This window comes from Centrocercus urophasianus, unplaced genomic scaffold (assembly GCF_019232065.1).
Source record: "Centrocercus urophasianus isolate 14NV4802_14NV808 unplaced genomic scaffold, USGS_Curo_1.0 seq_13, whole genome shotgun sequence".
NCBI classification, from domain to species: Eukaryota; Metazoa; Chordata; class Aves; order Galliformes; family Phasianidae; genus Centrocercus; species Centrocercus urophasianus.
In genome coordinates, this window is record NW_024884475.1 from 13604562 (window position 1) to 13748740 (window position 144179).

Sequence of the window (144179 nt, forward strand, 5' to 3'; positions counted from 1 at the left end):
AGGTGAGAGAGAGAGTTCCCAGGACCGATTCAAACCTGGAAAGCTTGGAACGGCCAGGAAAGCACCTCCAGCACCCACTGCCAGGCAGCAAGAGAGCGCCCCCCCACCCGGAAGGGCCAGATCCTGTGACTGCTGTAATGTACAGGGATAGGAACCTGGGATTGGGGCAGTGACACTTCAGTGCCCCGTACACTACATGATGTTTTGATGTGGAATACTAAAACCCAAAATAAAAACAAAACAAAAAAACATAGAACCATGACATTGGGACACTGTACCGTCTGGAAAAATTTGTCAAACCAACTCAAAGACTTGGGTTTCGGAAGTGACAACAAACTTGGAAGGTGCTGATTTCATAGATTCGTAGAATCATCAAAGTTAGAAGAGATCACTGAGATCACCAACCACCAACCCATCTGTGGAGGAAATGCTGTCCCGGCCTGAACCAGTGAGTGAGCACCTGGTGGGAAGGCAGGGCCAACCCAGGGGAGCGCAGGTACATGCAATGCATCTGAGTGACTGGAAAGGACGGAGCCAGGATGCATCCCTTCCCAGACCTTATTTAAGGTTGGAAGTTTGCGTCAAGGGCATCCTGCTGGAAATCCTTCCCTGCCTGAATCCTTCCAAAGGTAAGCAGATTTTTTTTTTCCTTCATTTCTGCATCCTCAGCAGCTGCATTTAGGCTCATGCTCATTTGCTGCAGCTAAAAGCTTTGCGACCACCTATTATCATGATACTTTCCATCCATTTTGGTGTTACACCATCACCACCATGCCTGCTAACTGTGCCTCTCAGTGGAACATTGCCATGTTTCTTGAACAGCTCCAGGGATGGCGACTCCATCACCTCCCTGGGCAGCGTGTTCAATACCTTACCACTCTTTCTGAGAAGAATTTTCTCATAACGTGCAACCAGAACCTCCCTGTTACAACTTAAGGCCATTACTATTATCCTATTGGATCAACAAATCTGAGGGTTCACTCTGTGTGTACGGGATCATTAATCCCCATTGAGTTTATTTCCCTTTGCACAATTCTCACAACCCTCCTTTCTTGAAGATGGCTGAGCACCCACTTAGATCTTCTAATCAAATGCCCATCATTGTCAGCCATAACGCAAACACAGTTTCATGTCAGGCACCACACAACATTTCAACAGTTTTCCTCTACTGCTGCAGATGCCCATGGGCCCATGATCACATCAGACCCTTGCAGCCTCACCTGTGCCTACAAGTTTCATTCTGTATCTCTCACACTTCATCCACAGATCTCAAGGTTAAAGGCTGAGAAAACAGAAGGAAGCCTGGACAGCAAAATGCAGCTCTTAGATAGCTTGTCAGGTGAAATTATCTGCATGTTCACACCTCCACAGTGATGTACAGGTTGTGTTTGGTACTTTAGTTTTTGTCATTTACACCCCACTAAGTATTTGCTTCTGAGAACCTGCATCTGAATTGCATGATTCATCAGTCATGCTGGAAAGAAGCCATGGGAATGTATGAGTAAATGGAGTGACTGACATGTCCGAGCCTTTCTTTAAATAGGTGCTGTTAGTATTTTCTAAGCTAATCTAGTTTTAGAAAGATGATTTGAAGGAGGGTTCAAGGCTTCAGAAAGATGCACTCAGGTAGACTTGGGAGCTATCTCTTTCCTAAGACTTAAATCTGCCTGTGAAAGGCATTTGGATGCACTTCAGTCCCTTCAATGTTGTCCAGTTTTATAGAACAGGGGATAGGACAGCTACCACATGCCATTGAGTTGGATGGTGAAAGCTGACCTGACACTGAAGTATATATATTTTCTTAATTCCACTGCACTGACACCTTCTTCACTCAAAGGGGAGCTACCCCTAGGTATCTCCTGTCCCTTACGTTAGGTGAAGAGGTTTGGCTGCTAGGAGCCAAAGCTGGTGCTGATGCCACCACTGATGCCTCTCTCCTTCTGAATGAGACTTTTGTTTCTTTGGGGCTTTTGATGTACCATTCACATCTTAGCCTGTGTGCTTCCAAATTGCTGGTAAGCTTACGGTTTTAAAATCCAGATTGCGATGGCTGTATTCTTTGTGCAGAAGGCCCATGTGAAATGAAGGGTAATGGAAGAATTTTCATTATGAAATGCTTTTATGCAATCACAAGAATAATCAGGAGGGAAGCCAGTGCTCTCAGGCAGCAGGCAAGCTGAGGACAGCAAAAGCTCCCAGCAGAGCCCTACACTGCCTGCTTCGATCTGGCACAGCCTCACTGGACAAGCAGAGATAACAGTCTTTAAAAAGGTGCTTCTTTCACCTCCTTAGCAGAAATGTCATAAGTAAATGCCAGGTGGGAGTATTTAGGAGGAACATTTCCTTATCTTTTAATTAGGAATGTTATATAATAATGCTTTTTTTTTTTTTTTTTTTTTTTAATTTTCCATTTTGCAAGGTTGTAGAGTGGTAGATTTTTCCAGTCCAACCTTTATAGGCCAGTCATGTGATATTCAGTGGGAGCTATGAGAGGCATTTAAATCATCTCTTCTGAGCTCTTTTTATTCTTATTTTAGTTTCAATGGAATTGGGTCTGTTCTGTATGTCCTGATTCACTCCAGGATGCTTTTTTTTTTTGTCAGAGGAGTGGCTCTGTTTGATCAAGACGGTCCTGACCTCATTTGTGAAAGCTGAGTGTATGGGGAAGTGTCAGCCTTGCAGAGCTTCTAACCAAAAACCTTTAAAAAAGAGCAATTTACACAGGTGTTGTTCAAAGTAAGCTAGAAAGAAGGTGGCATTACGCAATGTCCTATTACTCAAACAATCTTCTGTTCATTTGATTAGAATTTTAATCAGAAAAAAAACCTCTTCTGGTGCTCCAGGCCAGGTTAGACGGGGCTCTGGGCAGCCTGATCTGATGGGTGGTAACCCGGTCCATGGCAGGGGTTGGTACTCAGTGACCTTTAATGTCCCTTCCACCATATGCAATTCTATGATTCTCCACTTTGGCTTTTGTTGATATATAAGGTGCCAAAATAGTAAGGTTGAGTAGCTCTTGGTCTTGGCTCAAGATGCGTGAGAAAATAGATGTTATTTTTATCTGTTTTTTACTATTCCCTGTGCACAGGTAAGGAAACAGGCAAAAATTGCACAATCATAACTGACAAAATATTACACAGGTAGATCACTACATCAGCAGCTCAGCCCTTTTAACAGCTGTAATTTCTTTAAAGCTATACCACGAATGGTATTAAAAAAAAAAATTAAAAATATATCTGGGGTATCCTCAATAAAGAGTCATAAAAATGTTGATTAGAATACAGCCTAGTACTATATTTAGATACATGCCTCCCTAAAGGGTGCAATCACCAAGTTAAAATGTTAACAGTGGTTTATTATGCTGCTATTTCCCTTTTACTTCCGCGCTCGCGTGCCCTGAACAGACTGAACACTCACTGGGGCTCATGGGGACAGAGGGGGGGATGTAGTGCCAGTACATAACAGCACATGGGTTCAGCGTGACACAGTGCCCACGCTGTGTGGCACTCCTCCTGCTCAGAGAAACAGAGCGAAGGTCTCCTTCCTCGTGGCCAAGGTCACCAGCACAGGCAGTATGGAGCCACGCATGTGAGAGCAGATCCTTTTCACTCAGCTTTTTCATCCAGTGTAAGCCAAAGGGCAGGGCTGAAGGCTCATAAAGCAGGGGTGGTTTAGATCAGAGCAGACCATCTGACCAAAAAAAAAATGAAGCAATTTTTCTCCATAAGCTGGCCCTGAGGGCATCACAAGGGCTACATGCCCAACACCATCCTCTGTAAATGTGCTGCGAGGCTTGGCAAGGGAAAAGCACAGCTCACAGCTGCATCTCGAAATTGCTGTGGCAAACTATTCTTCCTATCTCTCCACGAGAAATAAGAGACAAAAAACTTTGTCCTTCTTGGCTCCATTCACCTGAGTAAGTCCTGCTGAGGGCTGCACAGATCCGGTGCCGCAACACGTGCACTTCTGCTGCTTGCAATGAATCAGCTCTGAAAAACAAAAACCCTCAACTTAAGCACACAGCCCTCAGCAAAACCACCACACACACAAGTAGCATCAGCAGCTGTGAGCTCTGCCCGTTGCCTGCAGCTCCATGTGTCCCCTGCCAATGTGCAGTCCCAGCGAGCGAGTCCAACTGTCCATGTGCCCAAGCACCCTCGTGCAGCTGTGATCCAGCAAAAAGTCTGAAGGAAGATCCTCCTGGCACTGACAGATGGACCCTGCATCACCTGCAGCAATGAATGTGGCAGTCAGTTTGTAGGAGGGAGTGAGTAGTGGCACTCTTCTGAACAAGGAGCTGGGAACAGAGAGGCCAATTGCTCTGTTTCTCATGCCTGAGCATCCTGTCATAACCCGCTTTAACACAGGGAAAATAAAAAGCATGCGTAAAATCCAACAAATGATGCAGAATAAATCTCCAGAACAGTTACGCAGGGAGGAGATATTCATAGGGCCTCCTCCCCTCATGGCCAAAGAGGGGCTGCAAGAGGGTTCCTCTAAGTGCAGCACTGCAAACACAGCCTTGATCTGGATTTACATCCTTCTGCACAGCATCCATGCTTGGCCATGGTTAGAGGCAATACAGTTTGGATTTGTGGCGTACTCTGCTGTGGCAATTTGTGCTGCAGTGAATTTCGAGGAACATGGAGAATTTTGTTAATGCTGGAGCTGTGGCAGCACCCTCCGAGCTCCTTCTCCCAGCTGTTAAACAGAATGCTTTCTGCCTTGTTTCCTCGTGCTGATTTTAAATGCAGGAGAGGCACCTGATTAAATAAAGTGTCTGGTGTACAGAGATCATATTTTAACTTCAGGGTCTGTGAGAGGGAGACAAGTAGAATGAATTATTTTTTGAATCAGTGTTTGTAACAGCCCCGCAAACCCTCAGACAAATTCATAGTCAAAAGGAGAGTGTCAATGTTTTATTTAAAAGCCTCTTTAAGGAGTTTCACTGCCGTATGTTGAGAATCTAATCTTTGAAAGTGACAATGTCTGAAAGTTTGTCTTAATTCTCAAATGTGTCAATTGATATTTTCCTTCACTTGACCTATTTATCTTTAAACATTTATAATCTGTTGGGGAGACGTCCATATCTAAATGTCCAATTTGGTTTGTTTGTTTTTTAAATCTGTTGTTCCGTTGCCAAGAAATTAAACAAACAGATGCCACTCTTTTTGAGGGGCTCCATTAAATACAATGTCTTACGCACCATCTGCTGGATCTGCAGCAGCAATTAACAGATACGCTTTATTCCCCGGGCAGGGCTGACATCAATTGATGGTGCTGGGATGCTGGCAATTTCTCCTTCCTGCTCCTTATCCTCCCTCTTCCAAACCTCCAAAGTAATGCGATATTTCTGTGTAAAGGTTTGGGTATGCTGTAAATAAAATAGTTTGATAGTGAGCTCAAAATACCTGGACGAGCCACCGTGAATCATGAGTGGGAGTAATTGGTGTGTGGTGTTTGACAGACAGGAAAAAAGCTTCAAACCAACAAAAAAGTCTTGGAGATTGAGGTTTTATTGGCAAATGGCCTTCTTGGTCATGGGATCACATGGAGCTCATGGGCTCATTGAACTGAGTGGGTGCCAGCCCATTGCCCACTGCCCGGCCCAGCTGAGCAGACAGACTGTCCCAGGGAAAAGTTCACATGCTCTTATTCTCAGTGTCTGTGCCACACTAGTGTGACTTTTCCTGGTCTCTCAGGCCTGAGAGATACACTCTGCCTGTTCCCAGCCCCTGACTGGAACAAGTGGGCTCTGTGGGCTTCTCAGGGCACCAGGGGGCACTTTAATGTACTAAGAGGCAATTGCAAAAACCTCAGCATACCTGAGGCTTCAGGTTTCCTTTCAAATTGACACAGTATGTACCGTTCTGCATATACCAGACTGCCTGTTCCCATAGCTGTTAACATATCCCCGTGACCAGATGCCTTCTTGCCTCCAAAATTCACTTGCAAAGCTCTTCAGAAGAATGTAAATCATTGCTGGGGCATGGGCGTGCTGTTTTTACTGTGGGTCACAAATGCACCTGCACTATTTTCAACAAATTGTGTTGCTGCTTTAGTGGAAGGATTCCTTTGCCTCCATTTGTCAAGCCTACACTCAAGAAAAATGATTTCTTCTCTGAAGTATGTAAGAAATAGGGTGATCTTGTGGTTTGACATCCCAGATACTGGGCATGGGAATGGGATTATGGCTGAAAATTAGTCCTTACTCCCATAGTATGGTTGGCACAATGTGCCAACATTGTGGCTCTGTGGCCATGTGTTTAGTGTGGAAAAATTGTGTCTGATGGGATTTTGGTGGGATTGATGTTGTAGCCCAGCTCCAACATTTCAGCCTTCCTTATTCTGAGGCATCTTAGTGTGTATGGGGTAGGTTTACTGTGGTATTCACACACTGTGACCAGTTCAAAATAGACAGTTGGGCATTATTTTAGAAATGAAAATTTCCACCCTGACAATAAATCTGTATGGTAATTATTTTTATTGCCCTGTATGGTGGCCATCTGCAATGGCGATCTGAACTTGGAAAGAGTGTCTCATAAATCAGATGTAATCTAAAATCTTGCAATAGTTTGTAAATCTGCCCAGGAGTTAGGGATTAATTGAAGGAGACAGCTTAATACATTAACCTCTCACCTCTGTGGAACTGCGCTCAAAAGATGGCTTTGGCCAAGAAGTGAAATGGGATTGGTAATTTCACGGTCATCGCTAAGGGACATGGCTGCTCTTGTAAAGTCAGTGAAGGAGCCCATGGCCATTCACATGCAATCCTCCTGTTGTGGCACCAGGGGACAAGGAGGGGACAGAGCTGCCGGCTGTTTGAGTGGGGGCATCAGTAGGAAGACATCTTTCAGAAGGATGAGGCACAAGGGCACACAAACGTGTTGCAGTTCATAAGAGCCTGGCGACTTGCTAATCTCATCCACAGCTCCCAACCCACTTAGTGAGGGTTTGCTTTGGGGGCTCTTGGCATCCACCAAGGCACTCAGGTAGTCAAAGTGGCACCCACTGTGTGTGGCCAATGGTGGCTGGCCCTTGCCCTGTGCCAGCAAGGGGCCACAGCTTGTGGTCCTGGTCTGTCAGCAGCATCTTCACGGTGACTTAGTGCTGACTGCTAGTGGCAATGCACACTAATCTGTGTCAAGGTGGGGGACAGAGTTTGAGCAATAGCAGAGTCAGAAGCAGACACCACTCTGGGGAGCTGAGCACTCCCTGAGTACCCTGTTAAATAGTTTGCACATGGCTGGGAGTCAACTTGACAGGACCATCCCTGTCTATCAGCCTGTGAGCATGCTTGTGTGGATTTATGGTCCTCACAACCTCAAGACCACCCCTGAGAAATATCCATCCAAACAAAAATCACCCGTGACCCTTGGCTTTGACTTGGTGACCTCTCCCTTTCTCTTCCACATGCCCTGTCTGCCTGTGATTTGTCAGCTGACTAACCAGGTCGGGTGCAATCTCAGCTGTTAATGGACATTTGAAAAGAAAATGCGATTCTCTGGAACCCACAAGCACCTGCAAAAAACCTACCAGTACGTTTCTGTGTGGGTTTTTTGGAGGTCTGCTTGGAAATAATGTCATCCTGAAGAGTTTTAACCTTATAACATTATGTTCTTGCTTCGTGCAGGTTAGGGGCGAGAAGCATGCTCTGAAATACAGTGATAGAAAGCTTAATCATTTTTTTTTTTAACCTCATATCTTTTCACTTTTTCCAGTTGATTCTAAAGCTCTTGGAGCCTACTAGCAAGGATTACACGATACAAAACAAACCTTTGCCAGTAGTAGAACCAGATCAGCAGAAACAAGACAATAGTCTTTTTCATGCCACAAAAATGCAACTAAGCAGCATATAGTTTCATGTGTGCTTCCACTTTTTCCCCTCCTGATTAAACTATGAAATACTATTTACTCACAAACATTATAGTTCACTTTTTAAGGGAATTAATATGATTAAAGGCTTGTTTGGAAGTGATGATTGAAGTTCCAACTATTAAAATGCACATCGGTGTGCAGGGAAAATAAAAAGGCACGGAAATTCTTTTTAAACCCAAGCACCAGGTGCATTAATTACATTTCATTGCATGTTGGTTTATTACTGCGGTCACTTGTGCCTTATGATCTGCATTAACACCTGCGTTCTATGGATATCTTGGTATTTCACTAAACAAGATGAATATTGGCCAGATGGTGACTCCAGTAGGAAGCATTTCACATAGATTTCCCTGCTCTGCACTGTTGTCTGTAAAGGAATCCTGAATGTCACACTAAACCAAACCAAACAAAAACCGCACGACACTAAATTTGAGATTAACTGCCTTGACAGTGAATTTGCAAAGGATCAGAGGACAGTGGGATCCAGGTCCCGTAACATGGACCACGCTAGCAGTGCATGTAGTGCAACGCCATCATTTGTACAAACACTTCCCTCCATGGGGTGACCCTGCCTTGTACAGAAATACAATTCTGCAGAAAAGTGGGTCAGCCTGGCTCTCAGACACATAGCACAGATGACCTGGTGGTTTCTTATGTGTGTATTGCTTTTAACTTGCATACGTGACCTTTCTTCCACAGTACAGGTTAGTTAATGTACAACAGGCATTCAGCCCTGGAGAAATGCCACAGCAACTAGTGCCTAAACCTGACCACCCTTGGCACCTTGCCCTTTGACCAAAGCAGAGAGTGCTCCAGGTACAGAGGAGAGGTGGGAAGGGACAGACCTCACCAACCTGGGGCTGCAGCTGCCTGGCTCGTGTCTACTTGTTGACCTGCACAAGAAAATAGCAACAGGGCTCAAATTCCACATTGGCATGCTATTGCACGATTAAAAGCTTGGACAAACTTTTCAAAATATGTAATCAGTGCCTACATCAAACCCACAATGACTAGAAAACCCAGCATCACTCCAAGTGATAGGAAGCTGGAGCGCAGAAATTAATAGCAGACCAATGTCCTGCTCTTGTGGGAGTGTGGGCAAATCCTATTAAAAGTTAAGATTAACCATCAGACAGGGAACTTACCAGTGTTGAGATTAAATATAAAAGATGTATGTTCTGTGTCTTCTGTTTAGCAACCTTAAATTAGCTCGCATGGGTGGATGGTGCTGGTCGAATGGCAGCACATGTGCTGGGAATGGAAATCACAGTCAGAACAGAATCCTGTGGGATACCCCAAGCAATTTTAAAGCAGCTATCTTATTACCTAGGCAATTTTCAGGGACAAGCAGAATTCAGACTCAGCCGATGCTGCTCTCCAGTCCCACCTTGGTGAAACTACTTCATTATTATTTCAGTGGTGCCTGGAGAGCCCTGCCTGGCGCTCTGGATTCTCTGCAAAACCCCTCCTGACAGCCCACAACAAAAGGCATCTCCCACAAGGAAGGGCTTACAGTTTAATTTAAGGCAAGACACAGCAAGTGGAAGTAACAACCAGACAGATTAGCAGGGGGAGAGGGATGGAAATGGTAAAAAGCAGCCATCCCTAGTGTCTCAGTGTGTGTACACATGCATGCCACATATTGATTAATGTGTACGCAGAGGTTTCAGAAGCCCCTTAATGTGAATATCAGGCATTCAGAAAGAATTAATAAAAGAAATACAAGCATGGGTAGAGGGCTGGAGGATGCCATCCCCAAAGGGTTGCACACCAGCCCACTGGCCACATAGGGAATCAGGACGTGCTGGACCTTCCATGGAGTTTATGGGGCACAGAGGGGTGCATGGGTTTTGGCCAACTTCTAAAGGAAACAAGATGTGTTGAGCCCATCTCCCCTCTTACTGCTACAGGAATAGATATTTCAGGCACACATATCTCAGGAAGGATGCCCTAAAAGTGAAAAGCAATTTGCAGAAGTACTGATGGCAGCAGGATGCTTTGAGCAATTCTAGGTTTGTGTTTGCTCAGGGCTCAGGGATCCTCAGAGGAAGCATGGTAATGTTACTGAAGTGCAAACTGCTATGAAGGTGACTGACGTAATCAAAACCCAGCACCAGTTTAGAAGCAACATCTTAAGATGCAAAGAAATAATTTTGAGGAGGTCACTTACAGATATACATATATATAAATACATAAATATATATCTATATATAAATTCCTCCGAGTCAAAAGAATCACATGCATCACTCCCAGAGGAGGAGATTCCTCCTTGCTCCCAGCTCAAGGAGCACAACATGCAGGCATTTCTTATGCAACCTTGACCGTGTGTAATAAAAATTCACTTTGAAAGCAGAGCATCTCCGGTGGTGCCTACATGCTTTTGACTTTGCTCTTTCCTTCAAACACCACTCATGATGCTGAGCACTCATTCTCTTGGCCTATTTGTTCCTGGCAAACAAAGAGCAAATTCCCCTGGGTACAGCAATCCATTTTTAACACTCTGTAATTATTTAGAAAAATGTTTTGATAGGAGCAATGAAAAACTGGGGCATTTCAGGTGTCCCTGAGAAAGTTCTCAGAGCACTATGTGAAATGAGAACATGGAAACACTTCCTTTACGGCAGTACTGGGGAAAAAAGGGGAAAAAAAGCAAAACACAGAAAAGTAAACCTTTTCAGCTGTGGTGTTTGAATCTCTGGATATTTGCAATTCATGGAATAGCCCCATCTGCCCTGTCACCTCCTAGTGCTGAAGGCACCAAACCCCTGAGGGTCCACTGGAAAAAGGTGAAGGAAAGGGGAAATAAGGACTCTGCCCCTTGAGGGCTGCCAGCAGGCTGCACAGACAGTGACTGGGGTCTGGAAATCTATCTGTCTTTGAACAACTGTCTCCCTCTGTCCTCCCAAAATCTATGGGGCTTCATATGTTAATGTACCCTTTTGGGAAGCCCTCTGATGGAAGGCATTACTGCAGAAAATGTCAGAGTCCTTTGGTGGAGGCTTGCAGCACGATGAGTTATATGGCCCAAAGGCACGTGAGCTTCATACAGACAAGGAAATGTGTCTCCTGACATCCTCTGGCTAGCAGAGAACATCAGGAATGAAATCTAGATCCTAAATGTCAACGCCATTTTGAAACAGGGGTGCATTTCTCTTTGTAGAGGGAATGGGCAGAAAATCAGCCAGCTCGTGCCTGCACACGTAGTGCCTGCCAGCTTCCACACGAGTCACGTGCACTGCTTTTCCTTTCCCAAGTGTTTCTGTTCAGCTCCTGCAATGCTATTTTACACCAATCTGTAGTGTTTAGCCACGCATACCAAGAAAGTAAATGGTAGATGTTGGGTGAAGGAGACATTATGCAGAGGAAGGAGTTACGGGGAGGTTATAAATATGAGTGATGGAAAAGGAAAATTAAACAGAAACGAAAGCATTATAGCTCAGTTGTCCTCAAAGGACCTGTTATCTTCCAGAGAGTACATACAAGTGAAATAAAGGGGAAAAAACCATACTCAGCATACTCACTGCCATCTCCTGGTGGCCAGAGAAACAGCCCTATTCCTCCTCGCCCCGTTAGCTGCCCTTGTCCAATAGTGCTTTTAGTTTTTTTCAGAACTGTAGATTCAAATACTGCGGTTAGGAAAGGGCCCTGTTCATATTTTGGAAATGTGTCACATGCAAAAAGCAAAAGAGAATCAGGACTCCAGGATCCCTTGCTGAATCAAATTCCCCTGGAGTTCAGAAGGATCAGGGCAGATCCCAGTGCTGACCATACCATACAGGTCTCTGCCACAGCTCCTGTGATGACTGTGGTAGGAAGGATACTTTGGCCAGACTTACAAATCTGTCAGCAAGTTTTTCATCTTTTGCTGGCAGATTTTCAGCCTTTACATATATTTTGTTGTTTAGAAAATTTCTGAAATGAAATCAGGGCTGAGGAAATGTTAAAATAGATGGGCCAAGATAGATGACTTGTGTTGTTACCAGTGGATTGAGATGTCACTGTTTCCAGCAAAATACAGGTTCTGTGGCTTTATATGGATCAAAATGAATCTTTTTCCATTACATATCTTGCATAAAGACATTGTATGGATGCAGAAACTGACAAAGGCAGGAAACTAGTGCAGAGTTGCGGGGCATAAACACAGGGGAAAACCTGGGTTCCCCAGCTCCTGGGCCAGGATCTCTCCCTGCCTCTGCTCCCATTTCCCACCTCTGGAAAAGTAGCTTGAGGAGCCAAGATCAAAGCCAAGGAGGAAGGATTTGACTTTGCCCCCAAGACAGGTATTAGAGTAAAGGAAATCAATGCTTGCAAACACAATTCAGCCAAGCTGCTGCTGCTGGTACAGCTTTCAGAGCAGAAACTTTTTACCCATCCCTTCCCCATGGAGGCAGCTCTCAGGCATTTGCTGGCTCCCAAAACTCGATCACTCCATGTTTTTAGTCAAATCAACAGTGATATCTGATAGTGATAGGACAAGCGGGAATGGCTTTAAACTAAAAGAGAGGAGATTTAGGTTAGACGTTAAGATCCTTTACTCAGAGGGTGGCAAGACAGTGGAACAGTCTGCCCAGAGAAGCTGTGGGTGCCCCATCCCTGCAGGTGTTCAAGGCTGGGTTGGGTAGGCCCTGGGCAGCCTGAGCTGGTGGGCGGCAGCTCTGCCCAAGGCAGGGTGCTGGAACTGAATGGGCTTGAAGGTCCCTTCCAACCCCAACCACTCTGTGATTCTATGATTCTATGACTCCATGACTCTATGAAGTGACCTTCTGGATTGCCACCCCTCAGAGCTGGCACACTGCTGCATTGGCACGTTGCCGCAGGGCAGACCATCACACAGGAAGCCATTTTACACCTCCAGTTGTCACCTGCAACTAAAGGAGCTGGTGTTTCACACGCCTGCTGAGACATGAGGCCTCCTAACTGGTGGCATTGGAGGGGAAATACTGTAGCAGCTTTTATTTCTGGTGAAATACAGCCAGGTAACTGGGTGTGAAAGCAGAAGGGCAGACAAAAGTGGATCTGTGGTGAGGGAAAAATGTTAGAGCATTTTCTCGCTATTGCCCTTTCCCTCTCATGCTGTTCACAGTGTTTCCCTTCCATTACTTTAGCCTCTGGATAAAAATATAGAGAGCCTTCTAAAAGAGAAGATAAATCCTTTCTATAATGAATTGTAGCTCATTGATATCGCCTGGCTCCAAAAGCAAGCTGGGATCTCCAACTGAGGAAAACTTCTGCACTGAGAAAAACTAATTCCCTTTGGTCTGCTCTGGTAACTTCAGCCACATCTCCATACCCTTGGGTGACCGTGTCCTCCATAGGGAACCGCAGAATTGCAGCCTCTGCCTTTTGCTCCGTGCATCAGTTTGGGCACCAGAGCACTGCCCCAGTGAGCGAGCTCATTGGGAAGTTGTGCTAGCAGCTCTGAGTTGTTAGGTTTTAGGAAGGAGATTAAAAAAAAGAAGAGAAGCTCCCCTCCTCTGCAGTTGCACCGACGTCGCTGCCTGCAGCTTTGGAGCCAAATGATTTCACTGCAGTTCTGATCTGATCAGTGCTCTTTCCATCCCTTTTGCTTATTTTGCACAGTTGCAATTGCTTTCATAAAGATTGGGCAGAGCTGAAGATACTGCAGATCTTAAAAGAAGAAATGATGCATTGCTAATTTCTGAGCATTATAGAGAGAGGTCATATCTCACTGATTAGGTTAAACCCTGAGAGCCCCACTCATATCATACAGTTATCCTAATTAATGTAGTTACAGCACAAGTATAGATTCTACAAATATCCTAACTGTCATAGTTCATCATGCAATCCATCTTACAGTTCCTGACTTACTTGCCCTTGCAAATAAAATACTTTCTTGCCTTTTTCTTTTTTTTTAAGCTTTTCACAAATATGTCAGAAGCTCATTTCTGTTGGCTCTTCTGCATTTTGTTACTCTTTCTGTTTTACAGAAGACTCTAATACTGGTTTTATCCAGAAATATACCTCTTGCAGAATATTGAAAGATGTCTCTGGGCTAAGTTACTGATATGCCACAGCAATTAATCTATTTGAAGAAATATGAATTTGTCAGCAAAGGCTTCCTCTGTGCTGGGAGCAGGTCAGAGCCAGGAGGCACTGCACTGGGTGCTGAGGCAACATGCAGCCAGGATGAGATGCTCCAGGAGACAGTGACAGCTATGTCAGAGCCATCAGAATGGTGTTTGTTGCACACAGATATAAACTATTGCTCTCCTATTTGCTAACAGGAGCAATGTGCTCAGCTGAACAGGTCAATAGTCTTGATGTCAGTGATACCTTGTGGTTATAAGCTCTGTAGGAAAGTTTTATTAGAGCTGCCCTTCCCGTTTATGATGACTGAATTAAAAGGGACTGCTACTTTATATGGTTTGTTATGTTGTATACCATCCTCATACTCTTAAAGAGGCCCTTTCTCCTCCGTGGCCAATCTTTCATGGTTTTCAGTGGAGGTAGAAATGAGGCTATAAAACAGGGGAGAAAAAATGGCTCCTTGGTTTGTGCTTTGGGGGATGCTCAGTGACCTGGAGGAGATGGAAAGTCAGGGGAAGATGAGAGGAAAATCATGGAATCATAGGATTATAGGATCATTTAGGTTGAAAAAGACCACTAAGATCACACAGTCCCACCTATCAACCTGTCCCCACATGCCCACTAACCATGTCCCTCAGTGTTGCATCTCCACATTTATTGAACACCTCCAGGAACAGTGACTCCACCACCTCCCTGGGCAGCCTGTGCCAATGATTTATCTATCACTCTTTCTGATAGGAATTTTTTCCTAATATTCAACTGGAATCTCCGCTGGTGAAACTTAAAGCCATTACCTCTTGTACTATCAAAACTTGGGAGCATGGATGTATAGAATAGTACAGAAATCTCTCCCTGCAGCAGCCTTCTCGCAGCCTCGTTCCTGCAGCAGTGCTGACTTTCATCACTATTCACTCTCCCTTCTCTCAGACACCCTCATGTGTTCCCAGCTGCTTCTGTGTGGGGAAGGAGCAGCCTATGTCATAACTTCACCTGCTGCACAAAAACTTGACGCTGCTTTGACCCTCCTGGTGAAGAGTCAGCTGTCAGACTGGCTAATTACAAACCCAGACTGTTGCTTAACGTTTTGCAAAAGGCGCTCCTTTCCTTGCTATTCTGTGCTGTACACAGACACTTTTCACATAGTTTTTTTTTTTATCTGCAGATTACAATAACTGGTATAACTTGCAGATCAATCTGCAGGTGTTCAGGTTTTGGGCTGGAAGACTGCTGGCTCCAGCTGCGCTGCAGCTCTGTACGGTGCCTGTCAGGCCATCTCCATGGCACAGGATCTTTCCATTCCAGAGAATTTTACCCTTTCTGTTTTGCCAAGAGGCCAGCTCAAAGACAACTCAGTCACTGATCTGAACTCCTAGATGTTGCTATAACACTGCTACTGAGCAAAGGCAGGCTTTGATTTAAGCAGTGAAAACAGAGTGGGTGGAAATGTCTCAGGATTCAACAGTCTGCCTGTTTTAAAAGTCATTCTTAGTGCCCATAAATTATGTTGATATTAAAAATCAGCTTGGAGCAGCAAGAATATGTTGGGGGATATTGTCCCTCCCCACGTCCTGTTCTTCCACCTCGCACTGTGCTCACATCTTGCCGTGGGATGCAGCATTTCCAGGGTTCCGTGTGAGAATATTTTGTGCTCCCATTTGCGGCTTCTGAGACAATGTTTTTCTATGCTTCCATTCTGGGTTTGGGAAACAGAAACACAAACCACTGCAGTTCCTGTTTATACCAAATGAATTTGCTTTAACCTGATAGTTTGTTTAATTTACTGAAGCTTTAGCTGTAACACCTGCAAGGCACAACCTCATATAATTTTCCAACAAGCACGAAATAATCCAGTAGGGAAACGAGTTTCCATTTTTCTCCTTTTTTTTTTAATTTCTTTCTTTGGTGCAGCAAAGCTGCTTTTCAGTAAGGATGCCAAAAATTTCTCTGCCCCAACAATGAGTTTAGTGTGTTTGGCTTTGGGATGTGAGTATTTTCATACAGTTTATAATCTGGTGTTATTTAATAACAGTTTTACAGGGTTTTTTCCCTATGCTACTTGGAGACTGTGGACAGCTCACAAGAATTCTCTGCAAGTTTCTGTGTGCCTGCTATTTGCCACGTACATTTGTACTTGAAAATGTGAGGGCAAATTGGGCTGGTGATAGAAAGCCTATAACTCATAGCCACAAAAGCCTGAAAATGTGGGCTGATTTGAAAGTCTCAGAAGCCAGAAGGAAAATGAAGACTCTCACATTTATTGTACTTAACATTTTATCATTTAGGGTTGGGAATAGCTGGATTCATGAATTCTGAATGTTTAGAAGTGCTGTTGTTATAGCCTACATCAAATGCAAGTAGCAATAATCAGATCTGTTTTCTGGAAACTCTTAGGCGAGGAAAAAAAAATAAATTACTTTGTGTGTACAAATGAGAGCTTTTCAAATGATCAGATGAGTAAGAGAGAGAAAGAGAGGGAGAGAGAAAAGAATGACGCAAAATAAATTTCAATTGGGGCTGCAAACAGTTTGATCATATATTCCAGGCATGTACGACCAAAGCCGTTACAATAAACCCTTGATGCAAGAAATGGAACACGCAGTACAGGTCTGCACATCCAACACTAAAAATTAGACACGGTTTTTTTGACAGAGGTCTGTCTTATCACTGCATTTCAAGGCATAAACCAAAATATGTTATGCAGTAAAAACAACGTATTTAGATTTTCCAAGGCTCGGAGCTGCATTTACCCCTGCAGATGCAGTATGCCTGCATGCAAGCCAGCCAGAGAGAGCAAGCTGTTGTTGTATAAAATTGGAGCTCTCTCCTGTGCACATCACTGGTCTAGTTTCGCTTTACTTGTTTTGAAGATAAAATAGCCTGTCAGCTGCAGAAATTAAAGGTATTTGAACATTACTTTCACTGTAATTAAAAAGTCCTTCAGAGATGTCACGTAGGATGTGCCTGGGATATATCTTCTGTGCCTTCTAATTGAATGACTTTTATGTGTGTTATAATTAATCTATCACTTTTTTAAGCTAAATGTTAAAATAGCTGTATTCTAATACACTCTACATTTTTTCACCACTGTCACAAATAAAGCATACACAGTGATTCCACATCTGTTGTATACTCTACCTCCTGTTTTGGCATGAATATCCCAAATTCAGTGTGAAAACTATCATCCCCATTGCTTTCTCTGTTGTACCCTTCAGAACTTGTGAATCTCGTAACAGTTTATCTGAATCTTGCTTATGCTTTGATTTTCTTTTCTTTACTGTGACATGGCAGTGGGGCTTTCACAAGCCCTCCTTTCCAGCCAAACACCTCAATAATTTGAGTCTCAGTGATATATCATCCTTTTTAAACGAGCTGTTGTGCTGGAGATCATGTTGCCCACATCTCCAGGTCATCCTAGAGATCTCTCAGCAATACAGCGGGTCTCATTATGTAAGATGAACTGTAGTTATGCTGCATTCCCAGATTTGGACTAGACGGAGGCCAAGTTGTGTGCCCAGCCCTCCTACCTTTCCAACATCCTGGGGATATCTTTAAGTTATACTGGATAGGAGGTTGGGGTAGGTCTTGTAGATGGTAGGTCACAGCATCAACCATTCCACAGCAGAACTGCACCAAAGTGTCCTGGGGGAATGAGTTGGGAACAGCTGGACCGTGCCACTGAAATTTCTTGCCTCTGATGCTCTTTCACAAAATGAAGATAAAAGAGATGTTGTGGGGAAAAATTAAGTGCTGTGCTGGGTTTTTCAGCACCTCAGCCATTTTTTCCCATTCTGCATGGGGCTTTAGTGTAGTTGAGTCTCTCTTTTGTATTTGCAGTTTGTCCTCTTTCTCCATACACTGACCTCAGCTTCCCTAATTCACCTCATTTACAGTGAAAAAGGAAAGAAGGAAAGTGCTACTTGCAACATTTTGAAGCTCAAAAGTTGCTTTTCATTTATTGCAAATGGGCAGTAAGCAGGTACCCATACAGCTTCTTCCATCTTATTTCGTTCATCCCAAAAAGCAGATAACATTGTTTTCCTGCATGTGAAGGTCAAATTGTTGTGTTTTTTTAAAATGATTAACTATAATAGCAACCTGACGTTCCACTTTCACAAATAAGTTTATTATTGAAGTTTCTGTATCGTATTACTGATTTAAATTTTTGTAAGAAGAAACCGCAACAGAGCACTGTGAGCTTGATATTACAGAAGTAAAATGAGCATTTGATCCTACTCAGGAGACTTCCAGGTGCTGGCAGGGACCTTGAACAGCTACTGAATTCACATAACTGCATATCCAGAAATAAAGAGAGAGTTCTGCAATACACTAAGACCATTCTTAGAGTCAAATGACAAGCCAAATTACATCTAAGCCTTCACCGGCAAGATAGAGATGTGCCATTTTGCTGCTGCTGAAAATACCAGGGGAGATTAAAATCTCAGATCTCCAAATGACAAATTGGAGATGTTAACAAAATTAGAGAAGAATGTACTTCTTTGAGCACCAAGGCTTTGAAGCAGACTGATGACCTGCTTTCTTCCTTTCCTGTTTTAGAAGACCGTGCTGTATAAAGTTACCCTGATCCAAACTACAAACCTAACTAACCATACAGTTTATCCCTGTTATTTGAAGATCATGCTGTTGGCATATTCATCTCCATAATCAGGAATGAATTCCCCAGGCTGGTTTACAACCTTAAGGAATATGTACGGATGTATTTTCTGCTTTCTCTCCACAGGAGAGGATGCAGCATGGGGATTCAGATCTGTTTCACATGCACATTAAATCCCCTTTAAGGTCTCTCTTTCCTTTCCTCTGCAGCTTTGCCATGTTTCCCTCTCCAGCCAGCAGATGCCTCTTGATCCTTGCAGGCATTTGTAAGCTCCTCAGGTCTTCCTCTCTGCACATCTCCCGCAGGCCGCATATCTTCCATCTACTCAGACCAGCATGCTTCCTTCAGTTCTTTTGCTTGAAGACTCCTACCAGAAAAGCACCATGATGTGCTTTTCTCACTCTGATCCAAGGCATTCCCTCATTCAGCCTGAAAGCTGAGAAGCTGTCTCCAGGAACATCAGTCTTAGAAATACTAGGCTGGCTTTATAGAATCATAGAATCATAGAATCACCAAGGTTGGAAAAGACCTAAAAGATCACCCAGTCCAACCGTTCACCTATTCCCAATAGCTCCCACTAAACCATGTCCCTCAACATAACATCCAGTCTTTCCCTGAACACCCCCAGGGTCAGTGACTCCACCACCTCCCTGGGCAGTCCATTCCAGTGCCTGACCACCCTTTCTGAAAAGTAATACTTCCTAACGTCCAGCCTGAATCTCCCCTGCCGTAGCTTGAAACCATTCCCTCTGCTCCTATCACTAATGACACGAGAGAAGAGGCCGACCCCCAGCTCACTACAACCTCCCTTCAGGAAGTTAGAGAGAGCAATGAGGTCTCCCCTGAGCCTCCTCTTCTCCAGGCTGAACATTCCCAGCTCCTTCAGCCTCTCCTCATATGGCCTGTGTTCCAGACCCCTCACCAGCTTTGTTGCCCTCCTTTGAACACGTTCCAGGGCCTCAATGCCTTTCTTGCAGTGAGGGGCCCGAAACTGGACACAGTACTCGAGGTGCGGCCTCACCAGTGCTGAGTACAGGCTTTGTCCAGATCTCCTTTCTGGGCCAGCACAAAGCATGGCTCAGATCTGAGCTTTGCTTCTCTGCTTCTTTTTTTCTTAGGTCTGAACCATCATTGAAAAGAAAATATTATTTTTTTTTTATTTCTGAACTTTAATGAGAGAGGTAAACAGGTTGGGAACAACTCAGTTAAAGGGTTCCAACTGGAAGCCCAGAAATACATCTTTATTGACAGAGCAGAACCCCAAAAACAGAGGACAATGTTGGCGTACCAAGACAGCTTGGCTGCTGTCTCATTGCTGGAATAGAGAAACCTGTATCAGCTGTTTCTTTGGGTTTACTACTTAACACAGTTAGCTGCTAGGCTTCCTGTGCTGTAAAGTCTCCTCTGGCTCAGGCAGCCTGGTCTAGTGGTTGGTGACTCTGCCCACATTAGGGGGGTTGAAACTAGATTATCATTGAAGTCCTTCTCAACCCAGGCCATTCTGTGATTCAAAATGACACGTTTAAGGCAGGAGCAATGCTGTGGGCAGAGGTGTTGAAGGCAACACTAGCCTCACATATCATTTATTTCATATGAAATTTTACTAATCTTTATTTTGTCTAGAAAAAAGATGCCTAGCTTTTTCCATGGTGCAGTGAAGTCGTAGTTTTGGTCCTCTCCAGTGTACAGAAGTTATGCCACTAGAATGTAATTCTCTGCTTGTTGTAAGGCAGATCAGCCCCATCCATCTTCATCAATGTATTGGAGCAACCAGTTCATTATTACCTTCAGACTTCAGAAAAGTTCTTTCAGAAACTGTTTGGAATAGAAACCAACTGCTAATAACTGCTAATAAAGGCTGGATGTTGTGTTGTGTTGAGGGACATGGTTTAGTGGGAGCTACTGGGAATAGGTGAACGGTTGGACTGGATGATCTTTTAGGTCTTTTCCAACCTTGGTGATTCTATGATTCTATGATTCTAACTGCTCTCAGCTTGCACACTGGGTGAGGGAATATCCTTTAAAGATTGTATTAAAGTGTACCCAAAACCAAGGACATATCAAGAGCTGGCAGAAGGCAGGTTGGCTGCAGGAGTTTCCACCCAGAACTTATTAAGCTGTTGACACACCAGTTCAAAAGCCGTAATGATAAAGAAGGAGTTTTTAAATGTTGGTAAGAACAGAAAATACGTTTTATCATCTCCAGCCTGGGGTTCCACAAGCTGGCAGTGCAGTCGAATACAGATGTTAAGGGGAAAACTAACAGGAGGCTAAATGGCCTTGGCAGTAATAACAACGTTACAATGTGACAACTACAATGTTGGTGGTGTTCTAAAAAGTGCCAGCAGAGGGCAATACTAGGCAGAAAAAGAGCTAGCCTGGTCTGGCACGGGGTGCTTCCCGCCTCACCTCCAGGGGCACCCAGAACCCCGTCAGCCCACAGCTGAGCCCGGACGGGCAGGTCTCCGGGCTGCAGGCCTGACGGGGTAGGGGCAAGCGGATTCTTCATTCTCGTGCACACAATGCCACTTTTATGCCACAACCCGCCCCTCCCCTGACAGCTCCATGCCGTTCTCTCGGGCCCTGTCGCTGTCACACACAGCAGAGCTCAGCGCCGCACCTCCGCTCCCTGTTGGGAGCTGCAGCCGCCATGACGCCTCCCCTCGGCTCCTCCGCTCTGGGCTGCATGAACCAAGGGACTTCAGACACTGCTCGTGTGTCCTCTAGACCCTTCCCCATCTCTGTAGGTCTCCTTTGGACACTCTCTAACAGCTTTACGTCCTTATATTGCGATGCCCAAACCTGCATCCGGTGCTCAAGGTAAGGCCACGTTTGGAACATCCCAGAACTTTGAATTGCATTGAAAAGCCAGGGTCTTATTCTTGAAATATTCACTGCATCTTCCTGTTGCTGCCCAGGCATCTCTTTTACTGCCAGCCACAGCAGGAATTGTGGAAGGCCCGCATGCCTCCAGCAGGAAGGGCCCCAGGGATACCCTCGAGTTTCATATTTTCAGAGATTTAACCCACAGATGCTCTCTGAGAGATTCTTGGGAGAAGTGACTTTGAAGGCTCTTTAAAAGAGATTTGGAAAGCAGAGAGAAATACGTGCTTAAAAATAGCAAAGATACCCCATGAAAGTGGGTCAATTTTCCAGCTCTTCCATCCTCACACTAAGGACAGGCTTTTAGATGAAGAGACAGTGTCTAAAGAGCTACAATTAGAGCCATGACCATTGTCTACGTTCTGGGGCCATTTAGGAATCAATTTTGTCTCTCAAAGATGAGCTTCATATATGTGAGCCCACTCAGGTACTTCTACCCCAGTAGAGGAACCCTTAATGAGCCCTCTTATATGCTGCAAAGAGGCATAAAGAAACATTAGTGCAATTATTATTTCTTAGCAATTCCTAATGATGTAACTTCTGACGTGCAGCACGATTACTCTTGGGCTGTTTGGCTGCAGTCACTCGGGAAGCTTCAAGAAACTCTGAAAAACAGCACTACAGAAATGAGCGGTCTCTCTGGTATATGCGAGGATAAATATTCACAGAGCAATTAGTTACTGTGGAGTTGTACTGTCCAAGAAATATAAGGGGTGGAGAACAGGGAAATTCTGGAACCAGAAGAGAAGGATACTTAGAAAATTTTAAAATAGAAGCCCTATAGAAAGCAGGTCACATGGGACAGAAAGAAAAAAAAAAAAATTACACATTTTTCATCATTAAGTGAAATAACTGTAATTAAAAACAGATTCCAGAGTGCTGGTCTGTTTATTCACTGTAGATGAAGTGAATAAGCAATTGATTAGGAAACACACAATGCAAAAAAACTGGACATAAAATAATCATACATACGGCTGTATTTTTCCTTTTAAGAGTTCCACATCCACACACACATCTTCTCATCTAAGACTGTACTTTCCCATCACTGCTGCAGTCAGCTAGCTGAATACCTCAGCACTGGCCAGGATTGCAATGGAGATGGTCTTTGCAGCTTTCCAGAGTTTGTTACCACTCCAACTACTGCTTTCTGCTTTTCCAAATTCTTTGCTGTTGTTCCTGTTACGTTGTACCTTCATTTCCAAGCAGTGAAGCCTGAGCAGGACTGCTGGGAAGCCTGCATGGAAACCTGCCTCCTACCCCAGTTCCACTGTTCCTTCCACATCCCAACACAAAAGCCCAAGGGAGCCCTAGGCCTACCTGGAGACACAAAAGCCCCAGGATTGATGGAAATCCTTCTTGGGCCCCTGAAGCCTGGGGAAAGCTGTATGTTTGCTGTATTTTGCAATTTTTTGTTTGCCTGGAGTCCATTACAGCAGTTTGGTCTGCACTGTGCCTCTCTTGTCCTTATCCCTATTTGAGACCTTGGACTGAGTCCACCTGTGGACAGCAGGCATGCTCCAAGCTTTGTTATGGGAGCAGTGGACTAGGAAGGAGCAGAGTTTTCAAGCCCTTTCTCTTGTGGTGCAACGTCCTGGCCAGAGCCAGGCTGGGCAGCCTCTATCTCTCCTGCAGAAAGGGATGCTAAGACTCATGACACTGTGGAAGCAGTACTTTTCTGCTTGAGGCACTCCACTGAAAACCTGCAGTTAATATTGGAGCTTTCAGCTGTTCCTGTTCACTTGAAGGACCATAAGCTGGGGTGTCTGTGCCACTCCCGTGCCTTGCAGTAAGAGAGAAGCTCGTGCATTTGGCTGTTCCTCCAGGCATGTGTCACTTTACTTCCCTAATTTCAACTTCTGTCCTTTTTGATGCATGTATGAACAAGTGAAAGAAAGGCCTTTCTACTAATGAAAATATATGCTCCAACTTTTTAAGATAAGTTACTTGTGTTGATCAGTGCTGTTACGCTACCTCTGTAGTTTTAAGTAGTCAGGCTAATTGTGACAGCAGTGATTTGTTTGTTTTGTTTCAGATGTTTCATTTCAGAAAGTTGTCGGCTATATTTTGTTACCATTAATGTCAGGGAACTTGTACAGGTCAGGAAATGTGTATAGCCAACAGCCTACTCACTTGGAAAAGCATCCATAAAGTTTTATGAACAGAAATTTAACGGCATGGATCTTTCCAGACTTTCCAAAGAGACTGAACTGAATTGATTGTTTTTGATGGTGAGCCCTTGTAGTTAGGTATTCTGCTGCTAATGCACATCACATCCTGTTCCACTGCTGTATAACGGTGCCATCTGTAATCAATCGTGCTTTATCCACCCTTAGCTCTGGGGGGTGGTATCAATTAACAATTAAAAGAATCCTCTTTCCATTTAAAAGAAGAAATGGCACCCTCTGATAGCAGCTCAGCAGCTGGAAAGTCAGCCTATCATACAGATGGAGAAGGAACAGCAGAAATGAATATACATGCGTATATTCATATATAGCCTTTGGTTTTCTTGAGCAGTTGCCATTTTATCTTGGAGTAACCCTTGAATCATTTGCAGGAGGATGTCAGATAATGCTCTCTTCAAACCCAAGCAAGCTGTATTTGCAGTCAGGGAGAACCACAGGGTGCCTAATGTGCAAGGCTGATATTTACTGCATTACGAAAATAGCTCTAAAGACTGTCTGGCTGTCTCATTGCATGAACACAGAGCTGTACTCTGCTGCTGCCCTTTCTGCCCAAGAAACACACTGATCAAGGGCCACATGGGGCGGGTTGGAAGGGACACTTTCTGAATTGTGTAGAACAACTGCCCTTTTTCAGGGAAGAGGACATTTTCAGCTACTCTGTTCACAGAAAACACTCTCATCAGATGAAGCAAATCTGTATTTTTTGTGTTTTTGCCCTCCTGGTTATGCACTGCGTGAATTCAGAATGATTCCTATCCTTGTCTGAGGTAAACAGTCTTTTCTTACCCAATTCTCTTTGACTGTAGGGAATAATGGATAGAATATAACTGTAAGATTTGAGACCAGGTAACTGGACTATGAGCCATTCACATGCCATAATTTCTGGCAAATATTCAGCACGAATTGTCATGCACACACAGTTCAAAATTCACTTCTATGTTTGAATTTCTTTCGCAGTGATTTTTTTTACCTATCCTCAAGCTCGGTATTACTTGAAACTCTTTCACAAACAACAGTTTTGAGAGGTTTGTGATGTTTCTCTGCACTTCCTTACTCTGAAGAGCCTACTCCTCGTAAAACATGATTAGTACAGATGCAGCTCTCCACATCCAAGTGGTAATGTTCTACAAATAACATTTGCCCAGGCAAGTTTTATATGCAGGGTTAGCATATAAACCTGAGGCTGAGGAAGTTCAAGTCCAGACCTCCTGCTGTTTGGAAGGTTGGTTGGCCACCAGCCTATGTGCTCCTCTGCCAACAGGACAGCCCCTATACCTCTGTTAAAGCTTTGTCATTCTGCAGAGAAGCTGTGATTTGTTCTACATCATTTTTTCCCCTCTTCACATTCCTGGACAAAAGTGAGGATGGAATTGTCAAAAGAAATAGTTTGAATTAGACATGGCTCACCAAGGAAATTATAAAGTTTGGTCTTAGCCATGTTAAATGAGAAAAGTTGCCAATGTAGTCAGAAGTGAACTAGATTAACTAATAGAGCTTATATCACTGTGGGAAATAGAAATGTTGACTGCTTTCTACCAGAGATTTCGTAAGATTCTTTTCTTCCCAAAAAGATTTTTCAAAAACTGTAATATAGTCATAATTTGTCATCAGCCATAAAGTTCAGGCACCTTAGGCACTTTTTCAGATTCTACATAATCTTCAATGTCTAATATACTATGGGAAATACAATGAAATATACCCTGCTCCTAATTGATTCCTTTTGCATCACATTTTTCACACAGGCTTGGCTGTTGGCCTTTCTTTGCTAAGTGGGGGTTTCAACAAGTGGAGAGGATGGATGGCCAAACCAATCAGCTACAGAATATGCAAAAGGTCAAAGCACTCAGCTAGCACATTGCAGGCTGCTTCAGATAAATGAAGCATAATAAATCGAATAACTTTCTCTTTGAACAAACAAAATAAGGAAACTTGAAAGCAGTTCAAGCTGATGTTTTCTTTATGACTTGAAGTGCTACATGTATAGTCCTCTGGAGCGTGGAATAGGATAAAAGTCTTTTCCTATCCTGCCTGGTTGAAAGAGAAGATAGGAAAAATAAGTAGTTTGCATATGTGAGGTTGAACAGATTTGTGTCATATAAATTAAGACTGGTGTGTGCATGCAGTGCAAAGTTGTTGTCCTTTGTGTATGTCTGTAGCATTCTTCCTCATGGGGGTTTTGAATGAGGAGCTTGTAGAAACAACCTCACTAATGTACCCTTTCGTCCTGGGCAATAAAAAGAATAAAGCCAAAGGTTGCCGAGTTCTTCAGTACAGCTGTCTTCACTGTCTTTGCTCATGATCTCCAATACCAGTGGGCCAACATTTCTGTAGAAATGTCAAGGCCCAGGGTTTAATGTGTTGGAGGAACAGCAGTGGGGCTGGTACTTCACCCATATTTGTAGGGTACTGACAATGGTATCATGAGCGGATCATGAGAGGATGACAGTGGAGGCACCAGTGCTACATGGCCAGCAGAGCTGGCTTTCCTGCAGGTACAGACTGCTTGTTTGTATTAGAGAGAGCTGTTAATGGTGCTCAGAGGAACTGTTTTGTTTCCCAGTACTCCCAAACCACTGTGTGGCTAATTTTAAATGAATCTGTTACTTTCAGGCTTATCTTTCATTGCTTCTGGGCTTGCACTTGGCAGAAGAAAAATAAATATAAGCTATTCTTAATATACTGTCTTGAATACCAAGCATGTTTTCATTCCATCTAGCTAATATGAGTAGAAGATAAACTGGTGGCCTGTTTCCTCTTTCTCTTCCAAAATAAAGGAGAGTGATAAGCTGAGTCCTCTTGGAGAGGAAGCTAAGATGCCTCTGGAGGGTACAACTGTATATCCAGCTATGAAGCAAAGACAGTAACCTTGTTCTGAAAGGGATGTGAACTGACAGATATGGACTTTATTTCCCTTTCCACCATAGACAACTGTGCCAAGTGATACGAATGTGACATTTTCTGAGTAGCATAAATGTCTAGAGTTTGGAGTACTACTGGTCTGCAGTACAACATACTGGAATGACACAAGACAAAAAGTTTTAATAACTGAAACCAGACAGTTCTGTAGTACAAAAGTGTTATTTCTGCTGTTTGTTTAGTTCTGCATTTGGAACGATGGTCACTCTCTCTGCTCTGAGAAAACATTACTGGAGGAAAAAAAATGAGATAGATGGACAAGTTAGATAAAGCATTGCTTTTTGCTGATGTTAGTTTACACCACACTACGCATTTCAGAAGCCCTTTCCTATTTGTCAGTCTCATTGAATTCCCAGCAATGGCTTAAGTACCAGTTCCCAGCAATGGCATCAGTACATTTCTGCAGTTCTGTGCTCTGGTCCTTAAGACTCCTGATGGAGAAGTTTGCCAGTGAAGAAAAAGAGAAGGGAAAAACAGCAGGAGAAAAGCCTTCTTCATCTTGTGGAGAAGTATGTAGGTGAAGTGGGAGTCCAACTGAACTTGTAATTACTGATAAATAGTAGAGGAGATGGAGCTGCAATGCTCTACCCTAGTAAGACTCCATGCCTTACCACTGGGTTGATCTGATTCACTGGAAGGTGAGAAAAGCAATGTGCTGCACCACTTGCAACAAATAGCACTCCATTTCAGAGCAGTACCTATAGCACTGCTGTTCCAAGCTGCACCAAGCAGATAAGATTTAAATCCTGCTTGTTAGCTTTACATTGGAGACTTATGATTGAATGGAGGTGCAGAGCTGAGCTGATTTCAATTTGGTAATCTCACTGGATAAATGAGCATTAGACTGAGTTTTCTAGCAAATTTAGGCTTAGAATAAATTATACTCATTTGAAAAATCTCAAGCTCTGTTGGAGTTGCAGTTTGCATTTCATACAGATACAAAAATAGATATGTGGAGTGAATTCATTGGTATCTAGATGCTTCTCTGAAGTGTGTGGCCCTGGCAGCTCCCAGACCTGTGCTGTTCCTCATGGTCATATCCCACCCTGCAGCCATTCACTTGTTGGACTTCTCCAGGTGGAAGCACCAGCTGGGGGTTATGAAAGCAGCACCCCTTAAAAACAAAGCAAAACCTTTTGTGTGTTTTGGCATAATATTTTCTTGTAACGTTTGATTTTCATGTAGGGCACTGGACAGTGGCATATTTCTGATTACCTGAATGAAGTTCATCTTCATTCATCTCACTCCAGATAAGGAGAGAATAAGGCTTCTGGCTGTTAGCAGCTTTGTGACTTCCTAGAATGCACTGTGCTATATAAACCTTCTCCTTCTCTCAGTACCAAGACGAGTCCTGAGCAGTTACATTAGCACTGTGACAACTGAATTGGATATTATCTGGATGTAAATGCATTCATCCGTAACACAGGAAAATCCTAAATCCCAGCATCAAAGGATACTTCATTTTTTAATGCCTCCAAGTTGTATTCCTTCCCGCCAGCAAATCTACTGCCTAGAGGTTCACTGCAAGAGGAAGGTTTTGTTTGATTCCTGGCTCAGATGCATGTGTTGGAAATGTGCTTGATACTTATTAGAACCTGCTGAATCTTAAAATGCTTTGGTCAGAGAAAGAATTAAAATAAGCTAGCTGCTTTTCTCCTGAGAGGATAAAAAATGACAATTTGTCAAGGATCTGATGACTATGTTCCTTGGAGCACATTTTCTCTCATGCATTTATTACATGAATTTCTATTTTTTTTGTATTCAAGACACAGCAAACTGTTATGCAATAGATGTTTGCCTGTATGTGACCATATGAAAACTTGTATTCAAGAGCAAGACAAGAAGACAAATCCAGATAAATCCCATATAAATTCCTGCCAGTCTTCTCTAAGCCACTAATAAACATTTTTGTGTTGTTTTTTTCTATGTGACAGGGGTGATATCCACTGCTGTCCCAAGAAATGAATAGGAGTAAGATGCAGCAACTCATGTTTTCCTGGACTGGTGCAGAAAGAAGCAAGCATGGGAATGAGGGCTGTGTTCTCTGAATGATCTTTAAAAATTCAAGGTAATTACTATAAGCAAACCAATACAAGTTTAAAGCATTGCCTGCTCCTAAAAGGATATAAATAATTCCTGCTCACAAAATGAAAATTAAGACACTGAAACCATTGAGCTTCTACAATACATTAAAGCGATATGATAAGGATAGTATTAGTGTTTCACTACACTTTCATCTGCAACTAAATTCACCAGCAGATCATTAATTTGTACTCCTTTGAAAGAGAATCGGCTTTCCTGAAATCCTTACTCTCATCATTGGCAGCAATATTGTGTCTGTATTGATTGAACAGACAGGATCCTTTTTTAATTCTTAGTAAAAAATACGAAATATTTAATACATAGGTTGCTACAAAGCTAATGCCTCCTATTTATTTCCACAAAATCTACAACAGATATACAGATCACAAAGCACTATTTGATAGAGAAAATTCTCAACTGCAAAACACTCTTTTTCAACATAGTCACCACCGTTAGCTCTGATTTTTGCCTGAGATGAACAAGAGCCTGCGTGCTGCACTTGTAAAAATTTGTGCTAGTGGAGGTGGTCTGTTGCAATTGTCACTGCTGCTGAAAGGTACCACCCACTGCCTCACTGTGCTCACATCCACTGTTCAGCCTCCATAAACATTCAGTAAGCATCGATGAATGTCAAGGGGGGCAATTTTTTTCCACCTGGAGGAATTCAATGACATACCTTTGCTTCCAGGAGGAGCCATTTTGTCAGAGTGCCCCTCTGTGGCCACCTGTTGCATGGCAACAAAATGTAATGGAATATTGGTGGGAAGGTTCAACCTTTATTGCTACCACCACCATCTGCCTCTGGTGTCATAGGCCACCATAATAAAATAGGAGGCATTACTTCTGTAGCAGCCCTTGTATTTCAGTGTCATGCGAATTAAATGTTTGAATGAACAAGATAATCTATATTACTTCACAGGTTGCATTTTGAGTTTATCTGGTTCTGTCATATGAGATTGATTTCCTCTTTCAGGTGCATCAAACACTTTAAAATTTCAGTCTAATTCAGTCTAATGAGCCCATCCTAGCTTATGTTAGTTTTGCAAGAAAATATGGCTGGCAAAGCAAAAGTCACTTAATAATGACAACAGTAATCCTTATGTCGTGTTAGCATGAACAGATCTGTTGCACAGATTTCCAGAAGTGCTCAGTATTGTGGGTGGTTTTCAGGATCCTCATTTCAAGACAGTACTCAGCATAAGTGTCTGCAGAAGTTTGTTTTCGTACTAACATGGAATTTGGGTGCTCGGAGACTGAAATGTCCAAAATCATAATGTATTATAGTTTAGGCCTAGATATTGATGCCTTTTTCTTTGCTTTTATTTTACCTGTATTTTAAGATTCTGTAGAGAACTCATATTATCAAAATGGGAACTTCATTCATAAACATGCATCATGTGGGTCAGCTGTGGATAGTTGAAATAAATTCCTCACAACAAGGAGGAATTATTCACCTTCCACATGAGCTCAAACAGTTCTTCCGCTTGAATTACATTTAATGTGCTCCACTGTCTTAATGTGAGCAAAGCAGAACAGTCATCTCCAGTGTGGGGATGCCTTTGAAAGTCATGCCTCTGTTATTTAAATCTTGACGGTGTCTCAGAAGATAGAATAGCTGCCATGACTTTCTTTGAAAGTCTCTAAAATCTCAACGGACACATTTAGGACCTCAGTTCCTCTGCTGTGAGAGGAGCATCTCGTATTGCAGCAGCAGCAGAGGAAGCCCAGGAGAAAGCCCTTGGACCTGTCCCCAGAGCCTCAGAGCGAGGACTACTGCCTCAGAAAATATGGGGAGCCTCCTGTCGGATTTGGGGAACAGGCTCCTTTGGCAGCTCTGGTGCATTTGAGGCTGTGGCTTCTTCCTTCACTTTGAGGCAGATGGTGCTCCTCCCAAATCCCACGCTGCGAGGATGACATGCCAGAAAGAGTATGATTTTTTTCCTCTTCTGTGTCTTTACTGAGGAGACAACTTAGCTGATAATGCTTTCCAAAGATGATATAACGTTACCTCAGGGAGGCTATGCCCCACATCCTGCTAGGAATCTGACCCACCTCTTCAGTCCAGAGCACACGCTTGGTTGTTGCTCAGCAGTATGCATTGAGCTCCTTCCAGCAGGAGTTTTATAGCGAGCAGACAGTTGCTTTAAATTAGAAAACTTGGCAAGTGTCCGAGGAAAGGAGTGGGAACTTATTTAGCTGAGACAGGCAGTTACAAAGCTCAATACAAGAGCATCAAGCTTCAAATAAGTTTTCGTGAAGTACATTGTCTGTCACTGAGGCATTCAAATTGGCTTTAACGGATTTGGAAATACCAACAATTACCTGTTGGCTTCAATTTACAGCTCCTTCGGCACGACCCGAAAGAAGGGTGTTGCTTTTCCTGGAAAAAATAGGTGTCATCTACTCGAATGTGAAGGTAAGTTGCAACAGATTCTGTTTTCCTATTCTGACTTCCTTTCAAAGAAGAGGTTATAACTTTCAGAAAAAATGCAGGCTTTTGCTGGGATACACAATTCCATTAAAATCCATTGCAGTAGTTCTTCTGTTAAATTTCTTTATGTAACTTGTAAGAAAGAAAGACTTTGACATGTATGCATGCAACCTTCCTGTCAGAAATTACCAGACAGATTTTTTAAAAATCCAGGACACAATTTTCTGGTAAAAAAAATTCTTTATAAATGTCTACCTTTCAGAAGGCTTAGGGTGATGTAATTGTTTAAGATCTTTTGAAATATTTATTTCTATTTAGCTTTAATCTTACATTCCATCAACCCGAAATAGAGATTATAGGCTTTTTCCCTCGTGAATGGTTCCAGCATCATTCCAAGTATTCACTTGAACCTTTGTTGCTATGGTTTCATAGAAATTTGTTTTGCAAAAAAAAATCTGTAAATACCGAATAAATCATTTCGCTTCAGGGTTGTGCTTTTGCAAAGTTAATCTCACAATTTTAATTTAGTAAGCTCTCACACACAAAAAAAATATCCATTTGTTATTCTGGTGGGACATTTATTCTGTTGCAGTTTTCCTTCCCAAGGTCATTTAACTTTTTGTTTCCACTGCTACTGGCAGTATGTTTTGTGGCTATGTGCTACAGACAGTGGAGAGAGTGGGTGTTGTTAAATAAAGTGTAAGTGATTGAACACAACCGTGGTCTGAGTAGGTGAGAGTGTAAGTGGATAAGCAGTTTCTTGCTCTCTCTTCTCCCCTGGGTCTCTGGTTACCATTATTTAGATGAAGCTGAGGCAACGCTTGCTTGCATGCCAGCTGCCCAAAACATGATACTCACAATGGTGACTAGTTTTTCTAACCCACTCACTTTCAAGGAAATGATGAAGATTTTCAGGCTGCTGAGGTTTTAGGAAAATAAGGGTGTGAGCACAGCATTGCACAGTCCATAGAGCTGTGCAAGCTATGGTAATTTGCTATTACCAGCTCTTCTGGTGAATGGAGAAACAGCAACATGCTTCAGAAATCACACAAACTTAGTGCACAGTGAGTTAAAGAGAAAAACCCCCTTTTTCTGCAATCCCCTGCTCTCTGTTCTCCCTGACTTAGATAGTTTCATCTGTGCTACTGGAGTGGAGTTTCCCTTTCAGAGTAGGTAGAAATGCAGGGCTGCCCCACTGAACTCCCATGCAGTCCAGCCTGCGCTGTGTCCCCATGGACAAATGCTCCAGCTAAGGAATCTATTTAAGAGTAGAGAAACATGGAGTGGGAAGAGCAGGGGAAATGGTGTGGAAAAGCAAAATTGGATGCAGAGGAGCTGATGTGCCTGGCCCACTGGAAAAAAAGGAAATTCTGAGAGTCTATTTTCTTCTGAGAACCCCTGAGTTAAATTCTGCTCCAAGAGGGAACCCCAGCATCACCATTCTTTATGAACTGTGGAAAAACAGGACTGGAGGTACATCCAACAAAGATCAGATGGGCAAAGAATATATGGCTCAGGGCAAAGGAAGTTCATCCCCCTTCCTCCATGGCTGCCTATTCCTTATCCTGGAATTCATATTCTTCCTTAGCCTGGTATTCATATTATTTCATTTCCACTCTCATCTCCACATCTCACTGTTATGCTTATACACGGCTGCAAGGTGAGAAGGTGGACAAAAATCCACATAGGAGCAGTGTCCTGAGGGCTGGATTGAGTGTCCCGTTCAGTGTGATGGAATTGACATACCCTTAGTTCTCTCTAGTGTGTCCACTCACAGGTATGTCACATGTGCTGGAAAGCCTAACGTTCAAGGTACTTTCACCAGTGCTACAGCAACATTACACATACTGTCATTGCATATGAAATAAAATGCATGTTCCAAAAGAGACACACTGCAGATGATAAAATGCAGAAAACTTAACCTCAGATCTCACTTTCTGATTCCTGCAGGTTACTTATCACAGATACAAGAAAGGTCAAACCCCACTTTTAACTGCTGATGTGGATTTTTTTTTTAGTTGAAAGGATAACAAAGCAGTTAATGTGAATTCCTTGGCAGAAAACACTACACACTCAGCAAGCTTGTCTTTTGTGTTCAAACAGGAAAAATAAAGGCTGTATTTGAGATAATTACTGGGCCTACTTACATTTTAATGATGGGCATCAGGCTGCAACTGTCAGCAAAATGTTTTCATCTCTGCTCATAGACTCTCTAAATTAAGAGGTGCAGATCTGTAAAGTATTTTCTTTCTCTTTGGAGCTGAAGAGGAAATCCAGATTAGTCTGATTTCACAACGCTAAAGTAAATTGTTCAGGTTCTTCATATAGTAGGGTTTAATTTTTATTTTGGAAAAGCACCGTGGATCTGGTTTTGGGTGTCTAGTCCTGATACTGGATGTAAATTGGAAAGCTCATAGAATGAAGGCATTATTATGAAGGACCTGACTCAGTACTTCAGAGATGTTTTACAGTTTCACTAAATGTTGAGCGAGAAGGGATAGAATCATAAGATTAAATAGTCTGTGCAGGTCTGGCAGGTGTAGGCCTTGGGAAGGGCAGAACTGTTAAGTATAAAACCAGATCTTACTACAAATAATAATGGGATTGGATTTAAAAGGAAAGATTAGGCTGTACATAATGGGAAGATGCTTCTGGCAATGAGAGGTGTGTGGTTATAAAACAATCTGAGAGAGAGGGGAAAAGTCTCAGTGCCTGGGATGTTTCACTTTGGGCAAACCTGGAAGAAGTCTGTGGGGAGAAATCTTTCCAAGGCTGATAGATGTGAGAGTCCATATGTTGTGCTGGCTTAAATTTATTGGCTTGTGATCAGTCTATCTAGTGGATTTGTCCATCTGTACAGCATCTCTCAGCCCCAAGCATAGTGCAGCCTACAGAAGTGGAGGCCAAGTCTCCAACAAGATTTAATTGAGATACTTGGCTGTGTTTGGACACCATCAGGCCACCCATCCTACTTTCAGCTTTATAATCTCCCCTCCCCCTTTGGAAAGACCCCAAACTCAAAATCAGACACCCTGCTATAAACAGGAACATCTGGCAAGAGTCTGAGGTTAAAGCTGGGGAAGGAAGGAAACAGTTCCATAGCGAGAAGCTTTTTAGTATATATTTTAATGCACTCTGTTTTATTTCTCTGAGTTTTTTTATATTCTTTCAATAATGTGTTTTTTTTCAGCAAAAATGATAGTGGAGAGGGTAATAATAAGGAAACAGGACCTGAAACGCAGTTTAAAAAATGAGCAGTAAGAACAGGGAGTGATACTGCTATGAAAACAAAAAGGGCTCATAGGGCAGAGCTAAAGAGGTGTGTGTCGAGCCTGTTCACCCCACCTCTTTCCTGTTGTCCAGTGGGCCTCATCGCTGGCACCAGGACAACGCGGGGGACCTGATCTGGGAGCTGCTGGGTGGGACCTCCCATTTCTTTACATTCTGGGGGGAAAAAAGCAGAACTTTTTCCGTGTTGGTCCAGGAAAACTCTCCATTTTCTTGGAGGGAGAAGCTCCCTCCTGATGGAACACGTGCCTTCTGTTCTTTCTTGCTGTTAGGACTGAAGACCAAAAGTCTTTTCCCTTTTCAGCAGTCCATAAAAACTTGATGTTACGCCAGTCTTGTTAGCCCTGCACTGATGTTCCTGCACAGCTCTGGTCTGTTATGCTTTCGTGTACCCAGGGAATAATTCCACACCCTGACACATCCAGGCTGTTGATTCATGTCCTTTTTCACATGTAATTTCTTTTCACTGTCACTGAACAGTAGAAACATCTCTCTTAGGACTTAACAGAGAAACACCTAAGTCACTTTCTGCATCCATTGCTCATTCCAGACACTACATTTATGCTTTGTTACAGAGCAATTGACTCCTTTGAGACTTTCCTAGGTCCAGTTATGCGTGGAAATGCTCTGCAGGTTATCTGCCAGAGCCTGAACTTTTTTGGCTCTAAACCACAAGAACAGCCTTTGATCACAGCCCAACTTGAGAAACTCTCTCAGTTCCACACGTATTTATTTGTCTCCAATTCCTCTACCCTTTTCCTCCCATATATTACCTGTATTCTCTTTTTTGTAGTCCTGCAATTTTCCTGATGCCTCCACATACTCACCCAGGGATTTCCCCTTTACCACATTCTTGATAGAGCCTTTTGGCTCCTTGATAGAGATCCTTTTGGCATCCACTCTTTCCCGAAGCCATGGTGGTAACTAGGAAACCCTGTAACCCCTGTTCAAATAATGTGGGAAGGCAGTGTTGCTCTCAAGCTTCCAGTTGGCCGATTTCCCAATGGCTGGGAGGAAGACCGAGGCTGCTTTGGCCTCTCTGAGTTGCTATTGTTGTTATTCAGTGCAGGAGTTCCTGCTAGAAAGTGGCCAACATGTTTTGAGCACCAGCTTTGAGGTGGGGCAGCAAGAAGTTGTTCCAAAGAGAGGTAATGATTTTTGGATGGGAATTGGATGGTCTATGCTCCTGCAAAGCAATTCCCTTAAAGCTTGGAGTGCAGGTCTACTCCTAGACGAAGAAAATTTTCACTTTTATACTCAGCCATAATGGAAAAGAAAGGAAATAAATAAATAGAATACTCTATTCAACTTTATTTCAATATTACTTGAATATATATCAGAATGCTCCCTGTAGACATGCAAAGACCAAATTCCCCCGAGTGCATTGCAGCATTTAAAAGTGCATCATGGACATTCAGACAGGAAAACAGTTAAAGCACAACAAAAAGTGGTTCTAGCTGGCTGTGAAACATGACATCACACCTGCCTCTCCCCTCCTTCTACCCTTCGCCCTCTGAGAATAGGTTCTCTCAAGGGTCTCTGTTTCCCACTTGAGTGGCTGAATGATGCTTCCAATGTTGTAAAAGAGCATTGTACCAGGCAGTGAGGCTTTGGCTTCTCTAGAAGAGTATCAGCTACATTTCATCGTCTTTTAAATTTTATAGTGGGGTTACACTGCTTTATATGGGGTTTTGGAGGCTGCATTTTTTGAGAAAAAAGACCTCAAGTGGCCTTCAGTATCTCAAGGAGAATGGAGTTTCCTCTGTATTACAGAATAGAGCAGCTCCCCGCACACAGCTCAACTGTGATTTTCTAGCCTTCTTTAAGCAGAACTGTGATTGAAAATTCCTGTGCCTGGCATTTCTCAGATGGAAATGAATTTACATTCATCACAACTCAGTGATGCCTTCTAAATCTCCAGGAGGTGCCCATCTCATCATACCTGTACTGTACAGCCAACATGCAGTGACTCTGCTAGGGGTTTCTTGCACTGACACAAAGAGACTTAATGGGTTATTTGGAAACTTTGGATAAATGCACATTATCCTCAAAACTATTTGGAAAAGACAGCCAGGCAGAGAAGTAGGGCATCTTAGGAACAGGAGCTGTCTGTTGGAAACCTCCAGGCATCATAGTTTCTCCCTTTCTCCAGGCATGCTCTGTCATTGCAGTCTAGGGCTGTGGATTGAGAGTTTTGATTGTCAAAAATTGGAGCAAAAACCTGATGAGTGTGTGTAAAACATCTGGTTCTGCTGCCCTAGTAAAACTCTGCAGTGAGATCCAGGCGTCTTCAAGGGGGCCACATAAGGGGATGAAAGGGTTGGGTTCGTCATGGGTGCAGCTCCGTGGATGCCTAGGTTATATTTGGGTTGCTGCATCTGGCAGGATTTTGCCCAAGTTTTCCACTTCGGCTGATAGTGGCACACACCAAGGAGGGCTGTTCTCATACCTCCTGCATGAGGTGAAGCCTGTGCAAGTGCTTTAACATAGTGCACCTCCTGGCTATTTTCAGCCTGTCTCAGAGATCTGGAAGTTCTATCATCCCTCAGGAGATATGCCAGAGCTGTAAAACATCTTAGTCCTCTAAACTGGCACCTTTTCCCTCATTGCAGGAGATGGTGGGACAGTGCTCTCTGCATGTGATCAGTGCCATCACTGCTTATTCTTGAATGACCTCTGTGATTATTCTGGAACAAGGTCTGGATTCCTTGCAATTAAGACTAGATGATCCCATAGCAGAAACAGTTTTGCTTGCAGGGAAGAATTGCCAAGATACCCTTAAAAGGCAGGATCTGTCTAGCACACGCTGCTGGAAACCTTCACTGCTGCTACAGCCTGCCTCAGACACCAGCCAGGCACAGACCTGCAGCAGCCATGGGCCTCCTCTACCCAGAGAAAGGCCTAATGTTCCTAGCCTTCACAGCTGGACATGGGCAGGACCATGCCTGGTCTCTGAGACCCAATCCCCTCCAGCATCCCAGCAGCTAGCCCTGCAAATTTGCTGTACGTGCTTTCCTTCCTTATGTCAACGGAAGCAGATGTTTCTAATTTATTACTAAAAACAAACAATCCTAAAAATATGCAGCAGTGGGGGGAGAGTTGACAGGGGGCTTCCACTTAAAGCTCATTTATAAATTGGATAATTAATGTTAATTTGTCCATGAATGAAGTAAATGTGTGTCAGATATTGTTACCAGCGCTTCCTCCTTGTCAGTTTTGCAAACCCTTGGTACTGCTAAACGTCCAAGGTCTTTGAAACCTGAGGTAATGAAACACCTTCCTGTTCTGCTGGCCAAAAGTGCCTGGCACTGCTTCCTTTAATCACTAACTATAATATTTATCTGTTCAGACCGTAGGAACGTTATTTTTTGTATAACAGGCACTTCAGCCCTCTGTCTCGTAAGTGTCAAAATCAGACCTGAGTGCACAGCCCTTCTTGCTCCTGAAGATGTTATTTCATCCTCAGCTCTCTGAGAGCAGCAAAGCACAGTGCCCAGGGAAACCCAGAACATTACTGGTATCACCTGTAAAAAGAAGCAAGGCCAGCAGGTTGAGGAGGGGATTCTTCCCCCTCAGCTTTTCTTTCAAGAGACCTCACTGGAGTGCAGCATTCCGCTCAGGTTGGAACCAGATGATCTTTAAAGTCCCTTCCAGCCCAAAATATTCCATGATTCTCTGATACCGTAGCAGTGTTGCAGATCTCAGCTAACCTCAGAGAGCCTGAGCATTGCACTTATACTGAACCTTTCAGCCTACAAACAATGTATGTACTGTACTTATGCTGACACCTACTTCTCACCATCATTCTCTACTGCGTGAAGTTTGTTTTATTATTCATTACAAAAGGCTCTTTTCCAAGTAGCTTGGCACCCAGCCATACCATGTCTATCATGCACAGGCAGCATTGAAATAAAAGCATTTCAGTAACGTTAAAAAGACCTTAAAAAGACACAAGAGCAAGACTAGCTCAATTTTGCAGAAATGCTTTATTAGGGAGCTGCTACCAGAGTCCTCTTCACCTTGGGTGTCTGCAAAAATTGCGGCACTGAACAAAGCTCTTTTTTGTAAGAAATGGATGACCATACTTACTTACTTCTTCAGTCACAGAATCATAGAATCACAGAATGGCTTGGGTTGCAAGCAACCTTGAAACTCATCCAGTTCCAACTTGCTGACATGGGCAGGGTTGCCACCCACCAGATCAGGCTGCCCAGGGCCCCATTCAAACTGGCCTTGAACACCACCAGCGATGGAGCATCCACAGTTTCTTTGGGCAATCTGTGCCAGTGCCCAGAGTAAAGAGTTTCTTCCAAGCATCTAACCTAAATCTCCTGTCTTTTACTTTGAAAATCTTTCCCCTTATGCCGTCACTATCAGACCATGTAAAAAATCATTCTCCCCCCATGTGTAAGTTCTCTTTAAGAACTGGAAGGCTGCAATCCTTGGAGCCTTCTCTTCTCCAGAACGAACAAGTTCAGCTCCTTCAGCCTTTCTTCATAGCTGAGGTGCTCCAGCCCTCTGATCATTTTCATGGCCTTCTCTTGACCCAATCCAGTAGCTCCGTGCTTTTCCTGTGCTGGGGGCCCCAGGCCTGGATGCAGTACTCCAGCTGGGGCCTCACAAGGGCAGGATAGAGGGGGGAATCACATCCATCACCCTCGTGGCTACCCCTCTTTAGATGAAGCCAAGAATAGAGGAGGCCTTCTGGGCTGCCACCTTACAGTGGAATGGTAGTAAGGCTTGGAGTGATGCTGCAAACAACTCTTCTCAGCAATGTCCTCTGTGGTGAGCAGTGTTTCCTTGATGTTCCTAACCACTTGGTCGCTGATGAAGTAGCAGTACCTTAAAATCTCTCAGGTGGAGATAAGCCTCACAACGAAAGAATTAGACTGTTCTTGCTTCTAAGCATCTACAGTCTTCATCCATACCTCTAAAAAGCAAAGCAGTTTATTGCAGAATCCTTTCTGACCTTCGAATGGAGGATTGCACAGCTCCTGACAGGCAGATTCAGGACATTTGTGTATGATTGAGATGTGCTTCTGATGGATTTGAATGGTATGTGTTTACATTCTTAAATTATATACTCAATGAAGCATTCAAAAACAAATGTTCAGCCCCTATGAGGTCTGATAAAAGCCCTAAAGATGAGCTTTGACGTATTTATAAATAGATATATGTATATATATATGTATGCTTCTGCACATTTTTGAGCCAGAACTTCAGCTGGTATCAATTAATGATGCAGCCTTTGCAGTCCATACAGCTGTACCAATTTATGTCAGCTCAAGATCTGTCCATTCAGATTTCAGGACTGAGAAGTTGTATGGACTAAATAGGGTATACTATGGGTCTAAAAAAGAAATAACAGAATTTTTTTTTTTTTTGAACATGTAATGCAAAGCCTCAAGAGGAGTTTGCAACTCTTGAGTTCTTGACTATTAATCACTAGTTCAGATACTAGCTGAGACCACATGAATGAGTGGCATTAGCATCTCACCTTAATTGAGCTATAGCTACAGTCCTGACTTTGATGGCTCGGCAAGTCTGAGCAGGTATGTTGCACAAGTTTGAAGACAGGGGATTGATAGTATGGAGGATCCACATACAGGTTGCAAAGAACCTTAGCTGGATAGCTCCAGGAAGCTGAAAAAGTCTAGCATAGATCAGTGACCTACACTGTATTTTATTTTTGCCCAGATACAACAGTTATTGTTGCCTAGCTACGTGTAATATATTAGAGGAAACCATGCACAAATAGTCCTATTCACCAAAAGCGAGATGTGAGATTGAAGTGAGAGTGCCATGCATATAAAGCAATTATTTAAATGCTTTCATTCTAGTCTTTGTATTTCAAGACTATCTTGTCTCTCAGTTTGTTACAAGCCCTCCTTACGTATGAACAGAATTTCAAAATAGAAATTGATCCCAGATGTCTTAAGTATGTTTTTGCAGGCCTGCAATTTAAACAAGTTACAGCAGTATTCACCTTCATATAGTTTTTGATCATTATAGTATGAATTCTCACTGACAGCAGTGGAGATTGTGAGGACCTTTCCTGGTTTTCAACACCAGGTTTTACTTGTTCGGATTCCATTCCAGATTGTCAGACGTGCTGTGTGTTAAGGAAAACTACTCATCTGATGATGTGTAGTACAGCTGCGTACCACATGTACAGCAGCAGCATTAGCACTTTTTAATTTTCCCTCTTTCAGCTCCAGCCCTGGAATCCATTACATAGCTGGCATCTTACTAGTGCTGTGTTACTTTGACCCTTGCCTCAGAAAATGCTCCTTTAATAGCAGGCTGACTTACAGCCTTCCTCTAGCCTCTAAATTTAAGAGAGGAGTGTCCAGCAGGTAGAAAGCTGCTGGATGTCTTAGAGATGAATACTCAGTTTCTTTCCTTGCACAGTCTGTGATGTGTGGCAAATAAGGTCATCCTTGTTCCCTAGATCCATATTTGTAAAATAAGATACTTTTTTTTCTCTCTTTTTTTTTTTTTTTGGCTTCCATGATGGATAAGTATAATAAAATGATCAGATACTGCAGTAACCAAGAGTTTGCAATTAAGGTGTGCAAAATGCCTCTGAATAATAATAATCATTGAATCATTGATCTCAAGGGTAGTGATCATGGCCCACTTGAAACAGCCTGCCTCCATCACAGATCAACTACATCATGAACACACTAACTCATTCAGTGTAGCTTTGTGTCTTCACTAAAAATGATTCTAGAAACTGTGTAAATGCTCTTAGGTAGGAATGTACCTCCAAGGAGTCAATGCAACCCTGAATCAATGACATAGTACTTCTCCAGATGAACTGCCTACGTGTATTGAAAATTTACTGCATTGGGAAATAAGCTCTCTAGTTCATGTTTACCTGCCGTGTTATCTGACATGGCCACAGATTCGATGGTTCAGCCCTTCTAGCCCAGCTTTTACAGGCAATACTGAAAATGAGCCTAGAGGTTCCTATTGACTAGAGATGTTGTATCTCTCACTATGTAGCCAAATGTGGACTTCTTAAAAACAATTGATGTGACACTGGAAATAATCACAGAATGGTTGAAGTTGGAAGGGATCTCTGGACATAATCTGGTCCATTCCCTCCCAGCTGAAGCAGGGACATACAGTGCCAGATCCAGACGGCTTCTGACATCCCCAAGGAGGAGACTCCTCAGTGTCTCTGGGCAAGCTGTGTCAGTGCTTCATCACTAGCACAGCACAGAAGTCCACTTTTGCTTTTCAGAAGGAACCCCCTGTGTTCCAGTTTGTGCCCACTGCATCTTCTCCTGGAGCTTGGCTTCATCTTCTTTGCATCCTCCCTTCAGGTATTTCCATACATTGATGAGATGCCCACTGAGCCTCATCTTCTTCAGGTTGGACAGCCCCAGCTCTCTTGGTCTTTCTTCACAAAGCAGAGCAGTGCTCTCAGCTTGCAGGTGGCACAATCCACTCTGTCTTCTAAAGAGTGTTCAAAAAATGAATGAGAAACATAAGTCTAATTTTTATATGTCTCAACACTTATTCTAAGAAAAAAAAGAAAAAAAAAGAAGGAAAAAAAAAAGATTTTAAGCTGTCTGATGTAGCAGAGCGTGATACAGGCTTCACCTGACAAGTCTTAGACACTTCTGTATGCATTACAGCTTCTGACCAAACTTCCACTTTCATATTTCACATGGCAACTGCAACTATAGCTGTGACCCTTAGTTTGTGAACTGTTATCATAACTCCTATATAAATCCATGTCTGTGAATATATATTCAATATGCAGTAAAGTCAAGAATATTTTCAGTGGCAAAGGCCGCTGCTGTTTCCTTTTGTGAGATATGATTACAAGTGGCCACAAGTAAATCATGATGCCCTGACATTCCCATGGCTTCGATGGCTAAGTTAGGGCTGAAACAGGCTGAGGTGCAATGCCACAGCCCATACATGTGATGCTGCAAGTGCACTGCCCCTTAGCTTGACACATCCTTTGTGTAATGCCAAATCCTAGGGTCAGAAGCAGAACCATACCTGGAAACAATTATCTTACACTCAAATTAGTGTTGTATACTGAAAATATCATTATGAACACAAGATTTTGTTCTCAAAAGTTAGGTGTATGTTCTGTTTGCCTCAAAGGCATCACAAAGAACCAGGTAATAGATCGCAAGCAGGTTTTGGAGTTTAGTCTTTTGTGATTATGGTCAGCAAGCTGGATGAGATCCCAATGCAATGAATAGTCCTGTGTGCCAAGTATTGTCCCTACAGACCAGGTCACGAGACCTCTGTATCATCAAGCAAGTTAAAAGAAAAAAAATCTCAGCTATTTACTAAAAATAGAAAAGCTGACCTGTGAGAAAAGGGAGAAAATGTTTCTTTGCTGACAGGCTAGTGGGAAGGGGTCTGCAATAATCATAGAATCACAGAAACGTAGAATCATAGAATCATAGAATCACCAAGGTTGGAAAAGACCTAAAAGATCACCCAGTCCAACCGTTCACCTATTCCCAATAGCTCCCACTAAACCATGTCCCTCAACACAACATCCAGTCTTTCCCTGAACACCCCCAGGCTCAGTGACTCCACCACCTCCCTGGGCAGTCCATTCCAGTGCCTGACCACCCTTTCTGAAAAGTAATACTTCCTAATGTCCAGCCTGAATCTCCCCTGCCGTAGCATGAAGCCATTCCCTCTGGTCCTAATGATTTACAATAGCTTGTCAATCAGGGGCCTGTAGTGACATGGGTTAACACACTTGACAGTGAAATCAGTGGTCTGTGTGAGCTCCAAGCAGACACTGCATGTTCCCAGTAGCACACCATGTCCAACCTGAGATTAGCATACGTTCTCTGATAGTAATTCATATTCTGAAAGCACAAGTGGAGAGGGTGAAGGGAAAACAGTCAGAGCTGTTGAAAAGAATTCGAATGAGTTTACTGTAGACTTAGGGTTTAGGCTTTTGACAAAGAAAGTGTATATAAATGGAAACTAAACTGAAAGTGAGTGAGGTTCCCTTCGGTCAACACAGTGTATCCCTGCTACTAGTCAGCTACAGCTGGGAGAGACTATTTATTTATCAGTAAACAACTTTGAAGGTTTCCATGTTTCAGTGGCACAGTAATCCTGACAGAAAGAAAAACAAAACAAAACAATGAAGTTGAACTGAAGTCTGAGGTTCAAAAAAAAAAAAAACAACTTGAAAAAACAAATGGCAAATGTGCAGGGGATCATTCAAGTGCATTGGCACGCAGAAGGAATAACACAATGGACAAAAGATCATTTGGCTATTTTTCATTAAAGATACTTTTCTTAAGCTAGGAATCCTAATTAAAAGTTTTGAGGTTTTTTTTTTTTTTTTAAATCCTTATATTTTATGAAGCTAGAAATTTTGCATTTACCTTAAGGTTTGATTTCAGACTGTTTCCTTTTTTCACTCATTTCCAACTGAATACAAATGAGGATGGAGGTTTTATTCCTTTCTTATCTTTTTGCTATTCCTTTTATTCTGCCTAAAATACTGGGTTTTTTTCATCCTCTCCATAGAACCTCTGTTCTCATTGTCTGGGATTTGAATGACTATTTAAAAAATAATATTTTTATTCTTGCAAATATAATTTTACAATGGAGCTGGGAACTGCTTCAATGCTGAAACTTTTCATCTGCCTGTTTTAAGCTACATCATTAACATCTCATATTTGTCCAAGTATTCATTCTACAAAAAATTTGTTCCCAAAGTTAAACTTGTTACATTTTGAAGGTCAGTAATTTTAAGCAGACCAAAGGAAAGTGAGGGGGAAAAAAATGTAGTAAACAAATATTTCAAAGGGTGAAAAAAAAGTTTGAAAAAAAACTTCTTCATTTTGCTTGCCAGTAATTCAGTGCATTTATGATGTCATAAATGCTCAGTTTTATTTTGGGTTACATTTTCTGGCTGAGATACAGAGATTCTCAGAAAACTGACATTTGAAATAGAAAGTCAGCAGTAACCTCATTTGGAATGTAATGAACCTAAGTAGAGGGGACAGAACTGAAAGCTCTGCCACTCGGGAGTTGCGAAATGCAATAGAAAAGCCTGTCATCTTGGTTTTATTCTTAAAATATGTGAACAAAATAAACGCTGGAAACATGAATTGTGTTTTCATTTTGCTGTGCCTCTGTCAGACGCGTTGTTCACATGCCCTACCAATATATAACATGACATGCCACGGTGTCTGCACTCAGATCATTCACTCTTATGTTACTGCTCAAGTATGCATTCAGAAAAAAGCCAACAGATAGAGTAGATTTATTCTAGTTGTTGAGGTCAAGGGCTCCTTTTTTTTTTTTTTTTTTTTTTTTGGATTCAGCTGAGAGGGAACTCTTTCCTCAGTAACAACAGATAGACTTTTTGTTTGCAGTCCACTCTCCGTGTGCAGCACTGATAAAGAAAACTATCATGGAGTATTTTCAAAGGAAAAATCAGGACATTATCTATCAATAAGAAGTACCAGTGTAGTCTCCAGTGCCAAAGCTAGGGGACTTTCTGCAAAGCACAGTATCTGCATCACTGTGATTCAGAGACTGCGGCAGCTGGAAGTTCTTGCAAGTCATGTAAGTAAAGGGCTCTGCTTTGCTGGAGCAAACTTCATACAGTCTCTTGTCTCATAAAAACTCTTCGATAATCTAAACTTGTGATGAGTGTCCTAATGCTGGCAGTGTTGTTTTATCTTGCTGTGTTCTCCTGAATAATGCATGTGTGCAGGCACAATAAACAACTAACTTACCTTTCTAGACATGTTTTGCTCTGAGCAGTGTGAGGAGAAGATCTGTATGTGGCTCAGGCAGACTCTGCTTGTTTTTATGATCACTGGCAACCACAGTTCTCCATTTATGATCAATGTGGAGAACAGTCTGATTTCTTATAGTTCTTGACTTTGTTATTTCAAGAACAATGGGAAGCTGGCAGTGAAACACAAAGTCTGTGCAAAGGAAAACACAGAGCAGCAGGACCGTTTATAGAGCAGTCAGTGAACCCGAAACTGTTGTGCAGCCCCAGAGTTGAACTTGTCACCTCATGGGAGTTTATACCCTCTCTACAGAAGCTTAAGGGGTCACAAATTATGTGACACAATGAATATTTCAGTTGGTTTATAAAAATTTGTCTTGTTGATACTTAAATTAGTCACTTCCTATGTGGTTATTTGGGATTTGTTGTGGGAGATGGATCAACTTTCCCTGATCTTCACAACATAATTTAAGATCACAAAGTATTTCCTTGTTCTCTCCTCAGTTCATGTACACATTGCACCAGTAGCAACAGGTAATGAAATCCCAAAGTTCTCTTGTAGTTGGTGGGATTTTCCCTGTCCCAGTAGCTGCCCAACTGCGGGTAGCCTGGAAAGTTAAAGAAGGGTGGCTGTTGTGCTAGGAAAGCTTGATTAGCTCCACCTGGACAGAGTAAGAAATTTAATGGTTCCAGCTGCAGGTACTCCAGCTTCTGCTCAGAGCTTCCAGCTTCCCTCCAAACCCACATTTTTGAAAGGTGCAAACTCTTCACACACCTCCGCAGGGCAATATCAACTTTTTCCTTTGAAAAAATAGGCATATTTTTTATACCTGGATGCCAAGATAGTGAGGCAATTAATAAACCCACTGCAGTGTGGTGTGCTGTTCCTAGAGAAATAGAGATGTTATCCCCTTGGGTGAGACTGGGTCACCAACAGAGCGATTAGGCTTGGGTGGAAATCATGTTTGGAAGGTATGTTGGTAGGAGTTATTTGGAGAACAAGAGAGCAATATGACAGCCAGATGCCTCTGCTGATGGAAGAAGATGTTGCTTTTCAGGAGTGTTTGGAAAGTGACAGAAAGCTAACTGGGAGCAGAGGCAGCTCTTTTATTTTCCTTGCAACTGAACTCTTGGAGAAAATAGCAGTTTGTTATATTTTTGGAATTTATGTGTATTTGTGTGTTCCATTAGTCTCTTGGCAAATGCGTCTTTTTAGCTCTAAAGCTTTCTGAGCCTTTCATACAGTTCTCTGCTTTGAAGCAACAGATGTCTGTGATAAGCAGATGGTTATGGCTTTCAGTGTGAACATCTTTAAATACTTTGTTGTGTATATTTTATGGAGAGGAATGTACTCAGTCTTACTATGCAGAACTGGTGCATTAAATGAAGAGTATCCATGTCTGGATACTTATGTCACTTCCTAGCTTGCAAAGCAATAAACCGCATCTTTCAGGAATTTTTGCTGTGGGATACTTTCACCCTATCTTTCCCCCTGTGTTTTCAAGGGACTAGTCTGATGTCAAAGCTTTGTCAAAGCAAGCAAGCAACAAAAAGGGATGAAGGAGCTACCCAGGTCATGAATTGCATTCTCACTCTAACGCATGTTGTGAGCAGGCCGAAATCTTCCTCTTGTGAAATTTCCCCAAGGAAATAAAATAGCACTTATGAAAATAACTGAGAAGAAATTTTTGTTAAGAGATATGAAAGTTTATGTGCAGGGAATCTAAGAAAATAAGATCTTAGACCGTGAATAAATCTAGTAACGCAAATGGAAAGAATTAATCTTAAATAAGAACACAACTCTAATTTTCTTTCAAGAATAAGAAGTCAGATAAACAGATTTCATCTAAATGTTTTGCTACTGGGTATTCATTTGCAGCTCTAAAGAAATATAGTTCTTTTTTCTGTCTCCATCTGACTTTCATACTTTGAGTTTGTTTTTCAAAGAAACTTCTTCAGACAACTTTTGACATGTGAGTACACTGTTTAAACTTGAATTAGTTGATCTTAAGAACGGGTTATTGCACAGATTATCAGAGGCTTTAATCATAATGGCACAAGATATGTTATTGCATGAAGTCAGTGCTTACGCAAGGCTCCAGCCTGACCTGAAAGAAGAGAAATAACTCATTTCAACCTAGCTTAGGAGTCTTTACTTCCACCTTTGAGAAAGAACAAGGCTGTTGGAAGGTTTGTGGTGCTGGAGGGGTGTTAAAGGGTTCCACGTTGATGCTGGTATGCTGTGTCTCTCCTTTTTTGCTCTCTCTCTGGGAACCTTCTTGCTAGCTACTCCAGCATGTAGTAACACCTTGTGGCAGGTTGTCTCAGAATGCATTTTTTCTCCTTTGACATGTCAGATTGACCTTTGTTCAAAGGTACTAAGATCAGGGATGGAGGATGAGGATGCCATGTTCGTGAATAGCTGGTGGTCCAAACTATCTGCTGCCTGGATGTGAGCAGCTAACCACAGTTATAAGCAAAGAAAGCCCACGTGTGATTAATGTCATTATTGCTGACACTTGTAATCTGTTGCTCAGTAGCTATGTAGCTACTTTAATTACTGTCTTATTAGTTGTGCACTTCCTGGTGGCTGCCTCAACCAGATGCCTTCTACTAAAGGGCTGGTCATTACCAAGATGACAATGGACTAACAGAATCAATAGCTTCACCAAAAACAGCAATACCATTATTTCTACTATAAGATCTCTTCAATGTCCGGGTAAGGTTTATTAAATTTAAAAAAAAAAAAAAAAAGGAAAAGAAAGCAATGAAGGGTTCTGTTTCATAATCTTGATAGCTATTATGTAATGATAGTAGGTTTAAAAATCTACACATAAATGAGAATAAGTTGTCAAAACTTACAATTGATGTACTGTCTTTATTTTTGGCAACTCTAATATTTTTAAAATTGCAAATCATCATAGAATCATAGGATGGCCTGCAGGACTCTATCTGACAGCAGTGTAAATCAGAGATAGGTTTCTTAGGTTTCTCCTAAATAAATGATATGAAGATATTGCATTTTGATGCATTCTGTATTTTTCTCTCTCTCTCTGTGGAGCCCTACTATCCATTACTGGTCTGGTACAGCACCTCAGCACATGTATATTTCTCTGAATGCCACCTTTGAGGCTTACAGACCTGAGGACTGAGCCAAGGCTTAATGGCAGTTGAACTGAGGTCATACTTAGTCTGCGAACATGTAAAAAACTGAATGTAGTTTTCCTGAATTATGAAAATCTGTGTCCATCCATCACCTATAAATAATAGATTCTTTGTAAAGAGGAAATGGAAACAGCTTTCAATCTTTGCCATGCTCTGTGTGCCTATAGTCTTTCTGGTGGGTTAGAAACAGAAACAAAGCCTCCAAGACAGCCAGAAAGCTCCAACCTTAAATGCCGAACAAGACAACAGAAGATCAGAAGGAGCAAAGAATTGAGAACTGCGTAGTATGGAGAGCTCTGACAATCTCCACTACTGTAGTTCTGCAGGAAGCTCTTGGCTATTCAGGTACTAAAGTTTGCAGCTGGAAGAGAAGCCTGGAAGCTGCTCTAAGCAAGCTGTAGAAACAGGATTGCAAAGGGCATATGCCCTTTCTGCTCTTAGGGAAGTCAGCCTGCTGGAATAAGTGCTATCATTTCTAGCTTATCAATAGAGCTAATAGCTAACATAATCTATCTTTGAGTGATGGCCTACTTCTGGAGTTCAGTCAAGTAACTGACAAGCTTAATACCTTAAATGTAGTTATGGAGGGGAAACTGGCTGTTCTAATATTCCAGAGAAAAATATTTCCATTATATTTTTAACATTTCCTCTGTGGCTTTTTGCATGTTTTCTAAAATCTATGATTACATTTATGTAGCATTTGCCTCCAGTTTTTCCTAAAGTAGTGGTGAAGCAGACTATGTGGCAATTAAAATGATTATTTCTCTGAACTTCTCTCTTTTTGCTTATTAGCTGATTCTCTAGCATGCTCATTCTGCCTTGATGGGCTGTGGATAAACAGCTCACTGAGATAGCTCACAGTCTCAGCTAACTTGACTCTCCTGGGTCTGTAATAAAAGTGAGAGGAAAAAAAAATGAGTCCTTACCCCTGATTGACTCAGGCAGCAGTCAGTACTTCAGATCCTGGACAGCACAGAAAGCAATTGATAGAACATCTGGGAAAAGGTGACAGTGCAGGGACTGCCTTGGATTCTTTTTGGCCATGGGGAACCAGCATCGTGTTGTTACAGCACCAAGAGCAATGCCAGCACACCCTGATCACCACCTCAGTGCATGAACGACCTCCCACCTATCTGCAGAGTGGCATTAGCAGGTCCTCTGCATCTTTCTCCTCAGAGGAAAAAAAAAATCCAGAACAGAATCCTGGAAGATGACATAAAATCTTCAAGAGAGCCACAACATGAGTTCCTGAGCATTCCAAAAGGGCAGAACTATTCCCAGTTAGAAGGCTAAATATTTAGACATTATGTGAACACGTGGTGTTGGCCGTAACAGGGCAGCTGTGTTCTGCTGCTTCAAGACAACGCTCCAGATCTGTGGCCATTCTTTGTTCAGAAAGGAAACGGTTCAGGTTCCCCAGTTAAAGTGAGCACAAAAGGTTGTAAAGAGGGTAAAAATCCATAGAAAACCGAGGTATTTTATCAGTTTGACTATTGACAGCATACTCCTGAATTTCTGTAATCTGCAAGTGGGGATCAATCCTTTTATTTATGTATGCTTTTGAACATTATTGAAATTCTTACAGGCAAAGGGGAATTAAAAAAAAAAAAAGCTTTTGGAGGTTTCTTCTTGAAGCAAAGTAGTTAAGGCTAAGGAAGGAAATATAAATGAAGATAATACCTATGGAATTGGTAGATGTTTTAAATATACTATTTTTTTTAAGAGAAAGCAGACTTGGCATGTGAGAAATAGAGTCCTGTTCATGTTGATCTTCCTGGTTGAGGAGCCTGATTGCATGCAGAGATGCTTGGATGAAGGCATTGCCAAAGACCATCCCAATAGTGCTTCTGTGCCATGAATATCACACTAGAAATTAGTCAACAGCTATGTCATCTTGATTTGCATGCTAATACAGATGATGTGGTAAGGCTCTGGAGAGATGCATCCACAGTTAGCTGGCAATAAAATTTGTGGCTTTTATGAATCACTGGAATTTCAAAACCCTCAGGAGAGCATTTATTGAACATTGCACCTTGCCTCTTAAATGAAGAAACATCTCATTATGGCCACATCCATGATGTCAACTCTTCAAGGAGGAAAAGATGTCATGCTTTTTTCTGAAAACAGCAGGTGGAGAAACAGTTTCAAATGTTATTTACATGACATAGGACAAAAGCTTGATTGCTGTCTGGTTTCTGGTTGAGAATAAGCCTACATTCAACAGTACCAGACCCTGAAATAGAGAAGCAGATCTGGTCCCAGAAAAGATCTATTGAAGGGGAAATATGCAATGTTTTTTTCATGAGATGAATGCTATTTTTGAGAAAATCCTGACAGAAGGTCTTTGAGGCCATTTGAAAAGTGTGAAAGAACCCTGGCTCCATTTTATTTTGTGGACAGGAAAGGGATGTGAAGATCTGGAGAGGCACTTCTGAATGTAAGATGGTGGTGACTGGTGCCATCTCTCCTTACAGCAACTTGTGGAGGTTTTTTTAATATCTTTGGCTCCCTCAGTAGTTATAATGACCCTTGTTATAATGAGATCTTCAGTGTCTTTTTCCCTGTTAGTTCAGATCAACAGGTGGTATTTTCCAAATTATGGGTGTTTTTTCTGTAAACTGACAGTGTGCTACAGGTTGTAGTTTTGTATCATTTTATCTCCTTGAGGACTCGGCTTTATGCAAGTGCCTAAAGCAGCTCTTGAAGTTCACACTCCAGTGTAGATGGGGTGGTTGTCCAATTTCTGCTTCAGATGGCTTCTACCATCAACTCTTCGCTGCTGCCAGTGTTTTCTCTGGCTTCTCTGGGGACACCAGATGCATTGAATGATTCTAGTTTCCAAGCTGAAACAGATCATGGACAGCAGCCATGTGTTGTTCACGTGCTTGCATGAGACAGAGAGATCTTTCTCGTTTTTCTCTTCTGGACCAATTTGCTCAATAAGAAATAGTTTTAGATCAAACTGGTATCTCTTTTAGCTAATTCCAACCTTTTCTAATGTTTTTTTCTTAAATCCCTCTTACTATATCCTAAAAGACAAGAGATTATTTGAAAGGGAGCTAGAGAAATGGGACAGTGTATTTTGCTCCTAGCTTATGTGGTAGGACAAGAAAAGTATTTAAACCACCAAGTCAAAAGCTGTAGCCATTGAAAAATAAGACAACAGCTACAAACATGCTTGTCTCCAGTGTTGCATAAGTAGACGTAACGCATAATGTACTGCAACATCACAGCAGGTCTCCCAAATTGAAAACAAGGAGGAATAAAACACTACCGTACCTTGGCTCTTAAATCCCCTGAATGTGTCATCTGTGTTGATTAGTTACTTTGATTTGTGCTTCCCAGAACAGTTCATTTTTCCCTTTAATAAGAGTTTGGGTTGTAAATTGTCACTTGGATTGATAGTATTTGCACCAAACAGTGTAATTAGGCTAGAGCGACAGAATATATTACATTGTTTGTTTTCCATTATGTTTATTCCAGATGGTTTTTGTCACTGACTCTTTTTCTGAGCTGAACTGTTAATAAACATAGGATAAATCTAAAGAATAAATTTTCTGCATTTGGTATAGATCAGTGGTTGTGGCTGTGGTGGGGTTATGCCATGAAGTAACGGGCTCTCATTAGAACCGCAAAAATGTTAATTCTCACTAACCTGTGAGCAGGAAACGGAGTGCATGGGTAATGACTGGCTGAAGAAGATCTTTCTTTTTCCTTTTGGAAGTCATCTGTTTTGGGGATGAGCTCAGTTGTAGTGCTTTATTGCTTCTTTGGACAAAAGAAATCCTTAATGGTAAAGCTGCAGAGTGAGTAGCTGAGTTCAAGTCTGTCATCTGCTGGAAAGCTCCTCCGTGCCCCTACACGAGTTATTTCCATCTGTGCCTCAGTTACTATACCAGCATTCTGAGATATTTTTTCTCTTCTGCCTTCTGTTCAAAGTACCTGTCTAGGATGGAGATGCAAAAATAATTTTAAAAAGGAACACTTTAGAGAAAAAAACTCCATACGAGATGGAAACACAATATGGAAGTTACATGGCACTGGGACTGTCTTCTTAATCTGTTCATTTTCCAAAGTAATGTTGATTGGAGAAAACTGAAAGCAAACTAAATGATGTCACAGAAGACCTTGGAAAATTCATATCACTTAAGGAGTTTTCCAGTTGTAGCCCCTGTAGTTTTTCCACCAGAAAGACACATAAGAAAGCCCAGGATGAAACAAAACAGGGTCTACCCTATCATCTTTTGAAAGCTTTAATAAGGTATCTCTGTCTCCTTAATATCCCAATATTTCCTCAGGTAAAAAAAGGTGGAAAAAAAATTGTGGCTACAAGAGTGTTGATTTGCCAAGGTTAGGAAGAAGAAACTGCCTTGTTGGCTCCCATAGGCTCATTAGCAAAAGGCCAGGGAGTTCAGCTAGTGCCATGAGCTCAGTGGCAGTGGGTCTCTGTATGATGGATCTCAGACCTCTACCAATCTGTCTGCTCTTCACTAGCTGGGAGAGAAGGGAACAGAATTTTCAGTTATGAAATGGCAGAACAACTTCCTTTATACGTTGCTTCTGATTGCCTCCTGGAACAAGTAGTGACAAATCTTCCCTTCAATAAGCAGTGAGGTCTCCCCTCAACCTCCTTTTCCCCAGACTAAACAGTCCCAGATCCTTCAGTCTCTCCTCGTAGTTCACATTCTCCAAGGCCTTCACAAGCCTTGTTGCCCTTCTTTGGACCTGCTCCAGTACCTCAATGTCCTTTCTGTACTGAGGTGCCCAAAACTGAACACAGCACTCAAGGTGAGGCCTCACCAATGCTGAGTGCAGGGGCAGGATGACTTCCCTAGTCCTGGTCACCACACCATTCCTGATACAAGCCAGGATGCCATTGGCCTTCCTGGCCACCTGTGCACACTGCAGACTCATATTCAGCAGACTGTCCATCAGTAAACCAAGGTCCCTTTCCCTCAGGCAGCTTTTCAGCCACTCCTCCCCAAGCCTGTAGGGTTGCCTGGGGTTGTTGTGACCGAAATACAGCGGTGAACTGAGAAAGTCAGTGAGAGCACGGCTGTTTTGGTCATTGAGGTAGCAGAAAAATGAGGAGAACAGCCTGTGCCCATGGTGCAAGGTGTCCCTCCCGGCCAGGCTCTAAGGCATGAAAGTGTTAACCCTTCTGGAATTAGAACAAGACATTCCAGCACTTGAATTCACACAGTAAAAATAAACCTCTTGCAAGGCGTGTAGCCTATGGGGATTTATGCTCTGTCTTTTGATTCAATCATTTAGGAATGCAAAGCCCTTCTACCAGGTCTGGGCTCTGAGACCGCCTTTGCTTTGGACTGCTGCTGAAGGTGAAGCAGACCTGCAGCAAGGGCATTACAAAGGTCTGTGTCTCTCTGGAAGCCACTTGGTTGTGCTGTTTCCAGTGGACTGATTAGTCCCTGGCCAGTGCTGTAGAATCTCTTTTTCAATACTGAGGTCAAAATGCTTTCAGTTCTGTGTGCAGTACTCACCATGTTCTTCTCAGTGTTCACTTACATGGTAGGATAGTGGTAAGACAGTCCCACAAATACTGTTTTCTGGGAAATAACATGGAAAAGCAGCATAGTACATCAAACCCATGAGTGTTTAGTTGTTTGGATAGAATAGCTTAACCATTCTCAGCCAGCTCACCATAGACAGTGTCAGACCAATGTGCAGCAAGGTGTGAGTTATATAACAGCCTTTCCCAGGTAGACAGCAGCTCTACTTTTTTTTCTTTTCCTGCACTGGCCAGGATAGGACTTGGACTTCATGTTTTTGAACACCAATAATAATAGTTCTTGCTTCTGGCATGGAAACCTTTGTTTACTCCAATTCCCAGTGCTTACAGACCTCTGGTCAGAGTTCCACTTGGAAGACTTTGAGACAGCATTTGTGATCGCAGTTTGAGCTGGCCATGGCAGCCACACAGCGACAGCAGTAGGGAAGGCACCTGCCTACTGCTCAACCCTCCTCTGCCTCACAGAGCTTCAGCACAGAGGCAGTGCTGGTGAAGGAAAGTAGGACTGAGGAGAGACTTCTCCCCTTGTTGAGGTTGGGAGCATGTGCAATTAGATGAGCCAGTCCAGATTTCCATCTCAAAACCAGTTCATTTAACATCTTTCCCTATTATCCTTCTCATTTTCCAGCTGACTATCATCAGACTGCCAAAATGTTTTCCTTACTCTCTGCTTTTTTTTTTTCTGTTCTTCCTGGCTCCTCTCTGTTCTCCTGCGCTGCTTCCTACAAGATACTTGCAGTCTGTTGTACTTAGCAATTCCTATATTCTAATACTGAGAGGTGGTCTACCAAGAAGGCGCATGGAAAAATGTTATTTCATACTGTTGACAAGTGGAGAGCACACCGTGGAATATTCTCATTGATTTATTTGTGGGTAGTCTCTATACAAGAGAGTGGAAGAGAGAGTCTAGGAACATTGGATCAATTTCTGTTTGGTTACTGGAAAACTGGAAACAACCATGTAGTCAGATGGCTTACTCTGGACTTACACAAGTGCCAGTGAGAACATAATTTAGCCCACTGATTTTACTGTGAAATCCCAGTGGGCAAAACACACAGCATGTTAAAATCTGAGTGCTGATTAAGAGCCCAGTAATAGTGTAATTCCCTGAGGATTATTTAAAAATGCATTTTCTTCCTTCATGACTTCCATTCTCCCTCTTTTGGTCTTAGTTAGGGTAGTAGGGTAGTTAGGTTGCAATTGGACTTGATGATCTTTAAGGTCTTTTCCAACCTGAGCAATTCTATAATTCTATGGTTCCTTGTTATTGTCACCATATTGTCTAAGCACCCTGGCCATAGAAATGAACCAGCAATTGCAAAGCCATTACTCAACTTGATGAAGTACTTGGCATTTCTCATTTTATTTATCATAGTGTTATGCTGTCGCCTTAGATTTTCCTTGTCTTGTCTATTTAGCTGCAGAATGGACTGCTGTATTTAGAAATTTTTCGTATAGACTGTAAACAAAAACAAAAACAAAAAAGAATCCATAATATGCAACAGTTATATCATGACTGAAAAAATTATTTTCTCTCCTTTGTGAAAAAGATATCCACAAAATTGTAGCATAAGAAATGTTTGTAATAATCACTTGATCTCCACATTGACCTTGCTAATACCTTTCAGGGTGATATTTAACAACTGTTAATGAAAACAGTTTTACTTAAATATCAATTGCATAACAGCTTTTGTAGTAAACTCATACTGAAAAGTGGTCTAGGTTTATTATTAGCTCTGTCCAACGCTACTTGTGCTACTAAAGATGTTTCCAAAAGCAGTGTATGCCTGATCCAAGTAGCTTTGCTGCTTACAGATGGCATAAAATCACAGTGCACGTACCTGACTTGGTTCACATCACTACACTGCATATTGATGTGTGGCAGCACATGCTGTGGACCAGAACAATGAATACCTGCAGCTGACAATGTGTTGACCCCAAAAAACAAGGAGAGGAAAAAAGCCCGTGCTTTCACAGGAGTAGAAAGGAGGAAAACAATAAAAGAGTGCAGAAGCCCTGCCTGGATTTGGAGGTAACAGGACCTGCACCTTGCAGTGAAAATTTTGTGAGCCTTCTCCATTTAGTTTCATCTCAGTGGCATGCTAATGTGTTAGCTTTACAGCATTAGTATGCTGTCAGAGCATTGCAAAAATTATGTTCAGCAACAGATGCTAAGAAAGCTTATTGAAATATTACTAAATAAAGTATTGTGCATGTTCTACACGGGAAAAATAAGTAAATTCTCTGAGTAGCAACAATAAGGGAATCTCTTCGGTCTGTTAGGTATTTGTCAAATGCTTATACTGCTTTATAGTGTTTTTCTTCCTTTCAATTTAATTCTCCAACTTTCAATCTCCACTTGATTATTTGGGGGGGAATAAAATCTTTTCTAATTTGCTATTGCTTTATTACAGTCTTGATTTGAAATTCATGTTGAGCCATTTAGAGGATTAATGACATATCAAGATTTCAGTACCTAGAAAAAAAATAGCATCAGAAGACAAATAATTTGGATCAAAATGGTGCTAAAGGCTTAAAGTTAGTACCATTGCTCAATATGTTATTGTATTTCATCTATGAAAATTATATTTTAGGATCACAAAACACTTTCTGCAGGTTGCCATTAGGCAACTCTGCCTCTTACAGTCTCTGGCAAGGAGGAGAGTGTTGCACTCACTCCTGAATTTGGCAGGAACTGGCTATGAGGACAGGACATGTCATGGTTCCCAAAGGACCATGAGGCTAACATCTAAAACCGGAATCTAAGAGAGATTTTTCCATAGCAGCATATTAACTGCTGGGGATAACTCAGTGGCAGTACATCCACATCGGCCTGGCTCACAGCCCACTGCTGGAGGGACTGTGCAATGCTCAGCCCTTTCCTCCCACACCATTTTCCTGCAGAAGACCTAAGGGACTTATCCAGCCCTCCCAGAATCCACATAGTACAAAGGTGTCCAACCTTTTGGTTTGCCTGGGCAGCATACACAAACACTGCTCCAAAAGTAATGCCTCCTATGTTTCCATGGAACTACAGTTGATACAAAGAACACAACAATACTATTTGATAGAACAAATCCTCAGCTACAAAACACTGTTTTTTAACATAGTCACCATCATTAGCTCTGCATTTTCACCAGCAATAAATAAGAGCCTGCACGCCACGCTAGTAGAAGTCTGTACCGGCAGAGGTGACCCCCTGTCACCAGTGCTGAAATGCACCACCACCATCTCACTGTGCTCACATCCACTGTTTGGTCTCCATACATGTTCACAGGTGTCAATGAATGTCAAGGGGGCAATTTTTTTGGCTTTTTTTTTCACTTGGAGGAATTCAGTGGCACACCTTTTCATCTGCACTTCCATGTCAGGGACCATTTTGTCAGACTGCCCCTCTGCTGCCATCTGTTGCACAGTAACAAAATGTAATGGAATACTGGTAGGAAGGTTCAGCCTCTATTGCCATACCACCAACATTCACTTCTGATTTTGTAGGCCACTGTAATGACATAAGAGGTGTTACTTTCAGAAGAGCCCTCATAAAATGTATAATATAGTTAATGTACATAAGTAACCAAACTTATTTTAATCTTTAATATTTTTAATTAAAACAACGAAAGAGAGAAACAAAAACACAGAAGGAATATGTGACCCTGCTTTTGTGAAACTAAAGCATCAAGCTAGTTTGATGGCAGTGGCTGCAATTCTTAGTGAGCTCTCAAGGTGTGTGTCTGTATGGTAACTGCTGAGCCATGGCCTGAACCACTGGTTGAGCACCTGGGGAAAAGACTGGGTCAGCCCTGGGAGCACAGGTGAAGGCAGTTCAGCCGTGTGACCAGAAAGGGTGAAGCCTGGCTGCACCTTCCTTAGACCTCTTTTAAGGGCTGACTCCCACAGGGGAATGTTCTCTGGTTGGAGATTCCCCACTTGTGGAGTCTTTCCTGTGAGCCTAGATCTTGAGGTGGGGCACTTTTCCTTTGCTGTTACACTCCTGTATCACCCTTCCACCATGTTAATCTTTCCCATTGTAGCAGTGTCGGAGACTGCTGATGAAATTTTGCTCTTCCTGTGCTTTATCCTTTACAATAGCTGTTTACAAATGTACATACTGCCAAAAATCAAGGACATGAATCAGGTGTGATTGTGAAGCGAGGAATGTTTTTCCTCTGCTAAGTAAAGAGAGATGCTCAGATTTTTGAGTTGAATGTCTGTTAGCAACTCTGAAAATTCATGGATTGGACGTGCTTGTCCTAGTGTATGAGCAAAGCAGGGCTTGTGTCGCTTGGATGTGCCAGGCTTTGTGTTGGATTCACTCCTCCAGTGCATGCAGAGCAGATGCCTTCCCCATACAGCCACCCTTCGGCACAGAGTAATGCAACACAGCCTATGAGGCCTAGGGTACCATAGCTGTTGTAGGACAAGAGAAGAAGCCATTAAGATACCTCGTTACATTTTCCATCCATATGAAGGACTTCTGTATGCTCCTGAGGCTGTGTGCTGCTGACTGTCATCTGGCTGTTTCAGTGACAGTAGCATGGGCGGAGTTTGAACTGAACCTTTGTATAAACTAATTTCCACACATCTTCTGTCTACTGCATTTGCTCTCCACACAGGCTGCCAAGATTACATTATTTGCTTTTAAAAGTCTTACATGGAAATCACAAAGTCTCCAACATTATCACTCAAATGTGCAATAGGGACAAGCAGAAGAACTAAATTTATCACTGGAAGAACAAAACTGATGTTCTTGTGTAGTTGGAAATATTTTGGCACCGTTGTTATGGGACTTCAGTATCTTATTTTTGTTATTTTTTTCTTCTGTTTTCCTCAGGCCAATCACTAATCATTTGTTTTACTGGGCGTGTTTTGGTCTGACAGTTTTCAAGTCTCCTCCATTCACATTCTGATTCCTCAGCTTTCTAAAGGACAGCCTATAAACTCAGTTTCAGATAAACCAAAAATCACGTTTATGCCATAGATACCCTCTGTGATTATGGGAAGATGGACAGTCAGTCTCTTTTCACTGGCAGTGAAATAAGCATACAAAGCGTGCTTGAATAGCATTTTTCACTGGAGCAGCATTGTTTTCTCAGGGATGTCATGCCAAATTTTCTTTCCTCAGTATTGTCCTTATCTGAACCTGTAAATCTTGTCTTTCTAAATGATGAAAAGTTCCAGATCCACCTGTTAAATCCTTTGGCTCTCCTTAGGGTATTCACATCCGCTACACACAATAAAGATAAGAATAAAAAGAAATACGTCATCTCATGATCATAGTAGTCACACAAACTGGCAATTTACAGTGGATTCCCTGCCCTTTTCATTTATCTTCAGAAATGTCCTGGTTTGTGGTCTGGCAATATCAGAAGCTGCTATAATCAGATTAAATATTGCAGTGGTAAAATTGTCTGAGACCATCGGGCTTGATCCTGAGGTGTGCAAGAGATGTTACCTTTGACAAAAGCTGCAAAGCCTTTTGAATAATTTGTAGTTTTAGTTATGAATAAGCAACTGAAGCAGAGACTGAATCAAAGTTTCAGATTTCAACTTGAGAGTTCAAATCAACTGGAAGGAGAGAAGCTGGACCACAGGTGTAAACCAAAGGCAGAGACTCATCTTCAAAACCAGCCAGAGACTCATCTTTAACACTGAAGGGCTTTGGAGAGCAGCAGTCAGGCTGTTTCTGTTTGCCATGAAATTTCCATAATGAATTACATGGAAAACACAACAACAAAAATCCAGTTCTTTCAGTAGTATTTCTTCCTTTGAGTAGCATTCAGTAATATTTCTTTCTGTATGCCTTAAATTTATCCATTCTCCATAGTCTTACTATAGCTGTCATATTGGCACAACACCAGCTGGATTACGCAGGATAGACAAACCTTCCCTGCAAATTTCTTTCAGGAGTCGTGAGTATTTTTCTTCTCTCCATTTGTGCTTTATGAGTGTTAACTCCTCTGGCACCACTGCAAGGTAGGAAATCATTGCCCTTCATGTGGGAATAGAGGAATGAAATGGATTACGTGATTTGCCTAAAGCTACAAAGAGAATCACCATCAGAACCAAAATGAGAATTAATGATTTACTTTAGTGCTTTGTCTTATAATCCAATTAGCAGAGAAACCTCCTTCCCCCTCATCTTATGCTGTTTTCCTGCACCTGAGAATGGCACTTCAACAATGCTTGCCATTTGAAACTGCATTTTGCTGGTGAAGTTGATTTCCCCTCAAGAGGATAAGTCCTACCAATATATTTTTACATCTAAGAGAAAAAATAAAATATACTTTTGAATAAAAGCAATGTAACAACGCACTTTAACTGCTGTGAATCAGACATTTTGTGATGTTTCAGCAACAAGCCGATGCAGGCAGCAGCATTCTTTATGCCATCTGGTGGTCAGAGACCATCAAATGCCAAGCTCAAAAACAAGCATGCGACACATGAAAAGCACCACTGCAAATTTAGCTTCTGCTCTGATTATGACTTCTGAGCTGTTTATTTTTTCCTTTCTTCTGCCTTTCCTGTTCCTTGTCTTTCACTTGCATGACTGCTGGGCTGCTAAAACTTTGGAAAGCTTTAGTAAAACGTGACCTGAGAGCAGGCTTAAGTACATGCATATTTTCAGGAGCGTTCCCAACTTACAGAAATGCCATATTTGCATGGAATAGGGAACACACTTTCTTCACTGCTTGGAGAAGGAAACTGACAGAACAACCAAATAAATAAAGGTAGCGTCTATACACAGAAGATTAATCGCTTAAGTTCCTGAGACAATTGAAATAAATGGGTTCCTTGGATAATGGATACAACCAAGGTGACCTGTACTGCCTTCTTACTGTCTTTAGAAATGAACAGACACAGAATTTTGTTTTATTTTTTTTCTGCAGAATGAATTAATGGCTTCCTGCAGCTATACCTTAATGCTGGGTAGGGCTGTGATGAGTTCTGCTCCCTGTTTTCATGCACTGACTGCTCCTCAGGGCTGAGGCCTTCCTGTGAGGACAAGCAACACAATGGCAGGACCTCAGGAAATTAATCAATCTTTTTGGATTCACCTCTGAAAAAGCATAGGGAGGGTCCAATTTCTGCATGTAGCCACATTCTTTCAAAAGTTCAATCAAAAGAAATGCCACTATAGCAAGGCAAATGCAGAAGTTTAATTAAAAAGCCAGACAGTACCATCATCTGTGCTGGCATTTTTCCTACTTTTCAGTGTATCACTAACTGCCTTCTTTAATAACAAGCCCATTTTTTGGACAATGGGAAGAAACTATAAAGTTGATGTGGCTGATAGATCAGCTCAGCAGCCAAATGCTATTGCCACATAGCTACGCAAAGCAGTTAAAATGTCTTTAAGCTGATACATTTCAACTGAGAATTGTTGAAATAACAGATATGATAATTCCTAATCCGAAAGAGTTTAGGACATGAAGAGCATGTTAATTTTCCACAGTTTACATTACTGTTACATAAAATGTACATTACTGTCTCCTAAGATCAGTCAACTGGAGACAGCATCTCATCAGACTCAGTCGACGTTGTGTCATACCTTGTGCAGATATTAACACATTTGGTAAAGATTTAACAACTAACCAAGAAAAGCTTCCTTGTTTGGATTGGACAGCCTTTAAAGTCCTTCATTACACCCTGCAGCCCTAGCTCAAGTCAGTGCCAAGGCCTTGGTATGTGAGCAGCCTAAAGCAGTTCAACATGTTGGGCAGAGGCAGTGGGTAGATCTTTCAGTGGATGTCCTTGGCCAGGTCTAGCTAAGGCTCACAGGCTGCCCCTTGTGGCTTTGGCAGCAGGACAGGTTTCTGCTCCCATCTTCTGGACCCAGCTGGGCCAAGCCTAACTCACCTCAATATTTCCCCCCATTCGTCACTCAGGTAGGGCTTCTCACTCCTTCCTAGGCACAACAAACCCAAGGAGATCTGTCATTCCCGCTGCCTAGGTCAACCTGGTCCATTTTGACTAAACCAGGCCAGTAGATGGACACTGGTGAGCCAAAAAAGCCTGATGCTGTGCTAAGGAGGCCAGTGTGCACAGCCAGGTAGTAGCCTCTCCAGCTGTCACCTCCTGAGTCGTGGGATGTCATGTGTGCACCTTATTCAAGCTCAGGAGGGTCTGGGATGGCTCAGCCAGCAGAATTGTGAGGGCAATAACCTCCAGCAGCTTGGCTTGTAATCTTCATCTGGGATGGCTCTCTACAAAATGAACATCTGTCCACAGCCTAAAGATATGTTTCAAAACTGATTTAATTAGACCAATGCAAGCACCCATCTGGATACTCTTATCGCTTTGGCTCCCATTCACTAGCAAACAATGGTGGATGAAAATTCTTATCACCTGCACATGTTGCAAAGTGGCAGATGGAAATAAGGATGTATCAACCACTCCAGAATGGCATCCTTATGATTAAAAATTTGGGGGAATCCCAATGAGGTTCTTTTGAGGTGCTGTCCACTGAGGTCTCCTGGGTACAGTGGCTACAAACAGATGGACCATCTCACCATGGCAATGTGAAGATCCATGTCATAGCTAAACAGCTGATTTAGTGGACTCACTGAGTGTAGAAACTGTTTCTGCTGCATTATGCCCTGGTCAGTTACTTACCACGTGGGAACACTTGCCTCCCTTACCCAGCTGGCTCTTGCGTTCCCCTACTACTGGACCACAAAGTGTGCCTTTTTAATACACAGTCAGATGGGCTGAAGAGCCCACAGGAGAGGCTGATCTACAAAGAGAGCCCAAAGGAATGGCAGAAACAAACTGCAGATGGATAGTTACATATTAAATTGGTGCACACATTTCTGCAGCAAGTGCCTAACTTAGGCCACACAAGAATAAATTGATTGATTCTAGTTCAATTAAGGCATCCACTGAGATCTGGCATTTATTAACTACATTATTTGAAGATAGACCAAGGAAGTTTATGTATAAATGTTAGAAAAGAGTATCATACAGATTAAATGAGAAAAAATCATTTTGACAACTGAGAGCACTATCATTTTTCAGTACCATTTAGAAGCTGCAGGTCTCTAACAGCTTTTTTCTAAACCTTTAATAAAACCACACCTCAGAATTTCAATTGCTTTCATTTCACCTCATGCTCACTACCCACTACTAAAACTCTTTTTAAGAAAAACAATTGGAATTTTAACTAGTTACTGATGGTAGAGATAAAAACAGTCCTTAGCAATCTGTATTTGAGATAGGATTTGCAGGGAAAGTCCTGTTTATGTTTGCTAATGTTATCAGACTGTCTATTTGTAAACAACAGTCAAAAGTCTACAAGTCCTTGCCTGTGGTGAAAGTAAATCAAAAGAATGAGGGAAGACTGTGAGCTTTACAATCTCCTGGTAGCTGGAGCCGCTTTATCTAATAACAGCATGTTTGACAGATGCACTCCAAAAAATATTGGTTGTCTTTATGAAAAAAAACAGTTTCTGGCTACTGGTATCAACCTCTGGTTCTATTCTCTGGCTACCTCTGTTTAATAAAGGTGCACAAAACCCAGGAGCTGTGCCCATTTGTTGCTTTGAAATGGCAGAGGCATCATTGCTTTGCACCTGCTGCGAGGAGCAGGTCTTGGCTGTCCATCTAACTCCACTATTGGAGATTTCACTTTCAGGCTCCCTTGGCTTCTGTGTGGCATTCACCAACAGGGCAAAACTAGGAAAGTTTGGAGAGAAAAAGAATATATTAAAAAACAAACAAACAACAACAACCAAAAAAAGAAGACACTGATGAACTCTAAAGCAGAACACTCTCTTTACTTAATGGGATTCTTGTTTTTGCCAAAACCACTACTTTTGCTAACATGCTGTGAGTCATTATTGCCCTCTCTGCAGTTGAGGGCCTCTGGAGAGGAACTTGTTTTGACTCTGATTACTTCTGCACAAGTGGTACCACCTGCACAGAATCTCCATTTTCATGGTCTGCAAGACAGGATTAGTCTGTAAAGTCCACAAATGAGGAGAGGGCAGAGCCAGCACGTTGGGGCTTGGGGCTATGCTGTGCACACTGTGGCTTTCCAACATATTCATGCTATGTAACTGTTGGCATGCTGCACCCCTATTGTGGACTGAAGACAGACCTCAAAGAGACAGAAAGAACTGTGATATCTAGGCTCATCACAGTGTGAATATTCACTATAGCAAACAGTCTACTTTAGCTAAATTTCTGGCAGGGAAAAGAGTTTCACATCTGAGGTTTCCATTTAAGGACTTTTCTCTTTCAGCTTGGCCAGCTGTAGCATCACTCAGGGTGGACAAGGCTTTTCACTGACACGGGCAGTCAGCCCGCCAACACCTTTCTGCTGCTCTGTGGACCACTGCCCTTTTCTCTCTGTCCTTTGAGGACACAGAGGCAATCTGGAGGAACATCCAAAGTCACACCAATACAGCCCTCACAGTTGCTGCATGGTGACACATCTTTCCTTCATTCTCACCTTCACCTTCAGTGTCTGGCTATTGGTGAGAAAAGCTAGTGCATTCTATATCCCAGTAGACCGAGGACAAGGGGAAAATGGGTTTTTCTACCATATGTCTTCTGGGAGCAAGACGGATTTTGATCCTTGCTCCTGATGCTCCAAGAGCAGAGAGGAGAGCTGCTCAGCAAAGCTCAGGAGCCCAACAAGGAGACGGGACACAGGAGGAGGATGAGGAGGGCAACCCTGACAGGGATGGTGAATGTCATCACCCCATAACCATCCAGTGCTGTGTCTGTGAGGACATGTTGTCATCAGTAACACCACTGCTTCCAGAGAGATACTTCCAAGGAGCAAAGCAAGGACTGGCATAATTTTACACTGTGTGGTTAAAACATTAAAATAAGCAAACTTCATTTTGAATAACAATGACATATATCTGTATTAAGAAACCATAATTATTTTGTTAGAAATATGCCAACACAAACAATATTTTACAGAGAATCCTCAGAACTATCCTTACAGCCATTTTAGCAAGCACATGACAGTTTACACAGCTTTAAGAGGTTCAAACTGGTGTTGTTCTTTTCTATAAGGGCCACTAATGTCTCCTGGAAAACATTATATTTGGGTTTTACTACTTTTCTTAGATTTAAGTACTGCAGAATGCCAATCACTGCAGCAGTGACATCTGTCCCATGAAGCACATCTTCGGCAGAGACAAGATAACAGTCTCTGGCAGCTGCATTTTTGCAGCTGCATTTCTACATCTTTGCTAGACACAAGGAGTCTACACTGATCTAAGGACATGGTATGAAACAGTGAAGGTGCTAGACCTGCTGGACTTACACATCCTTCAAAATCTTGATTACTAATCTTAATATACCAGAGGAAAAGAGCAGATGATTCTGACAATTCATCTGATCACATATTTATTTATAAGAATTTATACAATTCTTAACTGCAAATTCAAGTTATTCAACAGAAATATTTGTGCCAACCACAAGGCGTTTAAAGTTACTGCTTTTCTGAGAAAGAGAACATATTAAAGAGCAGGCCTGTTACTGCCACTGCCTGTTACAGTTCCAAAAATACCGGGATCCAATGAGATTATCATCTATCTATTAAGATCTATGGAAGACAAAAAGCTTGAAAGGAGACAGATGTGTTCTGTGTGTAATTAAACAAACAAATTTACTGATATGAAAAGCCAGCATTTAAACTGGTTCCAGGTTTATGGATAAAGAGTCCAGCAAGGCTGACAGAAAGCAAAGATCCAGAAAATATCTCCAGTTCACAAGAGCTTAGCTGCATACCAGAAGTAGGAAGACAGCCCCTGGGCGAGGATCACCATATGCTTCCCACATCCTCAGGAAGGAGCGCAAGAGCCTCCTGCAGGGCTGCCAGGGAGCAAAGGCACTGGGCTAGAAGGGCTTTTGATCATATTTAGCAGAGTCATTCAGATGTAACATTAATCCAAAAAAAGAGACATAATGAAATGTGTGTTATGGATGACTTCATAATTGCCCCAAGAGAACAAACTGGGATAGCAATTAATTTTATGAGAACAACAGAGGCTTAGGAACTTCTGCAGAAACCTACTTTCATGCATTAATAAAGCAAGTGGAATAAATAAAATTTCAGGATAGAAGATGCATCAAAAAAATTGTTTCCAAATTGTGTTTCCACATTTTCCCCCGTAAGCTGATAAATTCATAAATCTTTTTTTAAACTTTATAGTGTATGTGTACATACATATATACATATGTACGTTTAAACTTTCCCAAAGAGTAAGGAAAACCAGAAGCCTCACAACACATCATAGCATCTCACAGAAAGAAAACGGAAATTCTAAGCAGGAAAGGAGCTGCAATTATTCTGTTCAAGATATGATGTGTATTTTAAGCCATAAACAAAACCACAAATACTAAAATAGCACTTTACGTAATGCCCAATGAAGATATCTATCACAAAGATAAAAAGAACAGAACAGTTTATTACATGCCAGCTTACTGCTGTTTATCAGCTAGAAACAAATCTAAGTAGATCAACTGAGGATATCAGAGAATAGATTTGCGTTAAAGAAAATTAACTCCATCAGTCAAAGTCAAATTGAAAAAAAAACCTTTAGTAAATGGATTTGACACTAAATGCAACCACCATGCTCCAGAACCTTAGAGAAAAGCTAAGTGACAATCAGAACACCTTTGGCAGGCTGAGATCAGGCCAAACTTAAGTGAAAATGAGATAAAATTGGTTGCCTCTCTACGACTTTCTGACCACTCAAAAATGCGAACTTGTGTCCTGAGTAGACCCTGCAGAGGTCACTATGGAGAGCCACACACATACAGACCAAAGTCAAGGCAAAGCCCACCCTCAGCAGGCAAAGGATTCCCTTCCTACTACCAAGCGTCAAGCCAGCTGGCAACGTCTCCTTCTTCGTGCTGTTCCCTTGGAGGGCCAGGGAAACAAGCAGATAGGATGCACGACAAAAAGCAGGAAGATTAATGCTGCAGGAACCTAAGAGAGAGCACACCTTCAAGGCCATTTATAAGTATGAGGCAGCTGGTTTCAGTGGTGCTATGCCCAGCTACATGAGGCCTGAATTTTGTTCCCAGTGGCAAGCAGAGGTATGTCTGATGCTCTGATATGAAGTCGAAATTGACTTAACTGTCAGATCCTAGGCCTCATCCACCCAGCACTGAAGAAACTGCAAGAATTGTGCTGACTTCATCCATTTTAATCTCCCATGAGATACTCGGTTTGAAATACAAAATGGTGGTCCCAGCTACTTAGAAAAAACAGAATCTGTAAAGTGCTTTTGAAATAACCAGATTTTACATCAGCAGAACAATACTATCTCTGTTCTTATTGATGTTGTTTTACTGATGAAAAAACAGAAGCACATAGGACTAAATCATTGACACAGAATAGATGTTGAGGTGATGAAAGAATGTATCTCCTGAAAAAAAATTCTGTGCTGTGTTTTCTTTTTTCCTCTCTGTGAAACTGATGAAACACCTTTAATAATAAGGATTGGCATTTGAGACTCATGCTTATACAACAGTATGACTTTGTCCCTTCCAAGGTCTGGCACAATATAAAAACATATAAAGAAAACAATATTTTTTTTTTCTTCATGACATTTCTTTATAGAGATTTGGAGCTGTCAGCTTGAATTGCCCAAGTCAGAAATACAAAGGGAAAAAGATTAGTCGGTGTTAGAAATTCAATAAGCAAAAAGCTCTTGTAATAGATTTTGGCTTTTCTAATGCTTTCTAAAAACAGTCCAAACATTTCTTCATGTCAAGGAGTTTGACATTACATCTTCACAACCCAGAGAAGTTTGTACATTTTAAAAACAGAATTTAGACTGAGATTCTGCAAATCCAAACATTCAACCACAGAAATGGTGCTCATCAGGAGGCTGAAAGAAAGCAAATCTTGAAGAGCAAGAGTTGACCCTCTTGTGAATGCCACAGCTCAGTGAATGCCACAGCAGGGAGAGAGGAATAGGAATCCAAATGGAATTAAATAGATCTTTGCAAGCCTCATGCTGAGAATTGTTATTTCCATATGTGTACAGTGGCACAAGCTGCCAGATCAGGATCATAATGCTTTTTTCCCCCTCTTTCAATCAGTATCAACTGCTAGAGTCATGAGGGCATTAGTGGGATGGGTTGTTCCCACCCTGCCAAGGCACAGGACCCCACTGCAGTCCAGCTGAACCTCACCCATGGGCTGGTGTCTCAGCTTGGCCTGAGCCCATCCCACACGTGTTCCTAGTGCCCAGAGCTGGGGGTGCCACTGTGCTGCTCCCTGCTGGGTTTGTGGGATGGGCAAGATCCTGCTCTGCCACCCCATAGGAGCCCATGCCATGCCGAGATTCAGGGAGCAGCCAGCTCTTGCCTGATGCATACACCTACACAAAATGTGGAGCTGCAGAAAATCAAGCCCAGAAACTAGAAACACAGGAACTGTGCGGCTGCCTTCTGGGTATATAAGCTGGGCTGAGAGAGGGTCAGCTTGGTTGGAGCTGGCATTTCTGAGAGGCATGATGGGGGCCATGAAGCATTATTCTGTCTTCTACATAAGCACAAGTCTTTCTTTCAATGAATTACAGAATTTAAATTTTATCTTATTTCAGTGCTTCAGACTGTTCGGAGCTGTCTTTCTAACATGCACATCCTTTTGTCTCACAGACAGAGGTTAATCTCATTGAAAATCAAGTTGTTATTTACAGATTTGATTTAATCAGGCAGAAGTATAATTAAAAATGTGCTATTACCCAAAAGCAGACATTACATAAATTTCATTCTATTTTTCACTCTTCCTGGCTCCCATCTCTGGAATCTGACATTAACCACAACAAACACAAAAATGGATAAAACAAGCCAAATTCCCCTTTCTCTATTCCAGTGTAAATGTGAGAGTAATGCTGTTGAAGTAATCACTTTGGGGTAGAATCACTCCATGAGACCAGGATTTTCTCTGAACAGCCACTAATTGTCAGGAAACTGTTGAGCTTGAGGCCAGATTTTTATCTTGTGTGTTGACAAGTCCCATGTAAGGGCACTGGCATGGATGGGACCTCTGAGGTGCACACAGTGGGACAGCCTGGCAATCCCAGAGGTTGGGGACACCTGCTAACATGTCCTGTGTTCGGAGATATCACTCAGCCTGTCTTCTGGCATTTTGAAAAAGCATATAAGGCTTCAGTGCCCTGGTGCTATTTTCAAAATGCATTAATTTCTCAGAAGGTTGAGCCTCATTGATTTACATTAAGTTTCAAGCTTTCACATGCTTGAAAATGCCTCTATCATTTCTGTAGGTGAGACACAGTCTCCTGAGACCTACACCTTTGTGAGATTCAACTTCACAGCCATCACCTCTCCCTCAAGTTGCACTTAATGAAGTTCCATTTTGAGGTTCTCCCTTTGGTATTCCTGAGGGGTCCAAAACTGAACAGAGTACTTGAGATGTGACCTTGCCAGTGCTCAGTACAGTCCCTGCTCCTGCTGGCAACACTATTTCAGATGCAAGCCAGGACGCCGTTGATCTTCCTGGCAATATGGACACACTGCTAGGTCATGTTTTGCTGAGAGTCAACCAACATCCCAAGGTCTATTTCTTCCATACAGTCTTCCTGTCTTAACGGCCAGAAACTGCAGCAAAGGTAGTTCCACACAAATTTTATATGTGCGCAGGAACTTCTTTACAGTGAGGTGACGGAGCACTGGAACAGGCTGCCCAGGGAGGTCGTGGAGTCTCCCTTTCTGGAGGTGTTCAAGACCTGCCTGGACACCTACTTGTGTGACCTGGTGTAGGGAACCTGCTTTGGCAGGCAGGTTGGACTCAATGATCTCTGGAGGTCCATTCCAACCCCTACCATTCTGTGATTCTGTGATTCTGTAATTCCAGACACTCTGCCCCAAGCCTGTAGCGTTGCCTGGGGTTGTTGTGGCCAAAGTGCAGGACCCAGCATTTGATTTTATTGAACTTCATCCCACTGGTGTCAGCTTGGAGATCCACCCTGTCCAGATCCCTCTGCAGGACCTTCCTATCCCCAAGCAGATCAACAGTCCCTCCCAACTTGCTGTCATCTGCAAACTGACTGAGAATGAACTCAATCTCCTCAACTAGGACATCTGTAAAGACAATGAACAGGAGAGGCCCCAGTACTGACCCCTGGGGAACACTGGTCGTGACCAGTTGCCAGCTGGATTGAACTCCATTCACCACATGTCTCTGAGCTTGGACATTCAGCCAGTTCTTAACCCAGAAAGGAGTGTACCCATCCAAGCCATGGGCTGCCAGCTTCTCTAGGAGAATACTGATGGAGACAGTGCCAAAGGCTTTGCTGAAGTCTAAGTAGACCACGTCAGCAGCATTTCCCTCATCTACCAGGCATCCTTCCTTCCCTCATCCACTCAATCATAGAAGGAGATCGGGTTGGTCAAGCAGGACCTGTCTTTCATGAACCCTTGCTGGCTGGGCCTGATTCCCCAGTTGTCTTGTACATGCCATGTGATCTCTCTCAAAGATGATGTGTTCCATAACCTTACCTGGCACTGATGTCAGGCTGACAGGCCTGTAGTTCCCCAGATCTTGGATACAGGAGGCACAGTTGCAGACCAAAAGAAACTGACTTAACTTCTCAGCTGTCAGTCAAGACAACTTCTGTCAGATTTTATTTACCTCCTTGCATTTTCTGGTACACTTCGTACCAGCCCTCACGTGAAAACTCCCCCAGGTGAGGCAGTTTATCTCACTGATAAATGCCTTTATCATATTCTAGGGCATTTTCTGTAAAAATGACCTTGTAAATAATAAGAATGGATGGATTTCAAGTGAGAGACTGAGGAATAAAATGAATCCCACTGCTTTGATATTTTGAAAATCAAACAAATTGAACTTCTGGGATCGACTATAAACTCTTTATTTTTTGTGAAGGCATTAAGACATGGTTGAAGAATCTGACCACATTCAACATAGTTAGGAGGGAGACTGTTTAAACATGACTGAGTGCACACTGAAGCAAATCAGACCATTAAATGTCAGCACTGCTAATAAGGCCTTTATGGATTGTTTTCTCAGAAATATTTAGCTAATGTTCTTTTCCACCGGCTGATCCCTCTGGGCACCATCAGTCATTCTGGGACTAGCAATCACAAGTTCAGACAGCTCGGAAAGTTTCAGGTCACTCTCCCTCTCTTAAGGGAAACAAAGACAACAGAAAACTATGTGAAGATTGATGGCTGTATAGCTAACTCACAGAGTGTGGCAATGGCCAGCTGTGGACCTGATGTGTACACCCCACAGCAGGGATACTGTGATGGTAGTGATGGTAGTGATGTGAGGTCTTAAGAGCCTCTGCTATCTGAGAGGCACAGATGCACTCACTGCTGTGTTTTGCACTACTACATCATTGTGAATTTTGCAGATAAGAAAGGACCAAGAGTATTAATATTTCTCATCTACACCTTTTTGCACAAAGAAGTTAAATATATCTTTCCATCCTACTCAGATGCCTGTGTACTTGTACTGGAAGTGAACTCAAAGCTAGCAAGGAAACATAAAAGTAAGAATACAGCCAAGATAGCTTGTGACTAACAACCACTGGCTTTTGACCCAGTTTTTATTTGTAGAAGATTGATGAGAAATCTCTTATGATTGTTTCAGAACAATGCCAATTAGTAAATTTAAAAATTAAGATGTGCATAGCTGGGTAAGGGAGGAAGATTAGATCATATACCAAGAAGTCTCAAGACTGGGAATTTGCTATAATTCCTTAATTCTTAAACTTGAAAATGTTAATGAGTACAATCTGAGTATATTGGTAATGCATTGAGATTTCCTAGAAACTTGAGGATACAGATCCTCAGTCCAGCGTGTAGCTTCAATAGGAATGTAATACGTGGAATATCTTGTCATGGTAGATCTGTCATGTCAGCAGATCTGCAACAACATATCAGAATAACTTTTAGAATACTTTCCTGACATTAAAAGAATGAGATGATCTTTCACGTTCATACACAAGGGCAATGACTCTGCTACTTATGCAATATAAAAGGTGATGAAACAACTGCATGTGCCACCCTCACTTACAAACGCTGTTCCAGAAATCACCTCACATTAGAAGGGATAAGCGTGTCTGTAGTCTTCCAGTGAAAGCTTTGGCATGTGTTCATGCTCTGATTTGGTACCTATTGAAAAGCCACTTTCTAAACTTGGAAGAACATTCTAATCCTTTGTTCATATCATTCTCTTTATTATCTTTGGTGCTGGCTTCAGTGAAGATAATTGTAATTGTTTTTAACATGAATAACATCTGCTTGTTCTGATTTTTGCTATTTGGATAAAAAAGTGAACTTCTCAAGTGTTGTTTTTCCTTGAATAAACATTATTTGGCACATATAAATGACATTGTTTCCTATTCCAACTTACAGACAAAAGTGTATGTTTTTGGAAAGGACAACTAGAAAAAAAGAAGAAAGTCTAATATATGACTCATTTTCTGCCTAACATTTAACTCTATGTGATCAAGTATTGCACTGGAACATAGGTGACTCCTGAAAAAAGAATCTGGGAAGTCTTACTCTACCTTCTAACTCCGTGAGTCTCGGTGAACTGAAAATTCTAATTTTGGCCTCCTCATTCAGCCTGAAATTCCAAAAGCATGGCCTTAAGTCATTGTTCACCTTCAGACTAACAGTTTATTTTTTAAAGCAACAACCAGGAACAAGGAGGCATGGGTTCAATGCTGTACATCCTCTCTTGGTCTGAGGTGATTCACACTTCCCAAGAGGCTGCTGCAATAAAGTAGAGACGCATCCTTCACTCCTCCTTTTAAAACACAATCATTATGTGTGAAGAAATATAAGAGCCAGAAGTCAAGGCCAAAACAGGTCCTGATTCTGTGGCCTATCACATGGCTTCCCAAAGGTCATTTGTTTGGGGACCACTGTTGGAATTAGCCTTCTGTATTTCCCCTAAGCCTAAATTTTGGACTTTGAACATAATCATCTGAACCTTATTACCATTTTCACCTAATCTCATCTCTATTACCTTCCTACAGTCCCACTATTTTGGTTCACAGCCCCATTTTTCTTAAGAACCTCCACCCCAGTGCTGGAAAGTTTTCCTGTTCTTTATTTTCCAACACCTATGTGCCTTTCCCTGGCCAAACTCACTCTCAAACCACAATGTCCCTCTAAGGTACATCCTTATCCCAACAACCCTGTTCTCCCTGCCTTCCCCAAATGATTTTTTCCCAGAGCCCTAGAAGGAACACATGTCCCAGGCTAATTTATTTCCCATAGAGAGATGAGAAGAACAGCAGGAGAGATATGGGAACTGGAGACAGCTTCACACAACAGTGGGTTACTGGCCAGCCAATGACAGGAGCAACTGTGTGACAGCTCTTGTTGTGTTTTGTCAAAGATCTTGGACAGCAAAACCAGCAGTTGTGGAAATTGTTTCTGCTTGGCTGATGCACAACACAGTGTGGGAACATCTAGCCTACTGATTCAGGCTTTGATCTGGCAAAGTGTATATTTTGTTCCCATCCTTGGTCCTTAGGTCGTGTCTGCTTCTCATCCGTCAGCTCTGTGTAAGATGCATAGGCAGTCTTAGGCTTCAGTTCCACCAAGCTTCTCCCTCCTGGCCACGTTATTAAATTGTGCCTCTTTGCAGACAGCTTTGCAGTCCCTGATTTAAGTCCCATGAAAATCCATGAGCTCTCTTTGAGCACACCCAGTAGTATATCAAGCAAACATTGCTGTAAAGTTTGTGCTTATAGTTAACTACTGCCTTGGAGTCATCATTTGCTGTTCTCCTCTAATGCTGCACATTCATATGTTAATTCACTCTTGGAAACTGTTGTGCCTGCCTGCACTGTAAGCATTTATCAAATGACAGCAAAATTAGTAGTTTGGTTTCTGCCAATTTGATATAAGATGTTTAATATGAAAAGCAGAATATAAATCACTGAAGATAATTTTGGAGCATCGCTTACTTCTCTTCAATAATCTTTTCATTCTTTTTTCTTCATTGCATCAATATCAAGATGCAGCCTCTCATTTCCTACTCTTGGTAAAGAGTGTGGATGTGGAAGTGCTGGTCTTTTTCCCTGCTGAATAGTTTTGGTCATGTCATTTATCACAGCATGGCCGTGGAGATAACATGAACTTTAGGCAGATATGTCCGTTTGGGTTTTCAAGTCAATCAGCAAAGCCAGTTCGTATAACAGAGTAGGGAATGAAAAGCATTTCTATATTGATTCATTTTGTAATAGAATTATGAGTTTGAGAATGAACCTGATTTTCACTGTAAAAAAAATTTTATGGTATTTCACAGATATTTTTTTTAATTCTTGACCCAATTCTTCTCTTTCTCCCCACAGAAACCAGTGGACTTCAATTTGCTTCTGTGCTGTCAGTCGGCTCTGAAGTAATGGACAACTCCAACAAAACCCCCCACAGACATGCTCTGAGAGTCCAGCAAGTGAATTAGAAGAAACAACTCGACTCACAATATCTCACCTGACTCATGACTGAATCTCAGCTAATGCAACGCTAGTTTTGAACACCTTTGTATATCAGGTACTGTAACTCCTCAACACATTTCTGTTTGTGCAGTGTTTTTTTCTTTAACCCCTCAGTATACATTATGCAACAGAGAAATCCAATTCATGGAATTGTTCATCCATCCAACCACAAAATATAATACTTTAATGAATTTTCTTACAAGATATTGTGATATAGCTCATTTCACATGGCAGTCCAGCCCAAGCTTAAAAAGAAAGCCCTGTTAGCACCAGAGCCATAGGACAGTGGTCTGCTCCCATCTGGCCCATTACAGCGAAGTAATGGTGCTGTGGTCGCCAGTGTGCAAGCAAGCAATGAAACTGTAATTCTCTCACTGGTGTCCCTGCTCCAAACTTGGCAAGTTCCTGCTACGGTTAGTCAGGATTTAGATTCATTTGCAAGGACAAGGGCTTCAAAATGAAGAAAAGGTGCATGCTTTTTCCTCACTAGAAAATGTTGCTCCTACTGGCCATCTGAATGGAATCAGAGTATCATCATATACATAAAGTCTTCTTCATATGCACTTTTTCCAGATTCCATGATGTTTGTGTTGCTGTACATCACAAGTTTTGCCATCTACACCAGTGAACAACCACTTCAAAACCAGTTCAAAGGAGAGAACTACCATACCAGATACATCTGCAGTATCCCTGGGTTGCCAGGTCCCGTGGGCCCCCCCGGAGCTAACGGAGCCCCAGGGCCACATGGACGCATTGGTCTTCCAGGAAGAGATGGTAGAGATGGCAGGAAAGGAGAAAAAGGTGAAAAGGGGAGCGCAGGTATTGAATATTTGTGTCAACTAACATAGTAGTGCATCAAAATAAGAGCTTTCATCATTACTATTACACATATACATATGATGAACATGTGTGTGTATGTGCCTGTGTGGGTTTAGTGCGATGCATGCAGTGAGAGAAAGAAAATATCCAGATATATTTTAGATATGTCTAATATGCATATAGTCTAACGTGCAAATAAATGTAATTGCTCAGTCTTCCTATGCACAGATGCTGAACAAAAAGGGGACATTGCCAAGGTATATGTGGAAGCACTGGTGTCAAATAATTAGTTTCATTTGTGTTGTTAGCCAGGAATCAAAGATTGACAAGTTTGTAGGTATAGAATAAAACCACTGAAATAGTAAGTAATATTTAGTGCATGGGCATCACTATATGGGTAACCACACTGCTGTCCTCTACACCAGCAGTACCCATGCCTCTGTCTGCAATGGTTATATAGTTCCTCAGTGTTTAATCAAGGCATATGAAGAAAACTAGGAATATAAAACAAAGAACTCGCAGACTGTGTAGTCCACTGCTCTGTTTCAACTTGCTATTCTTTTCACAAGCTTATTTAGAAGATTCTGAAAGTATTTTTGAAGCATTATGAAATTCTGACCTTGCTTTTCTTGTCTGATCAGATATACCCAGTAGCCTACACATCATTTACTAAGATGATAATAGAAATGATTAACTAAATTAAAATGTTTTTGAAGGTTTAAGAGGAAAAACTGGGCCATTAGGACCAACCGGAGAGAAAGGAGACCAAGGTCAGTCTGGGAAAAAAGGACCAGGAGGACTGATTGGTGCCAAGGGTGAAGTAGGTCCAGCTGGACCACCTGGACCTAAGGGAGATAAAGGAGACCGAGGAGAGCCAGGTGCACCAGGGGTCTGTAAGTGTGGGAAGATAGTGCTGAAATCTGCCTTTTCTGTTGGCATCACCACCAGCTACCCTGAGGAAAGACTACCAATTGTATTCAATAAAGTCCTCTTCAATGAGGGTGAACATTACAACCCTTCCACGGGGAAGTTTATTTGTGCCATCCCAGGGATTTATTATTTTTCTTATGACATCACTTTGGCAAATAAGCACCTTGCGATTGGGCTGGTTCACAACGGGAAGTACCGCATCAAGACATTTGATGCAAACACAGGAAACCACGACGTAGCTTCTGGATCCACTGTGATCTACCTTCAGCCAGAAGATGAAGTATGGCTTGAGATCTTCTACACTGACCAAAACGGTCTCTTTTCAGACCCAACATGGGCAGACAGCTTGTTTTCTGGATTTCTCTTATACGTTGATACAGATTATCTTGATGCTTTGTCAGACGAAGATGAGCTCTGAAGCAGATAATGCCAAATCACAGCCAAACGACAAGCCAGCACATGACTTTATCTAGCCGTGTGTGGGACACAAAGTGGAAAATGAATAACTTGGGAATTTATTTTTGCTTTGACAGGAACCAAATCTGAGTTCAGATGAAGATTCCTAGAATCTGGATTCTTTACCGAACAACAGGGATATCAAAAGGAACTATAATTCATAAAAGACTGCATTGCTTCAGGACAGACTCCTCATGGAAGTTATGTTTACGATACTATTTAAACAAATTTAAGATACTGTACATTGGATTTTATATAAAATATATTAAGTTACAAAGTAGAATTGATATTTTGTATACGATATTAAAGAAAAATTGAACAATTGACAGCAGTATTGTCCTTGGTCATTATGAGACAGGTAATATATTAAAAACAAAGAAAACTTTTTTTTAAAGAGAGGAATAAAATAGAGATGTCTGCTGGACAGGTCAGAAGCATGTTCTCATCTGATATTTACACCAACAAAAGATATTTGTGAGCAGTTAACCTCCTAATATTTCATGAAAATTTCTACCAGCTGAGGACAGCCTAATTGCAGTCCAGAAAGAACAGAATAAAGATATTAAACATACAAAATAATTAAAAGTTGACTGAGCTAAAAATACGTAGATACAATCAGTATTTTAGTGTTTTCAGTGTAAGTGGGCTTGCTATTATTGCAATGTTATTCAATATCTTTTTCAAAAATGTGGAACAAAATATAAACCTGCTGAAAAAAAAAAATGTCAAAAATGTGATAGAACAGTAACAGTAAGGAGAATAAATTATATAGAACAAATGGAGTCGCATCACTTAAGCAGAATTACTTGTACTCTAAGATGGCCAAAAGCAATAAAATAACTTTAGGTTACAGATGAGATGGAAGACTGAATTCAGGAGATCAGTGAACCTGGAAAAGATACAGGGGACATTGTGGATAGTCAGAATATAGGTTGTATATGATCAGTGGCCATTCAATTACAGTACTCATAACGATATAATAATTCATACCGAGTAGTGCTACTTATGAGACTGCTACTTATATTCATGTTTCAAAAACATACTAGAAAACCGGGGGGAAAAAAAGGCTGCAACTCTACTAATGTACTCAGTACATCTAACAACGCCAGTTTATTTTTCTTGTCAATGGAATGGTTAAGAAGTGATGTGCATGATGTCTGGTAGTAGCTGTCACTTCATTCCATCAGACAAGGGCATGGTAAGATCCACTGCTGAGAAACTATAAATTCCCACTGGAAACCAAGAGCACATTTTACTAATGGTAGTAATCAATCATTGTGAAAATTGGCTAGGAGAATCGTGTGTTCTTCAGCATTTAACACCTTGTAGGTCAAGACTGGCCATCTATAACTGCATGTTTAGAGACGTACTTGCTTTGCAAGAAACTACAATCTTGTTTTATTAGTCCAGATTTACAGAACTCTGTTATTTCTAACAGTTATGCAAATAGTTTTCAATGCACTGCAATTACATATGGAATATCAACCTGTGCACCCTGCATCTAATCCCTTATTTTCCCATGCAACAACATACACGCCTTTGAGTACACGGTTGTTACTTATGCAGTGAACAGGTGCAAAGTTCTGCTAACAAATCAAACTGGCAATGCCTGTACAACCCTCATTTTATTTGACAGTGTGGTAGAAGATGAAAGTGGATGTTTTTCCAACTTGGCATCTAATTTATTAGTGTTATACATGCGCTGTTTCTTGTGGAAAATATGGAAGAGAACATTTACAGACTCAGTTTATCACAGTACTGTACAATCATTTACACATCTGCAAGTCTAGCACAAAATGAGTGCAAAATGCTGCCCAATCATCATTCCTACATCAACGATTTATGCCACTTCCTCACAAACAGCACTGTTGATACAAGGCACAGACAGCAGCTCTCAGCAGCGATGTTCCACAGGTCAGAACAGACAATCACTATGCACACATAACGTGCAGGACACATAATTCAACAGATACAGGATTGGACCTACAATACGCATTCTGAAAAAAAAAACAACTAATGAAAGTATTTCATTACATGTTTAATTTACCAAAGTAATATGGAAATAGTTCTACAGCATTTGACTCAACAGAAAGTTTATATTAGGAGATGTAAATTAACTTTATTACTGTGAAGCTTACAGATATTTCAGATCTTCAAAATTAAAAAATTCCTACAGACCATCCTTATGACAGCACAACAGATGTTCTTCAGGCTGTCAGAAACATATTTGATGGTTATAATAAATCTGGACATTTTCAGACAAAACAAAATTTTCACCACTGAATAGAGAAAGAATATGGCATTAAAATGAAAAGTTACTGGTTGCATTTCCAACTAAGAGCAAACTGCTTCCCTGTGATACAAAAATGAATGAAATGTAAGAGATATATTTTAACCATACCTGTGTTGAAAATGACATCATGAGTACAGGCAAACCAAGAGTTATTGCCTCCCTCTGCTTAATAATTTTAAATTTATGTTAGTACAATCATAGAAAAGTCATTTTAGCTTCCCTAAATTTCCCATTTGGATTGTGTAGCTACTTGAACAGTCTGATATTTTGGCACGAACTGTTAAAAACAAGTAATTCTGTTGAATCTTACCTAAAGGTTTCTTGCCTGAAGTTTTTTATTACATGAATGGGCAACATATGTACACAAGTACCACATGTCCCTGCCCTTATTCAGAATCTCAAAACATTTTCCTAAAGTAAATCATAGTTGTTACTGCTATTTTACTCGAAAATAGATCAGCTTTGATGACATGACGTTTCCTTAGACATATTCCCTATGTCTGCATTTGAATTTCTAGTGCAAATACCTTGGGCTGAAGTCTCCCCACTGTTTATGCTATCAGGTGAGGGGATAGGTTGGGTTGGTTTCAAGATGATCTGGAATAACAAAGAATCCCTTTAGGATTAAATCTGACGTTAATTAGGTTTCTACACAGTGTATGTGCCATAGTGGCACATGAAGTTAGGCATCTGTACTACACTTGTCATCTACGCTTTGTCTACAATCAGCAGAGAAAAAATAGCATCACCAGGAGAAACTCCCAGAAGCAAGCATTATTTGCTGTAGCACAACCTCCTAGGCTTTCCGAAGGAGGACGCAAGAACTCATACAAACCTGATACCACCCAGAAGCTTTCAATCTCAGTGTTCCTGAGATTCCTGAGATTAAAAAAAACCCCACATATATTTACCTGGGATATATGTATGGAGATACACATAAGCAAAAATAAAGTTGTTTGAAACAAAATAGCCCCCACAGTCTTTTAATCTCTCAAGCTTTCTTTATACGTGGTAGAGTGACAAAGATGTCAGCCACATGTTGATAAACATTTTTAACCTAGATAGCTAATTAAACATTATAATCATACTGAAAACTTCATCTTTAAACTTACATCCCTTACTTTGAATAAGTACCTTCACTTTCCTCACTACTGCTTTTCATGTCCACATGATTTGTGCTGCCATAATTTTTTCAGATGCAGTAAATACAACCCGTCCTAAAGAATTTTTTTCTGTGCTCACAAAATATGGAGAAAAAAGCTACTAATGCATATCAGGATCGAAAGTATTACCTGCATTCTTCAAAGCTTCATAAATCTGCCTAACAGCCTTTATGCGTTTTGGCGATGGCAAAGATACAAAAATCTAAAAAGCACCTTAATGTGTTCCCTACTGAGTATGTTTCTATAGCTGGTGCAGTGGTGCAGTTCATGTAATACTTCATTTTTATTTACCTTCCATGAGTCACCTGCTAGGTTATTATTTACCGAATACAGTTTCACATTTACCAAAATATTCACTCTTCAGTCATCAGTCTAATTTATCCATTGGCATGTACTTCATACTCAGGATAACTGTAATGATATAGCAGGCAATTTAGTCAGTAGGAACTTTAGTTTTATGCGGAAGCATGGCTTATTTAATATATGTATTTCAGTAGGTGGTGAATCCTATCCAAGAAATAATACAGGAGAGCAAACAGAAGATAAATAGAGTTGAGAAAGCAATGCATCACAGCGGCTGATGATATTTCACCTGCTCAGCTGCACTGGTGCTGTTTCATTCAGTAGGTATATCTTTCTCAGTGAGTAATGCATTGCTTTTAACAATCGATTATTCATTCCAGAACAAAGCATTTATACTTCAGCTTGCAGAGCATTCAGAGGTTATGTTCTTTTCCACATCATTCCTAAACTCAGCACTCCAAATCGAGGTTATGTCAGTATCTCTGAATTTCAGAGGCATATTCGTCCCCATGCTGATGTGCACAAGGTTCCAAGCACTTGGATGAAAATCTCTGTGTTCTCAGTGATGCTTTGTTTTATGCTGATTGCAAACATCCGATCAATTCATGAAAGTTACCTCCTAAGGCAAAAGAAAAAATAATTAAACATGTTATGCAACTATATTTTAATATCAAACATACAAAACTGTTTCGGATTATTTGGCACTGAGTTTATATCCCTCAATCCTGAGTGCAATTTTTTTTATATGGTTGAACAACTACCTGCTGGAAGAGCAGTAAGGAAGTTTTTTTCCTATGTGGAGATTGTTCTTGCAGCCCAAACCATCAGTGTGAAATTATCTTCTCTGACATTAATCTCTATAACATCATTGCCTAGGCTAAACTAGTTGCTACTTTTCCTGTCACCAGTGCAGAGAAATAGGTGGGGTAAATCTCAGTTTGGACAACAACATATTCAATACCTGCTTTAAGAAAGGAAGGGGCTGGAGAAGATACCTGACTCTTCATATTACCTATATCTAAGTGATGAACTGAGGTTAGCATTCAACTTTCAGATGGCAGAAGTATGATTGCTGCTCTTAGACAACAATATAAGTGGAAGAACTGGTGTAATTTAATACTGCAATTTACACGTCTCTCAGAAGATATGGATTGATGAGAAGAACACAGCAGTACCTTTATAATGATGCAAGTGACCTCTTGGCAGACCTTTCATGAAGTAATGCTCCAGTTCCTCCTTGGACAGCTTCGAGTGCAGTAACTTGGCTGTCCTCCCAAAGGTTTTACTGTATGTGAAGGTGGGCTAGATAGTTCATTCATGTGCCCAAAGTCAACATACTTAAGAATTTCTAAGGATTATCAATTACAAATTACAAATAAATTACAAATAAATAATAAAATTGTTGCTTTTCAAACTTAAAGCGCCCGTCAGAATCCTTAATACAATATAAAGCATAACACTGTGTTCATAAAGTTGTTTCTGTGAAAGGATAGCCTTGCTTCTGTCACATTAACAAACGGACAAGAAAGACTGATTTACTGAAAAACAAAATAATTGTATTTCTCAAGATGCTCCAAAAGTGAACTCTTAGCAAGATGCAGATGAGATTTCTAGAAATGAGTGAATTATATTAAAAAAAAAATACCATTTACCAGCATTCTCTTTTCGTTCTTTACTTTCAAAGAGCATTAATCTTAGGTTGGGAAGATAGTGTAAGGGATTTAAACTTTGAGTTGAAAAACAACCTCTTTAATCATCTGAAAACTTGTCTACCACTGCTGCTGCTGCCAAAGCAGCAGGCTTTCCTCCTTTCCACACCACCTGCATCTTCTGGCAGATGGTCTGATAAGTGAACACTGATTTTTCCTCCATGTGTGACAAATTTCAAGGAATTTTATTTGTGAATCCAGTCATACTGGAGTGAGGTGCAATCAGTTTAAAATAATCACGCTGAGCAGAGTTTGTTCTCCCTTCTTTGTAACCTCTCTGAGGTTGAGATCACTGCAGAGCTGCCTACAGTAGCCAAAACTTCTATTCTAATAATACAACAACATCTTATTTGGTGAGATCACCCTGTGGCCTGCCTCATTCGGGGCAGCCAGCACAGCCTCTCCCTGAGCAGCAGATGTAGGGCGCTGTGGTGAGATGGTAGTACCAAAAACAAGGCCCACAGCCATGGCCCCAGCCATAAAACCTGAAGGCTCTCTTTCACTAAAGATCAACATTTTGCTTTTTATAATCGTTTCCCTCTGCAAGCTCCCACAGGTTCTGTCTGCTCCAAATGCCATGCTTAGCAAAACATCAGTGACAGTGCTGCACCTAACACAGCAAAGCTTGTCACATCATCTCATTTGGAGCACTGCATCTGCTGCACAGTGCAATCAAAGACACTGGGCTTCCCTGTTTTTATGATGCTGACTGAAATAAATGTGTTTTTCTCCCCTCCAGGAATCATATATGGCTTAAATTCTGTCTTATTTCTGGGAGTGGAGTCATGTCTGTCCTGACATGTTTTTAAGTAGCTTTTCATCCTGGTAAGCAAAGGTTCCCACTGTTCCTTTAGGGTACTACTTTAATGTTCCTTAATAATGCTGTTCATATTTGCAGACTTTGCAGATATCAGAAATTGTGGACTGGACACATCACCTTCAAAAACCTGACATTTCCATTCTTGAAAAATATTCTCATGCCAGCTCCTTCTAGCTGTGATAGTTCCACTTAATTTAACTAAATGTCCATACTACAGATCTTTCATCTTCTGTGACTGTTTACTTCTTCCCATGACTTTTTATAACCACTTTCAGAAATAGGAGACAATTCAGCCATCTCTTTTCATGTGATTCCAGCTATTAAAGCTTTGCAGGAACAGACCTTCAGAAGTTACAGGGGCTGATTGTACAGGGGCAATTATAAACAGGTTTAGCAACAACTCCATTTAGTACCCACAGTGTTGTTTATTCTGGCTGTTATAAAGATACTGATGCAAATGTTATTGTAAGAAATTACTTCTTAACAACCTGGCTCAGCAGAAAAGATCTTTCCAGATTTTTTAGGAATACTATAAATTGCTTTGTACCTATAAAAATTAGGAACCATATGTAAGACAATTCACATTTCTACAAACTGTCTGGTAGCACTGACAGATCTCCTCTACTCCAATGCAATGATTAGGATAAGGTGCTGTCAGCAGGAGCTGCAATCACTTCTTCATCTTCCCTGTATTTTACTTATAGCTTTCTCTTTCCCTCTTACTGTAAAAAAAAATTGTCTACAAAACAAAAGAAGTCTTCCAGAATGGCTTTAGTGGCAGAAGGGGCAGAATCTGAGCCTTTCTCTTTAAAAAGCAGAGCAGCCTGTTGCTAGGGGAGGCTGCTGTGCTTGGCTGCTGGCAGTCCCACAGCTGCTGTATCAGAAAACCCAGGTAGGAGACAATTATTTTCCTTCAGATATCATATCACAGTGTTCTGCGGGTTTTCATGGGTGAGACAGTTTAGGAATCCAAAACCCTCAGAGTGGTTTTCCACATATTTCTGATGTAACTCATTTTGTGAAGAGGAGTTAGAGAAACTTCTGTTTGTTTTGGAGTTTTACTGCTTTGGAAACAGCCTCTTCAGAAACAGCTAATGGAGAGCTTTAGTGTACTTGCTTTCAGTTCACTACTTCTTTTTTTTAGTGCTGCTCTAGTACTTAATTTCAAGAAATGATAAAGAATTGTTAAAGAAAGTGGCCATAAGGCCCTTCTGGTTTGTTGCCAGCATTCTCCATTTTCATGTGCCTTCAGCAGACTGTTTAAATGTGATACATAAAAGTTTGATATGAAAAAGAAGTTTATGAGCTGAGCAACAAAAACGCTGCAGCTTCTTGCAGTGTTACAATTTTTGTGTCACAAAGCTGTTATCTGATTAAATTTGCATGCAGCCAGGAAACTGCAGTTTGCAGGCACATCATGCTTAGCATGTGTGCATGGTGCAAGGTGCTGTTATAAATGGTGCTAAGGTGAATGCAAAGGTGCTTAGGGAGTGTCCTGTTTGCCTAACAAAACCACTCTTAGGGCAAGTTCACTTCCCTGTGCAACCTAAAGGTGCTGTTTAGCAACCTGGAAATCCTTTGGGGAAAGCAGGGAATATGCTTAGGTGGAAGATAACAATGTCATTTCTCCTCTGCCTGTTCTGCCTTTATACTAGGCATTTCCTAACAGAGAGTACTGCTTGGGTTGGATGCAGTCTTTGAGGAAAGTATGCATGAGCTTACATATCCAGTGCAAAGAATGGATGGCGAAATAGGATACTTTGTGCAGGCACTCTTGCTAAAGGAGGTGCAGCAGGGTGTGGAAAAACTTCCTGTGTTTTACTCCTGTGAGTTATTTCTCAGGATTTTTAAAATACAGACTAAATTATGCTGTTTGGTGGTAGATCTATATTGTTGGTGCAAGCTTTCTGTGGAGGGGAAAAAAGAAAAAACAAACAGCTGAGGTGAAGCAATAGTAGCACTCAGTGAAGGCATGCTGTGGTAGTACAAGGGGAAATGGTTTCAAACTGAAAGATGGAGATGTAGAGTGGATGTAAAGAAACATTTTCTTACAGTGTGGGTAGCGAGGCACTATAACAGCTCATCTAGAGATGTCCTGGAGACACTCAAGGTCAGGCTGGATGGGGTTCTAAGCATCTGATCCAGCTGTAGGTGTCCCTGTTCAGTGCAGGATACTTGGACTAGACAGACTTTCAAGGTCCCTTCCAGCCCAAATGCTTGTATGATATTTCACTGAGTGACAGGCACTCATTTGTATACACAATAATTAATAACTCAGTAGTGTCCGTTAGGCTCATGTAATCCACAGATCCATACAATCAGTACTACTGTACCTAATGCAGGTTTGCAGTTACGCTTTAATCCTGTGCAAACATGTCACCATTAGCTACCATAATGCTGTGAATTGCGTCAATATAAAATAGAATTAGTTAGAAGTATGTAAAGTTGGTTACTTTATCTTTCGGTCGCTAGTTGAACATATTTAGCCTCAAGTAAAAAACACTTGTCCTGCTTTCTGATCTGGAAAACTACTTTAGGAGCAACCGTGCTTGAACTGAGAACTCCATCAGTATGGCACGAGGAACAAATCCCTCCATGGACACAGGCAACTGGTGCGAGGAGATAAGCAACGAAGGAAGATGCCTTAGGGAAGTAAGTAGACAAATGCATGGCTGTGTTTTCTAACTTCACTGAGTTCCACTGTTTGGCCTACTAAAGGCACAGGGAAGCTCCTTAGCAGGGTTCTCGTTGACTAGCGACAACATCTGTGACGGAACGCAGCGCACACGGCGGCTCCTCAGCGGTCGAGAGGGAGAGTACTGCGCCCGCCGCGCACGCGTACACGGCGTTGAGCGCGACCCGCGCATGCGCGCTCGCGCTTTTTCCCCTCCCCTTTGGGGTCGGGGGTCGTACCGCCGGCGGCCGCGCCTCGTCCCGTTCCCCTACTGCCCCTCACTCATGCGTTCTCCCCTTCATTTCTGTCCCGCTCCAGCTGCCGGGACCTCCCGGGTCCCCCGAGCCGCGGGCAAAGCGAGAGAACGTCGCCGACATGGCAGCAGAGCCGGCGGCCACTGCCCCTCCGACGCTGCGCAGTGAGTGACTCCGCCGGCCGCGGGCGGGGCGGGGAGGGGCGGTCGGGGCTGCGCTGCTGGCGTTGCTTCGTGGGGGTACGTGTGCGCGGGCTTTCCCGAATTGAGCGATTCTACAGTTTAAAAACACGCTCTTTTAAAAGAGTTTTGCCTTGGGCGGAAAGGATTTTCGTGTTTGAGTGTAAAGCTCGTGTTTTGTGGCTGAAGCCCGGTGATGCCTGCGGTCGCTGACGGGCTGCTCGCCTCCGTTCTGCCGGGATAAAGGGCGTGCGGGAGGGACGCGGGCGAGGCCGTGGGAAGCGAACGTCCCGCTGCCGAATGGACGGAGCCTTTTGGGACCTCCCAGTAACGGCGGACATCTGTAGCGGAATCTCTGTGATATTCCTGCTGAACAAATACCTCGGGGAACGTTAGCGTTGTGAATCCAACTGCGGAGCTTTACGGGCTCACGTAAATAGGCTTTATAAAAGAGCTAATTAAAGAGTCAATAAACCCCAAGCCCATTTCAGGTTTTCATCATCAGTGCCAAAGTGAAACGTGTTGTCCTTGAGCTTATTTTACCAGTATGGTATTCGTTGTGGGCACCTGTGGTGTAGGAACGTGTGCTTCTCTTTGAAGATCTTCATGCCTGCATGTTCCAGGAAGGGATGAGCTGCAGGCCAACAGCTGTTGGGATCGATCCTGTGAGGAAATCAAGAGACATCCTCTAGTGATGGTGGTTTTATTTTACAGAAACACCTTTTCCCAAGAAATAACAGCACAGCAGTGCACTGAAAGGAGAATTGGCCATTAGTTCCCTTCTGAAAAGTGTTTTGTTTCCTCAGATTTTACTCAATAAAATTTCACTGTTATTTCTTCTGAAATCCCTCTTTTCTGGAATTCTGTTAGCTTTGCTGTGATGGAGTGAGAGCTTGTGGTGATCTGAATTAAAGTGGTTCACTTTATAGGAGTACAGTTCATCAGTCTGTTTTGTTTGTTTTCCAAAGACACTCATCTTAAAAAAAGAACAGCTCTCCACTTTTTGTATTGCTTCCTTGTTTGTAGTGCCTCTGTGGTGTTAAAATACACACGCACAAACCTTTCTATGAAAAAGGAACTGTATTTTAATGCAAGTGGGTGATGGTAAACGGCTGCAGAACTTTGAGTTTGTGATGTCCCTCAAGGGTTTGCTTTCTTCTATGCTCGTGTTATATGTTCACTTTCTCATTCTGGTCCCAGTATGGCAGACTTTCCTTAAAATATATAACGTATCTATTTCTTCTTTTCATAGTCACAGCAGATGTTTGTTCCTGTTGGTCTTCAGCAGTTCAGTCAGTCTTTACTCTTGATTTTTCTAATGCAACCAATGATAGAGCTTTACTTTTTTCATTTAGTGTCAACGTACAATTAATGAATGTACAGATGTTATAGTTATGAGATGTACCAGAGAGCTTGGCTACGCAGTTATTACACCAAAGCAGAAAAAATAGGACGCTTACTTATATCCTGAGCTCATTTATTAAACTCCTGCGGAGCGGATCTCCAGAAGAGATCCTTCTCCACAGGTAGCCAGCTCTTAAATGGGTGTAGGAGAGGTGCAGCCAGGCTCCACCCCTTCTGGCAGCACAGGAGAATTGCTTTCACCTGTGCTCCCAGGGCTGACTCATTGCTCGCCTCGGGTGATCAGTCAGAGGTTCAGGCCGTGATTCAGCAGTTCCCATACAGTCATGTTGTGCCATTTTAGGTGCCTGTGTACCTTTCTTAAATTGAAAAATGTGGTGATATATCAGTCCAGCAGTAAGAATAACAAATCACAGTTCCAAATTTTGTCTTTGTATCTAGGTCATATCTGTATGGAGTGAAATACAGATCCATCGTAGCATAATGGTGCTTCCAGTGTAAAACACAGTGTGAACTGCTTTGATGCAGTCCTGAAAAAGTGATGCTCTTGGAGATGTCTGTTTTCTCCTGCTTCATAAGTATATCTTAAAGCTAACAACAAATTGGCTGTAGAGCCCGTTCACACAAGCAGGATAACATTCCATGCACAGAGAAATAAAGTAAACGTTTGTGTGATCTTTCTTCCAAGGAATTGCAGAGTCTCGCAGTAATTGATGCGTTGATTTAGTTTTGCCACAACTATTAAAGGCTTAAAATGTTTTTCATTTCATACAAAACGCATCATTCCCCTGTTATCACAAGGTATTGATTCATTCATGAAGAAAATTTTCTACATGTGGAACATCAGTTCTGCAGATGCTGTACGTGATGGCTGAGTATTTCTGTGCTGTTTTTGAATGTTTACGTTGTTCACTTTAACCTGGCTTGTCTGAAAGCATTTACAGGGAATTGTCACGTATTTCAGAAAATTGAAAGCAGATTCTTATCTGTTGTTTGGCATTTTTCATTAATTGGGATGAAATTGAAATGAAACAGTTGCTCCAATGAAGTATATTATGGTTTTACACACTGGATTAGGATCACTTTAAACACAAAAAATACCATGGAGACTTGCAATGATGGATATTCTACAGCTGATTTTGGAGACTTTTTATATTGTAATTAAGTCTGTCATTTCCCTCTCTGGACGACACACGGCCTTTCTGTGTGCAGGAACTTTCAGTAGGCTTCAATTTCATAGAATCATAGAATGGCCTGTGTTGGAAAGGACCACAGTGATCATCTAGTTTCAATCCTCCTGCTATGTGCAACCACTAGACCAGGCTGCCCAGAGCCACATCTAGCCTGGCCTTGAATGCCTCCAGGTAGTAAAACAAACAGAAAGCAGAACAGAGTTCTGTGAAAGAGGATTTTTTTTCCTTATTTCCAGAAATTAAGAGTGAAGTCCATCGGTAAATGAGACTTCTGATACGCTTTGCCTGCACATCTTGTACACAGAATCTTCATTTCAGCAGATCCTAATACCTAAACAGTATGGACTTTGAATTTAACAGCTGTTACTTGCTCATCTTTTTAAATGTAGTTTTCTAGTGACTTCCAGGTCCCCCTCTGTATCCACCTCTTTGTGACAAAATATTTCCCAATGGCAGACATTTTCTACAGTGCATACTCAGAACCTGTTGTTTTTTTTCCTAAACCATCCCAGGGCTGGATAAAATGCCTGCTGAAGAACAGTTGGCTTGATAACTTCATCTTGGCTCATATAGGCCTGCTGTTATTTCTTACTGTCTTCTAAATATTTGCAAACAAGCTTGTTCAAACTGGCAGATGAGGAGAAAACTATATAACTAGAATCTGTTTCATTAATGAAGAAATTAATTAATTCTTTCAATAAGAGAAGCCTTGAACTGATCACTTTTCAAGCTGTAAGTTTTCTAAGCAATTTTCTGCTAAAATATCCTGGAGGGCTTTGTGAAGAGGATAAATGTGAGCCTCTTAATGTGGCAGTGCAGCCCAATGGAAGGGAAATGGGTGCTGCCTCCAAGTAACATGTAGAGCACAAATATAGTTCTGCTCAATACAGAAAGCTGGCAGAACTTCAGCCATTTGGTTGCACATGCAATCTCATTTATAGTGTACACTTAATCATTTCGTATGAGAGGGTGGGTTGTAGGCGTCCACTCCTTTGTGTTTCTGTCCCCAAGACCATAGCTTTTTTAAAAACACCAGGATAATTATTTATCCTTTCTATTTAGAAATTGAGGTACACAGTAGGGTATGAGGTTGCTCTACAGGAGTGGCTTGAATCTGCCACAGGAGATCATTATCTGTTTGGTGTAGAAGATGAGGGGAGGGAATCCCATCTACCCTCAAATGAAAGTGAGGTCTTGATAAGTTTGATTGGAGATGAGTTCTTATTCACTTTATATTTTGGAAAGAAAAGTCTGGACTTTCTGGGAGCGCTAATTTAAAGGCTACAACAAATAGGAATTCTGTAAGAGCACATTGTAAAAGCTAGATTTGTTGCAACGAAGGCATTTAAATTAATGGTCTGTAAGGTCTGAATTGCAAAAACAAACACAATTCTACTTCCTCATGCTTTTTGTTGGAACATGGGAGTCTGTGGGCTATAAATAAGCTTATTTTACATAATTTAAGATGTCTTTTACAAAACAACCCATTTGATCGTGTCACTGTGTGTTTTCTCTTTCAGGCTTGCCCCCTGTGCCTTCTACATCAAGAATGGGATTTTCAGAACTTTCCATCAGGGAGCGTATGAGAGAGAAACTAAAAGCAGCCAGGGTGTGTGACCTTCAAGTTCTTTGGTTGGCTTTCTTCTTCGAAGTACCAACAGCTTCAGTTTGCTTTCCTAGTGTTACATGTGGCTGATTGGATCTGCTTTTTTATTTCTAAGGCTGAATTAATATTTGATTGATTCTTTGGTGCAGTTATTTTTCCAGTGACTTTCTCATGCTGTGGTGGTGTGTTTTTTTTTTTCCTGAGGTTTATATTCCAGTTGTGTTATTCTTTGTAATAATTAAAATTATGAAATTGTTACAAGATTCTTGTATATTTGCATCAAAAACGTTGTTAACGCTCTTTTGAAATGAGTAGATTTGCTTGCAAGTTTACTCTGTGGGTTAATAAGGAGTATTAACATCTAGGTCTAAAAAGCACTTAAGCTGATTATTATAAATAAAAGATTCAGTCCCTAATGCAAGCATGCATGAGATGTTGAGTTCCTGGGAATTACTGTAGCTTTGGTGTTATTACATTTTATATTACCACTGAGCTTTTTTTTCGTTTGCTTAGTCAAAAGCAGAAGCTTCTTTATCTCAAGAAGACCCAGGTCCACGGCCAAGGCATTTAAAAAGCATCAGGGAAAGGAAAGCAGAACTCAGATTGGATAAAGGGGTAAGGGCTCAACTACAGAAGATCAGTTTCATCCATTTTATTGTGACTGAAATTATATCATTTGCTTTTGTTAAAAGGAACCTCCCCAATTACTGCTTTTAATGTACATGTTTAACCATGATCGTTTTTCTTTAATTACAGTGTAGGTATCCTGTTAAACTTGTCATTGACAGGCTCATTACTTGTGTTGTTTAAGATACCTTGAAGTATTTAAGTTACTGTTAGAGAAAGGGGCACTCTATGATAGCTTTACATGAGTTTACATAGTGGAGTTGCTAAATGTTGTAACCACTACAGGTTAGCCTTGTCATTGCACTGTATTTACATTTCCTTGTCACTATTTTCTGTATATATATTTTTTAGTGTGAGCATATTCTTTGTTAGAAAAGTAATTCTGTATTAACCAACTAACAAAGTTTATACCTGTAAAACTGGCACGGATATTCTTTGTTAGTTTTGGAGCAGCTGTCATTAAACGTAGAATATCATTAATGTGTATAAAGTAACAAAACTTATTTTAAGTTTTTTTATTAGAACCTATAAAAAGAGAGCAATAAAAGCAGAAAATTTAGTGGGATGTGTTTGTGAAACTAATGCATCAGACTGGTTTGATGGCACTGGCTGCAATTGTTAGTGAGCTCTCAAAGTGTTCATCAGAAATTTTTGTTGAAATTTTACTCTTCTTGTGCTTCATCCTTGACAGCAATTGTCCACAAGTGTAAATGCTGCCAAAAAGCAGTGGTGTGAGTGAGGTGTAACTGTGAAGTGAGAGATATTTCTCTCTGATGGGGGAGAGGTCTTGTAAAAGTCTGCTAAAGAAACGTGATCAAATTTTAGATTGCAACTCCATGCATTCCATATGAACATTCACAAGTAATGTATTTGTGCTGACTGAAAATGCAAATAAACCAAAATAATGGGTGATAGGTTTTTTTTTTTTTGCAGTCTTGAAACCTATTCACAAATTCCTTTATCAAAACAGAAAGCATGGCTGCATATTTTTTGCTGTTCATAGGACTGTGTTTAGCAAGTGTAACAAAATCCATCACATTATTTGCCATCAGCTGAGTTAGCACTGCACTGAACCTTCCCTGTGTCCTGGTTTCAACCCACACGGGGTTCCTAGTGCACCAGTGTTCCCTTGGTGCTGAGTGATGGTTGTGCCTGGCCACTCAGCAGCGCAGAACCGCTGCCATGATGGCACTTGGAGCAGGGAAAGGACAGGCTGTGTTGTGAGCTGTGCTGGGCCACACACGGGCTGTGAGTTGGGCATGCCTGGATTGAAGCTTCAGAAAGGAGGGAGAGGACAACTGTGCTATTTCCTTTCTTGAGAAGGCAGGGGAATGTCATCCACAGGGTTTCAGAGTAGCCTACAATAATTGTTTGAGAGGGGGAAAAGGGGGGAAAAAAAAGTTTGTATTCAGGCACCCAAGCAATAGAGAGTGCTTTTTTTTTTTTTTTTTTTTGGATGGCAAATATATTATTCCTTATTTCAACAGAGTCAGTTGATGTAGCTGGCCTTGGGCTCATTGGTTCTCCCTGTAGGCAGTGTTGTTGGGCAACCAGCAGCACTGCCTCAGCTTCCAGGCTTGAGCTGTCAGCCTCTCCTTTCTCCAGCCCCTGGGATGGGCAGATTTCTCGTTTCTCCCCTCAGGGGGTAACATCTAATCAAATCAGTATTCAGCTGTAGTTTGTTGGTTGCTTGCTTTTTTGATGAACCGTTGTGTTAAAACTTACGTATTTTTTTGGTTCAGTCTGGTGATAAACTTGAAGAGATGAGGGATGAATCTCTCTTGTCATCAAAAATAAAGTTTTCTGATTCTGTGAAAAAACTCAAGCAGAAGTCAGAGGTAAGTACCAATTCTTTCATTTCAATAACTGACATTAATTTTATTTAAGCATCAGGCTTTCTGATTCTGTTTGAGTAAGCAGGCAGAATTTGGTCTTGAGCAATGAAAAGGAGTTTGTGTAATTTAAAAATTCTCCAACAGTGTATGCGTAGAATTGGAGTATGAGATGGAAACCAAACATAAGAATGACATGGGGTTATTTAATTTTATAAAATGAAATATATCCATCTGTACACAATTTGTGGAGCTTGGAGGAAAATGTTCCTTTTAAAATCCTATGAACTGAAACCAACTCTTAGTTAAAGGAACACAAATGTTTATAATAAAAAATGCTCATGTTCATTCTTCTATGGGAGCTTTAATCCTAACACTCACTGGTGTCTTAGTCTTGCACAGGCAAAATACAATTATAAATTTATCTTTAAGTGATTCGTCTGCATTTTTATTATCCACCATTATATAATGGTATCTGCATTGTAGCCAGAATTTAAAACGTTCTTCTCATTGATATCTAAAAATATTTAAATCATTTAGAGCACTTGTGTGGGGTCTGTTCCAGAGCAAATAGCTATCCAGTAACAAGTGTTTATACTTGCCATTACTGCTAATATGAATGGAAAGATAGTTCTGCTTATCTTAAGTTTCTTTAAAAACATTTTTATATTACTTTTTTTTTTCTTTTCACAGGCCCAGAGTGATTATCCTTCTGCTGAAGAAGCATATAATTTCTTTACCTTCAATTTTGATCCTGAACCAGAGGGTATAAAGGCGGGAGCACGGAAAAGGAGTGAATTAAATGAAGAAGAGGCAGAAGAATATGTAGAAACCCATGAGGAAGAACAAGAGGAGGATGAAACGGTGTGAGCTATAGAATAAATGTTCATAATTTTAATCAGACTTGAATTAATTTTAATTATCTGATACAAAATGGCAGCTTTTGTTTCCTTAAAAGTTCTGAAAGTGTACTTTGTAAAATTCTCTACTTTAAGAAATAGGTGAGCTAATGGTGATGTTTGCACCTGAATATAGGATGAAGATGCACGCCTAGTTAAAGATGCTGATCTGTTCATGATGGGACAGGCAGATGAAGATTTTCTAATAATGAAGCCTGCTGAGTGTGAAAGATACTCTGAACAACTGCAAAAAGAGAAAGAATTTCTGTTCATTCCCAGCATGCAGACAGGTATGAAGCTGATTCAGTTTTCCTTCTGGACTTTGCGTAGCATTGCACTCTTTGATCTACTGAAAAATTGTGTATCTGACTGGCAGCAGGGAGAGACTTAAGGGCTGTGTTTGACACCGATCATCCAGGTAAGTCTGTGTCTGAAAAGATCTGACCAAATGTGCTAACAGTGATGTGCAAACCTTCACAAATCGCCATCATGTGCTGTGCTGGCACGTTGGTTGCTCTGGAGTATAATGTAGTGCCTTCTGTGGTAAATAGAAGGTGGCTGGCCCCTTTTTCGCTGGGCTTTAGCTGTTATTTAGCATATACAGCAGGTTACAGTGTAGGGTACTAAAAGTGATTCATGTGCTGCATAATATGTGGTATTTACTTGAACACATCAGTAATTTCTTTCCATATGACAAGCTTGCCAAGAGTCGTTTAATGATTCTGTGATTCTGTGTATGTAGCATTAGGATTTCTGTGATGTAAGGGTATTACTTGCTATTTAATATTTGAAGTGAAAGAAACAGAAATGACTTTTGTAATGATAGGTAACTAAAATGATACCAGGACAGCTTGGGACGAAGTACCACAATTTTGACATTTGGTTCCTCTCCTTTTTCATGTCTTGCATCTGAGTTCTGACTGCTTCCAGTGTGTTCTGCTGTGTTTTGCTGTAGGGGATCGCTGTATCTACTGTTCTATTGGTATAATTACTCACTTGGATGCAGGCAGAGACTGATCTTTAAAAAAGTACTAAGCCCACACATACACACCAGTGAAGTTATGCTGCAAATGGTGTTTAAAGAATCTTGCCTGCTATTACTAGTTATCGTGAGTTTTTATGCATGTTCTGGGTTTTGTACAAGAGTAGCCTGAACCAAACTAGCAATAGTAGTTAAAGCTTTGCTTTATCTGAGATTGGCTTCAAAATGTTTGTGTAATCAATTGTTACTGCTGGAAAGGTTTAACAGGGTTAGAAAAGAAACTATTAAAATGAAACTCCACTGATTTATTGAAAGAATATTTAAAGCAAATGTTTAATGATCTGTTTGGAGGATCTGTGATACTTCTATGATAGAATTAACCTGTGGATCTGTCCTGATAAAGAAAATGACCTATTTCTGTTATATACTTTTTAAAATTTTTCTTAGGAATGAATATACTGCTGGCAGCACGCTCAATATGGAATACCATTTATTTAAAGAATGCACAGCATAGGCTGTTACAGAATAAGCAAACTAGAATGGCAGTTTTAAGATCTTTCACGTGATTTATGTATAATTTCTTGTTAGTGCCTACTTCTCAGAAGATGCCTGAAAACATGCAGCCTAGGTACCTTGAGGATGAGGGTCTTTATGCAGAAGAAAGGCCCTTTGTATCACCATCTAATCAAAATATTTTGGAAAACAGAATTCTGAGACAGGAGCAAGTAAGTCATCATTGTATTCTTAGCTGTCTTCAGACTTCTTTGTTATCAGTATTTGATTTTGCTACTCTATGGGCCATCATGGTAATCATGGTAATTTGGGGCTTTCATCTTCAAAATGTATGGCTATATTGGACTTCAAGAAATGGGGATTTTTGTTGGAGTGTATTTTAGTGTTTCCCAATGTATAGGGTGTCAGACTGGGTCTTAAAAAACTGATGTCATCTTGGCTTCACTCAGAGCTTGTTGAGGGACAGATCACTTTGCTTGTATGTGCCACAGTTTATTTTCCTCTAAAATGGGAGTAAATATAATTTGATGTTTTAATAAGAAGGGAGCTAGTGGTGTGTATAAAGACAAAATCAGGACTGGGCACTGTAGTGATGTAGTGTGATCATAACAGCAAGTGTGGAATATCATCTGTGTTCAGTAAAGGTAACATGGGTGATGTATCTGTAGAAATTTATTGATCAGATTGTAAGTGTAATTAGATGTTATGTAAATTATCTGGTTGTGTTGGAGATTTATAGAGTAGCTGATAAGATAGCCTGAGAAGGTGCTTTGGTAGGTTTTATGCTGTACTAAGTGGTGTGTAGGTTAGTATGCATTCAAACTAGAGCATAGCAGTTCCTCTCTATATTTTCTTATAGTTCATAGAATTATGAAGTTGGAAGGCACCCAGAAGGTTCACTGAGTCACTTCTTCAATTGTCAGAAGCGATCGTGGCACCAAGCCTTCATGAAGTTCTTTGACTTTCTCCTGTGCTAGGAAAGGCTCTTTCATGAAGCAGTTCAGGTCTAGAATTGATGACTGTTTGTTTTCAACCACTTTTTTTTCTGGATTGCTTTACTGTGTGATTACATCAGTGTATTTGGCTCTAGCTAGAGTCAGCTTAAAACAGGTGTGCATAAGAGGGCCTAGCATCTTTCAGCAACTGCACTGGTTTAAACTTTACTTGGATTCTGTTCATGAGAGCAAAGAGATGAATTAGGTCAGTGGTTCATCTGTGAAGCATGGATAGCAATCATCACCTCATCTGCTTTTATAGATGCTGCTCCTTAATTAATTTGGGTTTCAGGTTCTAGACTAGAGAAGTTGAGAGATGTTTGGAGAGAGGATCGCTCTGAGCTGTTGTTTAGTTTTATGATTCTTTGCCTTATAATTTTTATATTCCAATTTAAAGCTGTGGGTGGCAGTCGAAACAACAATTCTTTGAATTCTAGCCATTTAAGATAATACAATGTTTAAATATGAAGGCCAGTTTAAATATCAGGCCAGTCAGCCTCACCTCTGTCCCTGGAAAGGTGATGGAACAGCTTGTATTGGATGTCATCTCCAGACAACTGGAAGAAGAGGAGGTTATCAGGAGTAGTCAGCACGGGTTCACAAGGGGGAGGTCGTGCTTGACCAACCTGGTAGCCTTCTATGATGTTGTCTCTGGCTGGGTGGGTAGGGGGAGAGCAGTGGATGTAGTCTACCTTGATTTCAGCAAGGCATTTGATACTGTCCCCCATGACATCCTTATAACAAAGCTGAGGAAATGTGGGATAGATGAGTGGACAGTGAGGTGTGTTGAGAACTGGCTGACTGGCAGAGCACAGAGGGTCGTTGTTGGTGGTGCAGAGTCTGGTTGGAGGCCTGTAACCAGCGGTGCTCCTCAGGGGCCAGTGCTGGGTCCGGTCTTGTTCAACATCTTCATCAATGACCTTGATGAGGGGATAATGGCCACCCTCAGCAAGTTTGCTGATGATACGAAGTTGGGAGGATTGGCTGACACGCCTGAAGGCTGTGTTGCCATTCAGCAAGACCTGGACAGGCTGGAGAGCTGGGCAGAAAAAAACCGGATGAGGTTTAACAAAAGCAAGTATAGAGTCTTGCATCTGGGGAGGAATAATTCCATGCACCAGTACAGGTTGGGGGATAAGCTGCTGGAGGGGAGCTCTGTGGAAAGGGACCTGGGTGTCCTGGTGGATGACAGGTTGGCCATGAGCCAGCAGTGTGCCCTTGTGGCCAAAAAGGCCAACGGCTTACTGGGGTGCATTAAAAAGAGCGTGGCCAGCAGGTCGAAGGAGGTGATCCTCCCCCTCTACTCTGCCCTGGTAAGACCTCACCTGGAGTACTGCGTCCAGTTCTGGGCTCCCCAGTACAAAAAAGACAGGGATCTCTTGGAAAGAGTCCAGCGGAGGGCCACGAAGATGGTGAAGGGCCTGGAGCATCTCTCCTACGAGGAAAGGCTGAGTGAACTGGGTCTGTTCAGCCTTGAGAAAAGGAGACTGAGAGGGGACCTGATCCAGGTCTACAAATATCTAAGGTGTGGGGGGCAGAATGGCAAGGACAGACTGTTTTCAGTGGAGAGTGGAGACAGGACAAGGGGAAACGGCCGGAAACTGCAGCATAGGAAGTTCTGCACAAATGTGCGCAGGAACTTCTTTACAGTGAGGGTGACGGAGCACTGGAACAGGCTGCCCAGGGAGGAGGTGGAGTCTCCTTCTCTGGAGATGTTCAAGACCTGCCTGGATGCCTACCTGTGCGACCTGCTGTAGGGAACCTGCTTTGGCAGGGGGGTTGGACTCAATGATCTCTGGAGGTCCCTTCCAACCCCTACAATTCTGTGATTCTGTGAAGTGTTGTTGATTTTTTTTTTTTCTTTTCTGAGTCAGTTAACGTTCAACATTGAAAGAAAAAAGTAAATATATTTGAGCAAGCTCTTGGTTCTGTGACTCTGTGGTTCTAAAGCTTGTCTTTAGTCAGAAATAGTTCATAGTCACCTTTTCTTTCATAGTTGTTTTTTACAAGTCATTTAGATATGGAAGAAACAATATATTTTATCTTTGTTTGCAGGGGAAAGAGTGGTTTGGTGATGATGGCAGAATCTTAGCATTGCCTAATCCAATTAGACAGTCTTCCACTAGGCCTCCAGTATTCTCATTGGAAGAAGGCATTGTACCAGAACTTGAAACAATCTATAGAAAGGTAGGTATTTTTAATTTATGTTGTTATTGGGGGCCTCAACTATTTTACAAGTTTTTTATTATTCCAAGTTTATTATTATTTTATTATTATTTTATTATTATTTTATTATTCCAAGTTTAAGTCTTGGAACTTGTAAATCCATTTATTTATTTATTTATTTCCTTTCAGGCAATAAAAACAACAGCTGCCAATCAGTATCTCGTTGGACCTGGAGATTTTCAGGGGCCCTTTCAACTGGATATTGATATTTCTGGACTAATATTCACACATCATCCCTGTTTTAGCCGTGAACATGTGTTAGCAGCTAAGCTGGCTCAGTTATATGATCAGTATTTAGCCAGAAAACAGAAGAATCTTACCGAACTTCTCACAGACAAGGTATTTTTGGGAGACCTTGTAGTGGCCTTCTAGTACTTGAAGGGAGTGTATAAACAGGAGGGGGAATGACTGTTTAAGTGGGTGGGTGGTGATAGGACAAGGGGGAATGGTTTTAAACTGAGATGGGGGGAAGTTTAGGTTAGATACTAGGACCTTTTGGTCCTCATTTTGGAATCAGTTATTCTTTGTTTCAAAATCTGTCTTGAAATCTTCTTTTTCTTCAAGTGCCAATGGGATTCGTTTGTAGTATGTATGCCAATGTATGTTTTCAGTGATATGCTCACTTGTCCTTCCAACCCCTGTAATTCTGTTGAGCATATCTTCTAATGGTAATTGAAGGTGGGGCCCCTTGTAATCAAAATATGGTTTCAGAAGTATATTTGAACCCAAGCTGTTGTTCCCAGGCCTGTCTCGTCTTCAAACTTTCCGGTCTTTCAGTTGTAAAATGCAGTATGTTACACTTAAATTTTTTTGTGCTGTTGCCCAGCTTCTGTAACTCACTCATCATATCCCCTCATTCCTCTTGTTTCTTCACTTCCTGGACTTACCTTTAGTGGTACATTTTCATCCCAGTGAGCTCTTGTAGAAGCTTTTGTTTTGTTGTGGGTGTTTGTTGGTTTTTTCTGTGCTCACCTTTTTATTTTTTCTTCTTCTCTTTGCTGAGCTCTCAGAATCTGTCTTGCCCCTTTGTCTAGGTCTGATGCAGTGGTACGAGTCTCTAGGGACCCAAATTAGAATTTCACCTTAAAAAATCAGATGTAGCAAAACCATGATTTTCTAATTGAAGAAGCAGGACATTCAGAGCTGTATTGTACTGTATGCCTCATAAATGTCATGCTCTCTGTTAATTCTTTTTTTTTTTTTTTTTTTTCATTTAAGCTGCGTGCTTTGAGGAATGCTGTGCAGCGTAGTGCTGACAGTGCTGGTGCTTCTGGTCCTACAGCACAACAGAGCATACCTGAATACAAAATTGAAATCAGGTAGGTATGGATTTGTTAACTCAGTGCTTTCAAAAACTGTATTCCTTTTCTGTTCGATGCTGGATCAGAATATAATTTATGCTGAACTTCTACATTCTTGGAAATGGCTGTAGAATAATTTTGAAGGCATAAGAAATTTTACCAATAAGTTGAGTAAAAAAACATGAAGAAAATACAGCATGGGTAGGAATCTTATATTCAAAAGTAGTCTAATTTGATTACCTCTTATTGGTTACTTAGAAATTACTGATGTTCTTTGCACAATTAAAGTTTGGTTAAAGTAAGGTCAGCTGATGCATGGAAGCTGACCCAGTACTGCAAGTGACGAGCAGATGTTTGAACAGACAAAAAAGCTTGGGTTTTTTCCATCTCCTTTGTTCTCATTACACAAGGCTCTTGGCATCAAAACTGTTCTCTTGATTCACTGTGCATTTTTAGGTGTGTTGGTCATCTTTAGTTTTTTTTGCCAGTGGGTTAATATAAAATGGTGGAGTTTTCTTTTACAATATTACAGTTATTGTTCTTGGACAGTAACTGGATAGCAAAAGTATCTTCCAGTTTTTGGCTTGGTAGTGAAAGTTAGTATTTATTTTGGCAGCTAGTGAGCCGTAAGTATAAGCAGCATGATAAAAACTAAATTATTTTGGAAATCTAAGCTGAGCAGCCTTTTTTTTACTAGTACGTAGGTCGCTCTGGAAGTAATGCTTCCTATTTATTTCCTTGGAACCTAAAACATACGAAGAACACAATAGCACTCTGAGAAAGAAAATTCTCTGCTACAAAATGCTATTTTTCAACATAGTCAATTTGTATGGATGAGCTGATCAAGGTGCTCTTCATCTTGTGAAGAGGTGTGACTGCTGTGCATGGCTGTCTGGAATGTGGCTTGTCTTTCATGTTGCTGTCACCACTGCTGAAACATACCTACTGCCACACTGTGCTCACATCCACTGTTTGGTCTCCATAAACGTTCAGCAAGTGTCAGTGAGTGTCAACAGGTTTGTTTGTCCATGGAGGAATTGAGTTCCAAGAGCCTTTGCTTCATCTGCACTTTCATGTCAGGGGCCCTTTTGTCAAACTGCCCCTCTGCTGCCATCTGTCACACAGCAACAAAATGGAGTATTGGTGGGAAGGGTCAACTGCTACCACCCCACATCCACCTCTGACATCATGGGCCAGCACAGTAGAATAGGGGGTGTTACTTCTGGAATCTGAAAGTTTATCAAAAGTGTGAAACTGGGCAATAACAATTTAAAAAACAAACAAACAAAAAAAACACCAAGTCCAAAATGTTATAGTGGATCACATAAGTAAAGTTTATAATACAATTTAAATTAAAATTCACATTCTTTTTTGAATCACAGTTCTGCTATGGGTCGTGGAACATTCACCATCTTATACTTACACATCCACACTACTCTTAGTTTGGGAGTTGCTTCTTCATATTCTTATCCTTTATGTATGCTGACTTGCCATGTATTGTTATCTGTGCAGGACATACTGGAGTATATTTATACTATATTGTTCATACTGAAGGACAAAGTTTCCCATTTAAAAAAAAAAATTTAATTAGTATTTCAACATGTCTGATAGGAGCAATAGGTGTGTAGTTGCCATGCAATACCTTAGAGACAGGAGGTCTCATCAGGGAAAGCAGTTTAGAAATAAGAGGGCTCACTATGAAAGGGTGGCTCTTGTATTCTGGGCACCAACCCTGAGCCTTGTTTGGTTGTTAATTCCAATTAGAGAATTCCTTCTGGATATCTTAAGATTTTCTAGCTCTTGTGTGCTTGCTTTAGCTCTCGATTTAGCTTAATGTCACAGTATTATGAATCAGGAGAAACTTGACTGAAATCAATGAGATCAGTGTTGTGAAAGTAGTGAGAGATGAGCTTGGCTGGGGTTACTCTTGGGCTTTCATATCTATAATTCCTCTTGGCAACAGCTCTGTTGGAAGATGTTACACATGAGGCTCAGGTAGGCTCAGCATTGTTACTGTCCTGCTTCTTCACCTAACTGGCAGCATGTATGTAGGTAAAAACATCTGATCTGCTTTGTCTTAGCTTTAGGATTTCATTTCCCTGAAGATCAGTGTGGCGTACTCTTGAAAAACTGCAGATGTGAAGAGAGTGTAGCACGGAAAATAATCTTTATAATACTTCCTCCACCCACTAATAACGTAATTGCTGTGTTCTCTTCACTGTCTAAACATCAGAGCTGTAGTTTTCCGTTGATTTGAGCAAGGAGTGTCATCTAAGTGCAGAAAAGCTTTGCAAATGAGCAATTTCAGCCCTTCTATTTCCATTTGATGAAGAGGAAATCATTATATGCTTCATATTGAAGGTTTCCTGCTCTTCTGGCTGATGTATTTCAGAAGAGGGGATTCTCTACTGAAAGGTCCTGCTTTCCACGTAGAATAAATTACATAGGCATAATTACTGACCGCTGTGTTCCTGCTGTCTTTAAGCGTCTTCTTGTCTTCTGGCTTCATTTTGTAGAACAGAAAAGAAAGGGATTTCAAGCTACGTGGATAAGTAGTAACTGCTAGCTAATGAAATTAAGGAGTTGCTCATCTTACTTTCCAAAAAGTCTGTTTATTTCAACTTCTGTTTACTGTTTTTGCTACCTCTGCTTGTGCTTTTAAATAATGTGTTCTGTGTTACTTCTCTGAGCTGTAACTCAGACTCCCTTTCTTCCATGCTCTCCAAGTATTACAAGTGATAATGTTGTAGCTGACATCTTATTTTCTTTCTTTTACCCCACATGACTGGTACTGGGCATGTTTAGCTATCAGAATAGTACTGGAAAAAGTCTGTTGTTGTTCTTGACATCAGACTGTGTTCATCATTAAAGGTGCTAATGAATATCTGTTCTGCAAACGTTTTGGAGGGTGGAAATGTTGAAATACCAAGTCTGAGGCAAAAGAGCCCTCTTAATTTTTGTTTGTGTGAAGAGTCTTGTAGAGCTACTTGGGTTACTTCATACATTACCACATTACTTCATATTTATGAGTGTTTTTTAGTGGAACTAGAAGCAAGTTAAGTATAAAACATATTTTGTAATGTATGATTCTAATACGTATTACTTCATAGCAGCAGCATTGGTTTCCTGGGCTGTTGTTTACAGGCACTGACTTTAAGATGCTTTTAATGATATACAGCTGTAATAAGCATTTCAGAAGACTTAGAAGCCTCTAGAGAATGAACTGTAATTGAAATCAGCTTGTCCAAAGTTCATGAGACTAGAGCCTAGAGTATTGATAGTGAAGGAAACCAAATCCTGTCATCTTTAAGTTCATCTGGTTTTCATGTGCCTTGGATTTAAACTACTGCAGCCATCAATCACATTGAAAACCACATCAATTGGCTTTTGGTATCTAAGCTTTTCACTGTATTGTTCCACTGAGTTATATAAGTCTGATTTTGTACATATGTTTGTATATTTCTAGGCAAACCAGAAGACTTCGTGATGCTGAACAAGAAAAAGATAGAATGTTGCTTAAAAGTATTGTAAAAGTTTGGAAAGAAGTGAAATCCCTCCGTGAATTTCAGAAGTTCACTAACACACCCATGAAGCTTTGTTTGAGGAAGTATGTTTTGATAACATTCTTTGTATTTCATTTGCCAGCAGTGAGCTTTCAGTGAGATGAGCTGTTTTGGGATGTGAAGGATGCAAAAGTAAGGATTTGAGTAGTCTGTCACTGGTTGGGCTTGCCAGCCTTGGAGTAGGGAGGAATGTAATGACTGTAACAAGTGAAACTTCTAAGGTCTAACAAGTAAAGAAAAAGTCATTAAATTCATTTTGGATGGTAGCTGTCTGCTGTCAACTCTTGTAGACTGTGCTAGTACTTGTTAACATGCCGTGCTTTTGATTTAATAGAATTAATTCATGGAGAAGTGGACTTATGCTATGTATGTGATAATCTTTTATGCAGTGTTTACATTAATTTATACATCATGTTTATGCAACTGCTTTGAAGGGAAGAAGTTGATCACAGATCTGATGAGAAAGCATATGAAGCAGAAATTCAGGCTGAGATAAGTGAATTACAGGAAGAATACATGGAAGAATATGAAAAGAAAATGGAGGAGTATAAAACTGATCTACAAGAGTGGAAGTCCTGGAAGAAGGCACAGGTTTGTTTAAATCATTGTTGACATCATTGCTTCACAAAAATTAGATTATTACTAAGTATATTCAAAGCTTATCCTTGTAATACAGAGAAAAGTCAGAGAATAGGCATGACTACATTTTCTGATGTATTTGGATATATCCTGTCTATGTAGAACATGCTAGTGAATTGCATGGTGTGGTTGGTTTAGATTGGCTGAACATCCAGGTAATCTGTATCTGCATTGTATTCTGCTCATTTGCTTTTGTATCTGGTGTAGAGGGAGGGCCTCATTTTGCATTAAGGTGCTGCTAAGCTAAGAACTAACTACTGCAGTGCATTCACTTTGTCCATCTGTGCCGACAATGCATCGCAAAGAACTGTAGCTGCTATTTGAGTAACCTTTCTTCACTCCCAGGAGAGCACACATGGTAACTTTGAAAGAGATATCTGGTGCTAACCAAAGCATACAAGGAACAGTTGCTGTGTATGTTAAATATTAAGCAAGTGTTTTGTTTGAAGCACATCATGTTCTTGAAGCCTATCAGTGGAATGCATTGCTGAATTCCAAATCTGAAGCAGTACTACAGAATAAAAGAAGTCTTCTTTCTGTGCAGTGATCTATAAAATTACACCATTATTTCCTGTTCAGCACATGCTGTGAATCAAGAAAGCGAGAGAAAAAAAGCTATACTGATCAAAGTAGTACAGGTGGAACATTATTATTTTTATATGCAGAAGTCCAAAAAGAAAAAGAAGAGGAAAGACCTTCAAGAAGAAGAATCAATAGAAGATTATGATCTTGGTGAAGAACTTATGAAACCCATCCCCCCTAAAATGGTCGATAGCCTGGAAATAGAGCAGCAGGTTAGAGAAAAAGCTAACAACTTCAGAAGGAAACCTGGAGAGCCTGCTTTAATTCCTGAACTAGTCTTGTCAGGAAGCGTAACTCCAAGTGAGCAGTGTCCTCGGTAAGATAAATGTTGTAATACACTTCTTACAGTGATCACCCACTGTTATTTATTTTATTCTTACCTCTGCAACTTCTAAAATGTGTGCTTGCCGTTCTGTTTAGCTTAATGATTAAAACTTCTGCTTCTGAAGCTGATATAACTTAATTGTTTTTCAACTCAGATGTAAACTTATACATACTGGCTTGGAGAATGCGTAACTACACATTCACTTTGAACCTTCTGATGTTTCTTGAGCACCTTTGTAGGACAGTGGTGTATGTAAAGAAATCGGCTGTGGTTTTGTGGTGGTGCTTATAGATGAGAGTGTGGGTTGCTTAGGACACTACCAGTCTTCCTGGCTACTCCTTTATAGCAGGTGCTGCAGCCAACAGAGAAGAGAAAGATGTCGTGTAGTTACCTAAAGATTTCACTGTGGATAAAATAAATACTCTTTTGTATTACTCTCTGCATTTACACAGGCAGTACATCTGACAAATTGAAGTCATTTAAAAGCTGTTTCTTTTCATCATAATTTAGTAAATAGCCTCATCAGGGAGTAGGGCTTGGCTGTTCTGTTCCTAGTGACTGAAACTTTAAGAATCTTAATGCACTGTGATAGCACATCCTGTATCCTGGTGGAAGGAAGCAAGGAGACTGTTTCCTTAAATATCTCCTATTATATGGAGGTAGAGGTTGTGGATCTAATATTCTACCTGTTTGTTTTTAAATAAGCTTTAAATAATTAATGAGAACATAAAGTGCTGAATTATAGATCTTAACTCAGTGATGTTTTTAGAAGAATTCCATTTTCATGCAGTTGACTTCCATTTCCCATTGAGGCATCAGATTCTCATTAAAAATAAAAAGTATAGATGTTATTAAAGCTGTTCTCACCACTCGTTTGACACATTTACAGGGCAGAGGTTTTACGACGGGAAGATGTAAACAAACGCTCGGCATTTATAAAAGTCTTTTTCAACTCCAAAGAAGTGTCAAGGACTGTTACTCGACCACTAAGTTCAGATTTCAGAGTTCACTTTGGACAGATTTTCAATTTACAAATATTCAACTGGCCAGAGAGTTTGAAGCTACAGGTGGGTAATGATTTTATAATAGTGTTTTTTGAAAAGATAATATGAAGTGCAGTTCCTTCTGTAATGCTTGTCTTTTGCTCTAGATTATCCATCTTTTGTAGCCTTTCTTTGTTTTTCTAATAGCAGAATTTTCAGCTTTGCTGCCACATTTCTGATACTTGCACTAAGATTTTATTATTATTATTATTTATTATTATTATTATTATTATTATTGTTAAATTTGTTTTAAACTTTTGATCTGGCTGTTGTGACCAACAAAGATTTGTTCTCAAAGTAATACGTGTAGTACATATCTGTTACTGTGTATACACACGCCTATAACGTGACTGTGAGCTGCATTGGGGGAAGCTAGTAATTGGGGCATGATTAAATGTGTTAGCAAAGCAGCTGTTTTAGAAAACCTGATCTGCATTGCAGGTAAACTTTCCAAAATATTCTTCTAAGTACACTCTTATCCACATCATAAAAACACCATAACATTTATTGGGAAAGAAAAAAAAAGAACAGCTCAGTATGAGTAACTTCATTATTACTCTCTTGACCAAATTTAATGCAGTGAAGTCCAAAGAAAAAAAAATAAAATAACCCAAACAAACAACCATGAAAGCACAACCAAAAAAATTCTACCTCTTATAAGAAGTATGAATTAATGAATTAGTCTGTTGATTGCTTTCTTTTTTTGTCAGGTACCTTCTTACTGGCAGCTTGGAGGAGGGCGTATAGCCCTCACCTGTCAACTTGTGTAACACACAGCACAAGAGGCATGAGAAATACCATCTGCTTTGATTTGAAAACGTTTAAACAGGGACTAAGAAATTGCTCTTGAGCCCTCCGTATCTGAAACTGGCCAGGAAAGAGCAAGGCAGCCTGCTGTTCTGCCAGAACTGAACTGTGTGCCTTGCTTGGTCTGTCATGAGACAGAATCCATGATGCCAGAATCCCTTATACCAAGCAGATGCGTGTTGTACAGTGATGCTCTTTAAAGCCCATAGTTTGCCATACATCAGCCAGCAGTGTGCGCTTGCAGCCCAGAAAGCCAACTGTGTTCTAGGCTTCATTAAAAAAGGGGTGGCCAGCAGGGAGAGGGAGGTGATTGTGAGGCCCCATCTAGAGTACTGCGTCCAGGCCTGCGGCCCCCAGTACAGGAAGGATGTGGAACTCTTGAAGTGGGTCCAGAGGAGGGCCACTAAGATGATCAGAGGGCTGGAGCACCTCTCCTATGAGGAAAGGTTGAGGGAACTGAGCTTGTTTAGCTTAGAGAAGAGAAGGCTATGGGGAGACCTCATTGTGGCCTTCCAGTACTTGAAGGCAGCCTGTAAACAGCAGGGGGAACGGCTGTTTTCAAGGGTGAATAGTGATAGGACAAGGGGGAATGGTTTTAAACTGAGACAGGGGAGGTTTAGGTTCTAGATATTAGGTTTAGGTTTTTTAGTTATTAGGAGGAAGTTTTTCACACAGAGGGTGGTGAGGCACTGGAACAGGTTGCCCAAGGAGGTTGTGGATGCCCCATCCCTGCAGGCATTCAAGGCCAGGCTGGATGTGGCTCTGGGAAGCCTGGTCTGGTGGTTGGTGACCCTGCACGTAGCAGGGGGGTTGAAACTGGATGATCATTGTGGTCCTTTTCAACCCAGACCATTCTGTGATTCCCATGCGTGTATGTTAAAAAGGTGAGGGGGATATAGTACTAAGAATTCAGTCTGAGTTAGCTGTTGGTAATTGTAATGTCTACTAATTATATATTTTAAAAAGCGAACAAATTTAGTTGCTTCAAATAAATTATTTAATGCTTAAGTTATTACAAAGCCTTTTGTCCAAAGCTGTAAAGCTCAAACTTGTATTTGGTCATGATTATATTAATTAACAATGTTTTTGCTTCCTTCAGCTTTCAACTTCTTACCAAAACATTGTGAAGAATTTATTCATTTATTTATTTGTCTGTCACCATGGATTTTTCTAGATCTATGAAACAACGGGGCTGAGCAGTACCACCTTGCTGGCCGAAGTTTTCATACCTGTACCTGAGACAACAGTTCTGACAGGCAGTGCTCCCATGGAGGAGATAGAGTTCAGCAGCAATCAGCGTGTGGTGCTGGACCATGAAGGAGTTGGGAGTGGTAGGGAATATCACTTTTCTTCAATTCAGTACTTCAGTGCTGCTCATTTTGCTGAAACCATGTAGAAGTAGCATGCTGGCATAATTTTCAGAGTAAATTCAATTAACATCAATGTGTGTGTTTATTACTTGGCTTATAGTATTAGAGAAGCTCTACTAACTTCAGAAGTTGTGTGGTTTTTTTTAATTGTTTATTTAGTACTTAAGTAGTCAGGCCTCTGACAGTGCAGAGCAAGCATATGGTATTAATCAGCATAGCTGCAGCAATTTTGACACTTCAAAGCACTGAAGAACTGACTGTATAAGTGTATGTGCAGATGAAGTCTGTGGTATAATGACATCCTGTAAAACATTTGGCCATTGGGATTTCAAAATGGAAAATTAATATGAGGGAGAGGTAGGAAAAAGGAGAACAAGAACAGCGTAACATGCAGAACTTTTAGTTTATGTAACGTTTGAACTGCATTGTGGGGTAACTGACACATAAAGGTACTATCCATGAAATACACATAGAAATAGATCAGAACAACAACTAAAAATTCGTCAAGAAAAGCATTGTGAAAGGAAAATTTTTACAACACATTTGTGTGTAAATGTCATCAACTGTGATGGCTGCATACACAGTTGTGTACCACAGGCCTCTAGGACTGACGTTTCAGATATGCGTAATTCTTTTGACTCTGAATTTCTGTCTCATTAATAAAACAAATACATACACTGAATCTGAAAATTACCAGAAATGTGAAATAGCATGCATCTGTGAAGGAAAAGAAAAAAAGCTTTGCCTTACCCTTCAAGACCCAGTGTTTCTTTGTGGTGTAATGGAAAGCCTTTCTGGAATCTTTTTCCTTTGTAGACTGGAGTTCATCTCTACAGCCTGCAGCGGAGTTGCGTTGTTTCATGTAACCTGTGCATTTATACAGAAGGAGTAATTTCATTACTTATTTTTGGGAAGCATTTTTAAAACTATCTAGACACTGTTTGAATGGATAAATATGCTGCGGATATACTATAAACATACATAAGTATATTATTTGATTTTCCCTCAATAGATGTATCCTTTTCATTTGAAGCTGATGGTAGCAACCAAATGACTTTAATGACTTCTGGGAAAGTATCTACTAGTGTTTCTTGGGCAGTTGGAGAAAAAGGAATCCCCCTAATTCCTCCAGTATCTCAGCAAAACACAGGAATTCCAAGGTAATGCGATAAGGATTCTCAGTGATGCCTGGAAAACTGTTACAACCACTATTTCATGGAATAGAGGGTTTTCATAGTCAAGAATAGTCATAGCTTTTTTCCTTCAGTTTAAGTACTTTATTCTGCACCTGCGGATGTTTTATGTTACACATTTTGGTAAAACAAATGACATTTCTAACTAAAGTCCTTTACTTTGTTACTTATAGGCAATGTTAGACAAGCTGATTAAATTCATTTTTATGGTACTCAAAGACATAGCTGTAGTCCAGATTTTACTTTATATTGGTAAGGAACTTTCCTGTAATCGTTTTTTGCAAAGAATGGAAGCTCCACCTTTTTCTTCTACAAAGTGCATTTGGGGTGGGTTCTGGGACACGTGTTATAAATGCTGTTTTTCCAACTAATGATAAAAGCTGTAGTATGGAAACAATAGAAGTTAATAAATTAGTTTTAAGTAAGAAAGAAGTTAGGAAGTTGTCACATCTGTATATGATATTTTTTCAATGAATTTTGTCTCGTCAGAAGTGTGTTGAGCTGCAGAAATCAGTATGTTAACATATTACTCCACTCAAAACATTCTGATTTGCCCTGTGGCTTCATGTTGGACGTGGTAGTTTACTTGTCCATTTTACTTACATTTTACTGTTGCTATTTTTTTTTTGTATAATTCTGATAAAATCATAAAGTATGCTTTGTAATGAGCTCAGGTAACTTCACTGTGAGGCATTAAGAATTTTATCATACTTACTAAACTGACAAAGTAATTTTTCCAGCTGATTGGATTTTACCAGATTTTTTTGTTTAGAAGCTAGACCATGGCACTTGCATCACTTTTATACTATTTTTGACTCAAGCTGCAGCCATTTGAATAATTGGCTGCTCAGCAGATAAATAAGTTGCTGACTTCAATGAGGCTAGAATAGATAAGGTAAGAACTATAAAGATGCATTTCCAAAGGCTGACTTCAAACTTGACAGACTAAAATTACAGTAGTTTGTCGCTGTAGCAAATGGGGAAAATTTAGAGGGATGTTCAGTGTAAAACACTCTTATTTGGATCACCTTTTAGAAATGAACACAGTCTGTGACTTTCCACTGTCTGCTGTGAAAGTCTGATGCAAGATTTTCCTGCCTCAAGTTAGTCTTTGCCTGCTGGCTTTTCAGCTCCATTGTGATTCAGTGTATATTTGTTCAAGATGCTCTAATGATAAAATCTTAACGTTGCTGCTTTAGCTGCTACTGCAGTAACTGCTAGGTATGTTGGCTGGTTCTGACCAAGCTTGAGAATGATCTGTAAGTTATTAAAGCATTCTTAAAAATAGAATACTTAGATAAGTAGAAAGCAAGGACCCCTAACAAGAACAAGGCCACCATCCACATTCTGTGGTATACAGCTAATGAGCATGTAGATATGCAAGTCTTTGTACAGATGCCTTCCTGACTACCTCCCACACTTGACTACTGTGAATACAAGTAGGTGAGTACAAGCGAGAGGCCAAGAACAAGCCAGCACAGTGCACTCAGTGCCAGGCAGCACATGGCCCTACAGGATCTGAACGTGGCAGGCAGAGCAGGGTGGCAGCAGTTCCAGACCTGGCAGGAAGGTGAATTAGGTTCAGGTTCTGTCTAGAAATGCTGTTCAGGAGACAGACCAAAGATGGGATTTTAGACACTGAGTAGACAGGGGCTATAAATCTGGGAAGTTCCCTTAACTATGGGTTGTCACAGTATGTTGGGTGCACTCGCAGAAATCATGAAAGTATTACTTTCTAGTAATTAGAAACATGCGATAGTGTAGATGTGTTTGAATTACTGAGTACCTTCAGTCATGGAGAGTGTGCAGAAACATTTTGTATTTGTGGAAATGTAGTCAAATTCAGTGTTTCAAATGAGGCTGTAACTGAGTAAAAGTTTTCTGCCGCGAGAAAGCTTGTATCAAAGTTCATTTTAGCAGTTCCTGCATCTTTCTGCCTCACTTTCCTTAGTAGTTCACCATTTCCTCAGCTGCATAGCTTTACTTTTGCATCTGCATGTCTTGGAAGCAGAACCACAAAACCTATGCAGGTTTTAAAGATGTTTCTTCTGTATCACAGCTGTTTGAAGAGTTGATTTTGTGCGGTTGTGTTTTTTTTTCTGGTGTTTTGTTAATTTTTGTTTGCTTTGTTTACAATTAATTTAACTTCAGTCAATTGTTCTACACTGTGCTGGCAGAAGGAATTACTTCATTTCAGCTGAAGTGAAAAATGGCATAGCACCATAAATGAGCAGGTAGGGGAGTGGATAGCAAGATTTCCTTGAGTGAGAGGTTTATAGTTTAAGAATTGTGTAACGGAATTTATTTTCAGGTTATAGGGGTTTCTTACTAGTTTTGTTTTTGTTTTTCCAAGATTGCTTTAAATATATTTTTTCTTATTAAATGTTTTAGGTGGAATCATGTAATAGTAGTTCTGTCTGTTGTCTTTTAGTGCTTTAAAAAATCTTGATGCTATTGCATCCATTGGCACGTCGGGCTTAACTGACATGAAGAAATTGGCTAAGTGGGCAGCAGAAACAAAACTTGATCCAAATGACCCAAACAACGCAGCTCTGATGCAGATGATTATGGTAAGTGGCTTTTTCAGAGCTGTAGGGTAATAGAGCTGTGAAACACCAGTTCTAGTTTAAGTTTCTGATGAATGTACTTGTGTCAATGTTAAGAAGCATATTAAAAATATGATTCATTAATCCATTAGTTCAGTAGATTTCTAGTGGTGAAAAATAGATATTAGAGAATATGCAAGCTGATTAATTACATGCCTAAATGTAAATATAATATAAAATTTTCATTTTTTTTCTTTAAGGTGCAGGAGTATTTCTTCTGCACTTGTATGTATTAAATAGGAATTTGCTCATCAGTCAAGGCTGCACAAATTTTAGTTTATTGCAGAAGCTGAGACTTTGCTAAACATCACATTGGAGAGGTGTTTATATAGTTGAAGTTGTGTAAAAGAATCACCTTTTCAGTACAGTTTCCTGGATCACTCTGCTGTGTTAGAATTTTGTTACCCTTCAGTGTTTTATGTGAGGGGAGATAGCATTTTACAGCATTCCAAAGGGTATTCTGTGTCCTCATTCTTTGCCCTACAAAAGCCTGCTTTAAAACATTGCACGTTTTGTTCTCAATTTGATCCATCTTAACTGCTTCTGCATAGAACAAGAACATTCTTGCAATATGCATGTGAGACTCTGCAAGAGTTATTTAGCAGACTTCTTTTCCTTTGTACAAAAGGAGTAATAACTTTTTGCCTGATTTAGATCGCTAGTAGTGGAGAGGCCAATATTCCTGATTTCTTCAGACTGGAACAGTTGCAGCAAGAATTTAACTTTGTTTCTGATGAAGAATTTAATAGATCAAAGAGATTCCGACTCTTGCAGCTCAGGAATGAGGAGGTGGCAGAGTTCCGAAACTATAAGCAAGTCCCTTTACATGAACGAGAAATCAGTGAGAAACTTTTCCAGGTAAGTTGTTATCTGAGACTGTATCAAGTATGTCAACCTCTAGTAAAACATCCTCTTTCTTTTCTAGTTCTGATGTTAATATTTGACTTGCAAGTCAGTTAGGCCCTTAAAGAATGTACAGCTCTGCTGACATTTAAAAAATGGGAATTATATTCTGTCAGTTTTTTTCCGGTGTTATTTTAATCTAATTAAGAAAGCTTCCTTCAAAGGAAATGGTTGCACAGCTATATTGTGGAAGCAAGAGAATATAACAAAGCAACTACTGAAAAAGAAAATAGTTTCTTTTAAAGGTGATTTCAAATACAGAATGGTAGTACAGAGGTTGTTCAGGTTTATGCTTATTAGTTCTTTACTATTCTTCACTTCACGGGGCTCAAGCAGTGATGCTGAGTATTAAAACCTTTTTACGTTTTACTCCAGTTTATGTTGCAATTACTTCTCTTTGGGTACGTTTTTTCCAGTTAACAGACAGGCAAGGACAGGGTGGGTTAATTATCTTACTCACATGCCTTGTATACATTTGTATTGGGTTTGTACGTCAGATATATTTAATCTCAGCTCCGCTATTACTGTTAAGTCACACATTCTGTTTTTTTTTTAGCAATCTGTATGACCACATAGCATTTAATGTGTTCATTGCCTCCTCAGCATCAGCATCATCTTGAATTTTGGCAGCTGTTCCTTTGTACCTTGTATGAATTTCTTTGAACAATTCCTTTCTTCCATTTCTTTTGGATTATATCTTTTTAAAATGTGCTTTAGTAATTCAGTCAGATCTGGCTTCTTTTCTACAAACATTTCTCATTTTCAAATTTTATATTAGTTTTTTTACCTTCTATTTAAGAACACAGTACACCTTTGATAAAGACTTCCAGTTGATTTTTATTGACTTTGTTCATTTCAATTTAAGAAATTCTTTCTTTGTTGTTTTGTTTTTTTTTTCCCATTAAGAGTGAGTGAATTAAACCCATGGTCACCTGTGCCAAGTTCACTTTATATGACGTGATCTTCAAAACTGAGTTTTAAAGCGGTGTTTTTCCTAGTTTTTTTACTAGCTGTTTGGCAAAGAAATATAAAAACTTGTAGAATTTTGGAAATACTGTGGAAAGCATTGTCTGGTGTTCATCATCCTGTTTTCCACATGATGGGGCTGTTGCCATGACTAGGTGAGGTCAGCTATGTGTTTGGCTAGCCAAGTCTTGAAAAGTAGGAGATTCCCTAGCCCGTGTGTGTCCACCTGTTCTGGTGCTGCAGTAGCCTTCTAGTGATTTTTTGTTTGTTTTTTTTCTCCATCTCCAGCCTTTGATGTTGTATATGCTGGCTGTATTCCCTCGTTGTGTTACTTGGTTCTACAGAAAAGAATTTGATCCTGTCTTCTTTGCAGTTGTCCCTGCCCTAGCTGTGGGCAGATGCTGGATTGCCCGTTAGTCTCTTCCTCATGAGGCAAGTCAAACCTGCTGAGTTTGTCTAATCCTAAGCAAACAAGTCTAAGAGGGGAGCCATTACTGCTTCCTTCAGGAACCTAGTGATAGGGTGAAAAGAAAACAGAGCCAGTCCTGAAAGTAAATTACACTCAGTAGCTTCTGTATGACAGCTGGGATCTGTGGCTCTAAAGCCAAACCAATCTGTGACAGCTGTGAAGCTACCAATCCTGGGACACTCTTAGACTTCAAGACTCTGTATTTTACCTGGAAACTGAGTGCTTCTAGCTTCTTTTTAATTCATGAGATGTTCTCCTACATTTGCAAATAAAAGTTGCTTGTCAGTATTGCTTTCATTGTAGTTTTGAGGTGCAGCACGCAGTAACCATAACCCTGGATCAGTGTTCATCTCAGCCCATCAGTTGGGCTCTTCGATCAAACCTCAGGCAAATCAAAATCCTCACTTTCTCACTGTCGACAACTGAAGATTTTATTATGCTGTTGAATCTCTTTATTTTTTGAGTGCAGATTGAAAATAGCTCAGTAATTGTTTCATAGCAAAAAATTTCCCAGAGTTCAAATGAAAGGTCACTTTCCAGGAATCCCATGTCTCTTCTATTTGTAAAGAATTCATCCAACTGCAGCTGCAGTCGCAGGAACCATTTCTGGTTGAAATGGAATTTCAGCTTACAAAAGCAGGTGGAAGTTCAGGTTTAGAACAAGGGAGGGAAATCTTCAAGTTATTCCAAGTGACTTAAAGCACATGAATCTTAAGGCAGTTCTTTTCTCGATGCATAGAAGTTGTGCAGTGCTGCTACTGTATACATTAGCATTAAAAATAGCCTTAAATGTCTGCCATCTGTTTTTGTTTACTTTGATCCACACGTGAATATTAATGAAATATTTACCTTTTTTTGTTGTGTTGAATAAAGCATTGGATATTTATCAAATCACAAACTGTAGTAAATATTTCAGGAATATGAGAAAAGACTACACGAGAGGGATGTGGTTGACAATAAGCATTACCTGGATGCACGCAGAGCTGTTGTTGCCAGCTATCTGCAAAAGGTAAGCTGCAAAAATTAGAAATCCATGGTATTTCTCTAAATTATGTGTTGCTGCTGTATTTGGATGCTGAATGTTCAGGAATGCTGAAAACAGACAGCGGCAGTGTAGAAAGGGAGATAAAGTCCCAGCCAGCCAGCAAAACTAATATTAAGGTTGATTTGGTGTTGGACAAAAAAAAATTCTTATTAGCAATAGTAGTTTCTAAAAGAATCTCATCATAAAAGACAATGGAGAGTGTTTAAATCATCCAGGTCAGTGCTAAAACCCAGATGCAGTATGGTAATATCAAAAATAATTTTTAAATGAGCTGTCACATCTGTGTCAGCCCCATGTGCTTTGCGTGATATTTCCTTGTGTACTGAAGCATGGTTATGCAGTGCACCGGATGGCAGTACAGCAGGAGTTAAATAGCATGTAGTAATACCTCTGTTTGTCACTTAGATAAATGCAAGTGGTCTTTTTAAAATTAGCACTTGGATGTCGTATGCTTATATATGCTGTCAGATATGCTAGAAAATGAGATTGCTGGTGTTGGGTCTGAAATTCGTGTCAGTCTGAAATGCAGTCTTACTGCCACCTCAGCACAATGAATGGTTTTGCAACTTAAATGAGAACTTCTAAAGAAAGGAAAGGAGATGTGTATTGGAAGTTTTTGTTACTGTCCTTCTGCAGCTAGTCTTATAATAGAACAGTATGTAAAGACTTGACTAGCCTTAGTAGAAGGAAATAAAAGGCCAAAGGCAGTACTCCTTCACCCTGCTTCTACATAGTTGTTAAGAGAGGAGGGAATGCTTTCACCTCTGCTTCACTCTGTTAGCTCAACACAGAAATGAAAGGAGCTAAGAATTTTTGAGCATCTATTTGAAACCATAGTGTTAGTAACACAGGCCTCCCTGGTTGTCCCACAGTCCGAAGTGTTGCCTTTAATCTCTATAATAAATACTGTAGATTTCTTTGCAGTCTTTTCTGTAACTTCATGTAGGTGCCCAAAGGAGATGTCTGTCAGTGACGTTTATTGTTGAGATTGTTTCTGATGAACTGTAATCAGATACAAATTGATTTTCTGCTTTTCTGATGTATGCTTTCATATGTTTACGTGTGGCTAGCTGGTGTGTTTCCACAGAAACGTATTTGTAAAATAAGCTCATATTATGTAATGAGAGAAGAAATTGTTTCTGGTAGAAACATTCCTTGACATGACTCTTTCAACAAAGAGGAAAAAAATAAAGAATATGTTTCTGGAATTTGGCTGTAGTAGACAAAATGCAAGTGTTTGCAGTGATTTGGGATTAGAGTTTCATTTTGTCTCTTCTTCCTCCATTCTTTCCCACTCACAGGTTCGAGAATCAGTAATTAACCGTTTCCTCATAGCAAAGCACCATTTCCTTCTCTCTGACCTGGTCAATGAAGAGGAGATTCCTACTCTGGGGTAAAGGAACTGCTTTCACTGATTCTAAGTCAGTTACTGTAAAGTTGTCTCTGATATTTCTGTGCAGAGTCTACTGACAGGACCAACTGATGAGATACTGTATGTTTAGTGTGGTTGTTCTGTCACTGCAGCAGTGATTTTTGTTTACTTTCTGAAAGTTAATGGCATATAGAAATACGTGAGAAACGTTGCTGCTTTGTGCAATGATTCCTCTAAGATTTGTTTGAATGCACATGCGCTGGCTCTGAATTTTTGTTACAAATCTCATTGTTTTGAAATTTGAGTAATCACCACAATGACAATTCTTAATTAGTGTTACTGACTTAATCTGCATAAGTCATGAATAGCAGACACTTGTCTTTCTTATAGAAGTTGCTCGTGTTCCCTCTTACGCACGTCGCACTTGTTGATTCAGAACATGTTAGCTGTACTTCAGTATAAAACTAAACAGTCCCACCTGCTGGAGATGCAGAGACTTGCTCTGTGAAACAGGGCTCATGCAATTTTTTTCCTTCGTGTTTTCACATTACTGAATGGAAAAACTTGAGTGAGACTGTAGTCAGCTTTTGAAGTCGCTTCAGGTCAAATGCTTGACATGTTTTCTTATTATGAATACAGATTCGTATTGGATACTGCTTGTTAATCCATGCAGTTAGTGAGTTTAAAATAAACCATTATTTGTTTAAAGTGTCTGCTTAGTGAGATTGCAGTAACTCATGGTTTTATCTTAGAAGTAATTAATGTGGCTGTTAATTGTGTGTAAGGGGATGGTGCTGTTGGCGTATCAGCTTTTAAAGTAGATTTTAGAATGTCTTCTGTCATTTAGGTATTTTTGCAGTTAATATCAGTGACGTGTAAAAACATGTATCTGCTTTTTATTCCTTTCCTATTTGTTTTTTTTTCCCCTTTGGTTCTGCTTTGCCTTGGGTTATAAGTTCTGAGGGTCCAGGGTATGTTGTGGCATATTCATTCTGCTTTCTTTCTGTAGCCTATACATAGCTGTGTAATTAGATTTCTTATGTATTTCATGCAGTGGTTGTTATCATCTACTAGATACCTCGTTTATAGCTGTAGTTTAGATCTGTCCTGAATTGTCTTATTTATATCTTACCTAGTTTTGGAAATTTAAAAAAAATGTGAAAAAAAAGAGCTTTTAAATTCTTTTTTTTTTTTAAGGAAATAGTGAAATATAAGAGAACTGGATTGCATAGTACTAAATTATCTAAAGATTTAGACATTTATTAGAGTTTTGTATGACACTAACAGCGTGTGTTTCCTTTTTCTGTTAGTGCATAGTTTGCATGTGTGTCATGGAAACAAGAAAATTCTGGATTCTGTGCAAAAATGACTAAATGTCTGTTTTATGATTGCTAGTATTTTGGGACTTGGCCTCTTTAAACTGGCAGAGCCAAAACGACCATTAAAGCCAAGAAGAAAGGAAAGGAAGAAGGTCACAGCACAGAACTTATCAGATGGAGACATTAAGCTGTTAGTGAACATCATCAGAGCTTATGATATTCCAGTGAGAAAACCAGCCACGAGGTATGCTGCAGTGCTTGTTTTCAGTGCAGGTTTGTGTTGTGGTTTCTACTGTTTAAAGGCAGCTGAAGTTCCAGTAGCTAGTTTAGAAATTCAGCCGTGTCTGTTGTTTTGATCCTTATGATAAAATACAGAGGTTTCTCTTGTTAGATAAGCTGCTGTTTTCTAAGTTTTTAGAAGAGTATGATCATTTATCAACACCTTCAGAATTCAAGAAATGGTTTTACAACTGCATACTTGCTTAAGGAAAACACAGTCTGGAGGGTAACTTCCATCTTTGACAACACTGTATCATGAATAGTACTGGATTAGGTGTGTCTTAAACACTGAAGGAAATCTTAATTCATAAAATCTTAACATATACATATATATGTTTATATATGTTATATATATATTTATGTTATATATATTTATTTGTATTTATTATATATTATTATATTTATTTGTATATATATTTTTATATATGTACATTTAAAACTCCATGTTTTCATTTTGTATTTAGTTCCTGATTTTACAAGTGTGGTGATCTTCTCAAGAACTTCATGAACTTGGTTGTTTGAGGGATCAAATGGATCTAGGTTTGGCTCTGGCTAATTTTCAGATGATCACAGCACTTGGCATATTAAAGCAACATCTCTAAAGCCTTATGCTGTGTCAGGTAGAGATGTTTGAGTTCTGACAGTCTGGTTTAGTTCCAGAAGCAGTTTATTAGCATTGTGTTTCTTCATCCCAAAGTGAATATATCTTATGTTTAATTGGGAAATGTCTTCATCCTGAGTAACTATTTAGCTTTTAGCTAACTAATTTAGCACTTTTGCTTTTTTTAATCTGTTTAAGGTCATAGAGGTTCTGTTGAATTTCTGTAAATAAGGTCAAACTGAGAAATAAGGGATTCATATTAGAAATACATTGACAGGAGGGAAAAGACAAAAACTTTGGTTTGGTATTACAAAATGACTTAAAAACCCCTTGGGTTCTTTTTTTTTATTATTATCAAATACCTTATTTTGAGCTGCTTTTTAATGAATAGTTATTGTTTTACAATCTCTATTGTGGTGTTATTACCAAAAAAAAGTTAAGATAAAAATAAGCATGTTAACATTTATTTTATTTCACTGCAGGGCCACCATCTGTGTGGTATTCATATGGGTTTCATTTTGTTGTAGAGACTTGCCACAAGTACTCTGAAGTCTATCCAGTTTATGAATTTTTCAGGGATTCATCTCCTTAAACTGAAAAATCTGTAGCTCAGGGTGATTGTCCAGGGGAAGCAAAAAAAAAAATGGAGAGAGGGATTATAAACATGTCAGAAGAGAGCCCTGAGGCACTGAGTACTTTTACAACAATGCTTACAAGAGCCATATGCTCTCTACCCTCTCTGGCAGTTTTTTTTCTTGTTACTTGATTGAATAATTACCTTTCCTAGGTTCAAGTCAAAATATGAAGATACAAGAAGTATTTCCAGAACTCTGTCTGGTTAATACATGATGTGAAGATTTCCTGTTTGGTAATAAGTTCTGTGCTTTTTCACACTGCTGTTGTCTGTTGCCTTTCACAGCAAACTTCAACAACCATCCAAATCTTCCAGATCCTTTAATGAGATGTTTGCAGCCTCTTCATCTGCTCAGAGCCTAGCCAACAATGCAGATTGGGCATTTGACCAGGTATATTCTAAAACTCATTAAATCTGTAACGATCGTTTGTTTACATGAAGTTGTGAGCATTTCTCTTTTTTTACAGGCAGTAACATCATCAGAAAGGTGTCTGTTAGTGAGGTAGGCTTGCCCACTCCTTGATCTCCAGACAGATAGTTAACTGCATTAGGGTTCAGAGAAGGATGATGAGGTTGTCATAAATGTGAAATGGCTGTTGTGCAGTGAAAAATGGTAGGGCTTTTCAGCTGGAATAACAGTGATTTCTAATAGGGGAGAAGGAGGACTGACATTGAGATGCAGAAAATAATGGGTAGATTTGGATGGGGATTAACTATTCACTGATTCTTTATTAGAAGACTGAGGGATCATTAAATTAAGCTGGGAGTAGCTGGGTTCAAATTGTAACTCTTCATGCAGCAGTTGTGATGTGCACAAAGAATTTGCAGATAGATACTGTGGCTAAAAGAGGTTTGTTTCCATTGATGTGGACATTGAACAAGTATTTGGAAGAATGATGTACTGGAAGGTGCCATAAAGGAAAACTGTTACAGGCTCAGGAAAGTCCCTTTATCTTAAGGCATTTGTAGTCATGAAGAGTAGTGAGAGAGCCTGATGCTTCTGTGTTTTGACTCTGCTGTATGTTTATACTTGTCTGAACTTTGGCCTTGCTGCATGCTTTGTGTAAACCAGCATGGCTGTTAGTAGGACTGATATTAAAAACACAATTGCTTGCTGTTGATAACTAAATTCAGCATATTTCTGAATGAAGATGGAAGCTTGTTGTGGTGGGGTTTTTGTTTTTCTTAGAATGTTCTTCAAAATTAGATCTTAAAATCTGGCATAAGTTCTGTCGTATGCATTTGAATGCTAATTAAATGTTCCATTAATGCATTTTTAATCAAATTAGATGTTTGTTGTGTCTGGTAGAAGTTGCTTATCTGCAATATGAGGATACAGGGACACTTTTCTCCACTGGTTACTGAATCACGTTTGTTTCAGTCTCTTTCTATGATTAGTTAACCAGTAGTTTCCGTGGAGCTGGGGAAAAAATTGTTTTCCTTGTGTACATAAAATATGAAATATTCTGAGTACACATCACCTGCTTGAAATGCTAACATACAGAATTATTTTAAAAGCTTCATAAATGCTTAGAAGCCTGTAAAGTGCAGCATTTGAGGTATGGCGAAGTGTTACGTCTGGGCTGGACCAGCGTGACCACCACAAAGTATGGGTTTCTTTTTCTGAACGCATAAAAGCATGTAAGTGAGCACGTTGTGATGAAAGCTTCCTTTGTTTGGATCTCTGTGCAGGTTTTAGTCCGTCCATTTGTAGAAGTTTCTTTTCAGAGAACAGTCTGTCGGACAACAACAGCAGACGGCCCAAACCCCAACTGGAATGAGGAGCTTGAGTTTCCATTTAGGTACAGCAAAATGAAATCCAATGTTTCTCTGAGGAGTAACAGTTCAGTCTGAACACATGGCTTTATCAGGGTTCTCCTGCTTTGTTCAAACCCCCTCTTTTTGTTTAACTTTTTCAGAGCTCCTAATGGAGACTACAGCACCCATAGTTTGCAGTCAGTGAAGGATGAGGTGTTCATTAATATTTTTGATGAAGTACTACATGATGTTACAGAGGTGAGTTCATAATTGAAGGACAATGTACTTGTCCTGAATATTGCAAACTTCCTGAACTTGTCAGAATAAGACTTTTCAGTGTAGCAGCTCTCGCCCTCCTGTGCCTCCTTTTTCTCTTCATTATTCATTATTGTGTTATATCTAGTCAGTATTGCAATGTTGTTCAAGGGAGCAGTGTTTGCAGAGCTAACTTTTGTCTGTACAAATTAATTTTGTACGTTATAATCTGCTGCTGAGGGTCAGCATCTGTATGTTATCTGTCTTAAGACTTAGGAGGTGGTAAAATTGAGAGTTAGTGTATGAATAGTAGTCTTAATTTTGTTCTTAAATTTGATGCAGATTCTTCTGGTTGCTTGGGTGTTTTTTTATTGTTTTGTTTTTACTACATGCCAGATGACTTACCAAGGGCCTGCATTTTTTTAACCTCTACCATTTTTTGTTCTGCCTTACTCTTTATTTTTCTAGCTGTTAGTGAAAAACTGTCTCTGTGTTGAAGCAGTATTGAAACACCTCTGCCTGCTGAAGTCAGTGAAAGCTTTCCCCAGTCATTTCAGCATGCATAAAAATAGCTGCACTTAACATTCTTGAGGACATAATGCAGGAGTAAATATGACATGCATCTTACCAAGAACTGAATTCTGCCTTCAAAACTGAAATGGTATTTGATGAAGTAGGAGGGGAAAAAGTATAACCTAGAAATTCAGATGCCACTCAAGTATTCAGGGAATTCTTCTGTTTTTGAACTTACACGCTGATCGTAACTGGATCTGGGAATCACAGAGAGCCAGTACACATGAAAACATTGTTTTAATTCCACAGTATTTAGTTAATTTTCATTCAGTTTTGAATACAGTTTTTCAAGGTCTTTTAAAGGCTTTTTAAATTGCAGTGAAATATGTCATGAGAAGATCAATTTGCACAGTGTGAATTGATTCTTGAGGAATCTTTGTTAAATTTTTAAGCTTTCCATCCGAAGTTACAGAAGACTTGAAGCCTGAAGTGCAGTTGCATTGTATCACTGACCATGACTACTTTGTGCAGCACCTGACATGCTTGAAGAGCACGCACAATAGTTATCTCCATAGTACTAACTGAACTTGTACTGCTAGTGAGTTAAATTGTTAAAAGCAATTTAGGATTTTTTTCATGCCCTGATGAGGCTGTTGATGGAATGAAAGGAAATGAAGATGTCTTACAAATTATGTTGCCCAACTTTTTTATAGGATGATCGTGACAGAGGAAGTGGTATCCACACTCGTGTCGAGAGGCACTGGCTGGGGTGTGTTAAGATTCCCTTTACTACAATATATTTTCAGGCTAGGGTAAGTGTCAGTAACTTGAAATGTTTCTCTTAAGAACAGTGGAAAGAGGCTGGCAATGCAGAGTCAGATTTAATTATGTTCTCTGTACTTGTCAGTATATTTTGATGGAATTGATTGGCAGTATCTTTGAAACTGCTGTATTTTGTCAAATTTGGTGAATGTTTGCCAATGACTTCAACACTGGGAAGGAGCAAAGACAGACAAACATATTTCTGTGCTGACAGTGCTGCCTGGTTTTCTTCAGTAATAATGTTAAAAATGGAAATTCTTTAGATGATTCTGACAGTAGCTGTTGAGATCTCTGGTACTGCATTGCCTTGCTAAATGTTTAAATAAAACTTGACCTGACTCCTTTCTGATATGACCTTTCTGAAAGAGCTTACCTTGTTTGTGGCTGCAGAAGGAGGTGCAGGACAGGATCTGCCAGAGCCCTCTTCTTAGGGGAACTGGCTGTGAATGGTCCCAGTTCCAACTGCATCCAAGAAGCATCAGCATTTTCTGCCTGGAAGGTGCCTACCTATGAGATACTAGAGTATAATGCCCAGCATCACTCAAGCCCAGGCAAAAGCCTATGGTGTGCTGCTGCCTTCAGAAGGATAGCTGCAAATCTGTGTTTTTCCATTCTGTCAGTTTTCCAAGTAAACACTGCCGTGTTACAACACTGCTGCTTGGACTCACCAGCAGACTGAAAATACGTAGTAAAAAGCACTAGAAAGAAAAAGATTGCATGCCTATCAGTGTTCACTGAGAACAGTGACATATGTGTGTGGTCATAACTTACTGTCTTCTCCCTTCCCACTGAGCAGCGCTTTGAAAGACTTGGTAGTTTCGCTTTTTGGTCTTAAGAGAAATGTTTTGGGTTTGTTTGTCTGTTTGCTATAGGTGGTTAATGTGTGTGTGCTACTGCTTGTGTGCATGTGTTGTAGATTGATGGTACGTTCAAGGTGAATATTCCTCCGGTACTCCTTGGCTACAGCAAAGAGAAGAACCTGGGCATCGAGAGAGGGTATGATTCCGTGCGACATCTGAGTGAGGGCTCCTACATAACACTGTTCATTACCATTGAACCACAGCTGGTTCCTGGAGAGTCAGTCAGAGAAAAGGTAACTAATCCATAATTAATCATATCCTTGCCATTTGTTTGCAGTGGTGCAGTTTTTGAAATGTATATAAGTAGTTAGGCTTTGTACACTGCAGTGTTCTGTGTCAAGTTTTTTAGCTTGGTTCAATTTAACCGTGTTCACCAGTACACCAGATGGACACTGAAAGCATGCGAAACAAGCAAACTTGCATTCACTGTCTCTGAGCATGTAATTTTCTCATTTACTTCTGTTAGCAACAAAATATTTATATCCGTATTTGTGAACCATGGGCAAAAAGGAGGTGGCAAGTTTATTTACAGTATTTCTTGCTTCTGTGTTTATAGTACTAAACAATAAATGCTGTTTTTGAATGTTTCATACTTGTTTCCAGATCTTGAAAGAATTACTTCTAAACATCAAATGAGTGTTCTTGCCATGTTATACAGCATTCTGCAATTAACTGGAGATTCAGTCAGTAAGGATGTATGTTTTTCTATCGCAAACAGGAGTAGTTGTTATGTTTTTCAAATTTTTTTGCATTGTAGAACTGTGCTGGTCATTTACTAGAGACATTCAACCTTCATTTTATTTCTTTACCTATTTTTCCTTTCTGCTGTCCTTCCTGAATCTCTGTAGATGAATGAAATGCTTAAGAAGGTATTAATAGAGTAAATCAACTGAGAGATTGTTGTTACTCCCTGCTGAAGATTAAGCTTGGTGTTGCAGCACTCCTTTTGCAGTTTGTGTTTCTTTACTGTGACATTCTTTGTCAGTGATATTTGCAGTGAATTACTACAATGGAATTCTGAAAGTTCTCAAAGCTTTATGTTTCAGCTGTTAGCTATGGTTAAGAATCACCTTTGTGTCTCTCCTTTTCTGACATGGAGATCTGCCTGCAGGGTACTGCTGTTCTGCCTCTTTTTACTTTGGAGGGCAGCAAATGCTGAAACTGATTTTGAACTAAAACACTTTCTGGAAAGGCTCAGCTAGAAGCTGTAAAAACTGAGAGCAGTCTGAATAGTAAGGGTACATCTAAATGAAAGTGTCCTGGCCCTTCTCTGCAAATATTTTGACACTGCTGGACTGTCCCAGCAATATTCATGTGAAGATGACCGGGCTTTTGTGCATCATCTCAGTTGTGGTTGTAGTGGAGTGTTAGGATGTGATGTTAGTCACCCCTGCAGTGTGCTTGGCCTAACTTTCACTGCCTTTGTCGAGCTTTAATCAAGCCACCTTTAGACACAGATCACTGTGTGTTCATAAGTAACATAAGTAATTGCTTGGGTTTTTTCCATTGCCTGGAGCTTTCTTGTATGTCTGTGAGCCTATATATGTAATGCAGGGGAAGCTGAAAAGACCGTTGGGAAAGGATTTCACACTCCTTTTATGCTACTGCAAACGGTGAAGTAAGGTCAAACTTAGGAAAGACCTGAGTCCAAATTATCAATAAAACTATTTTCACATGAATTCTGTCTTTTGAAGTTTGATACCCAAGAAGATGAGAAATTGCTTCAAGCAGCAGAAAAATATGAAGTTGAATGTACGTCAAAGTTTCCAAACCGTCAGTGCCTAACAACTGTAATTGACCTCAATGGGAAAACAGTTTTTATTACCAGATACATCAAGCCTCTCAATCCACCCCAAGAGCTCCTTGATGCCCTCCCAGATAGCTCTCAGACAACAGCAGTAAGTGTTTAAAAAAGATCGTGGCGTTTCTGGGTTATAGATTTCAGAGTGTGTTTGTGTGCACTCATACCAATGTTTTGTTTGCTGTACAGCTACACTTATGTTCATGGGAAAAACTAGAAATACAAAGGGATTATCTGTGTGTGATAAACAGGAAGCGTACCCATGATCATGCTTTCTTATTTTTTTTAATAAATATATGAATGATTATTGTCTCTTAAACAAATTTGTGGCAAGTCTCAGTGGGAGTAAATTGCAGTTTTTAATTGTGATCTAGGAAATGCTAAATTCTGAAACAAGTTATCTGATAATATAACAAGGTCAGTCAGTGCTTTATCTTTGGTGTCTGGGGAAACAGCACTGTGCTTCAAGTCTTATAAGCCTTTTATATGTGTCGGTGTAGTGAGCTGGAACTTCGTTCTGGTTGGGTTTTTTTGTTTTTTTGTTTGTTTGTTTTTTTCAGGAATTGGTGGCTCGATACGTTGCTTTGATTCCCTTTTTGCCAGACAGTGTTTCATTTGCTGGAATTTGTGACCTGTGGTGTACATCAGATGTAAGTAATGCATTAAACAGTTTTTATCCTCATGAATGTGATATGACATGCAAGTGGGTCCCTCTTTTGGAACAGGTTAGCCTAGATCAACTCTGGAGGTCCCTTCAGACCTACCCTGTTCTGGAATTCTATGATTGTAAGGGGTGATTTTTCTTTCTGAGTTGTTTAAAGCAGAATATCTGAGGACCAGTGTTTGAGCAAAGTTGCTTGTCCTATTTGCAATCTTATCTTTCCAATCTAATGAATGACCATAAGAAAACTTCAGAGTTTTAAGCTTTTCCTGTTTTTCTCCCTTATAAAACAACCCAGAATAGCTAGTTGGGCACAAGGGAAAGGATGCTGACTCATGGAGACTTTAAAACTACACTTGAAACGGATCATTGTAATGTTAAGGAACCACAGAGAAAACATGGTATTGTGCTTAGAAATAAATAAATAAAAATGTAATTGTTGGCAGTAATGAAAATGTCAGTGTGTTGCCACTGTTTTCATTAAAAATCTCGAATGCAGCACCATACCAGCTGCTATGAAGAAAATAAGCTCTATCCCAGCTGAAACCAGGACAGTGAGAAATGCAGAATAACCCAGAAGACCTCAGTCCTTGTAATATCTCAGATCTGCATCATGGATTTTCACAGCATTTACACTTGCTCTGTGTATTCTGCATGTTGAAACAGTGCCTAACAAAAACTATGATCAGTTGCAAACATTCAAGAGGAGTTTTTAGCTTCAGAAGTGTTAGGAAATATTAGTAAATGTTATAAGCCAAAAGCACCAATTATAACTACATAGAAACCTTTTTTTTCCCCCCTCAATTAGCAATTTCTTGATCTTCTGGCGGGGGATGAGGAAGAACATGCCGTGCTCTTGTGTAATTATTTTCTTGGTATGGGGAAGAAAGCCTGGCTTGTCATTGGAAATGCTATTCCTGAGGTAAGAGGATTTTTTCATTTGGTCAGAATATTAATTTTCATTCTCTGAAGTCTTTGGTGCCCATCAGTTGATAGAATTGTCTCCTGCTGACACACTGTTTTCCAGGCAGTAATCTAACACTGGTGCTGCTCGACTGAGAGAGAGAAAGAGAGAGAGAGAAGCAGCTTCTCTGAGTAGAAATACAATCTGTGGTGGTTGTTTTCTCTGCACCCATTGTTTTCATGCTCAGCCTGGTGGCAGCTGCTGTCCTTGTGGTGCAGTACAGTCTGTAAACCTTGGCTGGATTTGGGCACATATGAATGCTGGAAAAATGTCCTGAGTCCATTCACAGCCAGTAGCAGAGTTAGGGTGGGACTGGTATGGGCTGAGAGGTGGCAGGGATGGAGTGGGGATCACCAAGGATTCCTACTACTTCCAGAGTACCTGGAGAATGTGGGATAGTGAGTGAAAAAGCAGTTTAGGGGTTCCTGATCTTTCTTTCTCTATTCCCTCTGTGTCTTAATAAGGAAGGTTGGTGGGTTAGGTGTGAACTGTGCTGCCTAAGAGCAGTCCTTAAGTCAGAGGTTGCCTGGGTTTGTGTTGTGGTACCAGCCAAGGAGGACATGCTGATGCTGAAGTGGCACACATTAAATGTGCCTGGGTATAGAATTTCCCATTGGCTCTAAGCTGAACTACATATTTTCAGAATTTGCATTTTTCAAATGGCTGAAGGTGGTGCATGTTAACATTTAATTGCCACAGAAGAGACAGAGGACACATTATTCTGTAGGTGATACGTGAATTGTAACAAACCTGTGCATTCTTTCAGGATTTTGCCAAAAACATACTATTATCTCAGTAGTAAAAACATAGTATGCTGTGCATTGTGTGGAATATTGTCATTAAAGACAGTTCTAAAGCATCCATCTTGTATTTTTTCCTTTCTAGGGACAAACCACGTACGTATTAACTTTGGAACAAAGTCAGTACGTGATTTGGAATCCCAGCACTGGCTGCTTTTACAGGCACTATGATACTTTCTGCCCCTTGCAAAGCGTGTACTGTCTGATCAGCTGCGATAACGTAAGTGAGCTCTGTGTCTCCCCCACAGCTGCATGCCGTACAGTTGGGCACGAGACATTTTTCTTGACTTTCTGTATCGTGTGTTTGTCAGCTTAATGTTAGAACAGCATCCGTGTAATTAGTGACACTGCAAAATCTGAAACTGAGGAAACAATGGCAGCTTAGAGAAGAATCCCTGAGTTTTATTCAGATGGAAACTAAGAGGAGTTTAGAAGTCTGGTCATCAGGTTTTTTTTGATCCACTGTAAGGAAACAGTGAGTCAGGCTTCCACTGCACACCCAGATGCAGCTAACACTTAACTATTTTCTGTTTTGAATACAGACAGGGTAGAAGTTCTCTGAAATATCATGTGTTCTCAGTGGTTAGTTGTTTAATTATTTCCTCGGGGTTTAATCCTCAACACAAATAATGAATTTGGAAAGAATATTCTAAAGGATGTTTATTTTAAAGGCATCCATCGCTTATTGAAAGTGTTCTGGGTACCAGTTGGTTTGGTTTGTTCTGATGCAACACCTGCAGAGTTAGTGAAGAAAAACTTAGCTGTTTCTTCCATACCTATGGAAGTTAAAAACTTCAGTGCCAACATCCTCATCACTGAACCTTGAACTACAGCACACAACACAAAGTTTCAGGGCAGGCAGTTCCAGTCCACAGCAAATTGTGGTTGAGCAGGTGCCCTGCCAGCAGCATATAACCAACTGCGAGCCCAGCCCCAGGGCTTGGGAAGCGATGTGGCATCACACAGGTTGTAAGGAGAACTATTAAATGCAAAAGGTTCCAAAAACAATTAATATTAATTATTAGAGCACCTTGCATCCTAGCAGTAGTTTGTGAAAAGCCTGTAGGTACCTGCAGGCACACAATGTTACAGATCAGCACCACCCCCCTCTTGGTGTGAGAATGCAGAAGTTGGACAGCTTGGCTGTGACAAACACAACTGCCCTGTTTCACACGAATACAGGATGGTGATTAGTTTGGGAGTTCAAGATTACAGAGTAGTTTATTGCCATGTAAGTAATGTGTTCCATAGCTGTGACTGTATACTAAAAACAAACCTGCTTTCTTCTAGATTTGGTTTAATATCCAACAGTGGGACTCTCCAGTAAGGATAAGTTTTGATATCAGCAAACCAAAACTTTGGAAGCCTTTCTTTTCAAGAAGCTTACCATACCCTGGGCTCTGCAGTGTTCAGGTACTAATACACTTATAACCAACTTAATGGGAGGACAGACTAAATTATTTTGGCTGCTGTGATTAAACGTCCTTCTGTCCTAAAACTAGCTTTTAAAAAGACTTTTCCATGCCTTTAAAATTCAAAAGTAGGAATACTGAACATTTTTTTATACAAAATGAATGCACAGCTGTTATCTTATAAATACCTGTGTAAGAGCTTAGGACAATGCTAAACACTGGGACAAATCTTTAACATAACCCTAAAGAAAGCTGTGTCTGTGTCCTTAGTAAACAAGCAGGAATTCCTCTACAATTAATGGAATTTGTAAGCAGTAGTTGAAGCTTACTCCTGGAAAAAATGAAAACATTACACAAATATCCAGCCAATGTTTTTATTATGCCTTTGCTACAGTATAGATCATTTTGGTATAATTGTCAACTGTTCATTAACTGTCAAGATAGTAATGCCTGAACTAAGTTACAGAGTTGTATAGTTAGAGATCGTGCTTTTAATATCAGGGTGTTTTACTTTGCTAGCCTGAAGAATTGGTGTATCAGCATTCAGACAAGGCTGCTGCAGTGGAACTACAGGGCAGGTAATCCTTCCACTAAAACAACTGCTGTCAGAAGGGAAAGAGTGATCACCAAGTGAAGCACCTTCTTACCTTTCTCAAGCACATTCATCCCAACGTGCTAAAAATGAGCTTCGAATGCTGTCTAGGAATTGAGAATGACTTAAACTGTATTTTTAAGGGTCTTTTTAAGTTCTCTTCTTTTAACAGAGTTCATCAGGAAGAACTGATTGAGTACTGCTATAGTTTCCTAATAAGCTAAAATTGCGGAGGAGTTTAAGAGGCTGTGAGAGCATAGACTAAAAATGTGTGCAGGCCCCTGCTCTCCCTTTGCTGTTAAGCATGGGGACACAATTTAGCTACAGTGGCTATGTGCTATTTTCTTTTTGTAGTTCTAGGCAGTTTTAAGTTTAACTAAGGTAATTTGTGTTGCTCAAACTGTAAAAAGTGGGTCAAGTGAGATCAGGTCAGAATTTGAGTAAAGAATATAGTTGCAATAAGAAGTGTATTTTATTGTAGGATTGAAAAAATACTAAAAGAGAAGATTATGGAATGGAGACCAAGGCATTTAACTCGCTGGAACAGATACTGTACCTCCACCCTACGTAACTTCCTGCCTCTGCTGGAACAAAACCAAGGCAAAGATGTAGAAGATGACCATCAGGCAGAGCTGCAAAAGCAGCTTGGAGATTACAGGGTACAGTTGTGCATATAAATAATTTGTATTGTATGTGTCAGTATTATGGAAATAGCAGACCTGAAGGATCACCCAACCTGGGGTAAGGAGCTGTGTCCTAGGCTATTTGTTCCCTCTTCTACTGAAAGCCACAAGTTGTTATACTAAAAATAAATCAATACGTTTACAAAATGAAGTAGTGGTGGTTTGCTCCATGTGAAAATATAAGAGATGGGTATGAAATACAGGTATACTTGCCTGGAATGGAGGTAGTGACTGCTGTGGTACAGCAGCAGAACAGTACAGTCTGCTTATTATATTCAACAAAGTTTCTGACAGTTGTAGCACTATAGATACTTACAGGTTGATTGATACAACTAAGCTCAAGTCTTGCTGGTAAAAAGCTGGCACTGTAAACTTCAGGCACAAAAGTCCATTCAACAGTGTGTTTTCCTGAAGTTTTCTGCTCTTTAAAAGACAGAATGTGCATAAGTATTCACTGTAGCCAATACACCATACCCATCCCTCAAGGCTGTTCTAAAAAATAAATCCTTCCTTCTGCTCCTTCACGTAAAGCAGACGTGACAGGGATACTGTATGGAAATGAAATTTTGAAAATGAGTTGAGGTTTCAGTTCCTGCCTGAAAATGTTTATGGACAGATGTCTGCCAGCTCCCATTTCCAGACAGCAGAGTACAGTGAAGAGTATTCTCCAGTTAAGAGGCAAGAAAGTAGCAACATTATGCTCTTTGTTCAGTAACTCTTTTTTTTTCTAGTTGATTTCTAAACAGTTTCACTTTAAACTTAACCTTTTTCAGCAGTTAGGAAAAATTGCAGAAACCTACCTAGAGTGTAAGAAATAGAAAGGGGGTATTTAAATTCAAAACTATCCTTTTATTGCATCTCCTCAGGCCAGCAGAGAGAATCTCCATTTTATTGTGCCTGTAAGTTGAAGATGTTGCATTTATTCAGATATCTTACCTTCTGTGATTCTTCTCCCTTCTCTCTTTCTTCCAGGTGTCTGGATTTCCTATTCATATGCCATTTTCTGAAGTCAGACCTTTAGTAGAAGCTGTACACAGTACTGGAGTTCACACCATTGATGTTTCCAATGTTGAATTTGCTCTAGCTGTGTACGTTCATCCTTATCCCCAAAATGTTCTCTCCACATGGATTTATGTTGCTTCACTGGTACGGAATCGGTAGTACAGAGCAGTCAGAACACCTCAACTCTGGATGGAGGGGGGAAATAACAGATTTCTCACACTGCTGATTTGAGCTATCCCAGGTAGCTTGAAAGTCTTGCAAGAACCCGATTTTTCAGAAGCTGCAAACGTTTAGCTTTGTTCAGCTTAAAACCACAGGATGTAACTTAACCTCAACCAACAGTTCTGGAATTTCAAGTAAGCTGTCCGTTTCCTCTTTATTTCTGTACATTACTTTATAACTCCCTGTGGGACTTGCCATGCTTAAAAGCATTAAAAAAATGCACATAGTTAGTGAACTCACTGGTAGAGTTTGTCCTCCTTATTTTGAGGTGAAACTTGGTTCCTGGAATTACACCTTATAGATGACTTCTAGTTCCTCAAATTGTCTTCACTGGCAGCCCTTCCTCCTGGTTAGAGAGGCTGCCATTCAGGACCAATATAAACTGTTGCACTTTCTAATTACCTGAGTTCCTGTACAAAAACCAGCCTCTATTTACTCCCAAGTCAATTTCATGCACCAAAAAAGCAAGCATTTAAGACCATACTTCCTTTTTTAAAAACATTTCTCCGTGTCTGTGTTACAGCAGCAGCATTCAGGTATTTTCTTAAAAGGTCTAATAATAAATATTTATACCAAAAAATAAATGTTAAAGCTCATCCATTTTATGTAAGAATTTGATTAAATCACTTACAGCACATAATCTTTTACTATGGTTACCTGCAGGTAATTTTTAAAGTGATCACTAAAAGATTATTATGTACAAGTAGTGGTGGTAACAGTTGATGCTTATATGTATCCTTTTCCTTCAGGTCCGTTGTTAATTAAATTCTTCCAAGTGAAAGCAAGGGTGAGTTCAGCCTAGGAAGTATATTCATCACAACGTATCAAAGTTAAGGTAGAGCTTAAGGCTAAAGAAGATTTGGTCCATCCATTAAATGCTGGACAAAACTTTTGGTTTAGAGTCTGGGATGGCCACAGGTTCCCCTCTAATCAACCAAAAAGCACCTCTACAGAACTGTCATGAAGCAGCCAGTATCTGCACTGTAATCACAATGCTCTGCTTGAACAACACTGATTGATTACATCTCTAAAGCCCACCAACTTTTCAGAAAAGGGTGAAAAAAGAGAACATGGTCTCACACCACTTTCTGCAGCTGATTCAGCCCTTTACCAGTCTGCACAGAAAACAGTAATTAGTATCTAGCAGTAAGGACAAGAACCACCCTGTCTGCTCCTTCCTTACCTCAGAACAGAGGCAAGGAAGCCCACACATCTCATTACTTCTCTCAGAGCCAGAACAAGTGGCCATTTACACCTAATCTAGGCTTTGGGGACATAGAGTTTAATGCAGTTTACTTAAAAGAACAGTTGCTGTGACAACAGTATCTTTTCATACCTCTCTGGTAGGCTTCCAGCTGAACTGCACATACTTCCTCTAGCTGGGTTCAGCCAACCACTAGCAGCTGTCTCTGGCACTAACTAAAATTCAATAGTGTTTCTTGTCAGTTTTGATGCAAAAAAGAAAATGATCTCAAACCTTGGAAGGGTTGGTAGGTGAGATGGTATCAGTACAACAAACTGCCACTTATCTCCAGCAGTGCCTGTAAGCTGACCTCCCACACTCAATCTACATAAACCACTGAACTGCTGTCTCTCCACACAATAAAAAGGGTAGAAATGACTGCTTTGGCATACTGTCAGCCTGCAAAACTAGCTTTCTGCAAGGCTGCATCTGCTGGCTACAGCCCCTGCATCTGCTTGAAAGAAAACTAACAACCTGAGCAGATGACTACGTAGGCCACAGTACTCACCCTCTCTTGGAACAGCCTCTTCTCCCCACACACAGACACATGCTGTCCTCATACATCACTCCTTGCTCTTTTTAGTACAGTTCTCTCAGAGCACAGGTCTCTCTCAGCCTACCAGTGGCTTCTCTGCATCCCTGCTGCTCCTCTCTGCTGTTCAATGAAGCGGTTATTTTAAATCAGAACAGTGGGGAAAACATCTTCCATAGATTCCTTATGAATGAAAAAACTGACTTCCATGGAAGTCACTGCAGGAAGGAATGTGTGTTTTTAAGGGTCACAGTTCTGCTACCACCATCCAGCCTTCACCAAACCCTTTCAGCTTACAAGTATTTATCTTACACCTTGATATCACACTTGAAAAGTATATATATTCCACTGCTACATCAAGTTTTTATTGGTGGGAATGTTTTATTTGAGTATGTCTTTCAAGCCCAAATACAAAACCAAATGCAAAAGAAAAGTGGGAATTACCCTAATTTTGCAATATAAAGGACAACTTCAAGATGAGAGGAAAGGGGGAGAAACAAGGCTCCTAAAGATGTATTACTGTTACCCAAATGCAAACAATACATTTCAAATTAGCCGCAGAGCTTTATATTGTACTGATGGATTAAAAATAAGAAACCATTCACTTAACACAAAATTATCCATTAAAGTATACTTAAGTGCCAAACTTGGAAGAAAGTGGCATTAAAAAAAAAAAATCCGCATGTTTTCCCATCTTCCCCAAGTAAAAGTAAGAGAAAACCCAACACCCTTCAAACCAAATGAGATCGTGAGATTGTTACAACACTGTACAGTACACTTAAGATTCTGAAGTTACAGGCAGGGTCAAGGCTAGTATAACAGATCTCACTCCAAGGATTGTTAACACAAGATGCAAACTGTAAGTAAAGTGCATGAAAGGAAGCCTGCTCAGCTAAATGAAGTAGACTGAAAGATCAGAAGTCAGCAGTCATTCGCCAGAGCGGCAGCAGGCCCGAAAACCACACTGCAAATTCTGGCATCCACTGGCGGTTTCAGCATGAGGACCTGCACAAAAACAGAACAAATGTGAAAAGAAGAAGATAGGCTTAGCAGCTATCTTCTGACCTTGTAACTCATAAAACATCCTTTGTTTGTTTGCTTAAACACAGAACTTCATCCAGCACTGGGAACACCTGGAACACCCCCGCTGCTATCACTGACCCCCCACTGAGGTGGGTTTTTTTAAATAGGTTTTTGTTTTTGTTTTACACTGACAGCTTAGTGCCATGAGTGGAACATTCAGTGACACAGGTGTGGGATGAGCAACCATCAATCTGCAAACTTCAGAAAGCTCCTACAGCTGCCTTTTAAAATCAAAGTATGTTTTCATAAGGCGTATTTAACTCCTGCTTTTTTTTTTTTTTTTTCCAAATTCAGAAGATGCCATCATGGCATTACAGAAAACAACCCATCATATGGAAACAGCTCTCAGTCTGGAGTGTTTCTCCGTGAGCACAACATAGTTGGCTACAGCTCCTGTACTCTGACTGGAAATCCAAAGACTAAAAGGAAAAATCTGCAGTGACTGTAAAGGTGCTTTATCAGAAACCGTAAAAGCTAAAACGGTTCCTCAGAAAGGAAGTTGTGAGCACAGACAGCATAAACCAATACTGTAATACTACCCACCTCCACTTACCTTCACTTATTGTTCTCCCTTTAATTTGAAGTGTTAAAAGTGATCATGAGAAACTACAAAATGTATTAGTATAGGATTTAATTTCCTGCAGCCATATGCCTGCTTCAAAAACACAAACATTGGCATGTGGGTTGGCTGAACTCTGGCACCCAACGTAACTCAGCAGCACACTTTAATTAACTAAACCAAACTCATGAAGAACTAACCAGGACAATCCATTTCCCCCCCTCCATACGTGAAACAAATCATATCCTTTTGAAATATGTTTCTAATACATTTAGGAGTAACAAAATGATGTAATGAATAAGGGCACCATGCTACACCTCGCTTGTTTTCCCCCTTGAACAGTAACTTGAAGTCATAATTAATCCCCCAGAACACAGTGTCTTCAAATCAGTTTTCTGCTTCACGCCACACGTCGAGGAGCAACATTCTACAAAATAACTAAGTTAGCATGCATGAGACTGAATAAAATAAACCTGAAGCTACAATCAAGGACAATGGTTACAAATTAGGAAAACAGCAATACTTTAATTTGTAGGTGAACTTGTTTTCTATTCTTTCTGTTCACCTGAGCTACGCTTTGATCTTTTGCATTGTTTACAAGCTAGAGTTTGAAAGCTTCTTTCAAAGTTCTTTAAGAAGGAGACTTGGCACTTCAAATAGTTTTAGCAGAGCATGTTCTGTGCAGCACTTTCCAACTCAGCGCTGACCTTCCCCATCACTGCCACAGCTAAGCAGCACATCACAGTAATCTGGAGCAACCACCACACTTCAGTGATAATACTTGTGACAAAACTAGCAGAGCCACAACATCCCAAAGGAGGGAATACTCACTATGCTCTGCACCACGAAGTGCTTAAGTAAAATGAGGTCTGGGGTCATTCACCTGGAGAAGCAGAGTTAATCAGATTCTCATCTAACCTGCCACTGTCTACACTACTGGTTTAGCTGCCTCTAACCTGGATTACTGTAATGCTCTTTAAACGTACATCGGATTACTTCAGGTGACCCAGAACAAAGGTTTACCCCTTCCTCCTGAACAGCCTTCAGTGTTTTCAAAACCTGGTAATATAAATATGCCTGGCAAACAAGGAAAAATAGCTACCTGATTACTTGATTTTGATTACTGTTAGTAAGGCATATGAAGTTTCCTAGGAGTAAGTAGAGTATTTCACACAAAATGCACTCCAACCCGAACCAGGGTGGAAGAGTCACTCGTGCAAGGCACACCTGGCTGCTGCCACCACATCCCTTTAGCTCTCACCTTTGGCAGCAGCAATACTTGCTGTCTACAGCAGGACTGATCCCCAACCCATCTGAGATGTAAAAAGGCCACCTGCTACCCCAGTTCTTCATTTTGTTTACCAAGGAGCTACATAAACACTAACACTGACAGCAGGAAGGCAGCAAAACAGAGCTGTCAGAAACACACAAGGAGGGAAGGAAAGACACCTCATTTCCACAGCCACCACTGCAAAGAAGCAGCCCAGAGCAGGGGGAAAAGTTGCACATGTTTAGAACTGCAGCTTAGTGAGAGGCTCCTTTATTCTCAACAGTAGATACCACGTTGGGTGGTAGTGGAGCACATTACACAGGAATTACAAGAAAGTGATCAAATCAAACATTGATCTTGAAAACGTAAATGGAGATTTAGAATTAATATTGGCCTTAAGTGCACTCTTTGTCAGCCTCTGGTGAAGTTACACATCAGAACATTATCAGAGCGCCTTTGTTATTTGGAGAATTTATGGAGAGATCAAACTCCTACAAGTCTAATATCAATGCACCCCATATAAATCTGCACACAGGAGTCCATAAATCTGAACAGAAATTGCCAAGTGCAAAGTTCCGTTACTGGAAGACAAATCCAGCCGTGACCAAAACATTTTGAAGTGTCACAAACAGGCTTTAAAACTGGAAGTATAAGACAGAGACTGAACACAGCTAAGACAGAACAGGACAAAGTGGGGGGAAATAGGAATTTCTAAGTGGCAAGAGCTAACTCCAACATTCAACTTCTGTTACTGAGTTTAGCACAACTGAAGAAACAAATGTGTTTCAGGAATCCAACAGTCATCAATTAGGAGGAGTGTAACAAATTTGTTTTCAGCTGCAGTTATTTAACTCCAAATCTCCAGCACAGAGTGAAGCAGGCAGAAGTTCCAATATGTTACTATGCAACCAAGAACCAGAATCATACTGACAGTAAAACAAACTAAACCTGGAGATGCATGCAAGTTCACAGGCTCTGCTCATAGGAGCTGCACCATATTACTGCTGTACAACAGCTGTGACTGACGCTATGAGACACGTACAACAGCTACACGTACAACAGCATCTGAAGTGAAAGTCTGGAAGTTGCAAACACGCCAAGCAAACAAGTCCACCAAGATCTCCACAGAGAACATGAGTGAAGCTGCATATATTGGGCCCTCTGTCAAGCTCAGGCTTTATAGAAAAAAAATCCAAAATTAGGCTGTAGGTGGAAGTAAAGCCTTTATATTTCAAAGATAGCAGGGTATCTTTATTACTCAAAGATGGCTAAATTCCATGCTGCTGGCTCCATTTTTTGTTCTGCAAGACTGACGGGTTTTCCAACGTGATCCCAGAACAAATCTCCTTCCCCGAAAACAATCCCTGATCTGCTGGTGGGCAAAGAAAATCATGAAATTATTCTCTACAGGTCAGTAATTTTTGTACAGCACTTCATGTAATCTATATGAGCACAGAAACGTAAACAGCTTCTGACAGAGATTGATTTAAACTAAACAGCTTTTTACTTTCCCTGCAGTTACTTCAAAAATATCAGATGTCATCCCAGGAATCCTGTTGCCCACAGAGTAGAACAGGTATTTGCTCAGCACTATCACAGTGAAATTTAGGTGAAAATAAAGAACAGTGTCCTGATAAAGCTGCAGAGAACTCTGTTATAATAGGCCATTTCTCATTTCAGAGTTTTGCTAGGGTACCTATTCTCATAAGAAAGAAAAAAAAAAAAAAAAAAAAGGACAATTCATCAGGACAATTTTATGAAATTATTCCAAAATGTATTCTGTTGAAATATAAATAATTTCTTATGGTTACTATGGAACAGCCAAGCTTTAGAGCAATGGAGAACTTCACACGTGATTCTGGCTTTTTGAACTACGATGATGCACTGTATTTTAGAGACTAGAGCAAGGGAGACAGACAGAAACAGCTAAAGACAAACCAGGACATCAAATCTGGTATTACTGACAAGAGGGAAAACAGAAAACAATAAGAAAAAAGGAATAAAATGAAGGAGGAAAAGGCTTCTAACTGGTCTCTGGGACACTGTTAAATTCAACCTGATGCAGGAAAGAGTCAGTGAAGGATTTTAAAAAGGTATTAAGAGTTTTCAGATTGAAATGCAAGATGTTTTACAAATATGTGGTCTAGATGGAAAGGAACTGGATAAAAAAACAGCAAATGCATCAAAAGTGTCAAAAAGTCATTAAAAAAGTGTCATAAAGTCGTCCAAAAATTATGGAAGCAGAAATGATTTAATACTTTGACTTGCAATGTTAGGATCCGGTCCAATAAAACACACCACCCCACATGAACTCCAATGGATGAAATACCCAAGCATCAGTACAGTTTCACTCGCAGTACCAAAGCTGTGGCATCCTGTGTACCTAATGTGGCTACATCTCAGTATAGATGCAAACTGAGCTCATTGCCATGAATTATCAGGGAAATACTGTTTTACACACAGTTCTTATAATCCTGTGAACTCAGTTACCCTCTTTCTGTTCCATACTCATTCTGTTGCACTTACCTGTTTTAAATTCACACATGGGATAAAATCACACCACGGTTCCCATCTCTAATGCTACGAACGCTTACTGGACCTGACATAATAGACTGGATTCCAGTGCAATAAACACTACAAAGACTTCCACCACAAACATTTTATGCATTTACCCAGATCCTTCTCCAGCTGATATTCAACCCTAAGTAATTCAAGCAAAACTAGAAAAACTAAGTTACATTTCCCACAAGGATACATGATGGTATTCTACACCAAAACCACTTCAACATGTGAGGTTTGCATAACAAGCTCTGCCCCCTCCACATCCCCCCCAAAAATCACTTTACTATCAACCTAATGACAGCTCTGTTTCAAAGCACTACAAAGAAAGCACTCAACTACATCAAAGAGGACAATCGTGTTCCAGTTATACACTTACTTTCTAAGCCTCTATTACCTATGCTAATCTGAAGTAAGAGAACATGGACTAAAAATGTCTTCCCCCTAGGCAATACAGAACTGTATTAGACTTCAATACAAAAAAAAAAATCCTGACAAAGTTTTGATTTTGTAATTAGTACTTGAATTCAGTGCTACACAGCCAAGAAAAGAGTTTGCAGGCTTTTAGGTTTCTGTGGTTTTGGTGGTGATGCTGTGTGTTGGGCTTTTTGGTTTTTGTTTTTTTGTTGGTGGTGGTGGCATTTTTTGTTTCTAAAACATCCTTAAGCCAGACATTACTCCCCAGACAAGGATCACACCTTCATAAAGACATTACCGTTAATGTTGTCACAGTAGTAAAAGTGTTCATCATTTAGAGAAGGGCATGCAGAAACTAAATCCTGCAGGCCTGCACCAGTTACAGTGAGACAACCCGAGAGATTGAGGTGCTCCAAGTGTGGCAGTCCTCCTCCCAAAGTCAACGCCCTGTTAACAGACAGAAAAAGGGGTGTTAAAAGCTTGCACAGCACTACACTGACAAGTACTCCATATGTCACCAAGTCACATATTTACCAACATCTTGCAAGAAAATCACACCTCTAATAAGCCACTTAATTTCAAGTCTGGCATCCCATACGGTTAATCAGCCTTGAAGCCACACAACAGGGCTGAAAAATGAATCCATTCTACAGAAATTATCAATTCCCTTTGACAGAAATACATTCCAGTGGGAAATCAGTTTATTAATGACTCTGGGGATGACCAAGTACTTCTAAGAGCCAGCATGACACACTTCTCCAATACACTACTGGCCTTCGGTGAGACTTCCATGGTTACGCATATTTCTCAACAGATCCTAAAAACAGAACTGTATGACATTCCCAAAGTTTGGTGTGCAGAACTTCCAACAGTTTGAGTATTGTCTCTTGTTAGTCAGTTCGAAACTCAAAGTCATGTTTTCTGAGGTCAGATAAATCTTTACCAGCAGAGCCTCTCTCTGCCAACACACCACTACATGCTACTCAAACCAAATCCTATTTTCCCTCCAAGTGCAAGAGGTCAACTGCAGATAAAGCAGCCTCAAGGCGGTGCATCTGACCCCTCGCTCTGTGTTAGGCTGACTGCTTCTCTGCACTCACAGGACAGCTAACTGAGTTCAATCACAGGCTCATCCATCAGAAGGAGAGAACAGACAAAGCCTCTCATGCTTCAATCAACATGTTTCAGGTTCAAGCAAAGGCCTTTTCAGTTTTATGTCCTAAGAGCATGAGCATACAAAACCTTCCGTTGTCAGCAGACGGGAAAAAGAACAACTAACAAAACCAGCTATCAGAATAAAGTTCAGTTTATATGAAATGAACTGCCAAATATTTACATTAGTCTCATTATTTTCTCTTCCAGGACCCAAAGTATTATGGAATTGCAGGAAGCACTTAATGCAGAATATACCCTCAGCTGTCAACATTCCCCTGTATCTAAAAAGCACTGATGTGAAACTGGCACAACTAAACACTCCTATGACTCAAAAATCAAGTCTTCCTTTGATTCTAAAGGACTCAGTGAGGAATAACACCAGTAACGTCAGCTACATGCAGCATTACCCACTCATTGCCAAATGAACCACAGGCAGCAGTACCAGTCTGCTCCAACACCTGGACACCGTCAGGCTCAGACACAAAGCACAGCTAACTGTCCCAAAATAACTGCTAGGAGACATCTGAGCAGCTGTACTTCTAAGTTCTTTGTCAAAGAGGGGTGAAGTCTATGGAGAGGCAATTCAATGCCAGCAATCCTTTACAGTATTTGTCCACAAACTACAGGGTACAAGTAGGTATGAAGTCTCTGAACTGCAAGCACTTCTAATCAGTCCCAGGAGCTACAGCACATCTGAGCAGGTGACTGCAGCATTTTTGTCTTTGTTTCATTATGAAGCTGTAACTACACATTTCTGACATAATACACAGCATCAATTACAGAAGAGGGAGCGCTTTAAACTTGAGACGGGAGGTTTAGGTTGGATATTAGGAGGAATTTTTTCACACAGAGGGTGCACTGGAACAGGTTGCCCAAGGAGGCTGTGGATGCCCCATCCCTGGAGGCATTCAAGGCCAGGCTGGATGTGGCTCTGGGCAGCCTGCTCTGGTGGTTGGTGACCCTGCACGTAGCTATGCGAAACCAGATGAGCACTGTGGTCCTTTTCAACCCAAGCCATTCTGTGATTCTATTAATTGTCATGAAGCTGCCTCAACACTCAAGCTAACTTCAACTAAATTCTATGCTTTACATAAAACCACTTAGATGTTCTGATGTACACACAAAATTCTGTCATCGCCCAGACAAGTTAAATGCAATGCTACTCTGGTTTGGTTTTAAAGCTTGAAGAGAATTCACAAGTTTGGCAGGCATAGCAAGAGGAAAAGAAAAAAAAATAAACCAGCATTGAATTTCCTAATAAGAAATCACTACAAATCAAATCTAAATGAGTAGTAAGTTATGCTTTTATCTACTGCAAGCAAACTAAGCAAAATGCTTCATTTCAGAAGAGCTAAAAGAATTTTTTTTAATCCTTTCACTCAAAGGAAGAGTTGGAAGAAAATTTTCACGTCTACTACTCTCAGTATTTTGAGATGTAAGCAGTGCTTAAGATTTACCAGATGTTCTCAATAAAAATGCTTAAACTGAAGCTAGGTGGACTCAACCCAGAGCAACCCAACCATACAGATAATACAAAAACCACACTGCAGCAAAACAGCCCAGAAATGTCTTTTCACCTGAGAGCACGATCTGTGATCTGGTAACACCCAGACAGACTGAGAAACTGAAGAACTCGTGCAGTCTCTTCATCTGGTTTGTCACTGCCAGAGTATGCCAAGTCTTTTTCCTCTGACTGTTTAGTCCTTGTTGGTTTTTTACACAGTGCAGAGGACTCTGGAAGTGCTCGAATAGTTCTTAGTGCTGTTCCAGCACAGCAAAACGAGTGACCGCAGTAAATGAAGTCAGTAGAAGCACAGTGCTGCTGCCACCCTCTAGTCCTTAAACCATAAATGTCTCTACTGCAGCAAGATGCAGAACAATTAATGTGGGATGCTGGCTCCACAAGACAAAATCCTTCAACATTTCTGTGTCTCCACTCTGCAGCATCTTCAATATCAGCTAAATCATCCGCATTCAGCATCCACACATACGCAGAACTGAAGTCTTCAGAGCTGTCAGGTTTAGTCCAATGATGCTTACTGTCTGCTCCCTCAATGAGGTTTTCATTGTTGATTTCATGCAAGCAATTATACTTCTTGCTGGACTGCAGAGTAATCTCTCTGTTCTTCCATGAAGTCTTAGCGATTCTGTTTCTGCAGCCTTTCAGAATGCCTCTGTTCTGGTGAGTTGATATGACACCCAAAGCTCTGGAAAACCTCTCTATGGCCACATCAGTGATTTTTTCACATCCAGACAGATCAAAGTGGCGAAGGCTTTGACAACAACCAACTGAAGACCAACTGAAATAAAATGAAGAGCAATTACTTGTTTTTGTTCAGAAAAAGACACTGCAGCAACACATACAAAAGAACACTTCATAAGGGAAATGCTGATGTTAATTCACAGAACATTAAAAGTTCCCTCAGATTACAGGCTAGGTTTGGCGCTGCAGGTAAATATGCCTAGAAGTGATGCCTAAAGAAACATGAAATGAATCACAATCAATAACACTATACTTTTCCATATATTGAAATGTAAAGTGTCCATATTTACTAAACCTTGAATAATTCTTAAGAAACTGCAAGCACCAAATACATGCAACAGTTTCAAAAACAGTTTTTTTCTGTATATAAAGCTGATCCCTAAAGCCAGGTAACTCAGGAGAAATCAAATATTTATCAGAAAGCTGAAAATTGTGAGCTTAATGAATTAGCAAATTTCACTGAAGCAAGTGAAACACCTGTAATATTCAGTTCTGAGTATTTTAATAGTTGTAGTTTATTACTGTTTGAGTTTCTGAAGCTTGCATGCCTACACATGCTGAAGTATCAGTGGCCTTAGATCCTGTATCTTTCTCTCAAGAACTTCCTGTTTCTTTCAGAGAGAGCATCTAGTCTGCTGAAACATTTGTGTATGGTATGAGTTATTCTGTAGTGATTAGCCTTAGCTATGGTCACACTTACATATTAATGCTAATTCACCCCTTCTATGTTTTACCCCTTACATGTTTCAACTGAAACAAATCTGACCAATAGTAGTACTGTTGCATTATTAACTATAAGTGTACAGTCTATTTACCTTTACCACAGTTAACGGAGAGTGTTAACATCTACAGCAAATGAAACCTATTTCTAAATCACAGATTTTAAGATTGGATATACAGATATATAATGAAGGAAAAGAATATTTAATGTTTACTAGAGACTGACAAAGACTCACAAAGATCAAATTCTGAACCATGTAAATTCCATTAAGGTCTTCATTTCAATTTAAACTTCTTGTACGAGCTGCAGAGCACTCATGTGAGCAACTATGCTGGTAACATTTTAAAGTGCTGTTAACAGACAGAACTTGAAAGCACTGTATGATGAGAAGGTTGCAGAGTGGAACAACCACTGAGTTCCAGCATCATACAAAGACACTTCTGTGCAGGTTCTGCACACATACATCATTCCAGTGATGCTAACTGTATTTTCTGCAGGCTTCTGTAAAACTAAGGAATCCACAGTAGTGCACCTGGTCCCTACAACTTTACCCATCATTTGATCTGCATCTTAAAAAGCAGTGCTCCAAACATTAACTGATATGTTGGAACAACAAGTGCAATAACTCCTAAAAATGTATCTATGAATAATTTCAAGTTATTAGAATTAGCATTAAATTAAATTGCTATAATAGCTATACTTCGATGGGTTTTAAAAATGGCTACGACAAGGATTCAAAAATGGCCATTACCAAGTCGGGCTTTACTTACTGCTTCATTCATTGTTAATCTGCTTTATTCCTTCATTATGTGTGAACACAGACCAATCCCTATTTCTCACTCATACTTGAAACAGAGTAATAGATGCTTCCTCCCCACCCCTTCATTTTTACTCACTGGTTTTCAGGAAACAAAAATTAACTAACCTTTCAAAT

At 40.6% G+C, this 144179-nt stretch overlaps 3 protein-coding genes across 7 annotated transcripts in view; 2 read left to right on the plus strand and 1 right to left on the minus strand.

Moving 5' to 3' along the window:
- The first annotated feature begins 20980 nt into the window (after positions 1 to 20980).
- Positions 20981 to 76777, plus strand: C1QTNF7 (C1q and TNF related 7). 3 transcript variants are annotated; one of them, XM_042812089.1, is made up of 6 exons: positions 20981 to 21358; positions 28455 to 28588; positions 30945 to 31018; positions 74103 to 74301; positions 74820 to 75065; positions 75782 to 76777. In XM_042812089.1, exons 5-6 carry the CDS (start codon positions 74825 to 74827, stop codon positions 76411 to 76413), a joined length of 873 nt encoding a protein of 290 aa, XP_042668023.1. In that variant the 5' UTR covers positions 20981 to 21358; positions 28455 to 28588; positions 30945 to 31018; positions 74103 to 74301; positions 74820 to 74824; the 3' UTR covers positions 76414 to 76777. The 3 variants fall into 3 exon arrangements, with proteins under 3 accessions (XP_042668023.1, XP_042668025.1, XP_042668024.1); XM_042812091.1 differs by having other exon boundaries at positions 74820 to 75047; XM_042812090.1 differs by lacking the exons at positions 20981 to 21358; positions 28455 to 28588; positions 30945 to 31018 and adding an exon at positions 44676 to 44899.
- Positions 76778 to 85278: 8501 nt separating this feature from the next.
- Positions 85279 to 131682, plus strand: CC2D2A (coiled-coil and C2 domain containing 2A). 2 transcript variants are annotated; one of them, XM_042812435.1, is made up of 35 exons: positions 85279 to 85391; positions 85732 to 85831; positions 89922 to 90010; positions 90521 to 90622; positions 92377 to 92472; positions 93160 to 93330; positions 93502 to 93655; positions 94936 to 95072; positions 97911 to 98042; positions 98211 to 98420; positions 99300 to 99400; positions 102849 to 102989; positions 103380 to 103536; positions 104250 to 104482; positions 105381 to 105558; positions 107516 to 107672; positions 108724 to 108871; positions 111336 to 111474; positions 112165 to 112368; positions 114765 to 114857; positions 116195 to 116286; positions 117661 to 117828; positions 119384 to 119489; positions 120791 to 120900; positions 121018 to 121114; positions 122338 to 122436; positions 123363 to 123539; positions 125001 to 125204; positions 125668 to 125757; positions 126577 to 126690; positions 127618 to 127752; positions 128823 to 128945; positions 129464 to 129522; positions 130018 to 130195; positions 131192 to 131682. In XM_042812435.1, the coding sequence occupies exons 1-35, from the start codon at positions 85311 to 85313 to the stop codon at positions 131378 to 131380; spliced, it is 4764 nt and encodes a 1587-aa protein (XP_042668369.1). In that variant the 5' UTR covers positions 85279 to 85310; the 3' UTR covers positions 131381 to 131682. The 2 variants fall into 2 exon arrangements, with proteins under 2 accessions (XP_042668369.1, XP_042668370.1); XM_042812436.1 differs by having other exon boundaries at positions 108745 to 108871.
- Positions 131683 to 133579: 1897 nt separating this feature from the next.
- The window catches only part of FBXL5 (F-box and leucine rich repeat protein 5), a 33699-nt gene continuing 23099 nt past the window's right edge, over positions 133580 to 144179 (minus strand). For both annotated transcript variants that reach the window (XM_042812437.1, XM_042812438.1), the window contains exons 8-11: positions 144171 to 144179; positions 141839 to 142561; positions 139405 to 139553; positions 133580 to 134223 (exon numbers count right to left, since the gene is read on the minus strand). The exon at positions 144171 to 144179 is cut by the window's right edge and continues 74 nt beyond it. In XM_042812437.1, coding sequence (XP_042668371.1) covers positions 134147 to 134223; positions 139405 to 139553; positions 141839 to 142561; positions 144171 to 144179 — 958 coding nt within the window. In that variant the 3' untranslated portion in view covers positions 133580 to 134146. The remainder of the gene's footprint in view (positions 134224 to 139404; positions 139554 to 141838; positions 142562 to 144170) is intronic.

Bases quoted from the DNA above. Each gene is read 5' to 3' on its own strand.
- C1QTNF7 (XM_042812089.1), top strand. From the start codon at position 74,825: ATGATGTTTGTGTTGCTGTACATCACAAGTTTTGCCATCTACACCAGT. The intron at 75,066-75,781 runs GTATTGAATATT...ATGTTTTTGAAG, and splicing joins AGGTGAAAAGGGGAGCGCAG to GTTTAAGAGGAAAAACTGGG.
- CC2D2A (XM_042812435.1), top strand. From the start codon at position 85,311: ATGGCACGAGGAACAAATCCCTCCATGGACACAGGCAACTGGTGCGAG. The intron at 98,043-98,210 runs GTAGGTATTTTT...ATTTCCTTTCAG, and splicing joins TTGAAACAATCTATAGAAAG to GCAATAAAAACAACAGCTGC. The intron at 130,196-131,191 runs GTACAGTTGTGC...TCTTTCTTCCAG, and splicing joins AGCAGCTTGGAGATTACAGG to GTGTCTGGATTTCCTATTCA.